Source organism: Tiliqua scincoides, chromosome 6 (assembly GCF_035046505.1).
Source record: "Tiliqua scincoides isolate rTilSci1 chromosome 6, rTilSci1.hap2, whole genome shotgun sequence".
In the NCBI taxonomy this organism is placed as follows: Eukaryota; Metazoa; Chordata; class Lepidosauria; order Squamata; family Scincidae; genus Tiliqua; species Tiliqua scincoides.
Genome location: NC_089826.1, coordinates 80,141,849 through 80,276,178, shown reverse-complemented (window position 1 = coordinate 80,276,178; position 134,330 = coordinate 80,141,849). Strand labels below are relative to the sequence as shown.

The 134,330-nt window shown below is 42.3% G+C and overlaps 3 protein-coding genes across 4 annotated transcripts; 1 reads left to right on the top strand and 2 right to left on the bottom strand.

Annotated features, from left to right (window-relative positions):
* Positions 1-17,942: 17,942 nt before the first annotated feature.
* On the top strand, positions 17,943-43,956 carry NCAPG (non-SMC condensin I complex subunit G). The gene is made up of 21 exons (XM_066632927.1): positions 17,943-18,050; positions 20,407-20,613; positions 22,551-22,779; positions 23,035-23,180; positions 25,626-25,710; positions 26,921-27,113; positions 28,466-28,606; positions 29,125-29,265; positions 30,038-30,161; positions 31,204-31,293; positions 31,438-31,617; positions 32,682-32,792; positions 33,979-34,098; positions 34,442-34,675; positions 35,328-35,509; positions 36,713-36,878; positions 38,087-38,248; positions 40,087-40,282; positions 41,213-41,296; positions 42,327-42,405; positions 43,833-43,956. Exons 1-21 carry the CDS (start codon positions 17,943-17,945, stop codon positions 43,954-43,956), a joined length of 3,102 nt encoding a protein of 1,033 aa, XP_066489024.1.
* A 12,245-nt stretch (positions 43,957-56,201) lies between these two features.
* On the bottom strand, positions 56,202-75,246 carry LOC136656085 (uncharacterized). The gene is made up of 2 exons (XM_066632926.1): positions 70,893-75,246; positions 56,202-56,708 (listed from the first exon to the last, which is right to left on the bottom strand). Exons 1-2 carry the CDS (start codon positions 75,244-75,246, stop codon positions 56,599-56,601), a joined length of 4,464 nt encoding a protein of 1,487 aa, XP_066489023.1. The 3' UTR covers positions 56,202-56,598.
* A 5,634-nt stretch (positions 75,247-80,880) lies between these two features.
* LOC136655949 (ligand-dependent nuclear receptor corepressor-like protein) lies at positions 80,881-129,606 on the bottom strand. 2 transcript variants are annotated; one of them, XM_066632704.1, is made up of 7 exons: positions 129,480-129,606; positions 98,651-98,716; positions 95,243-95,322; positions 94,879-95,008; positions 89,340-89,591; positions 86,434-86,521; positions 80,881-85,169 (listed from the first exon to the last, which is right to left on the bottom strand). In XM_066632704.1, the coding sequence occupies exons 1-7, from the start codon at positions 129,595-129,597 to the stop codon at positions 84,140-84,142; spliced, it is 1,764 nt and encodes a 587-aa protein (XP_066488801.1). In that variant the 5' UTR covers positions 129,598-129,606; the 3' UTR covers positions 80,881-84,139. The 2 variants fall into 2 exon arrangements, with proteins under 2 accessions (XP_066488801.1, XP_066488802.1); XM_066632705.1 differs by lacking the exon at positions 86,434-86,521 and having other exon boundaries at positions 85,023-85,169.
* Positions 129,607-134,330: the final 4,724 nt, after the last annotated feature.

Sequence of the window (134,330 nt, the reverse complement as noted above, 5' to 3'; positions counted from 1 at the left end):
ATAATCGTGTCAAAAGTGCACTAGGTAGATCAGTGTTTCTCTACATTTGTCCTCCGTTGTACCACTTCATGTGTTCCACCTATTTGAAGTACCACTGGAAGTAACTGGTAATGACATCATCGCCAGCTACTTCTAGGTTGGGAGACCAAATGCCGCATGACAAACACCAGTAAGAGGCTTGGGGGGGGGGAATGGGAGGGCTTTTTTGAGCATGGAAAAGCATGCTTTGGAGCTCTGCCCACCAAGCCAAGCCTCCTACCACTGTTTGTTGTATTGTGTTCTTGGTCTTGTTGCCAGGCAGCAAGTATCCAGGGGTCCTGCGAGTACCACCAGACCCCACCTCAAGTACCACTGGTGGTACCTGTACCACTGGTTGAGAAACACTGATGTGGATGACCTATGTCACCTTACTAGGTCTAGTCTCAGCAGATGCAGCCACAGGTGCAGAGAGGAGAATTTTTTTTTCTTGCAGATTTTGGTTTTTTTCGGTTTTGTTCTTTTTACAAAAATGAGAAGTGCAGAAAGCAGAGTCATCTGTTTTTATTCCAAGGACACATTTTTATAAATTATAACTTATAAATTAGATTCACTTTAAAAGTGTACTAGGTAGGTGATATAGGTAGCATAGTGACAGCAGATGCAGCCACAAGCTTGTAGAGGTATTAGAGAATGGTTTTATTTATTTATACATACAGATTTATACAATTCAGATTTCAGGTTTTTTTTCTTTTGTTCTTTGTTACAGAAATGAGAAGTGCAGAAAGCGAAATTATGTGTTTTTATTTCGTTATCACCAAAAAAACCCATCTCTACCAATAGCCACTGAGACACCCAGCCCCCATGAATTTGACTTTCTTTGAAAAGTCAGGACCACAATTTGTGGCAGCAAATTCCCTAAGTAAATTACATGTTCCTTTTGGTGGTCCTGAATCTTTGGCTAATCAATTTAATTAAGCAAGGAAAATATTTCTGGTCTGCTTTCCCTAAGAGCCACACCAATGATTAACCTCCTCTTGTGCTCCTAGCCTTGCTTAGCCCCTTTGGCTCATTTCCAGACACTGAATGGAAGGGGGGAAAGTGAAGTCACCATTTCATTTGATAGATGATCAGTTTCACTCTTGAGTGCCAAGAGAGGAATGCGATCTATCCTGCTGCCAAGCAGGTTGGAGACCCGCTGAGGGAAGGAGGGAGGAAACACAGGGTGACTGATCACTAGAAGGACGAAACAGAGTTGGATTTTTAAGCATGTACCTTCCACACTCAGTTAAGGCTGGAAGAAAAAAAAAATTTTTTAGTGAGAGGGAGGAGGGATTATCAAACATGCGTGTACATTTTAATTCTACATGCAAACTTTCCTTCAAGGTACTCACATTAGAGTTAAAGTGTCAAAGATTTCCCAATTAAGGAATTTAGGCATGATAAAATAACTCCTGAGACTGGGAGATGTGAAGATCAGTAGGTTACTTTCCACAGAAGATACAAAGCATTATTAGGTAAACACAACAACGCACAACTTAGTTGCAAGAAAGGCCCAAGAAGAGTTGGCTGGGATGTCCAGAGCTGCCACCACACTGTAAGACTTTTGCCTGCAGAATGGATAACTCCTTTTAAAGTTGTAGTTCTGCGCACTTATGGCAAAGATTCAGAACTTACTCCCAATAAAACATGCATAGGACTGGGCAGTATGGCTCAGTCCTTAACATCCATGGAACATCTGTTGCTCTGAAGTATGGCCCAAGTTCACTGGAACTGATGCCCAGGTAAGCAAGCACAGGACAGGACAGGACTGCATCATAAGAAGCACCTAACTGCCCATGTTGCAGTACCTGACCATTGCAGAGAGCCAAGACAGTGTAATAGTTTGGGAGTTGGATTTAATACCTGGAAGATCTAGGTTCAAATTCCTGCTCAGCCATGAAGCTTCCTGGGTGACTTTGGGCCAGTCACTCTCTCTCTCAGCCTCACCTACCTCACAGGGTTGTTGTGAGGACAAAAGGAGAGAAAGAACTAGATATGCCACTCAGAGCTCCTTGGAAGAAGTTGGTTTCTTATTCTAGTATCTGTAGTAGCATTCTGATGTTGGTTAGACGAGCACAATCAGATGAGCATAGTCTCACCTGCAGTCTGCATGGCAGCACCTGCATTCCATCTTAAGACTATTGCCAAGTTTAAGATATCGAATTTCATGCCCCTTCATGCCCATTGTTTTGTGTAATGTTCTGTACGAGAAAGAGTTCCAGAGATTTCATACACTATTTTGCAATGTTGTAGTTCAGGTGTGTCAAACATAAGGCCCACGGGCTGAATGCAGCCCCAGAAAACAAGGTATTCAGCCCCCGTTATGACTGAGCTCTCCCAGTGTGATAACTGGGCTCTCTCAGATCTGCACATTTTCTCTTCTGACATTTGCATCAGTTTCTAAGTGAGAACAATGTGCTTATTTCTAGCCATCATCTGCTTAGGGATGTCACTTTCTGCTTAATGATGTCACTTCTGGTCCTCAACAGGCACCATGAATGCTAACTTTGGTCTTTTGTATGGAACTGGTTTGACATCCCTGTTTTAGCCAGTCCCAATAAAGTTATTATCCTATTATGGTTGTAAGATTTTTTTTCAATAGACCCACACAGACAACTACAATTTTTAAGTGTATTCTATGAAATGTGTACTATAATCAGCCGTTTATACTTGGAGAGTTGAACCATCAAAATTTTGGTTTCAATTCACATTCATCAGTATTTTCAAACTTTCTTGTTCAGTTCCTGTTCAGACACTTTGGGACCATTCCTATCCAACTTTGCAATGCAGTCCTGAGGCAAGGGAACAAATGTTCCTCCTTACCTTGAGAAGACCTCTGGAACTACCCCCCCCCCCCAGGATGCAGGGCATACCCTGTTGACATGGCTGAATCAGTGCTGAAAAGTTGGACAGGATTGGGCCCTTTGAACTCCTTTGACACAGAACTCCTCTGACACAGAATGCTGTCAACCTCTTTTGTTTGCAGTGTGTAAGCTGTACCTGTATAAAATGAATACAGGTACAGTAATAAATATTTGAAAAAAGTGTTATTTTAAAATTGTTTAACAAGTTTTATATATGTAAAACACACACACACACATACAATCAATCCCCCCCCCCCCACACACACATACAATATTGTATGTATTGCACTCATACAATAGAAAGTCAAGGATCTGAGCCACTTGTTGGAACTGGTTACTTTTTTTTACATTTAGGTCAAATCAGCTTCAAGGGATTTTAGGTTTGGGTTTGGTTCTGTTTCATTCAAAGCACACGCACACACCAAAACCTGAACAGCTCTCTGAACATAAGCTTTCTGAACAGCTTATGGTCTTTGTAGTCTGCCTGACGTATACAGTCCGCCCTCCTTATCCGTAAGGGTTCTGTTCCTTGAACCCCATGCATGCTGAAAACTGTGGATAGTCAAATCTGCTTAATTCTTTTTTTTGGTAAACATCCCTTTATATAGCTGTTTGAAAACTGCTTTTCTTACCATGGTAGAACAGTAGGCAGGCAATCTCCAGAGACCACAAGAATTTTCAGGTTGCACCAAGGCAAGTGACCCCCTCCTATGTCTCTGGAGCATGAAAGAATGCAATGCAGAAGTGATTAAATGTGTCTGATTTGCATTTTGGGGAAACCAAGGGTAAAGGGAGGCATCACTTGCCTTGGTATGACCTGGAAATAGCTGTTCTAAGCCCCTGAAACTGCCTGCCTGCCGTTCTCTGCAATGGTAAGAAAAGCTGTTTTAATTTAATTTAAAGGGAAAATTTTTTTCTTCAGTGACTTGACAGAGCTCTTGTTGTCTGGGGTGGCCATCTGCATTAAGTCAGATCTATGGGTGGTCAAACTGCAAATGAGGAGGGTGGACCAGAAGTGATTGTGAGGAGCTCCAGAAGGATCTCTCCAGACTGGCAGAATGGGCAGCAAAATGGCAGATGCGCTTCAATGTGTAAAGTCATGCACATTGGGGCAAAAAATCAAAACTTTAGATATAGGCTGATGGGTTCTGAGCTGTCTGTGACAGATCAGGAGAGAGATCTTGGGGTGGTGGTGGACAGGTCGATGAAAGTGTCGACCCAATGTGCGGCGGCAGTGAAGAAGGCCAATTCTATGCTTGGGATCATTAGGAAGGGTATTGAGAACAAAACGGCTAGTATTATAATGCCGTTGTACAAATCTATGGTAAGGCCACACCTGGAGTATTGTGTCCAGTACTGGTCGCCGCATCTCAAAAAAGACATAGTGGAAATGGAAAAGGTGCAAAAGAGAGTGACTAAGTTGATTACGGGGCTGGGGCACCTTCCTTATGAGAAAAGGCTACGGCGTTTGGGCCTCTTCAGCCTAGAAAAGAGACGCCTGAGGGGGGACATGATTGAGACACACAAAATTATGCAGGGGATGGACAGAGTGGATAGGGAGATGTTCTTTACACTCTCACATAATACCAGAACCAGGGGACATCCACTAAAATTGAGTGTTGGGCGGGTTAGGACAGACAAAAGAAAATATTTCTTTACTCAGCGTGTGGTCGGTCTGTGGAACTCCTTGCCACAGGATGTGGTGATAGCGTCTAGCCTAGACGCCTTTAAAAGGGGATTGGACAAGTTTCTGGAGGAAAAATCCATTATGGGGTACAAGCCATGATGTGTATGCGCAACCTCCTGATTTTAGAAATGGGTTATGTCAGAATGCCAGATGCAAGGGAGGGCACCAGGATGAGGTCTCTTGTTATCTGGTGTGCTCCCTGGGGCATTTGGTGGGCCGCTGTGAGATACAGGAAGCTGGACTAGATGGGCCTATGGCCTGATCCAGTGGGGCTGTTCTTATGTTCTTATGACCTGTAGTTACAAAAAGGAGATAAAAATGACTAAAAGCCCAATACTAGCCAATTTTCCAGGACCGGTGCAGTGGTGCCAAGGAGATGTGTGCTGCATCCTGTGGTGGGGAGGCAGTCACACAGGCCTCCTCAAGGTAAGGGAACATTTCTTCTCTTACCTCTGGGCTGCATTGCAGCTGCCCCGGTGCAGGAAAGTTGGATAGGATTGGACCCTAAGGCTGCAATCCTTTACTCATATACCTATGCATATGTGAGTACAGAACCTCTGGCCTGATGTGCTCTAGGTGCAAGTGGAGCCCTGCAAATTGTTTTCATAAAATAGTCAAAAATCAAATGCCTTTGGAGATATAGTTGTGTTTTAAAAGGTGACTACAGCACTTGGGGAAATAACATGCCTCTTTTGATATATTTTTACAAGGATATCATAGTACCAACAAAGTGTTTTGAGCAGCACTTCGATTTGCCTCGATTTATTCTACATGACTGATCCAGAGGTCAGCAAACACTACTTCATAGCTGGCAGGCCACTAGACATTAATCTTTTAAAGTGCCTCTAATCAATTCTCCTAGAGAAGCCTGAAGCTAAAGAATTTCACAAAGTAGTATGTTAAATTCTTCTGCTACTCCCACACCCATTCCTTCATTGGTCCCCAAGAGTTACCAAGTCACAGTGCCTCACGAAAGCAGAACCACAACTGACAAAATTCCCCTTCCATGCAACTTTTCAAGGAATTGCCCTCAAGATCTAGTGAAGTCCATGGACTTACCAACGTTATGTCCTCTCCCTTGGACCCTTGACCTACAGTAGCCAGCATTTCAGTTCTCCCTGCCTCTCCACAGTGTCCTATCCATGGGAAGTTTTTTATTATTATTTATTATTATTATTTTATTAATTTGTACCCTGCCTTTTTGCCCAACGGGCAAAGTTTTGCCTCAATCCTAACTTTTTAGGTTAGTTCTTCCATTCTCTCCCCTCCCCATGCTCTCTCCATGCTCTGATTAATTAAGCATCTTGAATCTGTTGAGAAAGGTAGTATACTCTATAAATATAGTAATAAATAAAATAAATTTGTGATCCCAAATGTACATTACAAAGACAAAAGCTAAAATCTTACAATTCTATTAAGAACCTAAACCATACAAAGATGCTTATGTGGATACATGTAGAGAGTGATTATCCCTGCTAATTGGGTAAAAAGGTACTTTTCAAGTAGTGCTCCTTTTACATTTAGCAAGGGGAAGTAACTGTCCCTTTCAACCCAGTACAGTGTCTTTCCTAGTGGCTGTTTACTGGTGTTCTTCTGAATCTTTTTAGATTGTGAGCCCATTTGGGTCAGCAAGCTATTAAGTTATTTGCCTTTTTTTCTGTAAACTGCTTTGTGAGAGGTTTTTTTTTGGGGGGGGGGGGTTGAAAAGTGGTATATAAATATTCTTAATAATTTACCAGGCTCAGCTTCTTTTTTTAAATAACATGGGTCCCAATCCTATCTAACTTTCCAGCACTGATGCAGCTGCAATGCAGCCTCAAGGTTAGGGAATAAACATTCCCTAACCCTGAGGAGGCCTCTGTGACTGCCTCCCCACTGCAGGATACAGCACACACCCTATTAGCATGGCTGCATCAGTGCTGGAAAGTTGAATAGGATTGGACCTTTACTCCTTTAGAGTTACTGTTGAACAGTGGTTCCCAAACTGGTGGGTCGCGACCCATCAGCCTGGGAAGCACTGGTTAATGTCCCTTTATGGGGTGGGCTGGGGAGGAAGTCAGCAATGTGAACCCCAGGATCACGCTGCTGCTGGGGAGAGGAGGGTTTTTGTTTAACTTACTTGCTGTAGTCCCTTGGACACTCCAGGAGTGCAGTGCTGGCTACAAGTAAGTAGAAAACCCCCTTCCCATCTCCTGCAGCAGCGTGATCCTGGGGATCCTTCCCCCCTCCCCCTCAACTACTTACATGCTCCCAATCCCTTGTAGGAGTTTGGGAAGCACTGCTACAGAACACTGAAAACTGGCACATTTGCAGAATGTGTATTCATAGATAATGCTGTTCCTTAAAAATAGTTAAATAAAATTGTTCATGTTTACTAAAAGTCAACTTATTCAAAAATAAGATTAACAGTGCAATCTTATGTATGTCTATTCAAAAGTCAGTTAATTCATTGAGACTTACCCCCATGAAAGCAAGTATAGGATTGCAGCCAAAGTGCTAGTTCCTTAGAAAATGTGACTTATTACAGCAGGAACTGTGGAGGATGTGTAGTAATAGTTGGTATTCTTGCTGACATACTGTGGGCGAGCTATCATATCCATTTCATCATATACAGTAATCTGTCAAGGTATGGAAATGAACTACACAGCTGTTGTATTCAGCTTCAGCATTCTTAGTCACTTCCCCTTGGATTAATGGCATGGAACTTAACCAGAGCATCATATTTTGTATATGTTTGACAGCAGTTGGTTAGTCAATTAAACAAACAACATCTATTTCATATCACATACTTTTTCCCTTCTTTTATGGAAAGGAATAATATGTATTCCTCTGCATAAGCACTTTCATTCATGCACTGAAGACAGTTTTCCTTTGTTTTTCAAATTCTCCAATGCTACATCCCCCCCCCCAATTATAATCCTATAAGGCCAAACCAAATGTTTGTGTTTCACAAATAATGTTACTATATTTTGAACATAGAACAACATAGAATATTCAAATCTGCAACCAGACTGACACCTAGTGGATAGTTTAAATTTTTCTCTCTCCAAGGACTGGGCCTTTAAAAAACCAACAATACAGATAGGCATAAAGCACTGTAGAGCATCTGTAGTCAGAGCTGAAGTTGAATCTCCAGGATTTATCCTACAGCAGATGCTATCAGCAGAAGCACTATCGTGCTGTCTTTGAAACTTTTTTCAAAATGGATCTTAACCAAAAAGATTTATTGGGCTCAGCAGAAGGCAAACTGAGAAATTTGCCTAAGGCCAAGTAAATGTGTAGACTACGAGCGGAGAACCTTTTTAAACTGGGCCACATTCTTTCTTTCTTTCATTTATATATAGTTATTATTTATCTTAACTAGAAAAGGCACACATTTTGATTTTACATGTTACAGTTTTTTCCCTAAGAAGCTCTCAGGTCTATGATGGGTGTCACTGGGCAGTTGCTAGTTCACCAGTTAGAGTTGCCACTGACAGGAAATAATAAAAAAAAGTTTGGCGTTAGGAAATAAAAGGTGGATTTAGTATTTGGGAACAAATATGCAAAAGGCTGCAACTGATACACCAAAATGCCACATGTGGTCTTAAGCCATTTCTGTCCAACATTGCATATACACAATAGGCATCAAATGTGTACACCTGTGGGCTGGGCAAAAATGAGTTAAGGCCATAGGTTCCCCATCCCTGGTCTAGGCAGTCATCTTTCTGAGGTACACATGGGACAGTGTGTAGCTCATGTTGTATTAGTTACAGTCACAGTCCTATGCAAATTTCCTTTCCAGTAAGTCCTACTAAACAGTGGGACTTAGTATAGTATTGGCAACCTTCAGTCTCGAAAGACTATGGTATCGCGCTCTGAAAGGTGGTTCTGGCACAGCGTCTAGTGTGGCTGAAAAGGCCAATCCGGGAGTGACAATCCCTTCCACACTGGGAGCAAGTGCAGTCTGTCCCTGGTCTGTCTCCCTGGCTATGGGCCTTCCTTCTTTGCCTCTTAGCCTCAGACTGTTGGCAAAGTGTCTCTTCAAACTGGGAAAGGCCATGCTGCACAGCCTGCCTCCAATATGCATAGCCTAGCACGGCAATATATCTTTCATATTTGGAATAATTTTAAACTTTGGTTTCAATTTTAATTATGTTTTAAAACTATTGCTACCCTGTTATGATATATGCCCCAGGCCTATGTGAATTTACAGGCTGGATAGGACAAGGCTAGACCCTGATGTCTTGCATACATGCAGTGTAGCACTACTGCATCATGGGATTAGCTGATACAACAGGGCATAGCAGGGATGATGCAATACCCTGCAATACCAAGTCACAAGAATGTGCAACCTCCTGATTTTAGAAATGGGCTATGTCAGAATGCCAATGCAAGGGAGGGCACCAGGATGCAGGTCTCTTGTTATCTGGTGTGCCCCCTGGGGCATTTGATGGGCCGCTGTGAGATACAGGAAGCTGGACTAGATGGGCCTATGGCCTGATCCAGTGGGGCTGTTCTTATGAGTCATAATGTCACCAGATCATAGCCCACTTCCCATTGGTCAGTTCCAGTATATATTGCAACTTGCGCAAGCTGTGGGAGATGTTATGTGGAGTGTTTGCGGGAAGCTACGTCGGTGGAGTTGGTGGAGATTGTGGAGAGATTGTGGAAAGTTTTATCTTTGCTTTGCTGCCTTAGCACTGTATATATTGTACATACTTCAGTAAAAGGACCTCTGGTGGTGGAGCACTGTGGTGTCTGTGCCTCGTTATTTCCCGGGAGTATCTGCCTGACCTTGGGTCTCTGGAGCAGAGGTGCCTTCTGCGTACTCAACTCACTTCAAGAAATTGGGATAAAATGAGATTTCAAAGCATAAAGTAGAAATAAGTGGTAAGCGAAGAAAACACTCACGTAAAGAAATTTAAAGTTGATGATGTTATTATGGGCTTAATAGGGTGTGGCTGTGGGACCACAGTAATGGAGTGAATGAGTGAGAGAGCACTCACCTCATGATAAGCTCCTGAGCTTCAAAATTTATCACTACACCACTGCCTGTGCTCTTTGTGCCATTTCAAATTTCAATTACTCCACTAGGTGGAGAAAGAATCCCATTTTCCCACCAATAAAATATTGTAGGTTGAGCATAGAAAACACAATACATCTGAAATAAAAGTGAATCCCTGAGGGAAGGTACGTGAATTCTACGCAACAAATGAGCACCCACTGTGTTCTCCAATACACTGCCTGCTTAGGTTTTGAATTCAAAATCTAAGTGAAGACACTTAGGTTTTGAATCTCCTGGGAAAGCACTTTAGGTACAAAAGGTGCTTCACAATTTCATTTTCCTTGGGGAAAAAATAGTCAATTAGGGGAACTGCAAAAGTTGAGTAGCTTTGTATAAAGTAATTTAAAACTACAGAACATCGATTGATGTTTTCTATGCTCAACCTACAATATTTTACTGGTGGGAAAATTCAGGTAATTGGCCATAACTTTTGACAGCGTGCAGATATTCTGGTGGGGTTTGGTTCATTGCACTCAGCGTTAAATTACCTTTCCAATGATATGTAACATGAAGGCATTACCGGCCACCCTGCCCCCGGTGGCATAGCTAGAGGGGGTAGGATCAATCAGGCTGGCAGGGAGGTAGGCGAGTGGCTCCTCCCTTCGGAGCTATTCCCGGCGGGGAGGGGCAAAACGCAGGGAATGGCTCCGAATGGAGGGGCCGCTCGCCCACCTCCCTGCCAGCCTGATTGCTCCGCCCTCTCCAGCTACGCCACTGCCCCCAGCAAAGCCTGGCTGTTCCCTCGCCCATCCCCCCGCGCTGTTCTCAGCAGAGTCTCGCCTCCCTCCGCAGTCTCGCGGGATCACGTCCTCGCGTGGTAACGTTTGAAGGCAACAGCGGGAAGCGGCCTCCTCAGAGTCGATCGCGAGGCAGAGCGGCCCGGGCGCCCCACAGGTAAGAATTGGGAGCCCGCCCGTGAGCGGCTAGCGGCGGGGGAGTGCAGAGCCCGCCGTCGCCTCCCCTCAGCGGCTCTGACCCGTCCCCGCTTCGCACGGGGAGCGGGCGGGGCCGGCGCGCGCGGAGTCGCCGCTTTGAATCCCAATCGCCACGGCGCGCGCGCTGCGCTGATTGGCTAATAGAAATTTAGCGGTCTTCCCAGCGGCGGGTCTTCCCAGCATGCGTCTCAGGAACGGTTGGGCTTCACAGGGGGGTGGGCGGGGCCTGCATGCGCGCGCGTTGTCGCTGCCGCTTTGAATCCCAACCGCCAGCGTCGCGCGCGCGCTGATTGGCCAAGACGGATGTCTTTCAGCTTTCAGTCTCCAATCCGCTTCACAGGGGGTTGGTGGGCGGGGCTTTGAATCCCAACCGCCGCGGTTCTGATTGGCCGTTAGGAATGTCTTTCCAGCCTGCGAGACAAGCGCGTCCCCATTGCGTACGCGCGTTCTTCAGGGACGGTTGGGCGCGCGCGGCGTTGGCGTCCCTTTGAATCCCAACCGCCAGCGTCGCGCGCGCGCTGATTGGCCAATGGGGATTTTTTTCAGCTTTCAGTGTCCTATCCGCTTCACAGAGGGTTGGTGGGCGGGGCTTTGAATCCCAACCGATCGGGATGTCTTCCCAGTCTGCGGGACGAGCGCGCCTCATGCTCTGTGCCTGGTCGGCCAGCGAATTGGGGGGGCGGGTGGACGGACCTCAGGCCTCTGACCACTACACCACACTGCCCGCGCTGCTTAACCCATTGCTGCCCAGCCCACAGGTGTGCATATCTGACCGCTGTTGCGCATATGCAACATTGGGCAGAAATGGTTTAAGACACTGTTTCTCAGGCTGTGGGTCGGGACCCACTAGGTGGGTCGTGGGCCCATTTGAGGTGGGTCTTTATGGGCAAGGACAGGCTGACTGGGATGAACGTACACTATGAAGAGACTGAGGTCCTTTTGCACAGGGATGGACCTGGGGTACTTTTGAGGGTATAACTTAAAGCAGCGATTCTCAAGCCTTTTAGCATTAGAACCTACCTAGTTTCACTTTTCCAGCTGCTCAACCCCCTTGTGGCTATAATGGTGATTGGGCAGCACTGTTCCCCCCCTCCCCAACGGCAGCTTAATCCTTGATGCACTCAGCCTAATCTGCCTTGTCAGATTTGCAGACCACCAAAAATTGAGTCATGACGCACTGAAGTGCAGCCCAATCCTATCAGCTTTCTGGTGCTGATGCAGCTGTGCCAGTGGGACATGCGCTACATCCTGTGGTGGGGCAGCACTCAGGAAGGCCTGCTCAAGATAAAGGAACATTTGTTTGCTTGCTTGCTTACCTTGGGGCTGCATTGCAACTGCATCAGTGCTGTAAAGTTGGATAGGATTGGGCACTTCAGGCACAATCCTAACCCACTTTCCAGCACTGACGTAAGGGCAATGCAGCTCTGAGGTAAGGGAACAAACATTCCCTTACTTTGAGGAGGTCTCTGTGACTGCCACCCAACTGCAGAAGGCAGCACATGTCCCATTGGCACCATTATGCCAGCGCTGGAAAGTTGGTTAGGATTTGGGCCTTAAAGTATCAGTGTTTATCAGTATTTTTGAAAAAATCCCTACATGGGGATTTAGAAACCCTGCCTATGTAAGCTGCCTTGGATTAAAATCAGAGGAGAAATCCTATGACAAGAAAGGTAGTATATAAATACTGGTATTATTATTATTATTATTATTATTAATATCAGTATTTACCTCAATATTTATCAGAATCAAATTATTAGTATTTATCTCAGTGTTTATCAATTATTTACCTCTATGATTTTGATTTTTGATTTTTATACTATCCTTCAAAGACTTCAGAGTGCTGTACATCACTGGCATTCCTGGGGTACATCACTGGTGCACCTGGCTGCTAGTGTAAAGCAGCCTCTCCTCATCTTCAGAGCCAGTCACGACTGCAAAACATTTGCTTTTGTAGTCAGGACTGGCTCTGAAGGCAAGGAGGACGGGCCACTTTATTTATTGATTTATTTTAGAGATTTATATCCCGCCTTTCTATCCACTATCTCAAGGCAGCTCACAATTAAAAACATATCATGTTGGCAACCTTCAGTCTCGGAAGACTATGGTATCGCACTCTGGATGGTGGTTCTGGAACAGCGTCTAGTGTGGCTGAAAAGGCCGATTCGGGAGTGACAATCCCTTCCACACTGGGAGCAAGTGTAGTGTGTCCCTGGTCTGTCTCCCTGGCTATGGGCCTTCCTTCTTTGCCTCTTTGCCTCAGACTGTTGGCCAAGTGTCTCTTCAAACTGGGAAAGGCCATGCTGCACAGCCTGCCTCCAAGCAGCCCGCTCAGAGGCCAAGGTTTCCCACCTGTTGAGGTCCACTCCTAAGGCCTTCAGATCCCTCTTGCAGATGTCCTTGTATCGCAGCTGTGGTCTACCTGTAGGGTGCTTTCCTTGCACGAGTTCTCCATAGAGGAGATCCTTTGGGATCCGGCCATCATCCATTCTCATGACATGACCGAGCCAACGCAGGCGCTTCTGTTTCAGCAGTGCATACATGCTAGGGATTCCAGCTCGTTCCAGGACTGTGTTGTTTGGAACTTTGTCCTGCCAGGTGATGCCGAGGATGTGTCGGAGGCAGCGCATGTGGAATTCGTTCAGTTTCCTCTCCTGTTGTGAGCGAAGAGTCCATGACTCGCTGCAGTACAGAAATGTACTCAGGATGCAAGCTCTGTAGACCTGAATCTTAGTATGTTCCGTCAGCTTCTTGTTGGACCAGACTCTCTTTGTGAGTCTGGAAAACGTGGTAGCTGCTTTACCGATGCGTTTGTTTAGCTCAGTATCGAGAGAGTGTCGGAGATCGTTGAGCCTAGGTACACAAAGTCATGGACAACCTCCAGTTCATGCGCAGAGATTGTAATGCAGGGAGGTGAGTCCACATCCTGAACCATGACCTGTGTTTTCTTCAGGCTGATCGTCAGTCCAAAATCTTGGCAGGCCTTGCTAAAACGATCCATGAGCTGCTGGAGATCTTTGGCAGAGTGGGTAGTGACAGCTGCATCGTCGGCAAAGAGGAAGTCACGCAGACATTTCAGCTGAACTTTGGACTTTGCTCTCAGTCTGGAGAGGTTGAAGAGCTTTCCGTCTGATCTGGTCCGGAGATAGATGCCTTCTGTTGCAGTTCCAAAGGCCTGCTTCGGCAGGACAGTGAAGAAAATCCCAAACAAGGTTGGTGCAAGAACACAGCCCTGCTTCACTCCGCTTCGGATGTCAAAGGGGTCTGATGTGGAGCCATCAAAGACTACAATGCCTTTCATGTCCTTGTGGAAATATCTGATGATGCTGAGGAGCCTGGGTGGACATCCAATCTTGGGGAGAATCTTGAAGAGGCCGTCCCTGCTGACCAGGTCGAAAACCTTCGTGAGATCTATGAAGGCTATAAAGAGTGGCTGTCGTTGTTCCCTGCATTTCTCCTGCAGTTGTCTAAGGGAGAATACCATATCAGTGGTGGACCTGTTGGCTCAGAATCCACACTGCGATTCTGGATAGACGCTCTCTGCAAGTACCTGGAGCCTCTTTAGTGCAACTCGGGCAAACAGCTTTCCTACTACGCTAAGGAGAGAGATGCCGCGGTAGTTGTTGCAGTCACCCGTCTCCTTTGTTCTTGTACAGCGTGATGATGTTTGCATCCCTCATGTCTTGAGGTACTCCACCTTCTCTCCAGCAGAGACAGAGGATTTCATGCAGCTCAGTGACGATGATCTCTTTGCAGCACTTTATTACTTCAGCAGGGATGCTGTCTTTTCCAGGTGCCTTGCCAAAGGCAAGGGAGTCCAGGGCCACATGAAGTTCTTCTAGAGTTGGTTCACTGTCAAGCTCCTCCAACGTAGGCAGGCACTCAATGTTGTTCAGCGCTTCTTCGGTGACTACATTTTCTCTGGAATATAGCTCAGAGTAGTGCTGCACCCAGCGTTCCATCTGCTGCGTCCGATCCTGGATGACCTCACCTGCGGCAGACTTCAGAGGGGCAATTTTCTTCTGTGTTGGACCTAGGGCCTGCTTGATACCATCATACATCCCCTTGATGTTGCCCGTGTCAGCTGCTATCTGTATCTCGGAACAGAGCTGGAGCCAGTAGTCGTTAGCACATCTCCTGGCAGCCTGCTGGACTTTGCTGCGAGCAGCTCGGAGGACCTGCAGGTTGCGCTCACTGGGACAGGCCTTGTATGCTGCTTGAGCTCTCCTATTTTCCTCAATGACTGGTGTCAACTCCTCAGAGTGGGCTTCAAACCAGTCTGCCGTCTTGTTGGTCTTCTTGCCGAATATGGACAAGGCGGTGTTGTAAATGGTATTCTTGAAATGTTCCCATCTGTTGGATGCATTTGCGTCAGCCGGGCCTGGAAGAGATTCCTCAAGTGCTCGTGCAAATTCCTCCACTTTTCTCTGATCCCGGATCTTGATGGTATCAATGCGAGGTCTTCCTTCCTTTTTTGTGTGATACAGTCGCTTTGCTTGCAGTTTCACTCTGCTGCACACCAGGGAGTGATCGGTGTCGCAGGCAGCACCGTGATAACTGTGTGTGATCTTGATGCTGGGAAGGCTGGAGCGTCTGGAGAGAATCAGGTCGAGCTGGTGCCAGTGCTTTGATCTTGGGTGTCTCCAAGAGACTCTATGTTGGGGCTTCGTGTTGAAGAACATGTTGCTGACACAGAGACCGTGATGACAGCAAAACTCTAGCAGGCGTTGGCCATTTTTGTTCATCTTCCCAGTGCCGAACTGACCTAAGCAAGTGGGCCACGAACTGTTATCAGCACCAACTCTAGCATTGAAATCACCGAGAATGAACAATAGCTCTTTTACAGGGATCTTCTTGATAGTGGTGGCCAGGTCATCGTAGAATTTGTCTTTGGCTTCTGCTGGAGACGACAGTGTCGGTGCATAAGCACTGATGAGTGTGACAGGTCCTGCTGATGACTGGAGCTGCAGGGACAAAATTCTTTCACTTCCCACAGTAGGTGGGATGATGGATTTCAGCAGGGTATTTCTGACTGCAAAGCCAACGCCATGTTCCCTGGTTTCGTTTGGTGGTTTTCCCTGCCAGAAAAATGAGAAATTTATCTCCTTGACAGATCCGGAATCTGGCAGCCTTGTCTCTTGAAGGGCGACGATGTCCATCTGCAATCTGCTCAGCTCCATGTCGATGACAGCTGTTTTACGTGCGTCGTCTATTTCTTGCAGGTCATCAGAGAAGCCAGGTGTCATTGTCCTTACATTCCAGGTGCCCAGCTTTAGGGCAGGAGTTTTCTGTTTTCTGTTGCATGGTGCAGAATTGTTGATCCGCTTGTCGGTTTTCACCCTAAACCCCACGCACCCCATGAAGTTAACAGACCGTGGCGAGGCAACACCTTACTGGCTGGGGACTGCCCGGCTTAAGGCGGGCGGTAGCTGCCCAATGAGATGCAATGATCTCTCTCACCGTCAGAAGCAGCCCCTGGCGTCACGCTCTACGCCAATCAAGCAAAGACTTATAACTGGTAAACTGCTGCTTCCCGTGTTGTGCCGACGCCGTATGGCAAAGTTGGAGTGTCCTCTCCAGTGCGCGAAGCCTGGGTAAAGAAGATATGGAGGATAGGCTGTTACCCATGCAGCAAATCCCCCCTCTCCACGTCGCTGGAATGGTCCAATGGAAAGGCAGAAGCCAATACGGTTGGTTCCAGCGCCGTCGCAGGAGTTGCCAGAACGTGACTGTGTTCAGCCATGAACTGCCTCAGGGACTCCGGCTCCGGATTTTGCCTCGAGGTTGACTCCTGAAGCCTTTTCCATAACTGGATGTAGCCACAAGGCAGTGGAGGTTTGGGATCAGAGTTTTCCTTCTCTCAGATGAGCTGCCTTCCTAGGCTAACCAGTCCCATCTACCCGGTGGCTGTTTAGTCGCCTCTTACGGCATGTACAGCCAAACTGAGGGCCTGTTCCTATCCCCGGCCCCTGGGGGATGACGCAGGAGTGGAGGGGCAGAAAGGAAGATTGTGGAAGCAGGGATGGGGCTAATGGAGGATTGCAGAAAGAGAGGAAGCAGGGGTGGAGATAATGGAGGATTGCAGAGAGAGAGGGAGCAGGGGTGGGGCTAATGGAGGATTGCAGAGAGAGGGAGCAGGGATGGGCCTAATGGACGATTGCAGAGAGAGGAAGCAGGGGACTTTCCTGGTATAATATTATTAATGGTATAATATAATATAATGGTATAATATTATACAGTGGTACCTTGCATAATGAATGCCTTGCGAACCAAAAAACTCGCAAAACGAAAGCGTTTTGCGAAGTTTGGTAACTCGCACAACAAATTTTTATGACCTGTGCTTTGCAAATGTGCTTTAAGACAAACCAAAGCAAAAAAAAATAAATTCGTAAAAACATGTACAGATATAAAATACATTAAAACAATAAAACACAATAAAAAACTTTACACCAATGGCCAGGCGCATTTAAAAACTTAGTGCGCATTTAAAAACTTAGTGTTCCTCCCTTCCAGGAACGGCAGTGGTCTACATAGTCCAGCGATTTTCAACCTTTTCCATCTCACTGCACACTGACAAGGCACAAAAACTGTCAACGTACACCATCGGTTTTTTGATAAGTGACAAGGCACACCGTGCTGCTTACATCTCCCAATGGCTCTGCTAGTAAATGACACTCCCCCAAACTTCTGTGACACACCTGTGTATCATTTGCAGCACACCAATGTGCTATGGCACATTGGAAACCACTGACATAGTTCCTTCCTTCCTTTCACTCTTTGTATTGTATAGAATCTCTTTGGTGTTTTAAAAAATTCTGCCTCAGTTTTATTGTAGCCTATGATTCCAACAATAAAACCAAACTAACCTGATGTGTAGACATTTGGCAAGTGACTCTTGTCATCTCTGCTGTAGGAAGTTGTGAGCTAGTAAACCATCTGACCGATGATATGTTAGCAATTTGAGTTTCATCTCAATTCAATTTTTGCAGTTACTTAAGGGTGAAATTGTATACATTCTAGCTTAGAAGCAAATTCCTGAAATTGGAACTGACTTATTAGCAAATGGAGTTAGGATTAGGCTGTATGACCTAGGTACCTTATAGTGATTCTGCAAGCAATTTTGCTTGTGCAGATCTGAGTAGCCCTGTGGGGTGGCTGGGCATTACTCAGGGTAAGGGAATAAATATTCCCTTACTTTGAATTGTGCCACAGCCACATCTTAACCTGCACTGGATACACTTGGCCTGCCTACACCAGCACAGGATAGGATTGGGCTACCTGAAAAATACCACTAGCTGGGTACAATAATGACAAGACAATGCTAGCAACTTGTAGACTCTGTTGGTAAGATAATATTCAGTCAACATTTTAAAATTACCCATTTCTTTGCAGTCATGAAAGAGAAAAAGACACTCCATGTTAAGACAGCTTTTGAACAAGCTCAGAAACCTCACCAGAATCATGCAAAACTTGTGATATCTTTAAAGCACACTTACAGTGAGGTAAGCACTACAATAAATATTTACAGGTCATGGCTTGTTATCCACTGGATTACTGTTCCAGAACCCCCAGTAGATTCCAAATCAGTGGGAAAATAGCTTTAAAGGCCCACTTCCAGGTGTCTTGCCGCTCCATTACTCATAATGGAATAATTTCATTCCATTAGGTTCATTTATTCACCCCATGTAGTGGCTGAATAGTACTGCAACTATTCCAATGTATTCTGGGGCAAAAATGGAGGAGTAAGAAACCTGGAAGTGGGTCTTTAAGGCTATCTTTAACCCTGAGAAACTGGCAACTGGTGCAGTTTAACAGAATAAAGGTAAGAAATTAGATTTTGATGCTTTTCCCCCCTTTTACAAGGCATTTGAATGTGGATCCCCAGTGTCAGTGATGAGTCAAATCAGTGGATACAGAGGTGCCACCTGTATTACATTTGTATTCTGCTTTTTGACAGGAACTTTCATAGGGGTTCATAATTGATAAAATATACTTCTATTAATGCTTTTTAGTTTTTTAAAAATAAAAGTCATGATAAAATGACTTTCAGTGGTTGAAAATGAAAGGAATTGGTTGGGCACAGATAGTGAAGAAGAGGCTAAAAAACAATTCTGAAATATTGAATTCAACAACCAATATTGTGACAAATTAAAAAGCTTTTACTCCCCCCTCATGGATAATGTTTTGTCCTTCTGAATGTATGGGAGGGGGCAGTAGGAGGCATACATGTGAACTGATTCAGAACATAAGAACAGCCCCACTGGATCAGGCCATAGGCCCATCTAGTCCAGCTTCCTGTATCTCACAGCGGCCCACCAAATTCAGGTTTGTGATGGTGTTTTTGTCTGTGTCCCCTTTCCCATAAGTAAATGAGAACTATGTCAGTACGTATTTGTGAGTGTGGAACTATAGGGTATCAGGGTGTATGTTGCAAAAAACACAATGCTTAGTATTTGTGTACCATGTTTTTTGGGTGTTCACAGTGCTTTGTGTTATTAACTTAACAAAAATCCTGTATAATATGGCCAATCCCATATTATTTATTTTGGGTTGTATCCTAAAGTTTCCTTCTTTCTTCAAAATGAGCATTCTCTTTTCACAAGTCAAGGAAACCTTAAGATGCAATCCTGTATTATGTTGCTTTAAAGTTTAAGAATTTCTATACAGGTTTTCAACAGTGCACTTAGGGCAGTTTACAAACACTAATAATAGAACAGGGATTTAAAACGCCTAGAGCAGAAGTGGAGCGAGATCGCTCCGCATTTACTTTCACTGCTGCGGGGAGCCCTGCTGCAGGTCGCGCCGGGCTCCCCGCAACCTGGGGAGGCTGCAGGAGGCTTGGGTAAGTGCACCCAAGTCCCTGCAGCCCCCCTGGGCGGTGCGATCCTGGGGATCGTGCCACTGCCTCCTCCTGGCCTCCAGGCTGCCCCCGCTCCTTAAGGGGGCAGAGGCCAGGGCTCACAGGCTGGGGCATCACGATGCCCCAGTTTGAAAAGCCCTGGCCTAGAGGAATAAAAAGATGATGGAGAATAATACGATGATGGTGATGCCAAAAAGACAATTATGCCAATCCAAGGCAAATTGTGGGAAGAGAATTCCACAAGTGGAAGTGCTTCTACTAAGAAGACAACCCTTCTTTACACTAAAATCCTAAAGTTGTTGTAATTGCCTGCAATCCTGGTTATATAGGTGGTGCCTTTGTATCTGCGGGGGATCCGTTCCTGGACTCCCCACGGATACCAAAAATAGCAGATTATCAAATTCACGATTTTTGGCCCACCTGGGCTCTTAACATGAAATTCAGAAGATCTTTGAGATGGGGCCAGAACAAGGTTCCAGTTGCATCTGGGAGGTTTGCGGGGGGGGGGGGGGGGAGGTGATCTTGGGGTTCAGCATTCAAAGATGCTCCACCTGTAATTTTGTTACTTGTCTGTTTCGTTCAAGATCTTACTAATGTTTAGTCTGCAGTCTGTGGTGTGTGCTTCACAGTTTGTTTAAGCTGGCATTGAATAGTCCACTGTATGGCAATAGGTGTATGATAGTCTCTCTAAAGCAAATGTACTAAAGCTGTGTTACACGTTGCTGGCTGCGCTTGCAATCATAAGAGGGTTGGAAAAGACTACTTCATAGGCATTAGCAGAACATTTTTAGGGGTTGGTATCTAACTTTAGGGATTGGCAATGGTCTGGGCTAAATAATAATATCAAATTTTCAAGCCCTGTCCAAAGAGCAATAGTTTCTGCATGATTAGAGAATTGTCACATGAATGAGTCTCCCTTTTATTTAACGAAAATGGGTTCTACCATTGTTTAGTTATAATGATGATTTTTATTCTTGCTCTGCAAATTTTGCTCCTAGTTACAGGACAAAATTCATTTCCATGAGGAATTTGTTCATTACCTTAAATACGCCATGATCATCTACAAACGAGAACCTGCAGTGGAACAAGTGATAAATTTTGCTGCAAAATTTGTTGTTTCTTTGTATGACCCTGAGAACGCTGATGTTGAAGAAGAGGAAGTGGAGAATTCACTTCTTCATTATTTGTTCAACTTTCTACTAAAGGTACCATAACAGTAAAGTAGTGACAAAAACTGTCAATGTGAAGATAATCAGCTCTTTGCAAATTGGCATAGAAATGGAGTATATGTTATGCTGTTTTTTGAAGTGACGCAAGTTCAGTGTTAAACTTGACTGAGTTAATATCAACTTGGATGCAAGGATTTTTTTTTATCTTTCCCATGCCTGAGAGAACTCAAAGGGTAGAAGTGGCTTGGCCACTGTCCCTCAGTGCTGATGCATTTCTGGAGTGTGACCACTAGGGACTTGTAAAGCAGCCACTGAGGCTCCAGTTTGCTCTATTGATTTGTAATGTGACATGACTGTTGTTTCTGTACATGCACTCCCATGTCTGTTCTGTGACCTCACCTGCAGCTGTGGCTTTATTTATTTATTTATACATACATACATACATACATACATACATACTCCGCCTTTCTTCCTGAAGGGTGCCCAAGGCAGCTAACAATCAATGGGTAAAAAGTACAAAGAACACTAAAATACAAATAAATATCAAAGATAATAAAAACAGTATAACAATAAAAACAGTATAGAACAGCCAGAAATAAAAACACCAATAGCAACATTAAAATAAATTCATAAGAGCAGCGATTATAGGGCCTCAAAGGCTTTCTTAAATTAAAAAATCATCAGGCCTCACCAGAATGTTAACAAAGAGGATGCTGTCCTCAGCTCAAAGGGGAGGGAGTTCCATAACACAGGCACCACCACTGAGAGGGTCCTGTTTCTGGCTGGCATCCCCCTAACCTCTCTCGACGGCAGCACAACCAACAGAGCCCCCGCTGATGACCACCAGATTATATGGAAGAAGGTGGTCTCTCAAGTACACTGGTCCCAAGCCATTTAGGGCTTTAAAGGTCAAAACCAGCATCCTGAATTGGCCCCGGAAACAAACTGGCAGCCAGTGCAGCCACCAGAGCAGCAGAGTGACAGAGTCAAACCACCGACCTCCAACAGCCACACGAGCCGTTGCATTCTGTACTAGCTGTAAGAGCGCGTTGCAATAATTTAATCTTGATGTCAGCATGGCATGGACCTCCATGACCAGATCCAACTGAGGCAGGTATGGCTGCACCTGGTGCACCAGCCAAAGCTGTGCAAAGGTTCTCCTGGCCACAACCAACACCTGGGCATCCAGAGGCAGCTGTGAATCCAGCTGTGAATCATGTGGTGAACCTGCTCTTTCAGGGGGAGTGCAGCCCCATTCAGAGAAGGGCGATAATCCAGCACTCACATCATGGCTTTCTAAACAAGGAAGACCTCTGTCTTGTTGAGATTTAATTTCAGCTTGTTAACCTTTATCCAGATCCCAACTGCCTCCAGGTAGCGCTCCAGGACAGAGACAGTCACCCTGGTATCTGGTGGGAAGGAGACATAGAGCTGAATGTCATCAGCATATTGATGGCATTCAACTCCAAATCACCTGATGACCTTTCCCAGCAGTTTCATGTAGATAACATGGGGGGCAGTATAGAACCCTGCAGTTTCCTACATCTCAGGGGCCAAGATGCTGAATAGGAGTTCCTCGTTACCACCAAGACTAAAGACTAGAGAATTTCTGACTTAATTGCAGAAATCTTTTTGCATAATGACTCTGGTTTGTCTGGTGTTTTCCATGATTAAAATGTAATAATACCATAATACTATGCATGTGTACTTAGAAATTAGCCCCACTGAGTTTAATAGAACTTACTTCCAGGTAATTGTATAGGATTGCAACCTAATTCAAGGTTGTTATTATTAGCCTTGTTGATATTGCACCATAACTTGGTGCAATGGGGAAAATGGGGATAGTTACAGGAATTGTATTGTATAAACCTGTGAGATGATTTTACATGCATATTGTTGAAATACGTCTTTATGAATAATGAAGTATCATATACTGAATAATAATAATTAAAACTCCTTGACTCTTTTTAAAGGCTCACAATGCTAGCAGCAATGCAGTCAGATTTCGAGTGTGCCAACTGATAAATAAACTTTTGGGAAATCTGCCAGAGAATGCCCAGATTGAGGATGAACTGTTTGATCAAATAAATACTGCCATGCTGCTTAGAGTGAAAGACAAAGTACCAAATGTGAGAATTCAGGCTGTACTGGCATTGGCTAGACTTCAGGATCCAAAGGACATCAATTGCCCTGTGGTGAATGGTATGTTGTTGCTTGGTAGTTTAATCTTGACTTTAATTCAGTGGTGTATTTTATGTTTTAAAAAATGATGAATGATGTGACTGAAATCAGTGTTAAAGCTGAAATTAATCACGTCCTTGTTCATGAACTGTAGTGCACGATGGAAACGTTTTCTATGGACATCAACTGTGTGTCATCCTCTCTCTTTTGGCTTCCTTTTTATATATGTGCCTTTCCAGTCACTAATAAATGCTACCCAATTTTTTTTGCTTTCAGTTTACAACAGTTTGATTGAAAACGATTCTAATTCAGAAGTCAGGCGTGCTGTGTTGTCATGTATTGCGCCATCAGTTCAAACTCTGTCAAAAATTGTAGGTCGTACCATGGATGTCAAAGAGACGGTCAGGAAATTAGCATATCAGGTAAACTTATTTTTGTGACTCAAATACTACAAACAATGTTATTAAAGGGAAGTATCAAATCAGTTGGAGAACTCAACTTTATTGAAAATATTTTTGGGTTTGCAGTATGATGTAAATTGCTCAGTACAGATGTTGTCTTACTAGAGTAGTGTTTGGTTTGTTAATCAGGCTTTGTGATGAATCCCCTGTGTTTCCCTGATCTTTTTATGTGTTTTGGGAAGTTCTAGCTCACCAACAGCAGTCTGTGTCCTTCAGATGCTGGGATCAACTTACAGATAGCTTTTGGCCTTTGTTACAGATGCCATAAGCTATGAGGGAGAATTCAACTTCTTTTCCATGAGTGAGTTCCCTCTAAAAATTGGAATGTCTTCTGATTGGCTCAAATTCCTATTCTTTATACAACTTCTGTTTACAATGACAACTCATGTTCCACTCTAAAACCTGGGAGTGCCATGAAGTCACTCTAGCAAGTTTAAAAATCCCAGCACATAGGAAGAAATGGTAGTCCCCTTCCAGCAGCCTGAGAACCCAGTCTGGGTCTCTGAAAGGAGCACTCACTCTAGCAAGTGAAAAGAGCTGGAGATTCATTTAAGCAAGTGGACATAGCTAAGGAAAACGACTAACTAGAATGTGCCAGGTATTCTGTTTCATTTCAGTCTGTTTTGCAAAGTCCTTCCATCTATCTCTTAATAAAAACTGGTTCTATTTTAACCCCTGTCTGCCTGGTCCCTGGTTATGGAAAGGTTCAGTGGATTGTCACATCTCTTGCTCTGCTGATGCTAATGTAATCCCTCTGTCTGGACTTATAGCAGTGGGTACATTCTACAGAGGCTTTTTCCCCATTTAGTTGCTTGACCAACAAAGGAAAACGGGGAGCAGGAAAGAGGTGAGCATGCAGAATACTAGGCACTACATTCCTGGGTTATCCTGCTTTCTTGGGAGTCCCCTCTTGTCTGTGACATGCTTAAAATACATACTTGTGTTAGTGTTACTCTTTGATCAGCATCAGCAATAACATCCTGTTTGTAATTGCCTCATTTTAGTAATTTTAATCTCCTTCTTCCTCGTCTCATTTCCTGTCATGGTTGGAAAATGTTTTTCTTCAAGATTGCCTAGAAGCAGTGGGTGAATGTGCCAACTTAAAAAAAAACCTACTGTTTGCAGAGAAGTGCATGATTGAATCTGTCCTAGTTAGCTCAAAACATGGCGAATGCAGTATACACAGGAATTTGCAGTAGTTGATCTAAACAGCGTCGGAACAGCTTTTACAACCCTGAACATCTTGTGTGTCAAAGCATATTCCATCTTCTTGAATACAATACCATTTCACTGTGGATTACATGGTTAGATTTGGGCTTTGGTTTTAGATTGATGACAATAACTATAGATAATGGTATATAGTATTAAAAAATAATGGTATTAAATATTGCAGCGGTACTCAAAATGGTGGGTTGCAACCCACCATTGGAACAAAAAATGGGTCATTTCCCCTTAAGGGGAGTGACCCAGGAATGGGTGCCCCAGCAGCACCACAGGGGTTGTGATGCTGTGGGCACCTAGAGTCTTGCCACCCTACCTGAGGGGTTTTGCCAGCCTTGGAGAGGGTCCAGAAGCCCCACAGCCCCCTCAGTGAGTCTCCCCCAAGCTTTGTTTCGCTCCAATCTGCAGGTTGGAGCAACTACTGCTAAACCAGAAGTAAACCGGAAGTTGCTCTGTTCAGCAGATTGGAGTGAAATTAAACTTGGGGGAGACCTGCTGAGGGGGCTCCGAGCCTCGCTGACCCTCTTCAGTGCTGGCAGGGCTCCTCAGGTAGGGTGGCAAGGCTCTGGGCGCCTGTGGCGTTGTGATTGCTGCAGCAGCCACCAGGGCACATCTCCTCCCCAAGTCCCTGGCCCCGCAAACACTTGCAGTCAGATCTCGGACTTCCAGTGAGTTTGAGAACCACTGAAATATTGTAACACGAACTGAGCTATAGTGGCAAGCAGCTAATCATGAGCAGCAACTAGCGACCCTGTCATGAAAATGCCATAAATGATAATCTAGGCCAGGGGTGTCACACTAATTTCATACAGCAGGCCAAATAGCATTCATGATGCCTGCTTAGGGCCAGAAGTGATGTCATTAAACAGGTCAAAACCAGAAATAAGCAGTCTGTTCTCGTGTAGGAACTCATTAGCAGCAAATGACAGAAGAGAAAATACACAAATCTTGATCATATTTCAAGATATGGGAGAGCCCAATCATCATGCGGGCCTCCCTTTTAGCAGTGACATCTTAGCACTGCTTAGCAGCTGAGAGCCAGATAAAAAGCTTCTGTGGGAGGCCTCTGGGCCTTACATTTGACACCCCTGATCTAGACCTTTTGAACTGGCTCAGTGCATCATTTTCCTCTGATTTGTAGAAATTCATGTATTAAGGAGTAAAGTGTGTATTCCTCTTTAAAAGATTCTGGCAGAAAAGGTTCATATGAAGGCTTTGACAATAGCCCAGAGAGTGAAACTTCTGCAGCAAGGACTTAATGATAGATCAGGTAAGATGTTTTTATTTTAATTTGCAGTTGCTTGTTTTGTGTACTTGTTCAGGTATGCCAGCTTCTTATTTTTTTACTACTAGTGAACTACCTAAAGTCCATTTTGTTTAACAAAAGGCTGCAAATGAGCATGGGAGTAAATCCATTGAAACCAGTGAACCATACCTGTGATCAAGTATAGGTAAATTAGGTCTGAAATGGTGCAATACTATGTATGTGAGCTCAAAAGTAAGTCCCATTAAGTTCAATGAGACTTACGCCCAGGTAAGTGTGCATAGGATTGCAGCCTAAGGGCGCAATCCAGAGGCACCTTAGGGCCGGCGCCTCCTCTGGAGTCAGCAGGGAGGCTGCCAAAGGCCTCTGTGCCAATGGAGGCTCTGAGTCTTGTGTTGGCCGACATAAGACTCTGGGCTGGGCAGGGAGGAGGCAGCAGTTCTGGGGCAGGGGAGGTAGTGGGCAGCCCCAGGGGTGGGGAGTGGGAGGCAGGGCTGGGTTCCAGCAGTTATTCCAGATCCCAGTTTCCATTCCGGGGGAGTTCGGCGTGGCTTCAGGCCGCTCCGCTCTCCTCGGACTTGAGGTGGCACAAGTCCAAGGAGACCTATAGGGCCCCTTACTCGGAGGTAAGGGGAAAAGTTTCCCCTTACCTCTGGCTGAGCCACTTTGGGCCCCTAGCCCACACTGGATACAGCGCAAGCTTCTTGGCTTGCCTGTTCCAGCACAGGATTGTGCCCTAAGAGTGCATGAACTGTGTCTCATTCATGTTAAAAGAATCTGTCTCTTTTGCCAGAATTCAGCCCTTTCTGGGTGCAATAGTTCTTTCCCATGCTAGATGAAATATCCTCTAAGAAGGTTATGTGAGTGGAGGGTTTCAGTGAAAATGGGACACCACCATGCAAGTATGTATACTTATTGATTGTCTCAAGGCAATTCTTAACAGTTAGAAATAAACTCATTGATTCCAAGAAACAATATAAATATAGTAGAAGAATAGATGTAAGGCATTTCAGTACAAAGTATTAACTATTTCAGTTTGGCTTTCATTTTTATATGCTTATTTATAGCATGTTAACAGTTTATGTATAATTTTAGTGTGTTTAGTTTTGGCATAGAGACTATTGGAATTTAGGTGATAGTTTACAAGCTGCACTGAAAAATACTTTTTTTTCAAAACAGAGCCGTTACATCTAACTTAAATTTCCCTGCCTAACAGAATCTGTGAAAGAAGTGGTGCAGAAGCAACTTATTCAAGCCTGGCTCCGTCTGGCTGAGGGGAACGTTTTAGAATTCCTCCATCGACTGGATGTGGAAAGTTGCCCTGAAGTGGGTATTCCAGCACTTAATGCCATGTTTTTGCTGACTTCGCCCAATGACTTGATTAAAAACTTTTCAGACCTTGATGACAGGTATATCTGAAAACAAAGAGTATTTCTGTTTGTTAATGTTTTAACTTCAGATTTATTTATATATGTTTATCTACCTAAAGACATCTGCTGGTAGAAATTTTGCTTGTATTTGTTTTGGATTGAGGTTATATCATGGCTGTATAGGCAGGATATAACACATACTTCAGTACATAGTTCAGTGTTCCAAGAACTAGTGAAATGACGTTTGTTTTGTTTGAGCATTTATATGCCAAACTCTGCTGAAAATTTTTTTAACCAACACCCCTAGTTTTTACAAAACCGCAATAAATGTAGCCAAAATGCCCATGCACCCATGAGAATGTCAGTATACTATCAGTGTAGTAGTGGTGAAATGAGCCCCTCTAGAAAAGCTGTTTATAGCATGGGTGCTGCCATGAGGATAGTCCACATTCTCCCCTCTGAACCGTTTGTGCACAGAGCCTTTCTCCACAGAGCAGAGAGATTGTGATGCGCATACGGAAACAGATGCTTTGTAAACAATTATGACTGGTGCAGAGTGTAGTATGTGCACGGTTTGCCTCCCTGGTAGTACTACTTAAGGCAGTAGGTAGTATCTTACCCAGTATCTCAGAATGTGGCCTGCTTTTACTTTATTCCAAGGCGCTCAATGGGAGGAACTAAAAGCTCTGTCTCCATAATTTGTATAGCCCCAACTTGAGTTGAGTCATGCTGAAGTGTGACAATGGGAATTTGTTTTTATATACAAAGAAGGTGGTAATCTTTTTTTTGTTTCAGTATGCTGTTCTTGTTTCTTGACAGAAACTGAGTATCTGATCCTTAAATAATTTTTCATTAGAAGTATCAGAGTATAATTCATGTAAAGGTGGAAAAATAACACGACATATTTCAACAGTGACGACTATCTTTCGATGGCTTTCAAAATGAATCATTTTGAATTTGAAAGTCAGCTTGCAAACATGAGTGCAATGAGGGTCTTCCCAAGCTTGCTGTAATTAGTCTGTGGAACTACTTGCCACAGGAAGTGGTGACGGTATCTGGCCTAGATGCCTTTAAGAGGGGACTGGACAAATTTCTGGAGGAAAAGTCCATCACGGGTTACAAGTCAGGACAGGTATGTGCAAGCTCCTGATTTTAGAAGTAGGCTATCTCAGAATGCCAGATGCAGGGAGGGCACCAGGACACAGGTTGTGTCTTATTGTCTTGTACGCTCTTTGAAGCATTTGGTGGACCACTGTGAGATACAGGAAGCTGGACTAGATGGGCCATTGACGTGATTCAGCAGGGTGCTTATTATTTATTTCTTATGCTGTTTATTTGTTGGCAAAAAAAAACAACTTCATGGGAATATGTGTTTCCTTTTTGTTTTGAAGGAAAACTATTCCAATTGAAAAACTAACTGCTGAGAATGCCTTATTCTGGGAAGCTCTTTGTGAGTACTTAAAATCCCAAGGAGAAGAATTTTTAGAGCACGTTCTACCAGAAACTGCTGTATATGCTGATTATCTGTTAAGGTAAATTTGAGTATTAAAAGTACATCAGAAAATGTAAATATGCACGCTGTATTTCCTCCTACAGTAGTTATTCGGTGTGGATTATTTGGTTAGGACTCTGTTCTATGATTTCATATAGAAAGCGCTTACTTTCTGCTGCTTACATAATATAAATAAATGTTCTTTTATATATTATATTATGAGTATGTGAATAGTATTGAGGAGGATGTAGAAATAGCTTGGTGGGGTAAAATGACTTCAAGGTTAAATGTTTTAAGAACAATCTTTAAGCGTAGGTATGTGGAACATGATTTTGAAAGCCTCATCTTTGAAAGGTTTAGGAAAAGCACAAGAGGAAGGCAACCTGATAATTGGTTTGCAATGATAGTATTGCAAACATTTGAGGCAGCGTTGCTGTCTGTAGGCAGAGGGGGTGAAGCTGTAACTTATAACATCTTGTAAAGTAACCTATGAGTGGGAGAGATAGGAAGATTTATTTCAAATCTCACTGAATAAATAACCACTTGTTTTTAATTAAGTTACCTTCAGAATATACCAGTTCTCAGCCAGGAAGAAAAGGAAGATATGACTTGTGTTGAGCATTTGATGACCAAAGAATTTATAGGCCAGCAGTTAATTCTTATGATAGGATGTATGGATACCAGTGAAGAAGGAGGAAGGTAAGACAACTTCGCAAAGTGATCCTGAATATATGTGTTATTCTCCATCTTTGGCCTTTATGGCGTAAGCTTGCTGGCTTCTATCTGATGCATAGCTTGTTTCGATCTGGAGCTCACTGGAAACATTGTTGGTAAATCTGCTCAGAGTGTATTGTATTATCTGAAAGCCTGGCTATTTTATTTAGTGTCAGAATTCACCATAAACAGTACACATCAGTACAACACCATAGGACTGAATTGTTTATTGATTATGATGAAAACTGTTTAGTACTGTATGTTTAAGGAAGGTTTTGCTCATTTGTGCCAGGAGTCCATAAAATATGACATTGTGAAGTAATATGGGTGCACTTTCCCAAAGTTTTACTTCATGTAAATGCTATTTGCCTGTCTAAAATAGATACTGATGGACTTGGAGGGCAGTTCACTGCTAGTTTTACACTGGCCACATCCTGAGTGTTCATCCCATTTAAAAAAGAATTGGTAAATGGTGTGTTCTGCTTCCTGATGTGGACTTGTATGTGGTCTCAGCAAGGAAGAGATCCCAGTTGCAATTGGGGTTCACATATGTGGTGCCTGGGAAGGGAGGTCCTGAATGCGTGAGAACTACTGACTTGGTATATCAAAAAAAGCTCTGACAATTTGCTGAAGGAACAGCAAACCCTTTTGATTTTAAATGAGAGTCACAAAACTGTTTGAGATCAGTGTGGTACAGTATTTTTATTCATTATTTGGAACAAAGCAGCTAAACTTTCACATTCTTTTTTTAATGAAGGAAAAGACTGTTGACTGTCTTACAAGAAATTCTTATGACTCCTACCACTTCCACAACTTTTGTGCCATTAATCACAGAGAAGCTGCTCAGTATTGTCCAAGATGATGACAGAAGAATCCAGATTGTACGTGGTTTTAGTTGTAGTCTCTTAAATTCTAGAACTTGTTTACTGTTGCGTTCTACAGTGTTTCCATTGTGAGTTTTCTATCTGATATATACACCTTTTGCTAGCAGTAAGTGGTTCTTTTTTCCCCTACATTGGAAGGAAACCACTGATAATAACTTAATAGCTTAATGTGTGATTATTTGGGTCTACAGGAGGATCACTCTGCTGTTCCAAATGTAGTCTCTTTTTGTTATTTTAACAAAATAAACAATTGATGTTAGCAGTGGCAAGTCATCTTAAAAAAAAATCAAAAAGTTGGCAAGTTATGGTAAGTGGCTATAGTTTTGTAATTAACGTTGCACCAAACGTTCAGAGAGAACATATTTGCAGTACAAAAAATTGTTCCAAGAGGTATGAAATGGGGTCCCCCAAACCTTACAAATTTTGTGCCTTTTTTGCACTCCTGATCAGCCAGACAGCACTGATGTCATCACATAGCCAATCTGATTTGGCAACATGGTGATGTCATCACTAGGAAAGACAACAATTTGAGGATGAAAATGATGCTGAAGCAGCAGTTGACTGGAGTGTTTAAGGGCCCAATCTGATCCAATTTTCCAGCACCAATGCAGCCACATTCCCTTACCTTGAAAACATTCAAGGGAAAATATTCCCTTACCTTGAGCAGGCCTCTGACTATCCCTCCACTGCAGGATGCAGTGCACGCCCCATTGGCACAGTTGTGTTGGTGCTGGATAACATTGGGCCCTAAGAGGCTCCATCCAGGGTCTTTTTTCCCCATTGCTCCCAAACACATATATCAAAAAGTAAAAGGGCTTTTTTCAAACCTAACACATCAAATTGGAAAAGAAAGGGCAAGGAAGTTGCCTGTCTTGACATAAATGAGGGAGCAGAGAAGAATTCACAAGAAGGGAGAGGGGAGTGTTAAATGGGGGGGCTCTCAGTTGTATATGAAGAATCGTATTGTAAAGAAACAGATACAGGCAAATATACAAAATAGCTGATGATGACTTGACACAAATTCCATTTTTATCTCCAGGTGGCTGAAACAATTTCAGAGGTTCGTGAAGCAGTTCTTACAGTAGATAAACCTCTAGATGCAACGGAGTTAAGAAAGCAACAGCTTAAAGTAAGTGTAGATTGTGGTGTTTTTTTTTTGTCTTCTAATTATTCCTAGCTTTAGTGTAAGTGCTGCAACATGAGTATCTTAATACTGATTTCAGGATTAATCCATTCAGTTCCTGAGGGTCATCATTTTTGGCTTTCTTTTCAGCTGGCTGAAATAAAAGTGAAACTTATGGAAGCAAAAGATGCGCTGGAGAAGACTGTGGCTCTGCAGGATTTCAGTCAAGCATCATTGTTGAAAGAGAGAATAATGGAACTGGAAAGCATTAAACGTGACCTGTTAAAAGAGGCAGAGGAACCTCAAACCAAAGAAATATGCATAGAAAAGGTTCTGATGTGTTTTGATTTAGTAGTTTCATTTTAAATAAGTGCAGAGATATTTGTCCCTGTGTAAATTGCACAGAAGAATATTGAATAAGTTTTATAAACCAGAATATTACATTCTGATGTTGATATTTGCTATCAGTTTAATTTGCTATAATCTGCTATCAATTTGCTATAATTTTCAGTGTGGTTGTTTGAGGTTTCTGCACAGTGATTATTTCTCTTTTATGGAAGCCTGAAAAACCCCGTCTGTTCATCCTAGTGCCTTAAAAATTAGATATGGTACCTAGAGGGTACCATAGAGGTGCCTGAGGAGGGACATGATTGAGACATACAAAATCATGCAGGGGATGGACAGAGTGGATAGAGAGACCCTCTTTTCTCTCTCACATAACATCAGAACCAGGGGACATCCATGAAAGTTTAGTGGAGTTAGGACAGACAGAAGAAAATATTTCTTTACCCAGCATGTAATTAGTTTGTGGAACTCTTTGCCACAGAAAGCAGTGATGGCATCTTGCCTGGATGCCTTTGAGAGGGGATTGGACAAATTTCTGGAGGGAAAGTTCATTACAGGTTACAAGTCATGGTAGGTATGTTCAGGCTCTTGTTTTTAGAGGCAGGCTGCTTCTGATTGCCAGATACAGGGGAGGGCACTGGGACACAGGTTGTGTCTGTTGTCTTGTGTGCTCCCTGGGGCATTTGGGCCACTGTAAGATACAGGAAGCTGGACTAGATGGGCTTTTGGCCTGATTCAGCAGGGCTCTTCTTACGTTCTTAAGAGTTTTGTTTTGTAAGGATAAATTGTTTTGTGGAGTGAAGGAGAAAAAAAAAGACTCAGTTATGCAGTGTGATCATTAACAGAAATATTGTAAAAGGCAGCTACTTGAATGATACAAGCTATCTACTTCCAGATTGTAGTATTAACTTGAAGTGGACTTGAACAAAAACAAGTTAATTCATCTTACATAATTTACCATTTTACTCTTTGTTGTTAAATATATTTTCTGAAAAGTGCTTGGGGTGAGTAAGTCTGTAATTGTGATATTTTTGTGTTTGTTTTAAAAGAATGATCCTGAAACACTGCTGAAGTGTTTGATGATGTGCCATGAACTTCTAAAGCAGCTATCGCTTTCCAAAGGATTAGGCCCAACGATGGATGGAATACTTGAATCCTTGGTATGTGGCAACAAAAACAAAAGTGCAACCTATCTGATGGTCCAGAGGGTATAACTTGAGTGGATAATTTTGGGAGTGGGCTTTAGTATCATTGTCTGTGTGACAATCTTTATTTATTTAATTTCCAAACACTGGCCATCCTGGCCCCTGTACTGCCTATGGCCAGGACTGCAGGGTGCCACCCCCTGCCGAGTGGCACTGCACCCTGCCATCCTGGGGCCTTTGGAGAGCTGGGGAGGCTGCACACCGCCTCCCCGGTCCTCCAAATGCCTTCTGAGGCCTCCAGAAAGCCAAAAATCACTATTTACGGTTTTCGGCTGAAAAACAGGAGTATTTATTTTGGCTTTCCGGAGGCCTCAGAAGACCTTCAGAGGGTTGGAGAGGTGGTGTGTGGCCTCTCTGGCTCTTTGAAGGTCCCTAGACAGGGGCGGTGGCAGAGGTGGCAAGAAAGGTGGCAACGCCTCTGGAGGCATGGTGCCCTGGGGCATTTACCACTGTTTCTGAATCTGGTTAGTCACTTGTAGACAACCTAGGACTGAAACTGGAAAATCAAACAGGGCATGCGAGACCCCTAGTCTTTACAGAAATACAGTGCATGAAGGATCATCTAACTTCTATCCTCTCCACCCTTCACAGTAGATTGCAAGGCATCAGTTGCTAAGCACTGATATGTGAAACTGCATTTGGCTTGAGGAGCATAACTGATTCCCAGCTCTAGGGCAATTGGCAGTTTTCTTGGCTTGGGTTTCAACCTGTCTTCCTCGGTACTCCCGGCCACTAAAATGGTAGGATGACAGTGAGAGTTGCAGGAAGGGGGAAATAGTGATTTTTTAAAAAATTCATAACTTGTGCATCATGGGTTGATGCATTTGAAATACCATACTATTTTCAAATGTAAGGAACTTGTAGCTAGTTGTGTTCTAATCTTGTATCAATCAGCCTTGCAGACAGTTTTCAGGAGTTGCTGTCCCCCTTCCCAATGTTTACAAGCCTGTCTGCCTTCCTGAATATTCCTGTTCCTGTCAAACCTCCAGTTGCAAGGTTAAATTATGGCGGTTACTTTTGTCTTGGAGAGGAAGAGAGCCAACTGTTATTTCCCTGCCTGTTTATCTGGGGCAGTTCTTACTTGTCACGGGCAAGCAGTTGAATGTCTGTTTTGAAGGCTGACTCTTGTTTTGTGTTTTAGATAATTCCAGGAATTACTAATATCCATCCATCTGTAAGAAATATGGCAGTTTTATGTTTGGGCTGCTGCGGCCTGCAGAGCAAAGACTTTGCCAGCCAGCACCTTGCATTGCTATTGCAGGTAAAGATGTTTGTATTGGCATTTTTGCACATTATTGCTTCGGTCAAGAATCTGATCGAAAATATTAGCAGTGGGATGTAAAGGTTCATGACCTGTTATGTGAATAAATATTAATAAACTTGAGGTTCTTTCCTTGTCCTGCTAGTTAAGTGCAAGAAAGCATGAACTGTGTTTATTTTTGGTTTTCAAGATGTTCTGAACAAGAAAGTGTGTGCAAAACAGGCCCCTCTGCAAGTTCATAGTTTGACTTAGGCTGGAGACCAAAGATAATGGGCCAAAATTGTTCATGCACTTTAACACAGATTTTATGAATTCACGTCTTTGTGTTCTTAACCTCACCCAGGTCTTGCAGATTGATGAAATGAAGGTAAAATTAAGTGCTTTAAAGGCACTCTTTGATCAGCTGATGATGTTTGGATTAGAACCATTTAAAGCCAAAAAAAGTGTAGATTTCCCAGCTGAGAGTGAAGAGAATGGAAATGAAGGTGCTGATGCAGAGGTGACCAAGGAAACTGAAGAAGAAACGGTTACTGCCCACAATCTCCTCCAGCTTCTGTCTGGGTTCTTGGATAGCGAGGTAGGACGGTGGAACCAGATGTTTTGTCTTCAAGGGATTTGGATTTTGACTGCAAGTCAATCTTTTTATGCCCACAGGGGGAGCTATTATAGTACATTTATATAATGACAACAATTGAGAAGTGAATATGCTTGCAGCTCAACTGACTTCAGCATATATATTTGAAATGGCAACGTATAGCATTGCTGCTGCCACTGCTACATTTTATGTTTAGCTTAGCTTTTTGGCTGTTAACTTTTTCACGTCAGGAAAGATAACTGCAATCTTACCAAAAAATGTATTTCTATTCTTAAAGAAGAACTTGCAATTCTAAATGTTGACAAAATAACTTTTTGAAAGAGCTTAGGATAAGACAAGGTTGGCTCAGTAAACTGCAGTATGTGTTCAAAAGTCACTTTGGACATTTGAAAAAGGCATTTTGTGTTTACCAATTATCCTCCTACAGTTGTGCTTACCAGCTATCCTCCATCTTACATTTTATTGTAGCTTTGACAAATCTACTGCATAAAGAATCTCAATGATTGGATGACTGAGGGCTGTTGAATGCCATTGTGTTAATTCTGCTGAATGGAATTCAAATAGGATGGATACTCCCATATATGATTTCTCGACACTGTGTTAACAAATTAAACTGTAAGAAATTCTTCTGCAGTTTTCAGAATTTAGAACACAATCTGCAGAGGGCCTTGCCAAGCTGATATTCTCTGGACGATTGATTAGTGCAAAGCTCCTTTCTCGACTTGTTTTGTTGTGGTATAATCCAGTAACAGAAGAAGATACTCGTCTCCGACACTGCTTGGGAGTTTTCTTTCCTTTATTTGCTTACGCAAATAGGTATGGTTTTTTCTGTTACAATCTTTTGTACCTTTTGGTAGTGTTTTTTCCCCTACATTTTTGACAGTTTGAGCTTGAAGTATTACTAAAATTCAGCAGCAGAAGAAAAAAATTAATGTGGCATTTTCATGTTTCAATCCATTCTTAGCTACATTGTTCTTTAGGGTGTGTTTGTGGGGGGGACGGGACTGCTTTGATTTAGTATGAATGGCATTCTGTAGTTTAATATGCAAGCCAAGATCACCCTGTGTTGTTTGCTAGCTGCAGTCCTCTTACGCAGTAGCCTATCCATTCCATTTTGGCAGTATACTGTACATATAAATTCCTGCATCTAAGTTTGGCATGTCTTCCTATTATCAGGGCATTTTCAAGCTTTAGGAAGCATGCATATGAAAAGTTGTTTTGATAGCTGAAAGGTTGTATTCTGGCATTAGGTCATGGACAAAGGATGTTGTTGACCATTCCCTCACTGAGCTATAATGATACAGTATAGCTCATGATGTCTTGACTGCATATAAACAGATAGTCATGAAACTAGTAGCTATTTGCCAGGAACCTGTAGGAAAAAGAGAGAGAAAGCATTGTTTCTCTTGCCCACCTTTTCCCTTCCTTTTCTGTTATGGTTGGTATGAAGGTCAAGGTTGCGAAGAAGAGAGAGGCCTGTATGGATTGGAAAGAAGTAGCGGAATGGACTATGTGCCAGGGTATCGGTTGTAGCTGTTTGGCATCATAAAAACTACTTTCTCTTCTTTTGAGAATGCAGGGTTTGTTTGTTTTTGTTAGAATGTCAGAGTTGGATTGAGGATTTCCAAGTTTGTTTCTGCTTCTAGGCATTGACTCTGCAGTGATTGTGGCATTTTTTTCAGGCAACTGGAAGGCTGGTAGATGCCAGTTCTGGCTCTTTTCCTATTTGTGGCGAGTTTCAAACTGACCTGCTAGGAAGTTGTAACAAAGTACAATTGATTTCCTGGCTATGTATCATGTGCCCTAATTCCAGGGAGGCAAGAGGCTTTTGGGGGGCAAGCAGTCCAAAGATACACAGCTCCACCCTATTGTTTATTTTAGACACTTCGGCTGTCTGTCCTCTCTTTAAGCTTTTGAAATATTGAGTTGCACGGGCAACTTGTTTGATGTATGAGATTTTGGTGGCCTTGCAGAGCATTGTATTCTCTTTTATTTATTTCTTGTTTTTAAAAAATTCAGGATCAATCAAGAATGCTTTGAGGAAGCTTTTCTTCCAACTTTGCAAATATTGTTTAACGCTCCTGCGTCCTCACCATTGTCTGAAGTAGATGTAACTAATGTTTCTGAGCTGTTGGTGGACCTGACAAGACCAAGTGGACTGAATTGGAACACCAAGCAGTGCCAGGTATGCAGACCCATATAAAGGGTGTGGTTGTGTTTGAGATTGAGCAGTATCTTGTGTTTGGTGGGGTTGTTATACCATTCTCCTTTGAAAGGTGATTCTATTTTTAATAGAATATCTTGGATAATGTTTGAGGATACTTGCTGTTTGGAGATACTCGAAACACTATGATGCTATATGCCTGGCAACAGCTGTGGGAACAGGCTAGCCCATATTTGGAGGAGAGGGAATGGGGAATGAAATCTTGATGCTATGTAGTCCGGATTCTTCGTACTCCAGTCTACTGTGTTCATGTTCCTGTCAATGACTGAAGATTCAAGCAATCTGGGTGGCCAGTCTGGATTCAAATCTAGGAAAGTTGTTGGCCTGGAGCAATTGACTGACAATTTCCTTTTGATGGAATGGAAATTCCCTAGCCTTGTAACCTCAACCAATGCAAGAAAGGTTTACTAGGAGTAGAGTCTTTTGAATCCTCCAGACCAGATTCTTCAACTCCCCACTTTCAGGGAACATTGACTTGTCTGCCAAGGAATATCTGCATATGTTCCATGAAAACCCTGTGCATTGCCAGTGATTCAGAGGCATAGTTTAGGATGCAGAATTGCTGATCTGATGTGGAGTGCTGGGCGGCCCTATGTGGCTGCCTCATTTGATGCACATGAACTGAGAAAGTACTCTGGAATATGAATCTCCATGAGTCACCAGTTGCGGTGTGTTGCAAGCAAAGATGGTGGTGGGAATGCCGTCTTTTTTAGTGGAGCTTGTCGAAAGTTGCCAATTTGCTCATGGAGAAATTCCTAGTAAGTGTTTAAGGATAGCCTTCCTCTCTCCCCCCCCCCAAGTTTTTTTGAAAGCTGTTTGAAAACATCTGATGTACAGAAAAAGGAAACTCCGCTAGTTTGCATCACTTAGAAAAGAAGCTTTCAGGTTATCCTTTGAGAGCCACAAATTGCTTGATCTTGTGAGCAATAGTCTGTATGTATCATACTGATAGCATGTGTACACATGCAGTCTTGTGTTAAAGGCAGCACAATCAAATGTTAATTTCATTATGCTCTTTATGCTAGCTGTTATATGGGGTATGTGTGTTAAGTCAAGCTGGATAAACATACTGTTTTGAGGCACTCTGTGGGAGAAAAAGACAGTTGCATATTTAGCTGTTCTCTTAAAATCATGTACAGTCAAATGACACAGCATTGTAATTTTTCCAGGGTTTGACAATACATGATAGTTTAGCAATGAAAATATGCAATGAAATCTTGATGGATCCAACTGCACCAGATGTCCGTACTTACACGAAAGCTTTGAGTTCCTTGGAAATTAATAAAGACTTCTCAAAAGACCTCTTGGTTCTGCTTGATGAGATTCTTGAGGTAGGTAACAGGCTGACTTGTCTTTTTCCTTTGTAAAGACCTTTATATGAAAAATGTTATGTTGATATGGCTTGGATCTGTGGGAAATGTGAGTAGAAGATGCATTTTAAATGCTAACTGGACAGAAAGCTTGAATGTGTGGTAATTGGTGTAAATGTAATTGAACCCTGTCCCCACAAAAATCACACATACCTTTATGATATTCAGGAGAGTATAAGGAGAAGATATTTGCCTCTCAGAGAAGTACCTTATCCTACATAGACATTCCTGGATTGCAAATAATAGAGTTTTCAAACCAGATCCCCTGCAACTCCGTTCCATTTCTTAATACTTTTTGAGGCAGAACAAATGCAGGAAGATAAGGACGACCATTCATCCTGCAAATTTGTTTGGAAAGACAAATGGGAGGAAGTTGTAAATAAAACCACTGCTCATTATACTCAGAACTTAAAGATTTTTTAAAGAGCTAAGGGCGCGATCCTAACCCCTTATGTCGGTGCTTTCCAGCACCGACATAAGGGCAGTGCAGCTCTGAGGTAAGGGAACACACATTCCCTTACTTTGAGGAGGCCTCCCTGAGTGACACCCAACTGCAGGATGCAGCACATGTCCCATTGGCACCGCAATGCTGGAAAGCACTGACATAAGGGGTTAGGATTGCGCCCTAAGTTGTACTGGGCCTGGTTTTGACCTGTACTACTCAGGACCAGGCTATTTGAAAAACAGCATACTCTCATATGTACCGAACTGTCCCTTAAGATCAGCAGAGGGTTCCTGCTATGTTTGCCACTTCTGGCGGGTGTAAGATTGATAGCAATAAGGAGCAGGCTCTTCTCAGTGGCAGCACCTTTATTATGGAATTCTTCCCACTGAGATTCAGAACTGCCCCCTCCCTGTTTAGTCTTCTGTTGAAGGTTGAAGAGTTTCAATTGCTGCAATTCCTTTGAGTAATTGTCTGTGGGTTTTATGGTTTTATTATGCTAATATTTTTATTACAATATTATTTATGATTAGTTTATGATTATTGCACTTTATATTTCATTCCTATTGTATTTTACTGTGTTTTGATCTGCATTGTATACTGTTTTGAGTGCTCCATTGATTGAAGGGAAAGACAGGATAAAAATTATTGAAATAATTACTGTCTCTATTTAAAGATGGTTAGGAAATCCTACCAAATTGGGCAAGAATTTGCATATGCAAAAGGGGGGCAACATGAAGTAGTCTTGTGTCTGCTTGTATCAGCTTCACCTATATGTCTTGCTGGGTCATAAATGGATATATTAGTTTTACTAGTCTTCCCAGAAATAGGACTTGGTGGGCGTGTTTGCTCACCACTTACATCACTCCAGGTAAGACTGGGAGAGTGACTCTTGGGTTCTCTTGCTTGTATCCCTTGTCGTGAATAGAGGTTAACTGAACAAGAGAGATTGTACGTTTATGAGAACTCAAGATCTTCTTGACTTTGTAAGAGAAATGGTTTTCTAGCATGCAAGTTGGGGAGAGAGCACATAATCTCAAGGACTGCATCTGATCTCGTCTTCCCAAGTACATGATTTGAGTTGGGTAATGGAATGAACAGGTTCTGTAGAACTTCATGTTGGAGAATACAAACATGAAAAACATTGACCTGGTTTGTTTCCATTTTAAAATATCAGACTAACTATTTATTACCTGTGTTTGTGATGTAAATGAGTTCCTTCAACATGAGGTTCACTAAAATGGCTACTTATGTTGAAGATGCGGTGGGGGGGGTGTCTTGTGTTAGAGGCTTGTTCTGCCTCTCTACAATTCATTTACACTCTGAGCAATGTTAATACCCAATATATCTGCTACAGAAAGTGAAAGATAAAGGATGTCTAAGGATGATTGAAAAAGTGAAGAATAACATAAACGGGGGAAGTCGTATTGGTGATGAAACGTCTGAAGTAACAAAGGAAACTGATGTTTCTCAAGTAATTGAAGATACTGGTGGTTCTGATAAACAACAAGAGAATGACAGAACATGGAATCTCCCTGACGCAAAGGAGGAAGGTAGTGTAGGGAATGGATCTTGAAATTAAAAAACAAAGTCATTACTCTAGGCCAGTCTACAATTATTTGTGACATCTAAACAGTGTTTGTTAGCAACGCCAAGTTAAGCTAAGAGAGAACCTGTGATGGATCATTTTGCCTTTGGTTTTCTACTGTTTCAGTATTAGTTCCCCTTGCCAGTGACCATGCAAGACGAATATATGGGGGAATGGGTCACTTTTTAAAATGGTTAATATACAGAGAGGGAAAGCTTGAAACCTGCAGCCATTAAGCAACAACAGAGAGTACTGCAGAGGCAACTTGCTGAATGGGTGCCAGATGATAGCCCAACATCTGATGGACATTCCTATCCTGACTCCAAGCCACATCCCCTTGCCTGGGGCACATGAGCTTATCACAGTCAACACAAAGGTCAGAGGCAGCCGAACTGCATGAGGCTGTCCGAAGCCAGTGAGAATTCAGAAGCAGGCCAGGTGATCTGGACTAGGAAATATCCAGAAAGCCCTTTGTGCCAGGGAGCAACTGAGGAGTGGGAAATGGGTCCTGCTTTCTCTGATCTTGGGGTTTAAACCAGGAGCCAACTTCGAGCCTTTGTGCTGCCCTAATATGCAACACAAAAGTGATTGGGTTAGTAAAGAAAGGGTGAAACCCAGCCCTACCAAGTCTGGGATAGGCAAAAAAACCTGGCCACCAATGGCCAATTAGGCAGACAGAAAAATTCCTATCTGGCCCCAAACAGCAACCAGCTAGGCCCAGACTGTGGCAACGGGAGGGTAGGCGGGGATCGGCATGCAGCTCAACTGCATGCAGGACAGCCACCATGGGAGGTACAGCCAACTAGGTAAGCCTAGGTCCTGCCTCCCACTTTTTTTCTGAAAGGACTTGGCTCTGAGGAAATGCATTATATGATTACTTCCTTGTGTTACACAGAACACAAAGAAACCACTCAGAATACTGAAGAGGGAAAGAACACATCTCCAAAGTCAAGATCTACAAGAAGCAAAACCAAAAAAGGTAGGACCCTCTATAAATGTTGAACTTCATTACTTCTTGCATTAAAAAAAGTGAGCCAAAGCACTGTTGCATTCCTAATTAAACAATATTTAGAGCAAATGTACTCGGGGATTTCTGTTTATGAGGACTTATGAATAGCTTTGGCTGAAACGAGTGTGTGTGTGAGTGAATGCACATGCTGGAAGTATTGGCACTGCTGTTTTCTTAAATATTTTAACTACATTATTACTGACATTTGCCAGCAATTTGAACAGAGCAAATTAAAAGCAAAATGCCACACCCTTGCCTTCAGCATGATCTCTGCTTCATTTTCTGGTTTGGGCAACCCAAGAAGGGAAACAAAGATAGAAGACATCAGAGTCCTATTCCAAAAAACAAAACAAGCAAGCAAAAAAACCGTGAAAAACTGGAGTACTTTTTTTCCCCACACAGGAGTTTGCAGTGCGTAGTTTAGGTTGGCCATATGGGTACATTGTCTAGTCTGCATCTCTTAATTTAGGCTGAAGAGTTCTTTTATCTCTCCTCTGTATTAATGCATTAGGGGTCCCAGATTTTACACTTTAAATGTGTATGTTCCACTGAATTCCAGACCTTGGTGACTATTCAAAGCAAGACAGAAATAGAGTACATGAATCTCTGCGGAATGTGGACCAATTAATGCAACTAAGTTCAAATTTAACTGTTGAGTCCTTGGGATAGGGTGAGATAGAACATCTGATGATCATCATCATTTTCATCATTGTCGTATGCCCCAGCACAGGTATATGCATCTTTTTTCAGACATCCACAAAATTAAGCTGCAGCGATGAAGTGATAGGAGCTGTAATTTTAGTGCATACTGCAACAAGCTGTTAGGTGTATATATTTAATCAATATATTTTATCAAGCAGAACACATCCAATGACTGATGTGGAAGAGCTGCTATAAAGGTTTGCTCACAGAGGGAGAGAAAACAGAAGCAGAACCATGACTTTTACAGTATTAGGATAGACTTAAAAAAAAGAAAAAAAATGTCATTTGCAACTTACAGGTCCAAGAAGAGTAATCACAGAAGCCAAGTCTGCGCCCAGAAGAGGAAATCGTAGAATTACAGAGCAAGAAAATGAAAGGTAAATATTCATTTGTGAACACAGAACATCCCTTCAACAACTCCAAATGCATTTAGAGAAATGATTTTAACTCTTAACAAGATATTTATAGTTTCCAGTGTTGCAAGCTTAAAAAAAGTGTCTTGCTATTATAGTAATAGTAATTAATAACACTTCTATTAAAAGACGTTTAAAATAGCCCTAATTAATTGGGCATTGGTCCCACAGTCAACTTGGTAAACTTCTACAGTACTGTATCCCCACTTCCTTTGCTGTATAATGTCGTGACTTATCTCTATTTAAACAATTCACCCCCCCCCCCAAATGGAGTGCTTGAGACACAATGATCCTTGACCATTCTCTGTATGGGGGAGGAGGAAGAGAAAGCTCATGTCTCAGTCAGGCAGTGCTGAAGAAGACTTAAAAAGGGATGCCCTCCCTGCCCCTGCAGCAGAATAATCCTTTCAGATTGCTGCTCTTGGAAGAACAATAGGATCATCTTGATCTTATGAATATGCAAATCTAATCAGTTGATTAAAACAGGGCTTTTCAGACTGGGGCCTGTGGGCCCTGACCTCTGCCCCCTTAAGGGGCGGGGGCAGCAAAGAGGAGGCTCTACTTTCACTTTCGAAGCTGCGGGGAAGCCCTGCAGAAGCTCAGAAGCTCAGGGAGTCCTGCAGAAGAGGCTCATGTAAGCGCACCCAAGCCCCTGCAGCCCCCGAGTGACGCGATCCTGGGAATTGCGCTGCTGCCTTCCCCCTGCCCCCCCACCCCCGCATTAACTTAGATCGGTTTTCAAACTCCTGGAGATTAAAACTCTCCAGGATTAAAACTCTATCAACTAAAAATTCTTTAGAGTGACTGTCTGCACACATGCTAGCCAAGTGTCCTTAACAGCTTTTTGTGCTTTGTGATAAGTGTACAACATCGACTTCCCTGTTAACTTCTTGCATTTTTTAGTTAATCCTGTTTTAAGGACCTATCAGTGTTGTAAATTTATTGAAATATGCTGAGTGATTTGAGTGGTGACCACAGTGATGGGCTGAGCTGCTTTTAATATCATGGGGTGGGGAACCAAACAAACAGGATGGAAGAAGACAGGAGCCCAGGAACATGGCAAAATGAGGGAAGGGTCAATAGGGTTGGATGAAAAAATTGGTCTGAGGAACAAGGGAAAGGCCAGAATCTGAGTGGGGGAAAGTAGAAGTGGGAGAGAGAATGGGGAGAAAGAGAGGATTGCACATGATCTGAAGGTACAAAGTAGTAAAGAAGGCTGGATCTGAAATAACCAGTCAGGATATTGGATGCATCTCAAGTTAAAACTATTGAATGTGACTAACTTGCATTTATGATTTCTAAAACTCATTGCCTTGAGTGCACTTTCTTGGGATAGAAAGCCTGGATATAAATGCTATAAAATAAATAAATAAATAAATGTTTCTTTGCAGTGAAGACATTGAACCACCTGTTCCGCTAGTGAGTTCCAGACCCTCACGCCGAGCGAAAACAGTAGCTCTTGAGAAAACCAAAATGAATCTCTCTAAGCTTTTGGACAAAGAATCGGTTAAGTGAGAACAGATCAATGCTGTTTGCTGTAAATCCATTTTTAAATAATTGTATGTAAAAAGTCTAAACTCATGTGGTTTTGTTGATCCTTTTTTGGGGTGGGAGCAAAGGAGACTTGATGGGTAGGAAGGCTTACCTCTTCATAATCTTTTGGATTTTTTAAGGATATGCTCTGACTCCAGAATCTGCACATGTAAGGCACAGTGTTTTATATTTGTTTGAATCATGCTTTTAATATTAGTCACATTATACTGCAGATCTCCCTGAATCCCAGCTTGCAGCCCTTTTCCAAGGGATTATAGTTTCATTTTATCTTGCAAAGTGTAAATGTATTATTGAAACTAGTCTCTTATTAAAAACAATAATAATAAAAAAGAATATATTGGATGGGGCTCATTTTCTGCACTAGTAGCTAAGAGATTATTTTGGATTTAAAGAAGGGCGGTTCCCATGTAAACTGAAAAAAATGGATGAGAAACTGAGCCTATTGTATATTGCGCATAATTTTGGCAGAATCTGACTAGTGTAAAAATTCTAGCAATCTCAGATTTTATCTTGACCCAAACTTCTAGCCTCTATACTTAAAGTAACAGATCAGAACTGGGGATGCTTGCATGGGGCAGCAGTGTTGTAGATGGATTTAGTGTCCAGATAATGAGATTTATCTAACTGGATCTTTTCCTCATGACTTCTTGTTGCTTTACCCAAAGCCCATTGTGATGGTATACACCGGTGTGCAGTGGAAGAATTACTAGTGCACTACCAGAAACAGGTCAAAATTTTTAAATATTTTTAAATGTGAGTCCAGAGTAGCCACTGCCAGCAGACTGCCTTGATTCTCTGCTCTAGCCTTGCATCAGTTCCCAAGGGGTGGGGGGTGGGCTCATTCTGCCACATTTCTGCTTTAGGTGCAACTGGACCATCAAATCAACTCTCTTGCAAAGATGCACAGAACAGTGACATGCAGAAGTATGCAAGACATATTTTCCTCTAAGGGCAGGTTCATATTACACGTTTTGAAAAAAACAAGCCATTAGTGGTGCAAGACCAGGGGAGTGCCTCCAAGCACGACAGCTTCAGAGCCCAATCCTGAGGTCCGCAGCACGGACCACAGTCGCAAACATGCCATAAGGCACGTTTGTGGGGCTCACCGCTGGGCTCCCACTGGAGCTAGCCCAGCGCCAGCCAGCACTGGGCTAGCGTGTGGCGGGCGCCTGGGTTCCATGGCTCGGCAGTCTCCTGGACCGCTGGGCTGTGGAACGGGAGGCGGGGGCGTGGCCGGGGGCGTGGGGGAGGTGTTCTGGGGAGGGGGAGAGGCGGATCCATGGAGCTGAGCTCCGCAGGATTCAAGGCACTCGTGGTGGGCTGCGTGTCCTACATGAGTGCCTTTACTTTAGTACCAACCTTTTGGTTGCCGCTAAAGTGAGTAGCCCCATTGCGGGGCTGCTTCCCTTATGCGGGGGAAGGGGACAAACATCCCCTTCTCCCGAGGTGCCTCCCGCAGTAGCACGGGAGGCACAGGATTCGGCGGGAGCCCTGCATGGAGCCGCTGAGCCTGGGAGCTCAGGATTGGGCTGTCAGCTAGCAGAAGATTCTGAAACTGTTATTGAGCTGTATCTTAAGAACATTAATCACGACTAAATGCTACTGAGATCAATGAGAAGTTGGTCATTATGAACTTAAGATGTAGCTTTCAATGGGGTTTAATCAGGACTAACGTTCTTTGGATACAACCCATGGTCTGTTGCTATTTGAACATTTCAGGAATCAAATGTTAACAACAGGTGCAATATCATATTTTGACTCAGAATTGTCATCTTCCTGCAGAATTTGGGGTTTGTGTATATAACATGTTGTCATCTTGGATTGTAAATCATGATTGTGAAGTTGTGCAGTTGTGAAATATTATCCGCACCCTGTTTAAGAAGCACATAAGAAAGCTTTTGTAACTCATGTAATATTAGGTATCTGTATTTACAAGATGCTGCTAAATCCTGTCCCTGGATTCTGGTAACTGCTGTATAACTACACCAGTGCTGGACCAACCTGCTCCATTGAGTTTGACTACTTTTTTATGTTATCCTATTTTCTTTTTCCATGGTCCTGACTTTTTAGCACATGGCCCCATTTCTGCCTTTTTGCACTTTCTGTGCACCTTTTGGCACCTTCTCATTTCTGCTTAAAGCAGTCTTCGCTTAACATTTTCCCATCCTTCTGCCCTTGTTTCCCACAGTTCTCTCCCTCTTCTTAAATTATTGTCTCTATAGTACTATGGCTGCTTCACTGTTCAAAGATAATGCTTTTTATTTGAAAAAACAAAAGAAGGTGCCTGTGGAAAGGGTAGAGTGATGGTGGTATAGAGGTTACAGCCCATTAATGCTGAAGACAAGCAGTGCTTATCATGTAGAGCAGTGGTTCCCAAACTTTTTCAGGCTGACGCCCCCTTAAGGCCCAGGAAAAATTCCTAGCGTTCCCCACCTCTTTGCTTAATAGTCTACTGCAAATTCAAAACAAGTAATACAACACTATAAAAAAAAACGTATGTATTTGACAAATAAATCTAGTAGACAGTATTTAAAGTTAAATATATAACATTTAACATTTTTAATAAATAACATTTTTAAAAAGCTAAATTTGCATCTCTTCTGCAACTATGTCGTCTTCACAAGTTTAATGGGATGGATGTATTTGGTGTAGGGATATCAGCTTATCAACATCTGGCTGGAAGGAACTAAGGAAAAGTCTTAGATCCCCACGTTCAATAATGTTCAGTCTGTTTCTTTGCTTGGAAAGTAGGTAGGCGACTGCACTGAAGCCTCGCTCCACTAAATATGATGTAGGGAAAGCAATGAAGTACATCTTAACTTTGTTCCACAGTGCAGGGTATCGGTCAAAAAATTTTTTTTGTAACCAAAAGTCTTGATATGACTGTTTGAACTTTGGCCTGAGCTCAATGTCATTTTGGAGTGAAATAAGTTCTTCCTCTACCATTCCTGTTTCATCATTGCCGATATCTAGGAATGGATTTATCACCCAGTCTGGTATCTGAAGCAAAAAAAGATCCTGAAATCTATCAGACATGTCTCTGTGCAACTCATCCAGGTGTGCACAATACACTTGTAGGTTATCATCTGGTATGCTCTTCTCCTTCTCCAATTCAGAGAGGCTCGGAAACTGAAAGAGCTCACGATGGGCTATGTTACGTCTGAACAACTGTAACTTCGAGCGAAACGTGAACAGATTTGACTTTGATAAGGCTAATCTCATTTCCTTGCAGTTGCAGATTAACTTCGTTAAACTTTGTGAATACATCAGACAAGTAGGCGGTATCATGCTTGATGTTTCTTAGTTCATCAGAGAGAACAGGATTTGAGTCTTGGAAGAATTCAACAACTGTTCCAAAAACTGAATAGAAACGTCTCAGGCAGTTTCCCTTTGACAGCCATCTAACTTCTGTGTGCAACAACAAATGTTCAAAATCTTCATCGTTCTCAATGCAGAGCTGTCGAAACAATCGAGAATTGAGAACATGTGCCTTAATTTTATTTATCGCTTTGATAATAGTGTTTAATGATTCGTGAAGTCGACTGCTTAGGTTTTTTGCGACCAAATGTTGCCTGTGAATTACACAGTGGATCGTAAACACACCAGGTACAGCTTTTTTCAAGAAACTGATGAAGCCACGGTAACGATCTGTTATCGCAGGTGCCCCATCTGTTGCACAAGCAAGAATGGTGGTAAATGGGATATCTTTCTCCTTGAAAAAAGTCTCAACAACACGAAATACTGACTCCCCTTTTGTATCTGTTTCTAGTTGTCTTGCAAATAACAGCTCTTGAACCAAACTTTCATCTTTGACAAAACGAACATAAGCAAGAAGCAAAGATTGATTGCCTGGAAGAATGGACTCATCTAATTGTAAACCAAATTCTATTGTTCTAAGCATGTTGCACAATGTGTCTTCAATATTTTCAGCCATTTCATCCACTCTTCTTTGAACAGAGTTATCACTGAGAGGAATAGCTTTAATAATTTGTTCGGGTGACTTGTGTAGAACTGTGCGCAGAACCTCACTGACTGCTGGCAGAATAAGCTGTTCCCCAATTGTATGAGGCTTACCAGATCTAGCAATTAGCAATGAGATGTTGTATGATGCACGCAAACCATCACTGGATTGCTGTGAAGTGCTAGCAAACATATTTACAATATTTTTTCCTTTTCTGTAATTGTTCCCGAAGTGACTGAAAATATGCTAAGTTTTTGTCTGCTTTATCAGAGTGCATTTTCTTCAAATGTTGTAGGAGCCTGGAACGTTTCATGGCTTCATTTGAAAAAAGTCCCTCACACAGTAGGCACATTGGTTGCTGCTCGTTATTTGGTGCTGGTACAAATCCATATTTCAGATATTCCACACTGTATTGCCTACACTTCTTTTTTGTTTGCTGTGTTGGAGCCATATTTTATTCTGGAACAAGAATATGCAAATTCTTTGCAAAGCACGCACTCACTATTTGCAGCAAACTTTGCAACCAACCTTCTCTGCAGAGTCTGCAGAAGTCTCCAGCAGGCCAAGTCAAGAAACACCTGTGCAAATCACACACCACTACTTGCAGCAAACTTTGCAACCAACCTTTTTGCATCCAGCATCAACCATCTTGTATATGTATAAATTTATAAATAAATATGTATAAATATATTGCATATATTTTTTATCTTGGGGCGGGGGGGGTGCATGCATGACGGGATTTTCTTTGGGGCAGTGCAGGCAGGTCCAGAGGGGTTGGGGGGGCAAGACTAGTTAGGCTGCAATCCAAGCCACTTCATTTCAGGGGGCTTACTTCTGAGTAGACACAACTGGGATGGGGCTCAGACTGGGAGATAGGGGATGCAAGTGCGGGGGGGGGGTTGGGAGGGGGAGATTGCTGGACTGGGGGCGAGCCCAACTGAGTAATGGACCTTACTTATGAGTAGACACAAGTAGGATGAGTAATGTTTTTAACGTAATGTATTGAGGCTGCAATCCTTAAGACACTTTCTTGGGAGTAAGTCCCATTGAAAATAATGGAACTTACTTCTGAGTAGACAGCCTCAGGATTGCACACTTATGCTTCCTTCTCTTTTACCTGGATATCAATGGAGAAGGCTGCTGCTGAGCTGTGTTGGTCCCAGGCAGGCAGCACAGCACCGCTGCAGAGGCTGTGGTGGCAATGGCAGGCACATGGCACAGGCAAGCAGCTGTGGCCACACAGGCAGCAGGCAGGCACCAAAACCAGAGTTGAGGCTGTGGCCACACAAGCAGGGAGGCAGGCGGCAAAGCGGCGCAGGGGAAGAGCACTCACAAGGCTGTTGCTTCAGAAGTCTGGAGCGCTCTGAGCGGTGAGGGGGGGAGGAGCCTCCTCCCGCTTATTGACTCCAGGCAGAGAAAAACAAATCAGAGGCGCGCAAGGACAAAGCGTGCCAAATTCAAACGCTGGCCGCCTGGAACCCCTTTTTTTGGTGGCGGCCAGCGTTTTTCACCTGGCCTGACCTGTCACTGCCCCCCTATCGCCCACTTTGTCCCCATTGCCCCCCCTAACGCCCATTTTACTTTAAATGCCCCCTTGGATCTTTCCAACGCCCCCTGGGGGGCGCTAGCGCCCACTTTGAAAATCACTGATGTAGAGGAAAACAGGGCCCAGGACTATCCATCTTTTCAGTGCTGATGCAGCTGTGCCAATAGGGTATGTACTGCATCCTCCTGTGGTGGGTCAGTAATGGAGGCCCACCTCAAGTTAAAAGAACATTTGTTACCTTACCTATAGGCTACACTGTGGCTGTACTGGTGCTGGAAAGTTAGGTAGGCTTCAGCCCTTAGCTCTTTGTAATTGTAGTCAATATAGCTAGAATTTAATAGTGCAGAAAATTGTTGAAATATTGATAAACTGGTTGTTTAAAGGTTGGTTGAAGAATGGATACTGGAGATTTTTACTTTCTAGATTTTTACTTTGGTTGTAGGATATTTCATATTTCAAAAAGGCAGGGGAAATTAAATGCGAGCATCAGTATATTAAAGTGAACATATCTTTTGCTGAAATCCAGGTTTTGAAGATATTCAAAGCTAAATAATCAACTGAGAACTTGGGTGCTAATTTTGGAACAATTGGGGACACCTTAAACATCTAAACAGTGGTTCTCAAACTTTTTAGCTCGGAACCCACTTCGTACAATGACAATCTGTCCAGGACCCACCTGGAGTGATGTCGTGGCCAGGAGTGACATCATCAAGCAAATTAAAACAATTGCAGATAATTAAAGGGGATATGAGATGGGACGACAACCCTGTTCCACCAAGTGAATTACGGCTGTAGCCTGCTTGCAAAAAACCTTAAACCCCCCCCCCCCAAAATCAGCAAGATTTTTAGTCCTACCCAGTTCAATTTAACCTCTTATATTTAAATCATTTCAGTGATTTGTGATTAAATCAGTTTTAAACCCAGTATGCCGCCAGCTGAAGTCTCTGTTTTTATCCTTTATAGTGGGAGGGGGGAAGTTGCCTTCTGGAGCATTTGGTGAGTTCCACTTTCATCCAATTGGGTCCATTCTGGTGACTGCATTCCCCTTTGCTTGATCATCACCACCAGCCAAGGCATGTTTGCTTACTGACAAGTAAATGCAAACATGAAGCTGTTTTGCTTTCCATAACACTCAATATGTAAGCTTGGAGGGACTTCCTTCTCCAGTGTTTTTTAGGGGCTGTGTTCATTGGATCGGGACCATTCTGGTGGTGTTGGATTTCTCTCGGCCTGTCCTTTGCAGTGAACTAAGGCATGGTCGCCTACCCACAAGTAAACATGCGCTATGGCTCAGTTTCACTTTCCATAGGGCTCCACGCATTTGCCTTCTCAGCTATCAGCTTATCAGCTAAAGCCTTGCAACCCACCAACAATCAGGTCATGACCCACAGTTTGAGAAACCCTGATCTAAAGCAAATAAAAAGACAGCTGATAGTTTACAACCAGTTTAATCTGAGTTGGATATAATTTCCTACAAATTGTTTAGCCCCACCACCAAACACTTAGCAAAAATGTTGATAAAGTGAAGGTTTGTTAAATGAGACTTTAGGAGTTTGTTTCCTCTACAATCAATGACCTTTCAGAGATTTTTTTTAAAATTATGATAACGCTTTCATAGAATAAATGAAAATTATGGTTTAAAGCATACCATATGTTCTGATTATTATAATCTGTAAGATTTTAAAAACCCTTTGCATTTTTATACAGCGTTGCACCAAGGTAAACAATCTATTGAATTCGTGAATAACTTTTACACATCACATTACATAAATATATTAACATCTGTGCACAAAATAAAACCAGAGAGAATATATAATTAGCAGTAAAAGGATAGAAAAATTACAACATACTGTTAAAAAGACAGTATCTGATTCTTATATGACCTATACTGAAATTGTCTTATATGTACATGCAAAGAAGTACAGCCAATGAATAATGTTCATGGTTTAGTATGAAGCCAAAACCCCAGATCACTTCATGATCAAAAATGCGTATGCAGCAGAAAAACAAAAAAGATCACAAAGATATACAAAACAATAGTGCAAGCACTGCCAGCTACTCGTTCTCTTCATTTTTCAGTTTTTGGTTAAAAACTGTACAGTTGACTAGTGATGCTGTTGTGAAACTCAAGCTTCCACTCTCTGGGTAGATATAAGGCACATCATTATCTTTAAATGTTGGTTGCTTATCCTGTGTCAGATACGTTTTCTGTTCTGTTTTTTCGTGTAGTTTTCTGTAGTTTTTCGTGGTTGTGGAGTGGCATTAAGAAATTTTAAGCTTTTAAAATCCCCAAAAGACACATCAGCCTGACTTTTATTGCATTGTCAAGAATATGAATTTCCATTGGCTCATCCAAATAGATGCCTTTGTTGGAGCAGAATTCTGTAGGCTTGATTTAATGGGAACTTGCACAGACCCTATTGGCTGCTACTGTGAAGATTTTTATCTGCCTGTCAGAAGGAGTTTCAAAATTGGTTTACTGACTGTATCTGGTGAACCTAAGAGGTTGTAGTGGTTTTTATTTCAACAGAATATACCTTAGTAAATAAGGGGCCCACTCACTTCTTCCCCAAAAGAAAAAAAAGTTAGAACTACTTAAGCTATATAGAGGTAGAAACATGTCTACCTGGGATGCAAGAATGTTTCTCAGTTTCAACTGCGAGAAGCTGGTTCCTGTATTATTCAAGATTTTATGCAGAAGTATCTGGGTATAGCAATGGCAGTGTGCTTCTTAATCCTTGTATTAAGCAGAAATATTTATTTTCCAGCTTTCCTCCATTTTGCAACTCAAGAGGGCATACATCCCATCTGACCAGTCTCAAATCTGCTTAGCTTCAGCAAGGTTACTGTATCTTGTGCTCCTATATATGACTTGGCAGTCATGGGTGTGGATCTCTCTGTACAAAAACACCCAGATTTGCTGAACGTATGGCTTGGGAGGATTTGGGCATGGCACAAATGTACATATTCTTATGTAACTCAGTACTTAGAGAGATCAGGTCAAATCTGACACACATCTTGCTGCACCTGGATAAAACATTTAGAGCCAGTGTTTTTCCATGTTCAGGGAGGTCACTATTAGATCTTTTTGCAATTAAATTGAGAAACTAGGATGACTGAGTGGAAAAATCAAAGACGAGAGCTGCAGCTGTAGTGTTCCAAGGGCGGGGGAGGAGGAACTAGAATTACTGTGACCACCTAGATAAGAATAATGGAACAGAAGCTAAATTGAATTTTTCAGCAAAACAGATTTCCTCAGTATTACACTGGAATTTAGCAGTGGGCATAAAGGCAAAAGTTTTAGTAGCCCTGCTCACCTCTCTCTTTAAAATGAATCAGCGTAATTTCTGCTAGCAAATATTTTCAGTGCTATATATTCTAAACCTCTTTGCTATCAGCAGTTTGGTACATTGCAGTAAGTCTACAAAAATATGTTACAATTTATTAATCTAATGAGGCTAACTGTGTCCGAGTTACTTATCCATGAGCAGGTAAACTTATTTCCACCGACATAATTGTGGCTCAGAATTTGGAAGGAAACAGAACCCAGGATGGGGCTATGAAGCTATGATAGATTCACATATGACCCACTTCCAGTAAGTTCTATTGACAGTTGCCAGGTTATAATCTGGGATACAGTTAAGAGAGGGCAAAATGTGCTGCTAGTGCCACACTGACCTCACCAGGAAGAGGTTTAACCCCCACCACACTGCTGTCCCTAAAGTGCATGCCTATGGGGCATCATGATAAGGACATATGTCCCCAGCCAGGGCTACTGTGATGTACCACTGGTTGTGTCCAACTACAGTTCTGTTGAGACTAGCTAGTGATTGTTCAAGGCTATTCATAGGTCACTGACAAAAGTTTTGTTTTTTTAAACTTGGACACAAGTTCAATGCACTAGCTGCTGTGCACAATCCACACGTGTACTGAGAAGAGCTGCAGTTCAAACACTATAGGGCAGTAGTTCCCAAACACTGAGCCTTGGCTCTCTGGGGAGCTGCACAATCCTGACAAAAACCCTGTCAGCCTTTACAACGTATAGGATTGTAGTCCTAAGGGGGAGCCGTGGCCAATGGCCCAGTAGGTCGGGGAGCCGCCAGTCAAAAAAATTTGGGAACCACTGCTATAGGGACTGTACAGGAGTAAACATACAAACACCTAGCATAATTACATTGCTCATGTAAATGAGTGGAATGCAACGTATGCCATTTGGAAAGAGGCTGAAGATAAATCGCTAGTCCAAACCAATCAAAAATAGATATTTTTAATAGTAGCATGCCAATGTCTTAATTGCTGTCAAGAGCAAATGCTAAATAAGTGCCAGTATTCATTCACAAGTGGCGGCACAACACCTCCATGAGATTAGAGCCACAGTTATATGTGTGGGAGAACTGAAAGTATGGAAAAGATCACACAAGAAAGAGATGTGAACGGCATCAAACCGTAATGGTGCCAAAGCATGACTGAAAAAGCTTCAATTCACACTGGATGCTTCTAAAGCCTATTTGTCATTTGTAAGGGTACTTGTTTCAATATGTACATATGAACTCCTGGCTCTTCATCTGTCTTGGGTATCTATTGTTCCTGCTAAAAGGCACCATGGTCCTGAGACAGTGAGAGATCTCTGCACAGGTTGCCATGGACAAGTCATTCACACTGCACAGAGAATGCTATGCAGATACAAAATCTAACAGTCATGCACTGTCATGGTGGTGAGGACACTAGCGGCAGATATATGCACACTGTGCTTATGGGCATCCATCTCTCTGCTAGGGAGGGGAAATGCAGTCTACATACCACCTCCTCTCTCGGCACTGGGGCGCCAAGAGAAGAGGTACAAAAAGACCACTGTGGTTTTGGTGCACCCTTGGCAGCTCACAAAGGGATCAGGAATAAAAAAGGTTAAGTGCTTCATTATGCCAAAGTTGGCATAATTATATCTTATAGCACAAAAGGTTCACCTAGCTGTGCTGGAACAGATACTGTAGAAAATGCAATGGATTGTTTAGTTACTTTTGTCAACTGCAGCTAACAACATCTATGGATGTTTAATCATTACAAAGTGTTAAGATTATGGCATTTTAATACATTTATTGGAAAAATGAGTAGATGAGCATATAAAAAAGGGAAAATTGTTTAAATAGTTCCTGCTATGATTCTATTCTGTCCCAATGGCCGTGGATTTAAAAACCACAAAAAAAGAAAAAAACACCAGCTCCTCAACCAAAGCTAAACCATAAAGTGCTATGCTCAAAGATTAAAGAAACGTCCTCAAATACGCACATGTTTACAAATATGTGTAAACCTCTCCTTGATATTCTTAATGCTTCCATGCAGACACCTCAGGTCAAGAAGAGCTGAGCTACAGATTACAACTTGAACCAAGCTATACATGATTGTCTTTTCCACTTGATGAAAACCTTGCAGGTCTGGCTCTGGGGAGAGATGAGAGGGGGGCTTTTTCAGCCTGCATGGCAACATGTCTCCCTTTCCTTGAACCTAAAGAGACGCGTTCAAAATTAAGATTAGAGATAAAGCTAAGATCATAGTGCAATCCACCAAACATGTGCCACTTAAAGATGTACAAGACAATTTATATTTGGGTGCAGAGGTAGACTGATTAGTGGAAACAGCATTGGGAAGCCCGACACATTTCAACTGTCATAGAGCTTGTTTTCAGGTGACATCATCAGTCCCAAGCACATAGAGAACACATTTTCAACAGGAATATGTGTTCATTGACTCCTGACCACCAACACATGCAGCCATTCTAGCACTCTGAACATCTCCAGACATGACTGGAAGGGTTGTGACTGGAGGTGACCCAGAAGTGATGACTATTCTGGTAGTGATGTCACTCCTGGGTCACGGGACACTGACATCATGTGCCACACCGGCACAAGAAGTCGCAGTAAGTCTTGGAGTTTCAAGTCACTCCCACTTCCCTCTGCCTTGTTGGGCTTCCAGGTATTTACTATAAAAAAAAAAAATCTATCCTCTGCACTCAATCGCATCTTGTATTTCATTTGTAAGCCAACTGCCCTAATCTGACAAGGGAGAACTGTATATGGAAGTAGGCTCCTGCTAATAGATGTGCATCTATCACAATGTTTATAAGTGCACTGTCTTGGATGTGACTTAGTGATGGGTCCCCTTATGTAATTAAAGCAGAACAGAATCCTAGGTTGGGGGAAATCCACCCAACACTGTGAAACATAAGGGCTCAAAGAACACTAACCTTAGTGACTCTTAAAACACATTCATTTTCTCCACTGATTCTCTAAGCATGCCAAAATCCTCCACGTTATCTAGGTTAAGCCCATAGCTTCCACCATGGCATTCCTGTAAGTCTGTCCAAGGTCCAGAAACAATGCAAGTCCAGAGAATCCAGTAGAAGACCCCCTTCAGTCTTTCCAAAAGGGACAATTGTAATGAAGCTTCACAGACAAAAAAAGCTAATCTCAACAAAAAGGAAAGAAATATACATAAAATTAGATAAGGGTTAGTTAGAGCAAATCTCAGCTACACCAGAGAGATCGTTTTTGAAGTTGCTATTTCAAATATTTTCTGCAGGGTTGTTCCCAATATTCTTTAAAAAAAACAAAACAGCAACAACAACATAGATGTGCCTCTGAAGACCCATCTCTTAAGATGCATGCAAAACATCACAGAAAAACAGTTAGACAACAACTCTGTTTTACTATGCATTAGAGAAAAAAAAATCACCACCTCTCCAAGCCAGTTTGCTACTCATGCAACATCTGGGCATCACAACTGAATTATGGCTAACCATTCTTAAGAGACTTTGGCATGCATGTTAAGATGCTTCATCACATCTGAATGGTCCCAATCGCTCAAAACTGTTTCCTGGTGGACTGTGCCTGAACATCAGAAATAGTTCTTCACCCAGGAGGCACACGCTGGGCAGCAAATACAGCCCCTGGAGAGAATGTTAGTGTCTAGCTCTTTGAAGCAGTTTTAAAGCTCTCACAGCAGTGACTTGCTCTGTTTTGACAATCATTCACAGTATCGCATGCTTAATTGAGGACCAGGTGACAGATGGACTCATCTCGAGAGTTCATGGGTTTGGCCGCTAGACTTGTGAGCTTCCATGAAGAGGCAACTGAAATGGGATCATGGAGTATTCGACAGCTCTGCTTGGAAATCCACCCAGCAAAGGCAGCCCAACAGGTTTAAGAGGCCCTGCAAAAAAGGAGGACGCAATTAGAACTTGGCCTTCACGCCTATTTCCCCCCCCCCAATCACAAATGTGACAGACGATTTGCAGTAATAAAATGAGAGTGATCTTTTAAATCATTTTTATTGTTAAAAAACTCTAGTCAAATACTATTCTAAAAAAACAAAAGCACAATTCAGCAAAGCAGTTTTAAGATCTAGTAATTTTAATGGGTGGAGTTAAGCGTGCACTTTCCCATTGCAAATCATATTTGTGTGCTTCACTTTCCTTGGACTGCAGGCCATTTTTTCTGAGCAGTATTCCTCTGCCAGTGATTCACAAAGGGACAAGAGTCATCATGACAGGCTGCCTTCAAGAGCTATTGTCCTGCCTAAATTACCAATGAGAGGTGCCTGCGTAAGTTAAAACCGTTCTTCCTTAAATGTTTAGATCATGACACTAAAAAGCACCTCTCAATCTCACTTATGCTGTATGTAAATATGGCTATGTCTCATAGAAGACAGAACAGAAAGCTGCAGGCAACAGGGACATGGGGTGGGTGGGGTGGCAGGTGAGGCAGAGCCTCCCCACTTGAGTCCTTTGAAAAGCACTGCCGCCATGTGAGATGTGCAAGCACTCACAACCCACTCGTTTTTACCTTTCCCCAATATTTCCAGCTAAACTTTTCTTCTCTTACTTGCCCTCTGTGGCCTGTTTCCAAATATTGAAAAGCCCCAAATTCTAAAATTAGAACATCAAGCAGGATTTATACGTTGGTTTCACCCTGGAGCAAAATGTGAATTTGTTCCTGCAGAATCCGCTCCAGAGTTTGTTCACTTGAAGATCTCTTCAAAATCTGGGGCAAGGGCACAGGGCAAAGCTGAGGCTTATGAAAGTGTTCGGGGCAGGAGCTCGGATGGATTAGCAACTACATGCTGCCTCTAATCTAGACTGACACACTCAGAATCTTCTGTGCCCTTGAGTTGGGCTCTAGAGCGTGATCTCACTTCCCTGGAGGCCTGGCTTGATCAGACAGTGCTCCACCACACCCATCACAATGTGACAGTAAAGATGACCCACTTCTTAACATGACCTCACAACAGATGTGGGCTCTGAAAAAACACCTGATCCTTTCAGAATGGTGGTGTTAGGCTGTGGCAGTGTTTGAACAACTTAGGGCCTGATCCTATCCAGCTGCCCAGCAACAATGCAACCACAATGCAGCCACAACGCAAGGGAACAAATGATCCTTTACCTTGAGGAGGCCTCCATGACTGCCCCCCAACACAGGATGCAGCGCATGTCCTATTGGTATGGAAGTGTTATCCAATCAATAATGGAATGGATAAATGGAAGTGTAAGACAAATGATAAAAAGAAAAAGGAATTCTGGTATTTAGAGCTGATTTTAAGACAAAGAAAAAAAGAATTTGAGGAGCATATGGCCAGAAACAGGGCAAAAATAAGCATTTCTTCCAATATGACAAAATATGGAAAACTGCCAGGGAGCCAGTTGGACCATTAAATGACAAAGGCAATAAAGAAAATAGGGAAATAGGAGAGAAACGAAGAAATTATTTCCATCTGTGTTGAGGAATAGATAGGACAGATACCGTGGCATAGCTAGAGGGGGGGTGCAAAGCACTAAGTTTTGCCGGGAGCCCCACCACAATGTGCAAGCAGTCCTTCCACCTCTTTGGAGTCATTCTGGGAGCAAAGCAGAGGCATTCGCCTGGCTTCGAAGGGGAGGGGAAGGGGACCCTTGCATGCTGCGGTAGGCTCCCTGCAAAACTTAGTGCTTTGCACCCTTTCTAGCTATGCCACTGGACAGATACTCATGCCTGTCAAAGAGGCTGAAGAAATGAATCAAATAGAGGTGACAAGAAATGAAGTTCTAGAGCTTCCTGATAAATTAAACAGCAGCAACATCAGGGCCAGGTGGCATCTACTTGATAGTGCTTGCTCCCCCCCCCCCAATGCAATTGGGAAATTGCTGATATTCCAACAAAAGTTTGTAATTGGGGAGGGGGGGGTTACCAGGATCTTTAAAAGAGGATTGCAAAGTAGTTGACATAGCATCAAGTAAGATCCAAGAAATCATAGGAGAATTAATTTAAAGTCTGTTCTGCATAAATTGATGGAAAGCAAGATCAAAGACAGAACATCAAGCATCCACGAAAAAAAACAAACCAAGATTTGCTGAGGAAGAAGCAAAAGAACCTAGGGGAGGCTGACATGCCCTTCCTATAAGGAACGGCTAACGGACCTTTCTAAATTCAGAAAAAGAGAGACAATTAAGGCAGCAGGATATGAAAGAAGATTACACAGGTCTACAAAACTGAGGGTCAGAAAAGTTTTTCCCAAACTTTATGGTGGTTTGATATGAATTTGGGGTAGCTTCATGAGGAAGCTGCTTGAACCATTCACTTAAGAGGCTATGCGGTGTCTCCAAAACTAGATGTGACACGGCAAAACGGATGCTATTTTTTGAATCGGCACCCCAAATATACCCAGGAACTGGTGTAATGTTTAAAGAACTTGGAGGAAATATCCATTTTGAAGTGTTTTTCATACTACTAGAACTTAAGACATTTGCAGCAGCCTGAGGAAAAACAAGTATTGCTTCACACAATTTATGGCATTTGCTGCCTCAAGATACGATGACCCAATGGCCTTGAGATGGGATTGGACAAGTTCACGAGGTACTATCAATGGCTACTAGTCACGAGTGCTATGTGCTACTTCCAAGATCAGCAATTTTCAATCTTTTTCTTCTTACAGCACACTGACCTCTATGGGCTTCGACTCTTGTGATGTCACATCCAGCTTCCAGAAGATTCCTCTGGGTTCTGTGACTGTTTCGAGGGCAACTATCTGTAGTAACCAATTGTCTGTTGTTGTTCCTCCTCTGCCGGCTAGTGGAGGAGGAAGAGGAGAGACAATTCATTGCTACAGTTGCTGTACAAACAGAGCCACAGAACCCAGAAGAGTTTTTTCAGCAATTTTGAACCACTGTGCTCCACACTCCCACAGCACACTTGCAGACCTTTTGCAGCACACCAACGGGCTGTGGCACATTGGCTGAAAACTGCTGTTCCAGATTCAGAAGCAGAATGCCATTGCATACCAGTTGCTGAGAAGCAACAGCAGGAGAAGGGCTATTTGGCTGTGTGTTCTACTTCTGGATTTTCCAGAGGCACCTAGTTGGTCCCTACTGGAAATAGAATTTGGACTAGATTGGGTCAAGGGTCCGTTTGACCTGGTGGACCCCTCAGGCAGTGCCTGGCCTGTCCAGTCCCTGATGTCACCTCGGCCTTTAAGTCCTGCTTCTGAGCTTCCAAGGCACCTGGATGGTCATTGTGGGAAGTGGGACTCATTGGAAGTTTGGTCTGATCGAGCAGAGCTTTTTATCCTCAGCATAAAAAACATAGGGCCAATCCTATCCAACTTTCCAGCTCTGGTGCAACCAAAATGCAGCCCTGGGGTAAGGGAACAAATGTTCCCATACCTTGAGGAGGCCTCTGTGACTGCCTCCCCACCACAGGATGCACTGCACACCCCATTGGCACAGCTACACCAGTCCTGGAAAATTGGACAGGACTGGGCCCATAGTTGTTAGGACCAATAAATAAGTTGCATGATGACTGTGAACTGATTCACCTTTCATGATGTCTTTTTTCTAATAACGATCACTGTAATTGCAACAGGCACTACAAATCAGCCTTTTTTTTAAAGGTGGTTTTAAATGCATTGGTAGTAATGGTCAGGACTACAAAATAAATACTCAGCTGGTGCTTATATGGCACCTTGATATTAGAACTAAACACTGCTGGGGGGGAATGTTAAAAACAAGCAAAACCATAGCTGAAAGAGGAATCAATGGCAGATGAGAGCCTCATCTCCATGGCTACTAGTGCCTTTGCAGAAAGGGATGAATATCATAAGAGTGGAGAGGTAGGTACAAAATGTACAGCTGGAGACATTCTGATGCAGTTCATCAGTGCAGCACCAATTAATTAAAGAATGATGGATAGTTGCAGCATGTAACACCTTGTTTGAGGCAGGCATGCCCCAGCAAGAAGCTTCAGACTTGCTTCAGGGGGAGGGAGTTAAGGCACCCGCATCCTGGTCAGGAGCTGCCAACTGCACAGCCTCCCCCTTTCTTTCTGCTCTGCCTGTCATCACCAGCCTCCCACCTCTTATGGGGCTTCCTGCTTCCTCTTGCCTCTCCCCTTCCTGCCTGAGGGATTGAAAAGGAGCACCTGCTGGCAGCTGCTGGCCCTTAGGCATTCCTGGCCCCACCCCTGGTGTCCATTGACCCAGTATGGGGCCCTGGCTGCTGCTCTCTACCTTCTGGGGCCCCTGCCCTGGTAAGCTGGGGTGCGGGAGAACCCCAACACACCTATCCTGCCACTGCACACTGTGTTTGGTAAGCAGGATGGGTGATTATAAAAGTAACAGTCTTGCTGAAATCAATACCATAGCATAGATATACCAATGAAGCTGTCTCCTTGAGGACTTGAGGCCCTTCGTAGAGAGCATGAAGTGGACTCCTAACTCTTCACAGCTGTTCCTAGTTCTGGACTCTGCAACAGATTTGAACTCTGGCCTGGCCTGTAGTGGTTGGCACTGTCGCAATAAACTGCTTTCTGCCTGGCGCTACACATTTGCTCCATTTGTGATGCCACCGTGTAATGCTGCATGGTGCAGAGAGCACTGTGCTAGATGCTGAACATCTGTGCAGTGCTCCTTGGTTTGTAGAATTGGGCTTTACGTGATGTCAGGCATTGCTGAACAGCAAAGAAGGCAAAATGAAGAAGCCACCTCACGAGCTTAGGACCACTCTCCCACTGTCATTCCAGTTCAACAGTGTTGGCCACAGCTCCAACGTTAACCACTGGCCAGAATGCTATTATCTGCAATTTCGTTGCATCGTTATTTTACATACAATTATTTTACATTTTAAGTGTTCAAAATCCAAATTTCAGGAGACAGGAACGTAACAGAAATTGTCACCAGATAAAGAAGACATATCAATCAAGACACTGCTGAGACTCTTTGAAGAGAGTGGGGGACAAGACCAGTTAGAAAAAATATTTTTTTAAAATACAGGTCTGCTTGTGTTACGCGCAGATTTGGAACCTGAAGATTTCCTTATCTGTGGGTCCACTCAAACCTGTGGGTGGGCAGAGGAAATTCTGAGCCCCGGAGAGGCAGCGCGTGACCACCAGCTGCCTCTGCAGGCCTCAGAATGGCAATGTAGGCCAAAAAACACCAAACATTGTTCTATTCAATGTCACCAAAAAATGCTACTTCCATTTTTCTGTAAAACTGGAAGATACATTTTAATGCCTTATAAGACATTCTGAGGCCCGAGGAAGCGGCCATTCTAAATGGCCATTCTAGCGCCAGGAGAAGCTGCGGGCGGATGTGAGTGGTCTATGCGGGGCTCAGAAAACCCTCCGGAGGTGAGGGGGATCACAGCTCCCCTTGCCTCTGGGGGATTCAAGGGACCTCCGAAATCTGTGAATTTGAACATCCACGGATTTCCTGATTTGTGGGGGTTCCGGAAACAGAACCCCCGCTGATAACGTGGGCCGCCTGTAATGGCAGAGGAAAGCTGCAGGGCAGCAGGGAACCTACTACCATGGTAGACATACAGGAATCTATTACAATTTCCTTTTACAGTCAACAAAAAGCTTGAGCTGGGCTATGTGATGCATTCACTATGGAGATGCAACTAAACTCAGCATCCATGTAGAGTTCTCCCCCCCTTGCCATAACATCTAGGAATATGACACATTGTTACCACATGGTAAATTCCCCCCCCCCCCAATTCAAATTGTGGCATAACTGAATGCCACAAATATGGGCATACTCATTATGTGATGACATTGCAATTTCTTCTAGAACAGCTGAAGGGGATAATTTTCCAAGAGGATCCTGGTTTTGGTGGCATGCCCATGGTGGCATACAATGCAATCCAGGTCTAATGACGAATGCAACAGATGACCTCTTACAGAAACCTGATCTTTTACCAGTGAATAAATGTCTAAGACAGTGATTCTCAAACTGTGGGTCGTGAGCCAATTTCAGGTGGGTCGTCATTCATTTCAATGTGTATTTTATTTTTAATATATTAAACTTGATGCTACCAAGGTACACAACTGCATTTGAGGAAATGTGACAGATCTGTATTTTTAACAGGCTACTATGTATACGCTTTTAACCAGGGCTTTTTTTGTAATAGAACGCACCAGAACAATGTTCCTGCACATTTTTTCCCCTTTCACTGAGGGAGGGATTCGAACCTCTGACCTCATGCTCCACTTTTTTTTTTTTTTAACTGCGGGCTAGGGAGGGATTTGAACCTCTGACCTTGTGCTCCACAGCCCAGCACTCTCTCCATTGGGCTATAGGAAAGCCTGTAGTCAAAGAGCTCATAACTAATATATAAGGTCTTGAGCCCAGCTGGTGGACATCAGCGCCTCAAGTATTAGTTCCAAACACTTTGAGTCTAAGAGTTCCTATGGCTCAAGCGTTAAAGTGCTGGTCTGTGGAGGGTTCAAATCCCTATGAGGAAGAATTTTTTTTTTTTTAGGAGGGGAGGTGCTCCATGGCTGCAAAATATAAAGGTTGGTTGCCAGTTGCCAAAAGGGGGGCCAGTTGAGGCTGCAAAACTCCTCAAAGTGCAGTTTAAAAATAAATAAATAAATAAATAAATAAATAAAAGATTAACAAGTTGTGAGTTCCTGCACCTGCTTTTAACAATGGCAGTCAATGGGACTTACTCCTTGATGTTTGTGTGTGTGTGTGTGTTGAAAATGTATTTTCTAATAAGTATAGATTGCTTAAGAATTAATAACTATTTTTTTTGTATGATTTTGTAGTAGAACAAATAAATGTTTGTGATTTCCGCATTTGCCACACAACCGGTAATATCTTTTTTTTTTAAAATTGTATTTGTTTTTAATATAATAAAATAAAAACAAACAAAAGGGACTTACTCTTGGGTAGGTGCGGTTAGGATTGCAGCCTTTGGGATGTTTGGGAAGGTTAGGAGGGTTCTTCTTTATTTTAAATATATTGTTAAACTTATACTTATTGTAAACTTTTAATTTAATTAATTAGATTACCGTATTTATCGGCGTATAACACGCACAGGCGTATAACACGCATCTTCATTTTAAGAGGGAAATTTCAGGAAAAAAATAAGGGTAGCTCAGAACTTTTTTTTATTAATATTATTACCACATATAAGGTAAATAATGTAAAAGGACAGTAAAAGCAACTGTTTTAACAAAAGAAACTTGGATATTTTGTTTTTACAAAAGTTTACTCAGAAATCACTATCTGGGAAACCAAGAAACTCTTCATCTTCACTGCTATCTTCAAAATCGCAATGAACACTGCTGCTTTCACTGCTACTATCTTCATAAATCAGCTCATCTTCTTCACCATCCAAAGCATTACTTATGCCACCTCACCTCAATCCCTCCCCCTCCCCTCCCCAAAGAAAGGGTCTCCACTTACCATATTCATCAGCTGCCAGCGGCTGTGATAATATGCGGCGGGCGCAGCGCTGACATCACGTCACGACGCTGTGCCGCCGCTAGGCACTATTGGGAACGGGATCCCTTAAAGAGACATCGCCGTATAACACGCATACATCATTTGCCCCCTATTTTCAGGGGGAAAAAGTGCGTGTTATACGCCGATAAATACGGTAGATTTTTTTGTATGGGGGCGCTAAAAATGTTCCTACTTGATGTCGCTTCCGGCCATGACATCTGTTCCAGGTTAATGACATCACTTCTGGTGGGACCTGACAGACTGTCATTCTAAAAAGTGGGTCCCTTTTCTAAAAAGTTTGAGAAGCACTGGTCTAAGATGGGGTATACCTACTGCTGTAGTGGCATTTCACAAATTGCAAGATTACACCAGTACTGCAAGGGTGTTATATTAACATCAAAGCCAGATACATCAGGATGTGTCTGCAAAAGATTTATGGACCTTATAAAAATGTTAAGAGTCATTAATTTTGGAATTAATGGGCTATTTTTGGAAAGAGCCCTGACTCATTTTTATTATGGTTCATACTGCTATATAGATTTTTAATTAGAGAAGGCATCAAAACTGAACTTTCTGAGAATGCATGAGCTCAATTTATTTCAAAAGATTCAGACAAAATAGAGCTTGTGTGACAATCACAGCTTCTTCTAAAATTATGCCTGTACCACTGTTCGAGCCTACACATACTACACAGGAACAAACCCATTACAGGGATTTGCTTTGCAGCTTAGGAATTTTCTAACCCAATTATGGGGAAAAAGACATTAAGATCAAGCAGATGCTCAACAAACACTTGTTGGAGATGCTGTAAGAGGATTTCCTGTCTAAGGCAGGGGGTTGGACTAGATCTATTAGGTCCCTTCCAACTCAATGATTTTATGATTCTATAAGATGCTATGGTTTGCTCTCTTTTAGGTGTAGGAACGAAAACTATGCACTCTGGAGAGCTCAGTGCTACAGTGAACAGTATGTTGCATGTATTAAGGTCCTAAATTCAATTCTTGGTCTCTCTAGTTAAAAGGATACAGGTTGCTGGACTGGGCAGGATAGAGAGATCAGTCAGAGAACTTGGACAGCATGGTCAGAGTAGACAATAGTGGGCAGGGTATACCACTATTTGAAATCAGTGTAGGACAGCTTCAATTTTTGACTTGTATCTCATCAATGTGATCCAAATGGACCATCAAAGTGGTAGTACTTATAATTTTGTAGCATGTCTCCCCGCCCCAGCCAGATATACAGTGAGCTACTTAGGAAAAGTGACAAGAGTATAGCAAATAATTTTAAATTACCATTTATGGTTGTGGCACACTTGTTAATATTAGTTACTTGTACTTGCTTTAGCCATTTGTTCTAGAACTTCATTCATCATCCCTGTTTTTCACAAAAAAGGATCATCAGGACTGTTAGGGCACCTATATATTTCCAACCAATTTAAGAAACACTGGGAGAACTTGAGATCAGAGCCATTTTTTCAGATTTACCATTAAGTGGGAGGTGGGGTAAATTTGAGTAAGGTCAAGATTTGGGTGACAATTTAAGGTTCAAGAGCAAAGCACGACTGAATGTTAAAAGCACTGATTGATTTTCCTTTTCAAATGCCTTATCATGACTATAGTAATGTTACCAGTATAGGTCAGTTAAGTTGGCTTTTTTCAAAGAAAGGTGATTATGACAAGGCTGCAACATTAATCAACTCAATTAAAAGCTCTGGCCCCCAGTTAAAATATTGAGGCTGCAATCCTAACCACACTTTCCTGAGAGTAAGCCCCACTGAACAAAATAGGACTTACTTCTGAGTAGACTCGGTTAAGATTGTGCCCTCAATCAGATTAATCAAGCATATGCCATTTATGTTGATGCAACACTGAAGGGTCTACAAGTGGCAAGCTTACCACCAAAGCAATATCAGCTGATTGGGCAACCGGAAGGCGCAGGAGATGGGACCACCAGCAAAGGAGATGCTATTTCGCACAGTAAATGGGCCAGTAGCAACATTGTGAGGGATGGTGGGAAGGACTGATGAAGCTTGCCAACTTTGTGAGCAGGGATTTGTGGAGAGCCAAACTCACATTAGAGAAACAATCACGCCCAGTGGCAGGAGGTGAAAAGACATACTATTGGTTGTTAATATGTATTTTTAATTTTCCTTCAGCTGCTTCAGAGTCTTTGTGGAGAAGGTCAGGATATTTAATACTCCGGTCCATCTCTCCTTGCAAGAGGACAACCTACAGCAAGCAGGTCACAGAATGGAAGTTTAAGGTGTGCAGTTGTTTAGGGGGAAGAGTGTTGCATCTGGTGGCTACTGTTGGAAAGAGAATGCTAAAATGAGCTCCATAAATGTTCTTTATGAATATGAATGAACCTCCATGGAGAGAAGTTCTATAGCTTTGGATTTATGGGTTTAACTTCATATAGTTCCTTGTTGCTTTCAAACAAGAAAGGAAAGAGAGAGAAACAAGTTTGACACTATTTACTGACAACGTTTAAGAAGTAGTTATTTGATGCACCCTGGCCTTGAGCACTTCCCTTCCTTTCAGTGAGCAATCCCTTTTCAAGGGAGCATTAAGTTTCCATTCACAGTTTAGAAGAGAAGTCTCCTGTTTTTCCTCAAACACGAACTGTGGTTTACCCAAAGAAGAGTTGGTTAATGAAACCACAATAGATGGTGAGCCCTTTCTTGGGCAGGAAGTAATCTTCTCATTCCTTTTGCTTTGTCAACTGCTTTGAGAACTCTTATGTTGAAGAGCTATATACAAATATTATAAAGAATATCAAAGTAGGATTTGAATAGAAAACAGCAGGCTTTGATTAGTTCTAGACAAACAAAAAATGCTTTAAAACTTCTTTGGAAAGCTTGTGCTTGTTTGCACACCTAACACTAAATGGTGATTTGGTGTCACATATGAACTGGTTTAGTGTGTGACCCAATGCTTTCAGTTCTCAAAACATTTTCTTCTTCAACCTTTTTGGAAAATTTGCCTAATCTTTTTCAAGACGCTCATTATTTATTACGAATCTAGAATGTCTGTATGCACATTTAAAGCCCAATTCTATCCTCTTCCCAGGCATTGCATGCAGCCACACCAAAACAAGCTATGCTACATGTTATGGTGGTGGGGGGGGGGGTGCAACTGGAAGGCTTGCGAAGGGAAAGTATTTCCTTTACCCCTCTATAAGCCCCACAACCACTAATGGATCTCCTCAAACCTGTGCCAACTCTTTAACTGGCACAAATTCAAGGAGACAAAGGAGTCACGTAAGGGCCCAACCCTATTCAATTTTCCAGTTCCAGTGTAGCCACAATGCAGCCCTGTGGTAAGGCAACATATGTTCCCATACCTTGAGGAAGCCCCAGTGACTGCCCCTCCACCACATAATCCAGCACACACCCCACTGGAACAATTGCACCAGCACTGGAAAATTGGATAGGATTGGGCCCTAAGCTAGCACTGGAGAGGATAGCAACCTCTGCAAGTCACCTGCCTCCAACACACCTCCCAGCCCATTCTGCCCACCCCACTTACTTATGGCATCGGTGAGGCTCTGCCACCACCCCACACAGGGTCCTCCCCACTGTCTGCTACTGTAGCAGCACAACACTGTAAAGCATAAAATGCCACCAGAACAGTAGTTCCAGCAGTGATATGGCTGCACAGGGCTGAGCCATTAATTCATTCATCTATTAACCGACTAAAATGCAATATGATTAGTCAAATGGGTAGCCCAATCCTAAACTGACTTGTGCTGCTGTCACAAATGTGTTATGACCATGTGGTGGCCAGTGTCATTGGTGGAGAGGCATGGGTTGCCAGGTCTCCATTGGCATCAGAGCAACGCCTGCCAATCGGTAAGTCCAATGCTGGGTGGCGGGAGAGGATGTTTTGGGTAATGGGGAGAAGGGTGATTCAGGTCCAGGATGGGGCAGGGGCAACAGAGAAGGTCTCCTGCACCTGAAAGCCCTACATGGGGCTATTTGATTCTGCACCAGCGATTTAGGTGGTGGGGATCCCAGTAGACCCATAGTGGCTGCTGGTGCTTGACACGGGATAAGGAAACAAATGTTCCCTTACCTTGGGGATACCTCCAGCTGGCTCCCTGCCCATACAGGATACAGCAGCAGCAGTTTCAGTACTACTGTATCACACAGCAGGAAGCTTGGTTAGGATTGGGCTGAACATTTCCTTAAATAAAATTTCCAAATGTTGCCTTTGGCATGCACACTATACTACATAAGCCTGTTAATCATTTATAAGAGTAGCCACTAGTTGGGTTGAGCCAATGGACTGGCCAGAAATCCATATTTCAGAGGAATATATGCAACTGAAAGACATAGGAGAGGACACTCCCTTCCTAAACAAAGCTTGCTTTGAGAAAAGAATTTTAATAACACAAAATTTACACTCTATATTGTGCTATTAGGTGTCAAACTAATGATATATATATATATATATATATATATATATATATATATATATATATATATATATATATACACACATACACACACACACACACACACACACACACACATTTTGTGCATGCAAGAATCAGATCTACAGACAGAAATGGGTATTGAAGTTGCACTTTCTTGCAGCCATTGGAAGCGAGCAGATGGACTCTAATGATATGGTGACAATCTGGATTGCAAACAGAAGCATACTTGAAAGGCTGTCTGCCTTGCATCTGGAGCTACCCAGTGAGCTCTGACCCCTTTTAAAAAAGTGCCAGTAAGTATGGGAAACTATGAACAACAAAGAAAAAACAGAAAATATCACAACAGAAGTCTAAAGTGAAATAATGAAACACTATGAAAAAGTTATCAGGTTTTTTTCCCCCTTAAAAACATGATGTAAGTTGCTAAATCATAGCAAGGACCACTTGTTGCCAATGTTAATATATCTGGGGGTTTTTTTCTCTCAATGCAATCTGAATTTTTTTCCCACCTTAAAGAATACATACTCTTAAAGTTGCCAGACCACAACCAGGAGTTCCTCCCTGTCCCTTTAAATGTTCGGAGGCAGTAAGAAAGTATGTTGCCTCAACATATCCCCTTCCATTTCTCCACTGGTCCCTTTGCTACTCTTCCCTTGCCTTTATGAAATAGTAAAGCCCCAGTTGTGCTTGTTACAGTAGGTAGAGGAAGAACGTGGGCCATGGAATCAATGGAAGAAAAGGGCCAAAATGTACAACAGCTGACATCCTGCTGGTGCTTTGAGGTATCTAAACAGGCAGGGTTTCTGGGTTCAGTCTGGCAACTCTAACCTAGAAAGAAGAACAGCAGCCATGAGAGAGCTCTTTCTATATTCATCAGAAAAAAAGATAAATAGCTAGATAGCCACCTTGTTTTATGATGATGACCTCATGCCACACAGACAGTTATTTTTTGAATGCAGTTCAGATCCCGTGCACTCAAAGGGCACATGCAAAACAAAGCCCTCCAGAAAGCCTGACACACCTTCTCTCCCACTCCTGCACAATAGTTTTAGATAGCACTTTTATTCTTTGGAGGAAGAGAAATAAAAAAAAAGAATCAGCTGCACACCATTAATCTTTTGTTTCATATACTGAACAATACAGCAAAATTACATTTCTGTACTGCAGTTTTAAATTACCAAACAGCCTTGTTAACCTAAAGGAACAAGGCAGGGTGTGACATTTAAAATAAATAAAAAGCATTCAGTTTTCAGCCAGAAGTAGATGGACAACTCCTCCTCCCAAATTTAGCTCCTCCTCCCAAAATTAGCATAATTTTGCAAAAAAGGTGCATCCCATCGCTTTCCCCCCTAGGCACACATGGAATTTGGAATAACTTGAAATTTGCCACTAAATGTACAGTCTACCATTTTTTATCTGTGGAAGATCCGTTACTAATACACGAATTAGTAGATATGTGAATTCACTGCCACTTCCGGTTTCCTTGTCAAACCAGAAGTAGCTTTCCCCCAGTATCCACAGCATCTGTGCTAAGTCAAATCCATAGATGCCGGATCTGCAGATACTGGGGGTACACTATAGTTAAACACTATCTTCTTTGGTGTGCTTTATGTATCCCCACACAAAGCAGTATGCTGTGTGCGCATCACTGTTCTCAAAAATGTGCATGCCTGATCACTGCTATGTTTTCATAATGCTAATCACTGACAGAGGAGGAAAAAATGACATAGCTGCATCCAAACAGATGACTGGGTGACCTCATCAATCATGTATTTGGCGTTTCATATACACGTCCAATCCATTGCTGGCAACCATGCGCACAGGTGCTGGCTAGGAGGCTCCAACCACAGGGAGTACATCAACAGCTCCCAATCCAGTGGATCTGTGGAAGAAGCCTATGTTCCACAGACACATCAGACCGTATGTCATGTCAATTATGCGCTTTTACCTGACATGGAACTAGTGTATGCCAAATTTGTCCTGGACTCTGCTCAGAATGCCTAAAGACATTCTATAATAAATGGGAAAGTCTAGCTTGCACAGAAAAAGGTTACTGAAGCATTTAGTATATAGTCTGAAAGTCAGCTATCAACTTCTTAAAATGTTTTTTTCTGTATGAGTATTTGCCTTGAATTATTTCATTTTAATGTCATGTTAGTAAGATTTTGGAGAGGGGTGAGAGGAAGATGAGATAAAACTTACCTAGCTGATACTTTGAGTAACAACTTGCTACTTGACCAGCGCTGCATAATGGCCTCTTATTCCTTTTCCTAAAGTTCAGGTCAGCAGGCTTGCACTGTGTCCTCCTTTTCTTATTCATTTTTTTAGGCTCCTCAGTAGGGCCATCATCAAAAGTGACACGTTTGCTTGATTTCTTGTTGTCTTGTTCGATATGCGGCCCTTTCACCAGGCTGGGAATGTTGGTTCCTTGAGAAACCTCACACTTCACAGACGCATTTTGCTTAGCAGAATGGGACCGTAAAGTATGAGGCCGTTTCTCCTGAAAGCAGATGTTACCGGTACTAAGGTCAACCGATTCTGGAGTGCAAATAACAGTGTTTTTCTTGAAGGAATGTTGCTCTTCTATAGGATTGATTTTCTTCAGAAATATTCTACAATCCTTAAAGGTTGTGTTTCTCCATGCACCTTCACCAAATTCAACAGAGCTCTGTGCTTTCAGAGTATTTTTCTGGCTGGAGTGCGCCGACTGTGTGCTGAAGTCAGACAATTGTGTGTTCTGCTGAAAAATTGCATCTCCAACATCAGTTCCAGCCAACGAAGTTAATTTATGAGATTCCACCAGAATTGTGGGCGACTGCCCAATGCCACTTCCCTGGAGCACACATAGTTTGTTGTTCATGTTCCTACTTACATTAGCAAAGCGCTGGCTTTGGCAGAAGAATCGCAAGTTTTTCGATTTCCAGTCGCGTGTTCCATGATTATAGAGTTTTTTAAATTGCCGCCACCGATCATGCTGTAAATTCTCAAATCTGGTTCTTTTATACTTGGCTAATGTGAAGTTGTGTTTCTTCTTTAAGACTTGAGATCGGACTATGTTATGGAGAATTTGTAGCTTTCCTGCTGATTTTGAAGGTGTGGATAGTGCAAACTTTTTAAAGTGCTTTCGGAAAGGATTATTACTACAATCAGATTGTCTTGTTCCCATTTTAAACTGCCGTGTATTAATTACTTCAAAAGGATTGCGAGCATTTGCCTTTCTCACTAGTGAGAGTGACTGTGTTTCTGTTGTTTGCATAAACCATGTGCACAGTTCGCTTATATTACATTTCTTCTGGAAAAGCATTTTTATGGGAGAGTTTTCAAGCTCTAAAATGCAGGAGTCCAGAGGGTTTGATACTTCAATGCTGCAGTCTTGTTCACCATGACAGTCTTCGTCATACAGACATTTCTCAAACTCATCACCACTCACATGCAGCCAGGTATTTGTTATCTGTTCGTATCTATTATTTAGTTCTTTTAACAGGGAATCATTAGAAATGGAAGGATCCCACCACCTAAGTGAAGGCCTGGATGAAACCATGGGATTCAACGGTATTTCATTAACAATGCTGAATAAATTATTCTCAGCCCTTTTTTTCCCATTTTCTGAATTTTCCTTTACCGATGGTGATGAGGCTGAATGATGCCTTATTTTTTTACCTTTAGCTTTTTTCAAGCAGAGTTTATAAGATTTGTGTAGAAAGGCACTTCTACAAGATAATGAGCTAGAAGATGCTACTGAATGTAAGAAAGGCAGTGATGGTCTTCTGTCTCTAACAGATTGCCTCAAAGGGAGTTCATGCTTTTTTGAGGTTGTTGCCATCTTCTGACTCAAACAACCCTCACTTCTGTCATTCTGAAAGCACTGAGTATTATCCCCCTTATTGCATTGATTATCATTCTCCCTGGATGATACGTCCTTTTCTAACACAGTCGCTTGTTCTAAAGGAGGCAGGCAGCTGCTAATACTCACTTTTCTTTCCTGAGATGAAATCTGATTAACAGTCACTGATATGCCAGAAATTTTTACTTTTGCTGGTCTACCAGGTTTTCTAATCACATTTAAAGGCTTATGGTTTGGTCTTACTATATTGCTGCAGTGGGACTGTAGCACTGGGCTGCTCTCTAGCGGTCTAATATACTCATAGCCAGATGCAGAGGGCTTATTTTCTGTGGCAGAATTTTGCATAGCTGTGCTTTTTGGCAAACTGTTTCTGGTTTCCAAGTTCTGCTTCACTTGTGCAGATTCACGTACAGAATCACAGTAACTGTGTGGGCCTGGTACCAGGCCAATTACATTTAGGCTACCTTCCGAAACGCATCTCTTAGTCCTTCTCGACCTTCCAAAGACAACAGTCACAATAATATTTTTGTTAATGCTCTCCTCTAGACCATCAGCAACAGAGTTGGCACTTCTCCCACTACTAATGGAATCACTTGGACAGTTGGCATTTTCAGCTACATCCACCTTAGGCTTTGGAGGTCGCCCAATTGGCCGCTTCACTTGTTTCACTACCTGAGGACCAATTTTCTTGGGTCGCCCAGGTTTTCTTTTCAAGGAGGTACCACTGCCACTTTGTTCTATGGGTTCTTCATTTGGCTTACGCTCATCAATATTTGTTTCATTAGCAATTATTGCAGGAAAGACAGAATTCACTTCAGTTTTACAATTATTTTCACTATCACCATTGCCACATTCCTCAAATGCAAGGTTTTTATCATGATCCCTTGCTTCCAACTGCTTTTCGAATAGCACATTTGTTTTATCTGGAACTGAGTAAAGGTCAATGTTTAATTTTGCAGAATCATTTACAGATGTTAGGGTGTATTTGATTCCTTCGCTACTGTTAATCTCTGAAAGGAACATAAGTTTTATGGGACTAGTGTAATTTAGAACTGGTGAACTATCCCCAGCATCAGAACCTGCTTGTAAATCCTCATTATTGGAAGTCAATACAGTTGAATTCAAGGATGATGGTTTCAAGAGGCTTTTATAGCCTTCAGTAGATGCTTCATTTTCTTTCATTGATATGCAGCCCTTCTTACTATTATTGCTACATAGAGTATGAGTCTGTGATAGAACATACTGTCTGTTACTTCCACTTTCACTCATACTAATAAGAAGGCCATTTTTAGAATTGTGGTTGGTATCGCACTTGTGAATCTCTTTCAGTTTGCTTGATATTTTATAGCTCTTCAACAACGATTTATTAGTCTTTTGGGCCATATTAATGGTATCTTCCAAACGCTCTACAACAACATGCAGATTTGATTTTCTTACCATCTTATTTACATCTTCATTGCTACATGTTTTGGCTGGAGTATTTTTTCTCTGCCTTTCCACGCAGTCAGAAGGGTTTCTTGCCTTTGAGGGTTTTTGAAATAAAAAATTGTTTACATACATGGAGTACCACACAGAAGGGGCGTAATGTTTGGTCCAATCCGTCATTCTCTCATCTCCCTTCATGGGGACCTGATCCATATATAATTCAACTCCACAATTTCCATGCATTCTAGCCAGGTTGGTTTGGGCTGTTGTAGAGTTGGTTTCTGAAAGTGCCACAAAACAAGAATTACTTTCTAAATTATTCAGAGGTAGTTCTGGGGACTCTTCTTGACCAATTGGCAAAGATTTTGATTTAATGGGAGAAAACAATCTCTCTTTATTTTCATGATTTTGCAAAGTGAGATCTTTTAATGTACTTTGATTGTCAGTTTTATTTGGCGATAATTTGTCATTTTTTGCAGGCTTTTTTATATTTCTTTCTGAACTTGCCTTTTTTCTTATAAATGTCTCATCAAGACTAGCAAGTTCTCGCTTGATTTGCAGAGACTGTCGTCGAAACACTGATGAATTGGGAGAATTGTGCATTGCCAACAAGGTTTCTTGCCGCTTGCGATATCTGGTTTGGATAATTTTATTTTCCACTTCTTTATCATGTTGGCTCAATAGCTCCATAATATTATAATCATTTGCCTTAGCGTTGTTTAATAAAGAGGTTATAAAGCTCCGTAGCTTAATATCTTCTGTTCTCCCATCACTCTTGGATAACTTTGCAAGAGTTGCAACGTCAGTAGTTTCTATCGATTTTAATTTCTCATTGATTCGATCCATTAAATTTTGAAATGCGGCAGCATTTTCAACTTTTTCAAGTTTATCAGAAATAAGGCTATTTTCTTGATTTGCATGTAGACAAGTTTCATCCAAGTTACCAGATGCTTCTGCAAAAGATATTTTATCTTTATGTTCACATATGGAACAACTTCTTTCAGCTGGCATGAGGGACGGAGGCTGGTTAGCATTCATTTCAAGTCGGTTATCTAAGGCTAGAGATCCTTCAACTGACTCCTCCAAAAAGTCGTTTTCATCAGCTTCCACAGGTGATAATGGAGGTGGAGAAGGGCTGCGGCCTCTGCAAGCTTTGTTAAGCTTTTGCCCTGCTGAAAAGAGATGTGCACAAAGTGCTGCTCTTGCAGAATGGAGCTTGCACTGTTGTAGTTGTTGAGAGCTGCACCTATGAAGATTGCAAGGCACCGCAATCCCTTTGTTCACCATTGCGTTAAAATATCCAACAGCCACAGACTGGCATGACAAAGAATCTGAGTCTTTCACATAGACAGACAGAGGTGATAAACAACTATTTGGTCTTTGATTTTGTAAACAGCACCTTTTCATTGACATGTAGCCATCACAACTGCAGACTGGAACGTGCACACAATCTTCAGCTGTTTCAGGATATAGGATTTGGGACAACTGGCAATCGCAAAGCGTAGGGATACATGGGTCTTGGATTAAAAATTTCAACATAGCTAAAATCTGATGCCAATGATATGAGCATAACGCGTCCAAAACCTTGTTTAAGGCAGAGTTTTCTCTTTCCAATTTAGTTGCTTCCTCTGATTTTGCACCAGCTGCTGTACTTGAACTGAAAACAAAAAGCAGATCAAAACAAAAACATAAATTACAGTTAAATTGTGATAAGGTACCAAAACTGTCATATCTGGGAATTACAGAAAATCCATTCCAGTTTTGTATATGCATTCTAAAGGAAAACATGTACAAATTAGTGACTCTACTAGCAAGTTATGTACAACAAGGAGGAAAAAAAGGAAACAAAAATATTAGCAAGTTGGGTTCTCAGATAAAATTTTTTTTCTAATTTCCATTCAGTACTCCTAACTACATAACAGTGAGCATCACATTATTTCACGGAGATCATAACCTATGTTTATGTTGTTAAATTGTCTTGAGCAGATTTACATTTGGAAATATGTTATATAAATACAGGTGTCCTCTCCATATCAATGAATCCAGTATCTACGGTTTCAATTAAACTGCGGTTCAAAAAATTCCCCCTCACTGTACCCTCCCATCACACAAATAACTGGTCTGCTTCAGATTTCAGCCCTCCCACCTCTCTTCTTGTTCTCCTGGCTCTTTGCTGACTGTAACATGGAAGAGGCTCAGAGGAAGCAAGGCAGAGGGCTGAAAAGCAACCCTAAGCTGTTTAAATTCTATAATAAGCATCACATTTTTCTCAGCCCTCTGTCTCAATTCCTGTAAGTGCTTCTGCTGCCTCCTTCTTTCATTTTGCAGAGTCAGGAGACCAGGAAGAGTGACAGGAAGATTTCAATCTGAAACAGATAAGCAATTTGCGCAACGGAGGGGCACAATGAGGGATTTTTGAATGTTTTTATAGGGTCCCCTTTTATCCATGGTTTCTATATCTGTGGGGGGAACACATAGCCCACAGATATGGGGGGGGAAGAGAGGAATGCTTGTACAATTGCACACTCAGTTGTAAAGTTCAGTACATTTTAACCATACCTAAATTAATTTGAAGTTGATGGGATTCTGGACTGCTTCACACAAGGCAAAATTTCCTACACAACTACTGCTGCTTCATGAAAAATCATATGTACCTACAAGTACACTTTTGTCCATATTTACATTGTGCTGTGGATACACACAGCACAGGAAGAAATTATGAATAGTTGGCAGCCACCCACAGCATGCAGCAGAAATCATAAATTTGCATTTGTCAGACATGAGGGTGTACCTAAGTGGATTTTTAGGATCAAGGACACCAATATTAAATTAAATATTCAATTTAACATAGGAAAATTTAAGTGGAATCAGAAATATAGCCCCTGCTTTTGTGTCCTGTTGTGTTTAGTAAAACAATGCTGTAATTGCACATGCTTTTTATTCAGATGTTTTACTTGCTATATATTTTATTTCTGTTGTACACCACTTTGAGCACCAGAAGAGTGGCATATAAATCTTTTAAATAAAGTTTAAATCTCTACAGTGCAATTCTAGCATGTCTACTCAGAAGTAAGTCCCATTAGGTTCAATGGGGCTTACACCCAGGTAAGCCTTCATAGGATTACAGCCTAACTCCCATGAAAGCATTATTATCTAAAGGTGCTCATAAGAACAGCCCCACTGGATCAGGCCATAGGCCCATCTAGTCCAGCTTCCTGTATCTCACAGCAGCCCCACCAAATGCCCCAGGGAGCACATCAGATAACCTCATCCTGGTGCCCTCCCTTGCATCTGGCATAGCCCATTTCTAAAATCAGGAGGTTGCACATACACATCATGGCTTGTAACCCGTAACCCAGAAACTTGTCCAATTCCCTTTTAAAGGCATCCAGGCCAGATGCCATCACCACATCCTGTGGCAAGGAGTTCCACAGACCAACCACACACTGAGTTGCCATATATTGCTGAAATGATTAATTTACAGCCCAATCCTAGCCACACTTTCCTGGGAGTAAGCCCCACTGACTCTAATGGGACTTACTTCTGAGTAGACATGCATAGGATTGGGTTGTTAATCTGCTAATTGATTGCAGGTACTGTTCTTAAAGATTAAGACCCGTCTTTTTAAAATTTGTTTGCCAAAGACACAAATTTGTGCCTTTTGGGCCTGAGTATCTTGTTCAATCAAATATTTTCAAATTCACTTCAAGAGTAGAAGGAACTCTCTGCATGCGATCCTTTTCTTAAGCAGACTATTTTGTTTCATTTCAATGAATGGAAAAACTCTTGGTGTACAGGGGCAAATTTATGTAACCTGGGTATCATCCTCAAGGCATTGTACCACTTAGTCAATGAATTGGAGGTGACACCCAGTGTCTTTTATATTTGTATTTCAGCCTATAATAAAAGCAAGGCAAAAATATATTAGGAAATCAACACAAATTCCTTTAAATGTCAGGCTCTACTCCTAAACAAAACTTCAACTAAAATAACCAGTGAAATACTCTTCTCCCATCAACTACATTACAAATTGTTGCTACTTACCTAATCATTAATTCAACTGAAAAGTTTATTACAGCCTATAGCAGAATATAGATTTATGAACAAAATTGCTGAATGAAGCCTCAGTCATTAATAGCTATCAATAATATTTGAAGTGCTGATTGAAAGAAATAATAGAATTCTGTTTCAGAAAAGTATGTATATTCAAAAACACATCACCAAACTCTGAACATGACACTAAGCTGTTCATCCTACTGGATTCTTTTTTTAAATAAAGGTTTAGTATTAACAGTTCTAGCCTTGTGGAATGCAGGAAAAAAGAGAGCTTTAAACCCATGTGCTTTATCACAGCACATATAAAACCAATATAAAACTTGCATAGTCTTGCTAGACTAAAAATTACTTTATTGCCCCATAGCTTCATATTATCCCACTCTTAGCTTCTAGATAAGAAGAAATATATACTTTCTACAAGAAAAACTACAAGAAATGTTAGTATCCTTCCAGATTACGAAAGATAGAGCAGATTCTTATAGGGGCTCAGGTTGCTCTGAATAAGTCAATCAAAAGCCCACACTCAGGAAGGTCAGTGGTACAGTATTATAAATTCTCATCATCTTCAGATAAAGTCTTTCAGATAAGAGGGCTGGCAAAGATCTCCACCAAAGACTTTGGAGGACTGGTACAAGTCAGAATAGGCAATATTATACTAGATAGAACAATGGTTTAATTCAGTGTAAAGCAATTTTATATGTATGCATATGCTAATATGCAACTACAGTATATCAACAACAGCAAAGTGCCATGAAACTGTTCCAAGTTTGGATCTTTCACTGAAACTGGTACTGCTGCTACTAGTACTGATTGTATAGCAAAAATGTTCACAGCGCTCTGTGGTATTTAGTAAAGTAGATTATCTTTATATTCCTTCAATATCCACAAAACTGACTGGCAGAGAGATTCAGGACAGATCAATGGAAGTACCTGTACTTCTTAACAGTGTACAATTAATGTACAGAATTTGCAGCCATAAGATGTGGTAATATACACCACTCAATATGGCTTTTAAGAGGCACTGGACGAATTCATGAAGGATTATCAATGGATATTAATCATGACTGCTATGTGCTACCTCCATATTCAGAAGTTTGTCTCTGAATTCCAGTTGCTGGGAGGCAACAGCAGAAGGGCCATTAGATTACATGTCCTGCTTCTGAACTTTCTAGAGGTATCTATCTGGTCACTACTAGAAGCATGAGTGTAGACTAAATGGATATTCATCTGATACAGCAGGAATTTTATGGTCACAAATCTACTCATCTATTAATTCAAATAATTTTTTGAAGACCAGGATGTAACTGTTCTAATGAAAATTCAAGACTCTTCTAATTTGCACTTGGTAGCAGAAGACCCAGAAAAAGCAGAGAAAATCCCTGCAAAAAGGCTGTGTTAAGGGTGAAACTATGCATTGCAATGGGCAACTGCATTCTCAGTGTCATGTTCCCCTTATGGCATTTGCATGAAAAAATGAGCAGGTAGAAGGTTCTTCCCTTCCATACCAATTCTCTCTCAAATATGGCCCATGACCATTTTACTTTATTCCCCCTCCCAGTCAGGCTCCAAAATTGAACAATAGCCTAGCAAAGGGAACACACACCAGTGTAGGGAATTTGTTGGAGTAAATTGGTAGGGACAGAGCGCCCGCTGATCTTCTCCTGTAAGGCTACCTGATCCCCACATTCCCATTACCTTGACAAATGGGGGCTAGGAACATATATCTGCTAAAAGGATGTCTAGGTCCACCCTTGTACAACTCATTCGTACAATGATAGGCAAGCTCTCCTTTCACTGAAAACCTGTAGAAAAATCCAATGCATGCTTCCAATGGTTGGGTTACCAGGGGATAAATATCTTTATACCTAACTTTTGATTTTCAAAATGTAGTCTGTTAACCTGTAGAGCTAATCAATACAGATTAGCTTAGTATGAAAGCATGTTCTTACTTCTACAGTATAAATTATCTCTGCAAGTACATACATAAAAATTGTTTGCAGTTTTCCATGTCAAATAATTCCTCATTCAAATTGTAATTGTCAAGTGCACAAGACATGTTTGATGTTATTAAGGCACCCAGAATAGTGAAGAACTTTTAAAAAAGAGATTTGTAGTGATGATTTTGATTAGGGATTGTGGTTTGCAGGGGCAGCTTCAGCAGGTGCAATATACACACATCATGCATAAAAGGCATAGTTGAGCTTTTCTGCTCAGTTTTCCATACTAGTTCTCTGTACAAACACTGAATCCTACTAGTGACCAAATTAACACTGTAAGCAGAAACATGATTATGAAAACATTCTACTTGCTTTTGTCCACATTTTTCCACTATATATTTCGAGCAGCCTTAATCCTAACAACACGGGCACAATCCATCAGGAAGTTCACCAGTACAAACCCCACTGAAACGAATGTGCAGGAGGATGGTGCCCCATATTATATACATCAAATACTTGTTTTATTATTCAGTGCATTTAAAAAACCATCCATTTTACTATTACATCGTTACACCAATGCTGTTATGCCCATAGAGTAAATCAAATGAGCCAATATAAAGATTTGTTTGTTTTTTTACTGAATGAGCAAATCAATCACACATCAGTGTTGTAAATTTATGTGCAAAAGCATTGAAGTGCTTTACTAAAAATTACAACATAGAAACACAGTAACAAATCCATACAATCAGATTTAGAAATATAACAACACAAAGAGGAAACAGAATTACAGTACGTTTACAACACAAGACAAATACATGAAATTCATTAGAAAATATTGTAATAAATAATTCATGAATTATAGTGCAATTGATTTATGCATAAATAGAACTAATTGCCTAGAAATCAGTTATTAACAAAATCTGTCAAAAATCAAGGCAGCCACAGAGTTTTACTAAATTACTGCAACAATGGAAATACTGCAATAAAAAAACCCAAAACAAATACAGGTATTTGTACTGTAAACAACTAAAAAAAATCAGTCTCACTAAAGTTAATATACAATTTAATTTAATATAAAATAGTCATTAGCTACCAGAAATGGTTTTAACAACTTTACTGAGCAGTAGTTCTAAAAACAGAGGCACTGTTTTTTTTTAATATAAAATACTTGAGAAACATTCAAATAAGTAGAAAGCAGGTAGGGCTTGCTTTCACCTTCATTTAAAAGTATGCTGAAATATGAATTTTCAGAAACTTGTCAATTTCTAAGTAGCGACTGGTAACTGAATTTAAAAAGTACTTCAAAATTAAAATTTAAACTATAACTGAATACATAAGGGATGGATAAGGGGAGCCTATGTATTTCCCTGCCTTTCCTCAGTTGTATAATCAAAGGTTCAGCCTATTCATTAGAAATAATTACATTTCTTTTTAAAACTTACAGGTTGAGCATTATCTACAAACTATCAAAAAATATTTTAATATACTATTTCTGACCAAAAATAAATACAGGTACTAAAATGCTGAAAATTAATTATAATATTACATACAAAACTACCACTGTTAAAGTCAATAGCAAAATGATCCCTGATTTTATGAATCCTGTCACTTTTTGGTCAGGCCACCTTTTAAATGATATTAAAAAAGTGTACTGTAACTTGTCTTTGATATACTGTAGTTCTGACTAAAATTTACTGCTTGAGAAATAAAGGAGGCTGGAATCCAAAGAGTCTTGTGCATGAGCAGGAACACCCCTGTGGCATTCCACCAATTCCATGCCACACCACAAATTGATCTAGAGGGTGCACTGACTACCAGGGACAACTTTTCAGGCGAAACAAGGAACTGCACCATGAAGACCAGGTGGAAAAAGTTTGATAGAATACACAGAACACTGTATGAAGTCGTTTGGATCCCAACCTAATGTTTCAAGCAATGATGTTACATCCCAATAATCACAGTTTTAGAAAAAGTGTGAAATCTTTAATCTTGTTACTGGGGAAAGATATAAATTAGTAAGTCTAATCCTGACAAAATTATGGCTTAGTTCTTTAAAATTAAAGATGACCTTGACACCTGATGTTTGTTGTTCTCTTAACTGGATACAGTATTTTCTTTAAAAAGGATTTACTTCCTAATATGTAATTGAGCTGAAAATGATTCAGCAAAGTTCTAAGAAACCAAAGAGTTGGTAAGCGGATAACATGGTTGTGTTTCCTTTATTCTGAACTATAGTCATTCTAATAGCAAAAGTTCAGTAAGAAAGAGCTGATTTCTCTTTCTAGTTTATTATGAAATACTACCAAACTCAGTTGTACAGCATACTTCAAAAAGTAATTACATGTAAATTTAGTTGTTATAATCCACAGTCTATATAATGTAATTATACACAAAATGTAAGTTCGACTGTGTTCAGGCAAAATAGATAAAGCTTCTGGAAATGTTAAGCTTTTCCATAAAAATCTAGTTTTTAGTTATTTTAAATGAAAAAGGGAATGGCCATCCTTATTCATATGATATATGGTTTGATAGTATACCCAAGTTACATAGTATATAAAATTCAAAGAGTATAAACCTTCCCTAAGTGAGCATGCTTTCTGCCCACACAGGGACCCCCCCCCCCATGGGTTCCCTGTTGCTCTGCTTCCCATATACACAAAGGACCAGCATCAGGAATACAAAGTTATCTGTGCCTTCTATATGCCCTTACAGCCCCCCTCCAAGCTAGTTCAAATTGCATGAGCCTCAGAGTTTGTGCAATTTGACTTAATGTTGGGGAAGGGATATGGGAGGCAATACTCCCACCCCTCAGGCTGCCCTGGTCCACTGCTCATATGTATCTTGATGATGGAGAGTAGAGCAACAGATATCTATAAACTCTATGGATCGCTCTGGAGGGGAGGATCATATCTAATGTGAATACTTCAAAGTTCATTTAAAAACTGTAATCTAAAGGTAACTGGTCCTCTGAGGTTCTATGAAAAGTTAAATATTTAAAATGAACTGCCCAGCTTTGAAATAGTAAATATATAAAGGATTTCTAGCACTGAAAGTTCAAAACAGTTTAACTGTTTTAAATCTGTATTTCTATCAAGACCCTGAACTGCAAATTTGGTTATTAGCAAAGTGATGATGTTTCGGCCCACCAAAATGAAAACCTGATGTTCATTTTGATAAACTGAAGAAGTTTTGAAATGTCACAGCAGCAAATACATTACTGTTACAGTGAGGTTTTTCAGTAGGAGTGTTCCACAATCCTTAAAATAAACATAAGTAGTCATAACACCAACTAACCAACCAGCACATTGAAACCAAAATAACCATTCTCAAGCTCATTCTGTGCACATGAACATGCTCTAATCTGCATTCCAACTTTCATCTTTAACCCTTACAAGTTAGCTTATTTTCCACACTAAAGGAAGTTATTTTATGCCTTTAGTATTCCATCTTATTTAATAGTTAATCATTCTATAGCTACACTAAATTTGTCAGTTTTCACAAGTATATATTTTGTAAACACCAATTTCTTGCTAAACCAACAATAAAATAAGAACCCAGTTTTATACCTAACACACGCTTTTTAAAATGAAATGTTTTATATAGATGTTTAGCTTTGATGTACTTTCTCTGCCATAGAACTTTCTATGTTCAACTAATACTTCGTGTTAGTTTCCATGTTAAGAAACTACAGATGTCCTCCATTTCCCTTGATTTGTATATTTTCGGTTACTTGCAACTTCTGAAAATATTCCAAGAGGCATAAATGTCTTCAAAGCATTAATCATGTCCTTCCTTAATAAGATGGATTATTGAATAGTTAGGGTTGCTCTTCATCATAAAAAATAATGTTTCACATGACAAATACATGTTATTCCAAACATTTTATGCTATTGACTACTAAATAAAACCTGAATTTTTCACTTATTTGTACAAGGATTATATTAAATACAAACTATCACATTTAAGTGATTGATTCTATCATTTTGTCCACAGTGAAAACCCTGAATAAAATTATTCTTCAAAAAGGCATGTATGTGGTTTCTGAACTGTAAAATTTCATGTCTCCTGTCTAAATGAACGTTTTGTGTTTCTCATGTGTGCATCCACATGCACACACACACATACACACGAATGCACACGCACCCACATGCACACGCAACACACACACACACGCACAGTTAACAAAACTACATAGGCTTGCTGCTATTTTTGCAGGTGCCAGTCCCTGAATCTGTCATATTAAACAACCCAGTGTCTGGTAATCGGAGCTTCTTCTTCGGAGGAGTCTTCAGTGTTCCAGATCTTTCTTTAACTTTGTATTCTAAAGTGCTGTGAGGTACCCCATATATTCCTTGTGCTTTGGAAACACTCATTTTTCCACTCATTACCATTGTGATAGCCTCCTCCATTATTTCATGGTCGTACTGCCGGTAGCGACCACGTTTTTTCCTTGGCTGCTTGTTATCCTTGCGATCCAAGACATCTTCGGTGGACTCAGAGGTGCCATCAACCATTCCATTCTTAGCATTAAGACACAAAGGAGAGAGGTCCCCATGAAGAAAGTAGGAGTCAACGCCTGACTGAGTTACAGATGCAGAACATTCAATTCTGTTCTGTTTAGGGAGTATACTTTTCAATTTCTGAAGAGCTGATCCTTCTAAGACCGATGAGGTTTTGGAAACATGGTACATGACATCCAGAAGTCCAGCACTATCAGACTGTTTGGACACAGTATTGATTCTCAGTTGAGGAATTTTTAACTGCACAGTTGGAGTTGATGTTTCAAATTGTACATTTTCGCTTTTTTCTTTAAACTGAGTGACCATTCTTTGTAGAGTTAACTGGTGGAGGTAACTGGAAGCTGTTGGGAATCTTAATTCTGAGGTTTCAAGTAGGCTGAGTTTACTTTTTTCTGTGCGCTCTGCTTGAGCTTTTGCCCACAAGGCTACTTTTTGCAGCACTGCACATGTTTCTTTACTGTCTTTGTAAGAATAAGTGTCATTGAAATCTCGAGTTTTGTTTTTAAAGGGTGCAGGCTTTCCTGCTGGTAAGGCTTCTAAGTGGAGAAGTAAAGTTTTTTGAGGTATGCCATAAAGTATGCCTGCTTTATTAATGTCCAGTGCTCCGGACTGAATGTCTTTCAACGCTTTTGAGAGCAAACCATCTGCAAACTCAGCACTTCTTTCCACATAGTCCTCTCTGTGTCTGTGGAGTCTCCTGGATGGATGGAATGAAACGATGGTGAACTGATGCATGAGAGACTCTCACACAGCTATGGAAGGGAAGGGTCCACTCCTTTATTATACTCCTTGCTTAGGTAACATCACTGCTTCTGATACTTTTAAGTCTTTGAGTTGTGGTAGCTATTGATTACCATAGCAAATGCTACAGTTCTGGTAGGACCATGTGTCAAAAATGATACCCCAGCTTCTACAGCAGCCCTTCCAAGAACTTTAAGTCCTAGCTCAGTATTTGATAACATTCTCATCTGCTTGCAATTCCTTTTTGACAGATGCTTGCAGAGCAACACTTAAAAACTTTTCTTTACACAATTAACATCCATTGAATGCCCCCATCCTAAAGGAGTTTTGTTAGTAGAAACGTGACGTTACCGCTAAACAAGTAATAAAAGAGTCAACCCCCGCATAGAAACTCGGTTGCAGCTACTAACAGGTATCATAAACATCCAACTATATTTTTTTTAATTTTGCAATTACGTTTTAAGAGTTATTTCTACCCTCATTTTAAGTTAAAAGTTCAGATGTTTCTCACAGGTATATAGAAAAACAAGCACATTTTAAATTATGTCAACAAATAATATTACTGGACTGTTTATAATACTACATTTGCAAAAAAGGCCCAAGTGACAAAAACAGCCTGCTATGGTTCGTGGATGGAAGGATGCCAAAATCAAAACTTTTGTTATTTCACATTAGTTCAGTTAATAGTACATTTCAGCACATTAATCATCTCATTAATAAATGGGTATCTTAGCAGCATGCCACCACATACCAGAGGCGAAAACAAAATGCAGGAATGGTCATCAAGAGCTCTCTCTCTCTCTCTCATTATAAGCAGAAAGGATAATAGCTGTTTTTAACTTCTTACTAATTAAAGGTTTTATAAGTAAATATTTTCTTTTGTCTCAATTGGAAAGTTGCTAAGCCATACAGAATAAATTTTCTTTTACTGCCTACTTCCCCTTGCTGCATTGTGCAATTAAGTTTTCAGTTCACTTTTAGTAACATGAACTAAAGTTTGGTGATTGTTCTGATAACTTTTCTTTAACAGAAAAAAGAAAAACACAAAATGAAACATATGAGTTATACACAAACACACAATTATGAGTGGAAAACTCTCAGCAAAAGCAAAATAACTGTGTGTGTCAGCACAACATTACAGAAGAGGTTATAAAAGAAATCTGTCTTTTTCAATTTATTATCTTTAAAACAAACAGAAAATAATACTGTACATTGCTTACCCAGACACTGAATTTTCAGAACATGATCCATCATATGTTGTCTGTTCCAAGCTTGTCTTCTTTGTAGAGAGATCTAGCACTCCATCCCCTATTGTAATAGAGAATGTAAGTTTCTTCTGTAACAACAAAATTGTAATGCTGTCTGTTGGATTTTGGAAATGATCTATCTAATCCCACAAGTGCCAAAGTGCAATTACCAGTTGACAGGGTCAGAGGGCAAAATACACCAATTTGTTTGTCTCTCTGATGAGGCTATCACCATGTCCAACTACAGCCCCCAGCATTCCATTTTCAAGGCTTGACCACACAGAATGAGGTGGTAGACTTGACTGTATCACAGCAATCTGCATTTAGGGTATGTCATTTTTGAATGCCCCATTTTAAAGAATTCAGGCCAATCCTATCCAATTTTCCAGTGGTGGTGCTGCTGCTATGCTCTTCTTAAGAAATCTCTTACTGTAGCAGAATAGGTTATATTTGCTACTTTGTATTATATATGCCTCGGAAATCAGATGGACATTATTTACTCAAATGACAATTTAATAAAATTTTAAAACCACTTTTTAAAATAAATGGCCACAAAACAGTGAACAGAGTCACAATACCTAAGATAAGAAAAACAATACATGTGGGCCTCCAAATCTGGGGACTGTGCATCCCCCAGACCCATGATGAACCAGACCTGGCCCCACCTGAGTCTTCCGGAGGCAAACGGAGCTGAGCTTGTCTGCCCATGGCCTCTGAGAGCTTCCAAACAGCCTTTTCAGTAAAAAAAAAACGCAATTCCTTATATGACATAAAAGCATCACTTCTGATTTCCCTCAGGAAATCAGAAGTAGCTTTTTTTTTTTTTGCCAAAACGGCCATTCTAAAGCCCACAGAGACCGGAGGCGGATGTGCAGTCTCTGTGGACTTTGGAAAGGCCTTTACAGCTCTGGTCCCCTTCAGAAGGCTTAAAGGACCGAAGATCGCGGATATGATTATTCATGGTTCTCAGTATCTGTGGGGGATATGAGAACGGATCCCTTGTGGGTATCAAGGCCCCACCTGTAATTTTTTAAAAAAGGTCAACATACCTACATGAAGAAAAATTATATTCCATTTTGCCCCTTATTCCAATTGCCCCTGCTAATTGGATAAGAGGCACTTTTTCAAGTGGGTGCTCCTTTTTTTAGCAGGGGGAGAGTAACTGGCCCATCTCACCCCAGCACTGTCTGTTCTAGTGGCTGTCTGCTGGTATTCCTTTGCATCTTTTTAGATTGTGAGCCCTTTTGGGACAGGGAGCCATTTAGTTATTTGATTTTTCTCTGTAAACCGCTTTGTGAATTTTAGTTGAAAAGCGGTATATAAATATTGTTATTAATAATAATAACAACAACAACAACCTTGGATACAGGAGAGGCATACAACAAATACACCTTTTAAAATGTGACAAGATTCGTTACTTTTCAACACTCCTCTCTTCAACACTGCTTTTCAACATGATCCAGCCCAGCCAGTTATGCTTGGCCAGGACCAGCTGCCCGCACTGAATGTCTACCAGGCAGAAGATGTATTTGATAGATTTATATCCAGCACTTCAACACATTAGTACTCAGGGCAGTTCACAAAGCTTAAAACTCAGAACACAAAAACTAAGAATCATCAGGAGAACAAAGCAGATAATACTTTCTACAGCAATTTAAAAGGCCTGCGAAAAAGTAAAGCCAGGGAAAAGTAAGAAGATCTTTACCTTGGAAGGGGTTGTATCTCAGTGAAGAATAACCAGCAGTAAGGAAATAAAACCCATTGTTTTTCTTGTGCTGTGACTAGAAGAATTAGGGCGCAATCCTAACCCCTTATGTCAGTGCTTTCCAGCATTGACATAAGGGCAATGCAGCTCTGAAGTAAGGGAACAAACATTCCCTTACTTTGAGGAGGCCTCCGTTAGTGACACCCAACTGCAGGATGCAGCACATGTTCCATTGGCACCGCTATGCCAGTGCAGGAAAGCACTGACATAAGGGGTTAGGTTTGCACCCTAAGTAAAAGAATCTTGCTTCCCCACTGCAACTAAACTGAGCTCTAAAATCCAAGGGCAGTGCAAGTCAGTGGAGGACTAAGGCAGAAGAAACATGCTCACCTTCTCAGGGATTGTTTAGAAGGCTGCAGCAATTGCTTTCTGCCTCAACTGCTTGCTTCAGCAACTGTTCACATGTAGGGACCCTCGGATCTGCACAATGAAGTTCCCTAGCCCAAGAGCTCCACTCACTTCAATGGTGTACAATATGTACAGACAAAGGCACAGAGACCCACTGTACTGTAGTGGCTACAACTCTGAACTACAAATCAGGATTTCCCCAGCTTGAATTCCACCACTGCTGTGAACTCACTAGGTGACGTCTGAGCCTTGGGTCTCTAGTTACAATATGAAATAATCACACTTACCTTACAAAACTGTTCTATCACCATCTTTGTTGTAAGGTATATGATAATAAGTTACATGAAGGGCTTTGCACACCCAAAGCTGTGGTATACAAATGAAGCAAAATTCCTTGTACCCTCACTGGCCTGACAGCCCACTGCATGCCCCAAGAAACTGCTCTGGAGGGCTCCATTCTCTGAAGGGCTCCAGGACTACAGGGGGATGGGAATGGTCATGAACCAAAGGGGGTTAGGATATAGGCCTTTATTATACAAAAGCAATTTACGTCCTGAAATTTATTCAAATTAGAGGGGCAGGCATGCATGCAACATATCCATGCATGATATCTGGATGGAAGCATCCACCTTTTAAAAACTACTATCTAATCTGCTGAAAATTATTTTGTATAGATTATTTTGGATATTTTATACACACACACACACACACACACACACACAGATATGCTGATTACCAATCATGAACAACAATAAAAGAGATTTACCTTGCTGAGTATTCTCTTGTGTTCGGTTCACAGTGAGGTCTAGAGGGCTATCCTGTTCTTCCTGAAGTGAATTTTCAGTTTGGTTCATTTGGATACTTTTACGTATCAGACTCATTTCAGATGATGAACCGTTTCTATTTTCTTGCATTTTACTACTTTTTGAAATATATTCAATTGCAAATTGACGGATCATCTTTTTCATTAATTCCTGAGCAACTAGAGGAATGTTAGGATCACAGTTCTGAGGAAGATCTATGGGGAAAAAATAGCATAATAAAAACACGAATTAAATAAAAAGTGAACTTTTATTCTGTAAACTTTCTGTGTATAGCAAGACTCAATAGTCCAATGGAGTATTTGTAATCTTGCCAATCAGATCATACTTATTGAAATTGATAATTCAACACTTACCTTGAGTACGGTCTCCTCAATAAAGTCAAGAGCTATAATCCAAAGGGCTAAATACAAATGCACACAAGAGAACTAAACATGCAATTTAAAAAGTTTCCAGTTTTCACTACAACTCCAGTGCCAATGACCCAGACTTAACTTAAATAATAATAATAATAATAATAATAATAATAATAATAATAATAATAATAATAATAATAATAATAATAATAATAAAACTTTATTTTTATCCCGCCCTTCTCCCAAAAAGGGACCCAGGGCGGCTAACAACATATAAAACAAATTAAAACATAATTTCACAGATAAAAACATATTAAAAAACACATTAGCAGAACCCATAAAAACAGTAGTCAGAAGAGTCAGAATAAAAGAGCATAAAACAGCAGTTCTTAGAGGAATCGGGCCTGTAAAAAAGCAACTAAAAGATATATAAAAGATGAAAAGTTATCTGACTCCCTAGCTTTGGAAATACTTGCAGGAAAAAAGTCACAACTAACCACGCAATTGCCATGCAAGTATACCATGGTTCCATGGATCATATCCAATCTTAATAGTTAGCCTAGCACTAGCAGCAGGAAGAAACACAGAGGCAGAAGCAGGACTGGGGGACTTTGGAGTGTTTGTAGTGTGTAGTGTGCTCCTGGAACTGGAAATTGATTAAGAAAGAGGCTGGGCTTCTGAGCAAGATGTATTGAGGGGAGAACATAAAATGGAGTGCTTTACAGCACACATGGGATCAGGTCACGGAAAAATTGTACCTCTGAGCCCAAGACTTGTAGCAGTAGGATTGGGCCCTTAGCCTGGTACCAGCAGAAAGAAGAGGTATGGAGGTGAGGGCAGGAGGAGAGCTGTCTATCAAATAACTGCTTGTCTGTTTACCATTCCTTTCACAAGTGCATCACACCATGGAGTTGTATACTACCTAGGTTTGAAAAGGCAAAAGAGAAAACTATCGTCTTTTTCTACAAGAAAAAGTGAGCACTGCATCAGAGAAGGGCAAATAAAATTTCACTGCTGAAACTAGAATTTCTTTTTCTTTTGCAGAAAGACAACTGTCCAGAAAATTGTGTACATGATTAACAAACAGCCCTTTTTATTGTCTCTACAGCTAACAGATGACCAAAAGGGTGCTATTTGGGCAGCAACCAGGAAAAGCAGCTCTTTAATGTACAAGCTTCTGAGTCCTGAATTACTTGTTCAGTTCTGGAGTCCAAAAATTCTGCCGGCTTCCTGAACTGACATTTGCAGGTCTGGCAGCATGGTAGGCAAACTGTCTTCTAAATAGTCTTTTGCTGATACGTTTGCATTTCAGAAGTTTTTCTACACACTTTGCACAACCAAAAAAATATGAAACTATAGAAATAACTTCAACGGTCTTATACTGAAATTACCAACAAGAATCAAAGGAAGTTAAAAAAGTGTTGAAAGCAGGCAGTAAACAGAAAGGTTTTATACTGCTTTTGGAAGACCTGCGGTTTTGGACTAAAGGTGAAAACCTAGTGCATGTTTCTCAGCAATCTAAATGCCAGACCAACTGAAATCAATGGGACTTGCATTCGTTTACCAGAAACCTCCTAGTTATTGTCTGAGGACTACATAAAAAGGTAAGGGGGTCTGATCCAGCATACCAATTTCTTATGTTCTGAAATTTGGCACACTGGTAAACTTTTAAATAAGACATTCAACACAGAATAAAAGTAGTGACAAGTCCTGGGAGAGTCTAATAATTGCATGGATTGCCCTTTTAGCAATGCCACCTGACTAGGCATCACTTCATAAAGCACCACTCAGACGCGAAACGATGCCACAGCAAGAGTGGCACTGCTGAACGGGGAGCCCGTCTGATAAGTGGGCTCTCCCAAAGTTTGAAAATATTATCAAGATTTGCATATTTTCTCTTCTGTCGTATGCAACTAATGAATTACTAGGTAAGAACAAATGCTTCTCATCATCACCTGCTTAATTATGCCACTTCCAGCCATCAGCAGGTGCCAAGAATGCTGTTTGGCCCACTGTATGAAACACGTTTGACACCCCTGACCTAGTCCAACCCTGTTCAATGCAGGCAACTGCTACAGAATCCATGAGAGATGGCTGCCCAGCCTCTGCTTGAAAACCTTGAACAAGAGACAACCCATCACTACTACATGAGACAGTTTCATCGCTAAAAGGCTCTTACAATTAGGTTACACACAAGAAAGCTTTCCTAAATCTATCTCCTTGTACATAGCATCGACTATTGACAGAATACTCATTAAAGGTCCAATCCTATCCAACTATCCAGCACCAGTGCAGCTGCAATGCTGCACCTTACCTGAGGTAAGGGAGCAAATGTTCCTATACTTTGAGGAGGCCTCTGTGACTGGCTCCCCACCACAGGTTGCAGGGCACACCCCATTGGCAGAGCTGCACTGACACTGGAAAATTGGTTAGGATTGGGCCCTAAGTACCCTATCACTGTCTTCAACCTTCCATTATGCTATTATATCTAATTATAGATTTAAGATATTGTATTAGTTTTTTCATTCAATAACTCACATATTGTAAACACTGTCTGCTTTCAGTCAGCGTCCAGTGCAAAATTAGAGCTATCCGGACTGACAGGTCATAGTCAAATAGATTAGGGCAAGGGTTTACTGAGTCCCTTGCAGCTGCAGACAGGTGTATATGAGCACCACTAAGAGGTGGCGCTCTATAAACTCTAGGATTAAAAAGAGAGACACCGTCGCATACAACAAATGGAAAAGTCGGCTAATGCAGAACACACAGCAGTAACTGGACACAAAGTAGAGCTTAAGCAGAAACAGGTTTTACCCACCAACTGCTCATTATTAATCATATTTATACAAAGAAGTCATTGAGTTTCATACACAACAATATGAACAGAAGAGATGCTACATTAACAACCCTTGGATGCCAGTCCTCGTCAACAGAACCACATGAGCATTGAAGATTGACAGCAATCTTATCAGAGGCCAGCAACTGACTACTGACAACTGACCTTTACACAGCAAATCAGAGAGTAGCTACCATTCCATTGGCTTTTATCAGGACTTTTAAGCTTGGATGGTGATAGTTACACTTGGTAGTCTGATAAGGCTACTGCATGTATCTCCAGCCTTTGAAAATGCCCACCACAGCAGTGGACAAAACACTGGGTGATAATAAATCTATTTGACCATCGCCTCTAACTCCAACTTCGCAATTCACATATTGCTTTTGTTTCCTTTAGTCATGATGAACTTGCACTGCTTTGCAGAAACCATTTCATTACTGAGATACAAAATTGGATCATATAGCAGGCACACGGTCCAATCCTACATAACCCCACCCCCATGCGGTGATGCAACAATGCCAACATAGCACATGCTGAATCTTGCGGGGGGGGGGGAGAGGGTTTGTGCCTTAGGAAGCCTCCTTGGGGGAAATGAACATTTGTTCCCTTCCCCTGGGTAAGCCCTGTGAGCCCTGTGAACTTAGACCTGTGCCAGCAATATCACTGAAGCAAGTTCACACTGATCCATGAAGGTGGATCAGGATTCAGTAGCTGCCACCGCCACTGAACCTGCCCCTTCATGGACCCAATCCGTCATCCTCGCCTCATTGCCTCTTTGTTCCAACCTCTCCTGCCCTGTCCCAGTGACCCTTCTCCAATCTGCCAGCATGTGTGAGGAGGCTCAGGCTTTCCCACTGGTGCTCTGGCAATGAGTGACTTCGTGCACTGCTGGAATATATTTTCCGATTGCTGCAAAGTAATTTATGCTAGTGGAATGTTTGTTATGACCAGCAGGGCAGCCCAGTAGGACTGAGCTGGTAATCTCATTTACGATTGTGATCACCATATTACCTTAGAATTCTATATTGTCTTCACCACACATGAACAAAGTCAGCTTTAAAGACTGACGATGACTAGCAGTCTAATCCTATCCAACATTCCAGCATCAATGCAGCTGCACTGCAGCCTCAAGGTAAGGGAACATTCTCTTACCCTTAGGATGCCTCTGTGACTGCCCTCCCTCCCCATTGCAGGATACAGCATGGGCCCGGTTGGCATGGCTGCTCAGTGCTGGAAAGTTGAATAAAATTGGACCCTAGATCTTATAAAATGTTATAAGAGCGCACAAGTTTTTTTCAAACTGAATTGGCTAGGTAGAGATTAGAATGTAGAACTAAGTATTCCAAGAGACTCAAATCCAATCAATTCCTTTCACCCCCGAGTTAAAAAGTTTGCAGAATAAAATCAATCTCCAAGAGAATCATTGCACAGTATTGAACTAGTTAAGATTTCAGTCACCAATATTGCTAGATTTAAACAAATCTTCCAGTTTACAAAATTCATTGATTTCAATTTAAAAAATTTAATTAGATTGATTTCCCCATTTAACCAGTTTTATCATTCAACAGAACTAAACATTTAGGGGAAAATATTCAAATAGTAGAATAATCTAGAGCAGGGATGTCCAAACATTTTAGCAGAAGGGCCACATCATCTCTCTGACATTCTGTTGGGGGGTTGGGAAAAAAGAATTAATTTACATTTCAAATTTGAATAAATTTACATAAATGAATATAATAGAGACGGAACTTATATGAATGAATGAATGGTCTTTCAATAGCTCAAGGCCTATAAAAGACCTTGCACAAAGTACGGCCAGTCTTTCCTTTGCTGCCGCTGCTCCATCACAAACGTGAAACAGCAAGCAGTGGAGAGAGCCCTAGTCCCACAGCTCACTCAAGAGGTCTAACAGTTGGCCGTCACACTGAGAGCAGTTGTGTCAGGCCAGTGTGGGCTCTAGCAAGTCTCTGGAGGGTCAGAGGCTCACTGGAAACTGGGGGCTCCCTGCGGGCTGGATTGGGAGTTCTCAAGGGCAGCAGGTGGCCCCAGGGCCGGGGTATGGGCAACCCTGATCAAGATAATTTAGAAGCTTGAGCAGAAATCTGACAAATAGCATAAAAAGAGAGTAGAAAGATTCAGATAACCACACAATGCAAAAATGGGTACAATATGGAAATCATAAATTACATCGAGACAAATCAGGAGAAAAAAATACTAGAAATTTTTGATTGATGGTTTTAGTAATGATACATTTAAAAATTTTACCAAATAACTGAAGTAAAATAATATTACCTTTCTTGCGAAAGAGTGCATTTAGATAATTCTCTGCTTGGCATTCAATTTTATCAGTGTTGGACTGGCCCTGAGATGATAGTTCCTCTGTAGGAGTTGACTGCAAAGAACCAATAACTGCTGTATGATCCTAAAGGGTATAAAGAAAACCCACAGATCTAAATAGGGGTTGAAGGTTCTTTTAAAAGGCTTACAATGTTGAAATATTTGAAAAATTATCACTAAGGATTTCCATCATGAAACTAATTTTCAACTTTTTCTTCATTAGAGACTTTTTATATTTCATGATTTTAAATTTGAATCAGAAAATGAAAAACAATTTTTAGAAAACATCTGTTTAAACAATTATACCACATATACTTACACTGACCGCTTCTTTATGTAAGTTACAAAAGGAACATTTTTCATCCATAGACCAGTCAGTCACTTCTTCTGGTTCGCAGTCTGGGGAGAAAATTTAAATTGTAAAAAATGCAATGTCAAAGTGACTTATAACTTACTATGCTACAAAAGGCAATTCCACTTTTTAATGGTATTGTTTGCTTGGGGCCCGAATATGTTAAGGAAACCTAATCTTACAACAATGTGCATGTGCACTTAGATCATCTATGGAAGTCCTACCCTAGATGCCCTCACAGTTTCAGGTGAGGTGACTGGGGAGAGGACCTCTTTGGTTGTGGCACCCTGCCTATGAAATACGCTCTTTAGGAAGGCACCCACTTCTGTGCCTTCTTGGAACTAGGAAAAGACTTATATTTCCTAGGCCTTTTAATATGTGTTACTTTGAATTTCTCTGATGTTTTTATGATAGTTTTAATTTTGATTTTATATTTTTTAAGTCACACTGGAAATATTAAGGGACAAAGTCAAATGTAGCAATAAATAATAAAACTAACTCTACTCAGGAAGGGTCATGTTCAGTGGTTAGAATGAATTGTGGGTTCTGTTCAGTCCAAACACAATGAAATATAAGCAAACTACACTTTCCACAATGAAGACAATTGTCTTGGGCAGTAAAATAATCCATGAAAATTTGGGGAATAAAGCAAAGACAGCACCAGTATACTTCTTGGGAGTAATACAAGCCACAATTCATTGATACAAATATGTCCTGGATTAAACTGTTTGGCTGCAGGACTTTGGAGGGAGTTTTCAGCATTGAACAACCTGTCTTAACTCTTTCCGTCTCCTCTCCCTTCAACTCGCCCACCATCCAATCTTGTCAGTTCAGCGTTTGTACTCACTCTCTCCCCTCCCCTGAAATGAATGAGGAGCCCTGACACCAAAAAAACAAGACTCCTATGTATGAGAAATATGGTGCTGCCTTATAGTGCTGCTGTAATACGAGTCAGCAGGGCAGCTTCACCATTTCAACAAGAGTAACCTACACCATCCACCAGAAAGATTTAATATTGGATGTGAACAGGACACATCAGAGAGTCTGGCCCTGGCTGAAGCAAAACAATGTTGGGTTTTGCTTACATCTGTCTATCTGTCATCCATCCACCTGGCCATGGCCAAGGCAAAGCTCAAGGGAATGACCTCGGGTTCCTGCCTTTGAACTAGTTAATCAAAAGGGTAAAATCTCAAACCCTCCAAAATCCCATAAAGGGATTTGGCTAATCTGAATCAGCACGTATGCTGTTCCTAAAAGAACATTGTTAACCTGTTACCCTGGATACTGTTAGCCCACCTTCCTGGACTAAAAGAAAACAGCTAAGAATGACCTTTTCTACATAGGACTTATGTTTAGGTTTTACTGTTGAATTTTGCCTGTAAATTCAACTGCTTGCTTTTCCCTGTTTGAACTTCTCCCATCCCACACTGTGTTCTAAAACCCTTCTTTGTACAAGTTGCTTACCAGTTTCTTTTCGGACCAGAATTACTGTCCCTTGCTCCCTAACAGATTGCTTAGGCTAACACTACACAGAACAAAGGCAGATGCAGAGGAGTAAGTGGTCTTCCCAGATTGCTCTCCTTTTCTAGGGAATCCCAAAAAATTGGGCTTCCTCCTCTGCCAGAAGTGGGTGAGGAAAGGTACGCTCTTTCTGGGTTTTTTCCCTTTCTGCTGGCAGCAACAATCCTATTTTGGACAGCTCACTACCACCACAAAGTACCAGAGAATAGGTGGTCAGGCAGAAGAGCTTCACATACCTTGACCTTCCCTCAAAGTGCGCTACATAGGGCACCTTCATCCAGATATTCCTCAAACACGTTGCAGTCCAAATGGTTTCTTGTACTCACACTGAACCTGAAAGGCCTCTCTTCATCCTTTCAGATAGGTTCTGAGTGTTCTAATGCACAGTGCTGCAGCTCTTATGCATCCTGCATATTACCCTAAGACTCCCGACAGGAAGCAAAATCATGTTTGTGCATATTTGCAGCCTTTGGTTATTATTATTATTATTATTTCTGCAGAGTTCTGAATCTCTGAAAACCTCTTGAGTTTAGTGAGTACCTTGAAACATGTTTTTATTGGTGGTCTCATTTTGGCTGCCATACTAGTGGCACTGGACTGGGACTTCAGAAATGGAGGGAATGACAATATAACAAATATGGAAAATACTAAGAATGCTCAGTTAAGAGCTTCACTACTAGCGTAGAGATCTGCTGTAAAGTGATGCGTAACATTTCCAGAAATGTTGAAGCTGAGGAAAAACAACCAGGGGGCGGGGGGGGGGGTTTCAGAAAAAACACAAAAATTGGGGTGGAATGAAGATAAGTATTTTCTTATCAATTCCGTATTTCCAAACTTAGACCTAGATTCTTTCACATACTGCAGAAGATGAATCTAAGCAAGTGAGAGGATTTGAGAGTTGTATTTGCCTACAGTATACAGGCATTGTAATGATGTAATACTGTAGGTGGTCTTACACAGTTATTACGGCACATTTTGAAGGAATAAAGGACAGACACAACAATATATAAAAATGCCTTAAACACACTTCACTCATTCTCATTAAATGAGGAAAATTAAGGTTGCAAAGTTTCCAATTTCTCCACTAGAAAAATGTAAAAAATGCCTTGGTAAAACTAGGATTTTAGGGCCCTCAGATGTATAGCTGTAAATGCTTGCCATTTTGGACAAATATCTGTAGAGATGAAAAGACAGGAGGCTGCACTGAAAACTTATTAAAAACAGTATATTACATACCGGTGTTCCTCAAACCGTGGGTTGGGACCCACAAGGTGGGTCATGAGTCAATTTCAGGTAGGTCATGTAGCACCTAGCTCAGCTGCCACTGAAAATACAGGGTACAGAGTTGCTGGGCAGAGTGGGCTCTTGGTGGGAGAGAGAAATGTTGCTTTGCCCTGAATAGGGAGGGGAAGTAAAATGGTTGGCAACCTTCAGTCTCGAAAGACTATGGTATAAGCCTACAGCACCCGGTATTCCCAGGCGGTCTCCCATCCAAGTATTAACCAGGCCTGACCCTGCTTAGCTTCCGAGATCAGACAAGATCAGGCATGTGCAGGGTAACAGTGTGGGATACTGGAAAGAGGGGAGGACTGTGTGGTTAGAGAAGGATCCAAAACTGCATTCTGCTTTGACTTCTGAGCTGGAAGTGACATCACTTCCAGTTTAAAGACATCACTTCCAGTGGGTCCCGACAAACTGCAATTCTATAAACTGAGTCCCAGTACTAAAATCTTTCAGAATCACTGCAATATACAATAAAGTGACACAACAGAATTCCTTCCTAGTTTTCAGCAGGCATTATAAATGTCACATAATTAAAAAGTCAATTTTTATACATTTCCAACAATTCTTTACCTTCAAATAAACTGAGGTCTCTTCGTAGCCTTGGTCCATAAAGCCCTTCTAAAATACTTTCAAAACCTAACAAAAACAAAAATTAAAAACATTTTACAATTCTTCAACTAAAACTGCTTAGTATTTAACATATGTACCATATGAGAACATCTATATTTACAGTAAAAAAGTTCATCTCTTACTTATAGGTTAGTTCATTATCGTAGGAGATGACTTTAGATAATTGCTATCTGGCTCAAATCAGCTTCTAATGTGCAATCCTATACAAACTTTCCTGGGAATAGGTCCCATTGAACGTATGTAGGTGTACATACACTTGTGCAGTAAGTACATTCCAACAGGGTAATTAGACTTAGGGCGAAATCCTAAACGCACTGTAAAGTATGTATGCGCCTCCATGGGAGGAAGCCGCATTGGCGCATGTAGGTGCACCGACACACATAGGCAGGCAGAAGCCTCCATGGTGGCTTCCTCGCTGCCGCTTGTGACGACGCGCTTGCGTCTCCTGGCTTGCCTGCTCCAGCGTAGGTTTGGATTGCGCCCTTAAAGTGCCAATAAATCTCAGAGGTTAAATGAACAACAGAAAAGCCTTAGTGTCTCCACTAATTAAGGGGGGCTGGAAAGGAAGGGGTCAAAAACTATTCCTTCTGTAAACAAATTTTAAACTATCAAACTGCTTAGCCGTGATCTTCAAAAATGATTTGCCAGATATGCTAACACAGATTTCATAACAAATTTCATAACATTTATAACACAGTAACACATTTTGTTTGTTACTAGATTTTATTTAAATCTACGCTTAAGCCTTTTTTGTCTCTCATTAGTTCTTACAATTTCTCAGTTGTACTTTAACAACAACAAAGGAAGATTAGTTGGAAATCAGATCTCAGTGTAGGATCAATAGAATCATACAAAAAGGGGAAACAAAACAGTGGAAAATTAATGACAAGAGGAAGAAAAAGAAGAGATTATAAATTGCTGCTGTTAAGGTATGCCAGGGGTGTCCACACTTTTTGGCAGGAGGACCACATCATCTCTCAGACACTGTATCAGGGACTGGGGAAAAAAGAATTAATTTACATTTCAAAATTGAATAAATTTACATAAATGAATATATTAGAGATGGAACTTATATGAATGAATGAAGGTCTTGCAATAGCTGAAGGCCTATAAAAGACCTTACACAAAGCAAGGCCAGTCTTTCCTTTGCTGCCATTGCTGCATCACAGATGTGAAACAGCAAGCAGTGGAGGTAGCCCTCATCCCACAGCTCATGTGAGACGTCGAAGAGTTGGCCATCAGCTGAGAGCAGTTGCATCAGGCCAGTGCAGGCTCCAGCAAGTCTCCTGAAGGCCAGAAGCTCATTGGAGACTGGGAGCTCCCTGAGGGCCAGACTGGGAGTCCTTGAGGGCCGCAAGTGGCCCCAGGGTTGGGATTTGGACACCCCTGGGGTATGCAAATCCATACAGCATATTGAAACAGGAAAAAGGGAATGTACCACCTTGAAACTAGTGCTCACTTTAAGCCTCAAATATAGGTGTGTGCCATTTGACAACGGGATACATTCTCCTATCCCTGTTGTTATGCGATTAGGTCATTAGGTGAACATTCAGTTCAGTCTATTGCCTTTGTTGTGCCTTTGTTGTGTAAACAGACACTCCCTGTCAGACACTCGCTGGTTGAACAGGCTACTGGAGATAGCCTCTGTTGTGTAAACAGAAACTCTGTTGCAGGTTATGGAAGACCTGATTGCCTCATTAAGAGCATCTTGTGCTTTGACCACCGTCATATATGCGGTCTGTCATTAAGCAAACCGTTTGTAAGTGGCAGACGCCTGTAGTCTAAAATTATGATCCATACCATCAATTTCTATTTTGCTTATTTGTTAAATATATTTACAACAAACCTTTTAAAAATATTACTTCGCAAGGTAAATATTAATGAAATACTCAACCAGCTCATCATAAAATCACAACTTTAAGAAGCTGCCAAGTTGCTATTTTTTATACCAAGTTTTAGCACTAGACCAGCAATTTTACTATACAATTAAAAACATAAATTCCTGTCAGATACTTTTGCAATTCCAAGAACAATGAAGCTGTAGCTTTATCTGATGACAATTTGGAAATTTTCATACTTTGTCATTTTCCTAACTAAACAACACTGCTTTTATTTTCTTTATCACTAATTTATTGTTAATAAACCAGCTTACTGATTAAAAAAAAAAATCCCAGTTTACCAGTCTCCAGAAGGTTATTGTTCAGACAAATTAAGCACAGAACTAGAAATTACAGCAAACACAACAAGCTTTAAGTCATTAAATTTTTAATACAATGTAACCAAAGTACATTTTTGGCACTGTGAAGTTTGCAGGAGCATCATTCAATTTAGGAGGTTCCAGAGAGCTGGCTATATTACAACCCAATCCTGAACTTCCCAGTGTCCAGGACTGCTGTGGTGCTGAAATGGCTACCTTGGGATCTCAAGGGGCTGGGAAGCACTGCCAGGGCTACTTGGAGTAAGGGAGCTTATGCTCCCTTACCCTGTGTAATATTCAGGAGGCTCCAATGTGTCTCCTTGGATCTGCGCCTGCAGGCCCAGAGGGGGGTCAGGATATGACTGCTGGGCCTGCCACCATCTCCACCCCCTCCGTCCTCCACCATACCTTCTCCACGCCCTCCCCTGCCCCAGAATACCTCTCTCATATCCCCATGTCTATCTGCCGCCCCGCTTGCCCACAGCTCTGTCCTCCACCCAGTGATGGCTCAGTGCTTGCTCATGCTGAGCCAGTACCTGCGCTGGCCAGGTAGTAAGTGTCACAGGCATGCCTTACAGTACGTTTGCAACCCTGCGTGCCAGTGGTGAGCCAGCACACCAGGTTCAGGATCGGGGCCTCAGTCTGTTGTTGCAAACACAAGTAGCACCTTAAAGACTTCTGATCAATTTATGATGGCTGCAATTCATGAACAATTATAGTAAATAAATTAGTACTTCCAAGACTGGCCCCATCCCTCGCTCCAGCTGGCAGCTTCTGGAAAAGGAGTTGTAGGAGAAGAGCCATGGGAGGAAAGTTGTCTCCCCATCATCCAGTGCAACAGTCTTTCATCTCTAGTGCTGAAATACAAATAAGCAGAGCTAAAGGCTGGGGAACTGGACTGCTCTCTCCCTCACAGACCACGGCAACAGAGACACAAGAAATTCAGTATAAAGAAACAAAAGGCCAATTTGTACACAACCTTGGCATGTAAGCTGCCTACATGATGTGATGCATGTGAACTTTGAACTTGCATCTGACCCAGGGAAGTAGTACCAAGTGGTACTTGGTACTTCATGGAGCACACACAATTCATGTGTGTAAGAGAGCACAGAATTCATGGAGCACACACAATCATCCTTGTGCTTGATCTTAAAAAACCTAGCTTAATGAAGTCATAAGGTTTCCCAAATGGATTACCAGAAACTTCCTGGCTACTCCATACCACTCCTTTTTCTAGGCAGGCGAGCTTTGCCATCGAGTTGATGGACACATGAAAATTTCAGCAAGAGCACTGGCTAGGAGCTATTGTCTCAGTTCATTTTAGATAAAGAAAAAACACAATCCACATTTGACAAGTGTCACTTTTTACAAATGCAAAGAACCCCAAACAAACAAAACAAAGAACCCTAGAGGAACATTCCAGGATAATCTTCTGGAAGGCTAAAGATGTCCAAAAATGAGGAAAAAAAATAATGAAATACACAGGTTATTCACCAAAAGCCCCTTAAAAATAGGGATCTATTCTCTGTTTTTTAAGAATGCCATCTATGTGCTTGGTGTTTAACAAATCAGTATGACTGACCACTTAGTTTGCATCTATGTAATCATCTGCAGCAATTATTATGTACCCAAGTGTCATCTTTTACTTTTTCTTTAATCAGGTATATGGCAGTCACTCATTATATAGCAGAAAATAAAATGAATTCTGGATCTAATGTGGTAGGCTAAACTTGCCCCCTGCTCTGTGAGATGCCACAAATTGAGACTGCTGTCTCCTCCTATCCATATATTATTTCCAAAATGCACATTCAGTTTTTTAGCCAAACAACTTTCAAAGTGTCTATAAAGATATTGTTCTCATCAACTTCATCTGCACTGTTTACACCTGGGTTTGGTTCTTAGTCATGCTATACTGGAATGGAATGTCAGGAACTAGCCTTTAATACAGAAACAAGTGGGGGATCTGCAAAAAAAATGCTGTTTTATCAACTCCCAAAAGGAGTGCTCCAATCAGCAAACCTAGAATAGGGGGTAGTAGTGAAAACAGGAAGTGATTTCAGGAAGAAGGAAAACCTACTCACCTCAGTATAGAGTGCTAAAGAGTTAAGGTTTTTGTTCTAGCTGCCAGTCCTAATTCAGTCTTTATTGGCATATTGCAGGTTTTGTAGAGGGATCAACAAGTCCACACACTTGTCATGGTGAGTGCACGACCTTATGCCAAATGCAATGAGCTCTAAATTTCTTCCCAACCTTGGGAAAATGGAGAAGATGACTGTTTGTTCACAACTACAAGTACTTCAGAGGTACACAGTGCCTCTAAAACAGTGATTTTCAACCTTTTTCATCTCACAGCACCCTGACAAGGCACTAAAATGGTCAAGGCACACCACCAGGTTTTTGACAATTGACAAGGCACACCATGCTGCCAGTGGGGGCTCACAACTCCCACTGGCCCTATTAATAAATGACCTTCCACCAAATTCCTGTGGCACACCTGTGGACCACTCGCAGCACACCAGTGTGCCACGGCACAGTGGTTGAAAATGGCTGCTCTAAAATATGAAGCACAACTGTGGGGACAATCCCCACATCCTCCCTAACTCAAGGTTGGGAAGACAGCTGGGCATGTTTTATTACTGCTGCGTTCTCTGATGGGGTAATGCAGTTTTGCTGCTACTCTTCCAAGGTGCACCAAGCATCTTGAGTGAACAGCAGCAAAAGAAGCCCAGCACTCTTCTCTAGCTGAGAGCTAGTATGTGTGTAGGGATTGTTTCTGCAAAATGTAACTGTGGGGATGATCCCTGCTCCCTTCTCCAGCTCCAACCTGGATAGAAGCACGTTCCTGAGATGTACAGCATATTCTAGAGAGAAGCAGGGCATGATGCCTGCGTGCTTTGTTCCATGAGCAAAGAGACATGGAAATCACAGATTTGGTGTTAGCCAACATTTTTTGGTTTTTCTCTCTATTTTAAAACTGATATAGTCAATATTCCCTAGATCAAATTCAGTCTAACTTCCAAACCCAGCCACCTTTTCCCCCTCCAAACCAGCAAAAGTGATAGCTGCCCATAGCAAACAATGAAGAGAATGAAATTTGAATGAACAATGAATTTTACTAGAGCTAGGAGTAGAGGTGTTTGTTTCCAGTGAGTAAGATAGGATTACAACCTAATACTTACTGAACACAATGTGATTACTTCTAAGTAAACAATACCATTTTCAAATACCTCTACCTATGAGTGGACTGCAGCGTATCTGCTCCCCTACAACACAGGGAGCAAATACAGACGTTCCTGTCCTGTGAATCCAGATATTCTTGCTCCTAACAATGAGATGAACTGCTCCAGTATTTTCATATCTTTATTCCCTCAACATTCTGTAGGTCCTAAAAGCTTCTTTTTTTCAAAATACTATTAAACTTGCCTACATACATACTTCCAAGTATCTACACGAGCTTACCAAGTGTGTACAAATCAATACCTTACTTTAGTAGAACATTTTACTTCCAAAATGAAGGGCACTCAACCAGCCTAGTTCAATTTTAGAAAGGATGATACTACATACTAATTTGCTTTATTGCTCTGAACAGTAACAGGAGTGGCGGGATTCCCGTGACACAGAGAGTTTTTTTCTTCAAGTTAACAGAATACCATTAAGGGTGCAATCCTAACCCTTTATGTCAGCACTTTCCAGCACTGACCCAAACTGAGCCAGACTCAGCTCTACCTGAGCCTCCGGTCCCCATCCATCTGCTGCCTCTCCAGGCTTCAAAATAGCCTGAAGGCAAAAAAAAGTGTCATTTCCAGTTTTCAGAGGGAAACTGGAAGTGGCTTTTTTGCCTTTAAAGTATTCTAAGGCCTGGGAGGACTTCAGAAAGCCCTCTGGAGGGGACTGGAGCACAGCTTTAGGGTTTAATGCGGTGAAGATCACAGATCTGAGTATCCAGGAAATTTGGTCTCTGTTGGGGGGACGATGACTAAGAACAGATCCCCTGTCGATACGGAAGCCCCACCTGTAGTATTAAGTTTTTAATACTTATTGTATTAAATAATTATTTAATAAATTAATAAAAAATATTAATAAAAAAATAATTTTTGTGCTTCTTGAGATTTGTCACACTAAATTTGTTAAATTTGCATATGTAACTGTTGCTAAACCACTTCTAATTCTTTCCAGGCTGCAAGATGTATCAGATGTAACTATACTTACTAGGTAGATAAGAATATCTACTTCTGTAATGGGTTCCTCACGGACATGGTCCTACACTGTTCATTATATCAGTCCTTGCGAAAACAACATCTTTCTTTTTTTTAATAAATAGGCTGTCTGCTCAGGTGCCATCCAATTGAGAAATTTGTTGTCCTCTGTGGACCCCACTCACACACGCGCACACACACACTTTAATATGCCAATGAAGGTTCCGAGTCTGAGTTTACATATTCTAGGCTCATGAACAACGGTCAGCAGTTTTGAGTACTTTTTATGACCCAGATGTATAGAGGGGCAAATAGTTACCCAAGAATTGAGGTTGGTTTGCTGTGCTTGTTGTCAGGATTCAACAGGATTCAGGATTTAGTGTTGCCAGGGTGAAGAGACATGAAGATCAGGAGGGGAATTGCAGCTGATAACCACTGAAGATGATGGAAGACAGAAAGCTTAAGGAAGCCTTCTCCAAATCCCTAAAGCAAAGCTGACCACTTGGGTTTCCAGAGTCCTGCACTTGCCTGAATTATGGAATCAATCTGCTATCTAAGTGTGCACGTCATGAAACTATTGTCATGAAAAACTTTCACGTGGAGTTTTACTTGTTCTTGCACTGGTATTAGAGTAGTTGGGGCTCCTTGGGTATAAAATATTCAGATGAGAATGGTTGGGTTCATTAAATGAAGAGGATAAAACCTTTAGAGAGGGGAACTTTGTTGCTTTCCTGGTGAATGAGACCTAAGGAAAAGTTAGCTTTACTCTGGCATTGTGAGTAAATGGGAGAAGCTAAACTAAAGAGTTAGATTGCATTAGAGTATTATCTTTTCTTTGTAGCTTTATCAGCAAATTCACAAAAGGTTGCTGCCTTAGGTGGAGTCCTGCAGGCTGGGGAGCCTCCTGGGACCGTAGCCCATTTAGCGAGCTGTGTAGAAGCCCTCTTGTTAGTCTAATAGTTAATGGATCTTAATAAATTCTGGGTTTCCGATTCCTTTTTGGCTGGGGTCTCATTGAGGTATCTAGGAACCATTCCTCTCTTCTAGGGAGTAAAAGAGAAGAATTAAAGAACCCAAAGCTGCTTTGGGTGCCCAGCAGGGAAAGAAAGCAAGGTAGAAAGTAGATTGTAAAACTTTACTCCCACAACACCCTGATTAGAGTAAGAGCCAATGAACACACTGAGACTCACTTCATATACAGGAGTGCAGCTTCAAAATCATAAATGCTGCACCAGCAAAAAGTCAGTTCTTGTCATCCACTAGGGTTGGGTTCCTGAGAACCTAGTGGATGCTGAATTAACAGATACCAAATCATTGAGCCTATGGGGAGGAAAGGGGGTTAAGTTCCATGGGACCCACTTCACCATATACTCCATGAACTTTATCATAGAATTGGAAGGGGCCTAATAGGTCATTTAGTCCTGAATTTTAACATGAAGTCTATGGGGCTAGGAGAGGGCAAGGGCTCACCAACATCTCCAGCATCTGATACTTCCTCCCCTGTGCTGGATATACCTCAATGCACTGAAGGTTGTGGTTATAGCAATTTCTCAGTGCTGCTTAACCCTCAACTCATTGAAGGTTGTTGGTTCAAGAACAAGGGTCATTCTTCATAATCTCTTGGCTCCTTCCCTTGGCTTGCCCCAGCCCAAGTAGCCCTCAGGGAGCCTTCCAGAGACCTCTCGGGCCTCTGATCAGCAGCAGGGTTGTGAAGGTTCAGCTGGTGGGGCAAGTCTAGAAGCAGACACGTATGTGTCCAACGATTCTCCAGGGGCCAAAACCAGTTTGATGCAGCACCAGTACACTATTCGTAGAGAGTGAGAAAAGAGTCACAGATAACAGGAGTTAGGTGGCTATTCTGCCCCTACCCCATGAGTAAAATTCACAAGTGACCAACTTCACCCCATATTGTACTTTGATTAGAGCAGGGGTGTCCAAACATTTTGGCAGGAAGGCCACATCACTGTGTCAGGGGCTGGGGGAAAAAAGAATTTACATTTAAAATTTGAATAAATTTGCATAAATGAATTTATTAGAGACAGAACATTAATGAATGAAGGAAAGTCTTGCAGTAGCTCAACACCTATAAAAGGCCTTGCACAAAGCAAGGTCAGCCTTTCCTTCACTGCCACAGCTACATCACAGACATGAAACATCAAGTAGTGGAAGGAGCCTTCATCCCACAGCTCAGGAGAGAGGTCGAACAGTTGTCCTCATGCTGAAAGCAGTTGCGTTGGGCCAGCATGGGCTCCAGCAAGTCTCCAGAGGGTCAGAGGCTCACTGGAGACTAGGGGCTTCCTGAGGGCCACAAGTGGCCCTCAGGCTGGGGTTTGGCCACCCCTGGATTAGAGCATAATGCTCATTTTCATAAGCTGCTAGCACTTTTGTAAGAGTATCTTTAGGACAATGTGATGTTTTAAGATCAGAACAAGTAAAATCAAAACAATTTATGCAAGAGTAAATACAGAATTATGCAAAAGTATAATGTTTAAACAGACTGGTGCATCCAGTTCTTGGCACAATAGTTTTGTACAACTGTGCATACGCTTCTTATTTAAATGCAAGACAAGACTGAATATCACAGAAGAATTTGTCATCATACAAGTATTTTACTACATTGACTGAATTTACCACTGAAGTTTTAAAACACAAACTGTCCTTAAAACTTTATTTCTTTTTAACAAACTTTCCTTCCCGTAAGTTAGAGAAAATAGTTATTTGAACAGTTCAGTTGCCTTCAGTTTTCTTCAAAGCCATCCCAGAAGCTATCATACTTTTTTGAGAGGTGGAAATGGAGCAGAACAGTTATGACAAAGAAAATGGAAACTACTACAGCAGAAAGAACCACTGGGGAGGGGTGGGTGGGAAGCACTTCATCAGTTACCCATCCTAGAATTTCAGGCCTCCCAGTGTCTGCAGCTGCCTTCCTTGCTTTTAGATCTTGCTTCTAATGTTGTATTGCTCTCCCCTCTTTATTTTAATTTGATTTACACTACAGTAGACTGTTAACAATCCTACTGGCAGAAGCTGTTTCGTTAATATCCAGAGTATGTCATATACCAACTCTATGCCGAAAATCTGTCCAGGGTGGGAATGAAGATGCCACCATGGTGACATCCCCCCCACCTACAAATTGTCCAAAGGTCTTTTCTGAATATTAAATACTACACAAAACGTACAGCTGTTTTCTTGTTTCCCCGAGACCCAAACACAAAAATTAAATATGAAAGTAGTTCTTCTGCATAATGCAAGAGAGACTGGTCAATGACCAGAAACACACAAAATTAAAGATGTGAGAGCAGAAAATTTGTTTCCAGGTTTCCATCTCAGTGATGCCTTCAGTTTGCTGAAGTTCATGAATATCAGAGGTAAAGTTTAAAGTCTGAAACTCTTGATCTTTTAGCAATAGCTATATATAAAAAACACACATGCCAATTAAATAATCTCAAACTATGCTAATTTACTTCAAGATGTTCCTCTTGATCATAAGTAGGCTAAGTAGGTAACTCACATGCCTGTTTGTGGTAGCTTGTGGCAACAAAGGGCTGTGGCTACCTCCCTACAGAGCTGACTAGCCAGCAGCTAGTCATTTGGGTGGAGAGGAGGAACTTGTGCTTGCTTCTCCCTCCCTAGGTAGCATATATAGTTGTGGCAGGCTTCTGTGGGTGCTTGTGTCTGCTGCAATCCAGAAACATCCTCCCTATTGGCTCAAGATCCCTATTCTGTGTTAATTTACTTCTGCTGCTTCGGGCCGAGTGTGTGCGTGTGTGTTACAATCTAGGAATAGGGACAAGTTGTTCTGTGTTGCTCTTGGGCTAATTGTGTTTTCCTGAGAAGATCCTGAGGTGAAATAGAAAAATGTTTTGCTTTTACCAGTGCTGTATGTGCAACTTCATCACTACAGTATTCTTGGTTCTGTTTTAGCAAACCAGGGCTGTTGTAAACCAGGGCTTTATTAGGGACACATTTTGGATGGCAAGCACGTGTGAAGCAGTAATAAAATGAATTTACCTCTGAGAGCACGCAGAGTACAGAGTACTACTTCATACATCATAGTAGATCTTCAGCAGTTAGTCATTTTGTAAATAGCTCACGCATACCTGTTAGTTGCCTACTCCCGCTTTAGATGTTATATCACTGCAGAGTAGATAGTTTGTATGACATTACTACAGCATTTAATTCCAATGACACATTGTCATAATCTTAAAACTTCTGTGATTACAACAAGCACCAAGAGAAGAGCAAGTACAGGTTCACTGACATCAGCCTCTTAACAGATACAGGATATCCACACGATCAGTAATGTGACTGCAAGATTTTCAGAACTGAGAAGTTCAATATCTACATTTTTACATGAAGAGGTTCGCACTTCAAAAATGCACCATTCCACAGAAGGAAGTTAGCAGCATAAATGATGAATACAGTATGCCACTCATGTTAGACAGTTTTAAGACTGATCAATTTTCTCAGACAATAGACATCTCATATTCCATCCACACAAAGAAGTAGTGGAATTGTGACAGCTTCCTCCTCAGTTCAGCAAAATGTGTAAATGGGTTCCACATGCATAATTTCAATGAATGCATGGAGGCTGAGGGCTGGTAGCAGTCATGATCCTACTTGCCCCTTACGCACTGACCATACACATGGACAGAATGTGACAAGAGGGTTTACAGCCTTGAATTTCTCTCTCCTTGGGTTTTACCCCTGAAAAAGAAAATATAAGAGAAGTCTATGCTATTGAATTATATCATAAATTTACATGTATTTCTACAGAAAAAAGTGTTGAGCGTTTTAACATAATGTTAAATTACATCAACTGCATGTTTTTCCAACTTGAATACTCTGGATATCGGAAAGTTTGTGATATTTATACAGCACGTACAATGCACATGACATCTGCTTTTAGTTTACTATGTCAAGCATGCTAAAATAAGATTCTAGTTAAGGCATCAGAAAAACGTTCTGAAGAACATCACCCAATGCAAGCTCTTTCAAAACTAGCCAGCTAGGGGAGACCTGCTAAGGACATATTTTTGGTTCCAAAATCCAGAAAGAACAGCGCAGACTAAGATTAGAAACATAATGACAGAAGCTGTGAAAATATAAAATCAAACAAGCTGCAACTAGAACATGGGCAACCAAACAGTTGACAAAAGTAAAAGCCCAATATAGCTATCTCTGCCTGAAAAATCTGAAGTGAGTTCACAGCTCAGATCATAACACTGACATTACGAAAACCGAGCTTGAGAAGGTGGAGACTGCACAGAGTGATAAAGAACACATCACCACATGGAAAGCTTGTGGAACATGCAAAGTATGAATTACTGTAGTGTTTACCAACCTGACTGTTGGTGGATCATGAAGTCAACAAGGAAAATGTACTGAGTCCTTGAGGGAAACCAAGAAGCAAAAAACGCAGCTAGGGAGTGGAGGGGAGGGTAGGCGCTGAAGTATCTCCCCTGCCAGACCCCCAGTGCTCTGTCTAAACTCTGTGTGGGCAGCCTGCCAGCTCTGCATTAATCACCGCTGCAAATGCAACATGATAAAATCCCTTTGCCCTTCCAGGCTCCAGCATCTGACACAAAAACAAGACAAGAAGCTCTCCAAGCCCTGTGCTGCTAATGCCTCTGCTGCTGATGGACAGACTCAGGACCAGGGGCCTTGACTAGCAGCACCGCCCCATCGAACAAAGATGTGAAAAAATGGGCCCCAAACATCTCAGCAGTCCCTCTAAGGGAGCCACAGACAGTCCCCCTCCTGTCCCATGAAGGGCTCACTTTAAAAGGCAAGAAAAGGGGAAGGAGACCTTCCTGTATTAGTTAAGAGCAGTAGCGCTAAAAACTCCCTCAAAACTTAAACTTTTTACTTCAGAAATGAGGGAGCTACCCACCTAATAACCATTATGCCAGCAAGGCAGGGCCAGTCTGGGGTTCCAAAGCCCTCACACAAGGGAGACCATGCAACCTGAATGACCCTGCCTTCTAGTGACGTGTAGACATTTCCAACACCCTCTACCTTTACCAGAGAAAGTGAAACTGAGCGGCACATGCACTTTTACCCACAAGTATGCAAACATGCCTCAGCCCACAGTAAAGGGTAGGCCAAGAGGAATGCAACACCATCAGAATCCGATCCAATCAATGCAGGCCCCAAAAAACACTAGAGGAAGTTCACTCCCCCCAAGCCAACAAGGAAAATGTACTGAGCCCTATGGAAAGCAAAACTGAGCCACATGCATGGGTTTACTCGTGAATAGACCAACATGCCTCAGCTCCTATCAAATGCAAGACAAAGGAGAATGCAAGATCACCAGAATGGTCCTGAGCCCACAAACATGGACCTCAAACACTCCAAAAGGTGGGCCCTCACCAGCATAACAAAAAAGATAGTTGCTTGAGCAGTTGGTAAGATGCTTTTAAAAAAAGTTTTGTGAAACTAAGTGGGTTCCAATAGAGTGTCATTTTAAAAGTAGGTCCTGGTGCTAAAAAGTTTGGAAACCACCAAATTAGTAAAAATACTTCCTCAAGAACAAGAGAAGTCAATCAGCACACAAATTTCCCAAAAATTAAGGATTGAACAGTTGTGGAGATATCCATCCTAAGCAGGAGTTTCAGATCAAATCTGAAATCTTCATGCACAAAGTCAAAAACATACATTTAACTGCCTAAATTCTACATAGGTAGGGCGGAAGAAAGCACAGTTGGAGGATATCACCATCAAACAAAAATGCGGTGGTGAAGACGCTTCCTGACATATCGCAGAAGAAATATTTAGTTATTAATGCCAACATGGACTGTTGAGCCCAAACCTAATTAATAAAAGGAGTACACAGCTGTAGCAAGCCAGTCCAATGATGCCTGTAAAAGCCAAGTGCACAGTTCTGAGACAACTTCCTAATATCAGATATCCACAGAAGTCCTGTGGCTAATAGCAATGAACCCTAAAGATGAAGCACTAGAATTTAGTTCCTGCAAGGATGCTACTGATGAATCAAAAATCCTAGCGCTCCTGAGATTCCTCCCAGAGGATGCTGGGATCCAAGAATAAACCTCCATTCTATCTACTCGTAGAATAAAGACTTAAAGCCAAGAATTGCAATATTCCTTGAATTACAAATTAAAAATGATTATATGTAACAGAGAAGATACTGGATATCTTCAGCAACTCCATCTACCACAACAATGAATAAACTCCAGAAGCAACCTGACTATACCACAAAAACCCTACCCATAAAGCAGTATTATGTGTTAACTCTTCTAGAAAGACTGTAGAAACAAGGCAGGTGCTTTGTGTCTTGGGTTAAGACAGGGGTGCTCAATAGGTGGATCGCGATCTACCAGTAGATCGCGAGGCAAAATGAGTAGATCGCGGAGCCCTGTCTCTCCAAACTGTTAATATGTCAGTTTCGTCTAGTGACTAGAGGAAACTGACATATTTAGCTGACACTAAACTGACACTGAAAATGACACTTTAGCTGCTCTTCAGGCATGCAGCAACAAAACTAACGAAACTGACTAGACTCCAGCAGGGGCTCCATACATTAAAGGGGGTGTCTGTCAGACGCTTCCTTCCCCCCTGGTAGATCTCCGGGCCTTGCTGGGTTTCAAAGTAGCTCTCGAGCCAAAAAAGTGTGAGCACCCCTGGGTTAAGATATAGATAAGATCTGCAACAAAAGGAGAAACATGATGTTTAGTCATGGGGATGGGGGGAAATCACAAGTTGGTTTGTTCTCAAAAACTAAACTAGGGTTCCACTTGTAGGGGGAGAACACAGACAATACATCCACCATTATTTCTTCAGCCTCACCATGCAATACAGATAAAACTACAGTACACTCTTAATGGGAGTACAAGCTTCAGTTTCGATGGACAAGGGCAGGAAGCCTACTAGATGGGAACAGTTGAAGAACCTTCATAGAAGAGGATAGCTCAAAGGCACAGAAGCTTGCTGAAATCAGATAAGAGGTACAGTGGTACCTCGCATAACGAATGCCTCGCGCACCGAAAAACTCTCAGAACGAAAGCGTTTTGCGAAGTTTGGTAACTCGCACAACAAATTTTTATGACCCGTGCTTCGCAAGACGAATTTTTTTTGTTTTGTTTTGTTTTAAGGGGGGGATCTTCATGCCAGTTTATGCTCACATTCACCCTAGGGAGCGGGGGATCTTCATGTCAGTTTATGATCCTGTCCACCCTAGGGAGCAGGGGATCTTCATGTCAGTTTATGATCCCGCCCACCCTAGGGAGCAGGGAATCTTCATGTCAGTTTATGCTCACATTCACCCTAGGGAGCGGGGGATCTTCATGTCAGTTTATGATCCCATTCACCCTAAGGAAGGGGGAGGAAGACAGCGAAGAAAGTGATGTCAGTGATTGTGAGCAAATGAGCTTCATAAATTCTGACTCTAGCGATGATGAGTTCTTGGGGTTTCCAGAAAACTAGAGTACTCAAACCTTTAAGTCTCTCCATTTGTTAATGACAGTGATAATGGTTCTTAATGCCACTGTTGACTGCTGTTCACTTTACATGGAGCGAAAAATACGGTATGTCTTTAAAGAGCACTTAATAAACACTTTGTAAACCAAATTTGACTTTGTTCTGACTTTTTTGCCCATAGGAACGCATTAATTAAATTTCAATGCATTCCTATGGGAAAACGCGCTTTGCAAAACGAGAAACTCGCATAACGAAAGGACTCGCGGAATGAATTAATTTCGTTATGCGAGGCACCACTGTACTATGCTACCTTTGTTCTTAATCCCCGTCTTTTTTAAAATCTAATTGTTGACTTGTCCCACTCTCCAGATTCTAAAGAGAAAAAGCAAGTAACTGGACTAAAAATGAAGTCCTGGAGACATCACAATAAAGCACTGTTAGAAAAATTCCAGTTGACCAACAAGAATTTAAAAAACATTTCAACTTGTCAGTGTCAACCATCCGAAGAGCATGAGACAACCCTAACAGAAGGAAATTAGTGTTTGAAAATGGTGTCAGATCAAGTGGAGCATTTTCAAGTGAACTAGTAACACTCAAGACTATTCTTGGACAGTCTGTGGAAGGACCAGTAGCAATCCTTAGCACCACACAGTATCACCAAGGTTAAGGTTTTGAAAGTCAAAGTCTTTGGAATAATGGGAGCACCAGAGAATAAGAAAAGAAAGACATGCTTCAAAGATCTGAAAGTTCACCAAAATGAAACAGGTGAAATGAGGCTATTATGGAACTACCACAACCTGACTCAACGAACATCCTAATAAGTCAGGAAGAGTTGAAAAGCTAACTGCTCTTCACCACAGAGACACTGAAGAGCATCTCCATGAAAACAAATTGGAAGATGTCATGAAGACCTAGCTGAACATGCCTACACCACAAATCCATATACTAAAGGGACACGGCAAGGTGATATATCCTTGCTGGCAGCTGCATGATGAGGAAGGTAAGATTATCAAAACTGAGAGCAATGATAGCTGCTCCTTACTGAATAAAAGGGAAATGCTCAATGACTCAATATCAATAACCAGTGACAGTTCAACAACTGGTTCAGATCTGAACCCAGATGTATTTGATGTTCTGGTCAACTTCTACCAACACACAGCAGCCTGTACAGCAGACACGGCAATGGCATTCCTCAAGATGTTCAACCCTGGAACCACTACCCTTGAAAGTGCTGGATAGAGACAGAAAATTTCTTGAAGTACTAAAGCTTTAAGGAAAAAAATCTGAAATCTGTTAATATTCTAATCTAAACTTTAATACCATTAAGAGTAGGTATAACTTGGTACATTAATTCTACCATTTGATATATTTATGAAACCTGGAAGTAAATATGTGCATTTCAGTCAAATAATCTCTTGCCAATTAGGTAGTGGCACATTTACAGATTAGTCATGTCTTGGTGTCTGTAGGGCAGGGGTGCTCACACTTTTTTGGCTTGAGAGCTACTTTGAAACCCAGCAAGGCCCGGAGATCTACCAGAGTTTTTTTACAATGTTCACACCATCATAACATATAACATTTATGTGTACAATGTATGTTGATGTACCTTGCATAACCGCATGAGCCAATATTGCACAACACAACATAATTAACTATAAACATTTTTGTAATTACTTGAGTTTACTTTGATGGCTTGCACTGAAGTGAATCAACCAAGGATGCATAGTCCGGACAGTAGCTGCTGACAGCCAGCCTCAAGCACACTTCCAAATGTTCATCAGTCACGGTGGAACTTAATGATCTTCATGTAGGAAAAGGCTGACTCACATAAATAAGTGGAGCCCTTCCTGCCTCAGGTGCTCTTATATCCCTGAGGGCCCTATTGCCTTCAAGTGGCTGCAGCTGTGCAGCACACTCTGCTGGATGCCCAGGCCTTACCCTTAAAGGGGCCACTGCTGACACCACATCTACCTCCTCACCAGATCTTCCTCTATTCCAATACAAGGGGGGGGGGGGAGCAGATCTCTATACAGACCAGTGCAAAAACAGGGGAAAGGTGTGGGGGAGGGAAGATCTCTATATAGACATCACAGCAAGACCAGTGCAAAACCCCTTGCACACAGAACCAACAGATGGAAGTTGGGGGGGGGGGCAGATCTCCATACATACCAGTGCAAAAATGGGAAAGGTAAGTCAGCCCCAGTAGAGTCAACGGGGCTCACTCCCAGGGATGCGTGGGCGGGAGAGAAGCCTGCCAGCGGCTCCTCTCCAGATCTACTCATGAGTCAGCCCCAGTAGAGTCAACGGGGCTCACTCCCAGGAATGTGTGGACAGGAGAGAAGCCTGTGATCGACTCATTTTGCCTCGCAATCAACCAGCTGATCGTGATCGACCTATTGAGCATCCCTGCTGTAGGGGATCTGTTCCCCCCCCCATGGATACTTAAACGTTTGAAAATGAAATTCACAAGTTGCAACACACACGGCCTCCTAGAGCAACTGTAACCTCATCCCACTCATGTCCAGGGCCTTTCTAAGGCCTACAGAGGCTGTGCACTGCATCCACAAGCCCCTCCTAGAGGCATTTAAAGAGCACTTCTGGTTTTCCGTGAAAACTGGAACTGCTCTTTAAACACTTCTGGAGGGCTTTCTGAGGTCTGGAGAGGCCGCATGCTGCAAGCCTCTGAAAGCCTCCCTGACACCATCGGAGAATTCATGTCTGGCCTCCACTGCAGGTTTGGAACCCATGGATAAGGAGGCTGACAGGACAGTAAATGCCTCTATTCATCTCTGCCCATTACGTTTTCCAGTGGCTGTGCGTTAGTATATCCCTGGTGTCTTTTTCTCCCTCTAGGCCGAGTTATATGGTACAAGAAACCTATTTTGTTATTCAAGCCACTTTCTGAATACTTGTTGAAAAACAGTCTCTAAATACTTGCATGAATTCAAGTGTACATGCTTGCTCTCCCAAAAGAGAAGAACAGTTTCGTGTAGGCTATTCTGCCCGCCACTTGACTTACCCTGTTTTATGACCCAAGGTGAGCCTAAAATTGACCCACAGCAAACAGCAAACCCCACATGAAATAAGCAAAAGAAGCTGCTGCTCCCTCAGTTCCCATGCATCTCTCGTACTGTGATTTCAATTCTTAAAGAGCCAGTGTGCATTTGCTTGATTTAAGGGAGTTTCAACTATATATACGACTTTGACTTTACACACCAACATTGGAACATAACCCTCACATAAGATGCAGGCTAACCATACATTGATACAGCTGCAAGTACACCCCTTAAGCCGTTTCTGCCCAATGTTGCATATACACAACAGGGATCAAATATGTACACTGTGGGCTGGACAGAAATGAGTTAAACAGTCAAGTGTATATCAACTTGTTTTGTTTTGCCAGTTGCAAAACTGGGAGGAAAAAGAAAAGCTGAAAATAGAAACCACCAGGATTGCAGTATAACAAAAGGAAGCTTTTATCATCTGGATTTACAGTCCTTCTTCAGTATTCGATAATCAGCATTAACTAGAGACAGAAAGAATAAAAACATATGCAACACCTGCTTAGCAGAGGCAACAATGAAATAAGTGTACACCTAACAAGAAATAATCCCTTTTTCAAACTGCTTTGTACTCCCACAAAATAAAACTAGTGCTTGCTTCCTGAAAAGTGTGATAAGGGTTATCCATGTGTCTCAATACTGAGTTAAATTTTATAACACTGAATGCTTTAGTAGTGTAGCTCCATATACACTATAGCAACTGTGAATAAAATTAAACTGTGAATCACATTAATATAATGCCTTAACACATGAGATTTAAACATTAACTTTGAAGAGATACAGGTCGAACCTTGTTATACACAGATTTTTTTATACATGGATTTGACAACAAATGGCCACTGCAAATGAGAAGGAATGTGCTGATCCCTGGAGAAGGGTAAAAATGCATTTCTTTAAAATCAGTTTTAAAAAACTGCTTTTTACTGCTGTAGAGAGACAGTCATGCAAGTGATTACAGGTATAACCTAATTATCCAGATTTTTCTATCTCAACTGTGATAAGAACTCTTTAAATTAAAGGAAAACAGTCCTTTAACAATAGCCTCATTAATGCAAGAGAGGGCAGCTGGCTGACAATCCGTCAATCATTCTCTCCAGACACCAGGCAAACCCCTCCCTTCCCCCTGAGCATGAATGAAGTTAAATGGCAATGATTATCACCTCCATTGTTTCCCCCTCACTGCAGCTCCTGGTAAAAGGAGGGATTGCTGCCTCCTAGTGAAGCCTAAGCACCTGGAGAGAGACTGATTGCCTGATTGTGCATTTCAAAAGGTCAGCAAAGTTGTTTTTAAATCACTGGAGCAAAGGGACTTTGTTTTTTAAATTGATCTGCTTTAGTGTTTTTTGCCCTCCATGTGAGTTCTGGGAACAGAACCCTCTCGAATAATGAGACTCAACCTGTACTACCATTTCAAGTTTGTATCTCTAAGCAGAATTGATTTCCAAAACATTTATTTCCAACTCTGAATATTTATCTTTATTGATTTCAGAAATAACAATGTCTGCAACTAACTTATCTACAATTTGGTGCACATTGCCAATCACTGACCACCCTGCAGAAAAGTTGGAGAAATCTGTAGTAGGTAAGGAAATAAGCTATATATCTCTCTCTACTATTCATAAAAATTCATGCATTAAGTATTAAGTCCAATACAGGTGCATCCCCATATCTGTGGGGGTTCTGTTCTGGATATAGCTATGGATACACCTGTGGATACAGGTGAATGCCTCCCCCAGGAAGTGAGGTCTGCTCCTCCTGCCTCCAGAGGGTTCTCTGAGCCCACCAAAGGTGCAGGTGTTCACCCACAGCCTCTGCCAGGCTCACACTGAGCCTCTCTGTTAAAAAAAAAATGCAACTTTCAGTTTAACAGAGATATCAGAAGTTGTTGCTTTTTTGTTTTTGTTTTTTAAACAAAGGCTTAGTTTGAGCCCAGCAGAGGCTATGGACAGATGTCTGTGGCCTCTGCTGGTCTCAGAAGACCCTCTGGAGGCGAGGGGAAAGGAGTTCACTTCCAGAGCGGAGTGCTCAGGGGAACCCAACTGACCCAATATGCAGATAAATAAATCCATGGATAAAGCTCCTGTACTTTAGATTTGTCTTTCATAGCTTTCACAAAGCATTTTAAAGAAGTGAAGGACAGCCAACGTAATATTTTACATTCTCACCTTAAACATTTCACTAATTCTAAAGGGAAAAAAATTCATGAATGGTTTCCTCTCCCCAAAGGTTTTGCATGCTTTCACATCTCTAATTTGAAAAGTAGAGGCAAATGCACTTGTGTTTGAGATTCATATATTGCTAGAATTTACATCTACCAAATTTAATACAAAATTTTATGATACAAGTCTCACCCTGAATTTAAGCCTATATATTTAATTTAACCCAGAGGAGGGAGACATCTTCTCATCCCATTTCAGACTACACTCTCATAGCTTCTGAAGAGGAGTCAAACAATTTGGCCTAGAAGTAGAAACAGTGGTGTCTGAAACTGTTAACATTTGCAGGAACTGAGTTTCCCAATATGGTATTTTCTGGATATTCAATGAGACAACAGCAAAAGTGGAGAGAGCAGAGGTGGGTGTGAAGAAGTTTTTCATATTTTTATACCACCCTTCCGCCAAGGAGCTCCATGCAGTATACAAAGTTCCCTCCCTTCTCACAACAAATCTGTGAGGTAGGCAAGGCTGAGAGAATGACTGGCCCAAAAATCACACAGAAAGCTTCATGGCTGAGTAGGGATTTGAACCTAGATCATTCAAGTCCAATTCTCAAACCACTACTACACCATCCTTGCTTTCCAATGGAATAATAGTTTACTAAAGCAGTCATGCTTTCATGATTTGAATTAATAGGAGCACTGACTGGACCAAATTGGCAAAGCACATGAGTGTTCTGCTGAAATCTATATGCGGAGACTATGAACGCTTTACATTGGATGCCCAGCACTGACAAATGGTGAAAATCTTTCATAGCCAGAAACAGATGTAGACCCTAACAAGTCCTTATTCCACTGCCTGAAGGACAATATTCTATAGGGCAACAGTAGAAACTTGACATGAAAAGCAAGACAAAGCCAGGAATGAGCAAGTAAACCATGAGCTACTTCGAGTACTGATGCATCTTTCCCAGCTCCAGCTATTCTGATTAGCACCAATTCTCTACTGTCTTTACAGAATGGTTTTTTCTAGCCTAGTCCACATGGGATCCTTCAACGTTAAGCAGGGCCATTATTTCTGTTTAATTTGACTTTTAATGATGTCTGTTTTTGCCCCATTTTTATCAATCAGGGATTGACTGAGGCAAGGACGCTAGGCAACAGAATGATATAAATGAGATTGAGACTGGCTTATACTACCAAAAGTCTTCCTCAAAGAGTCACAGAAAAAGCACTAAAGCCAAAAAGGTTACTTTTCTGGCTATACTCTGATGGGAAAGAATGGAAACATGAGGTGAAGCACATATCGGATGAGAATCTGCATAGATTAGCTAGTACATGGGATTAAATTAAACTGGATAGTAAAATAACTGAAACAATAATCAAGTGAGTGCTAGAGTGGACATGCTTTCCATTTGTCAATTATAATAGACAAATGTGTTACTACTCCTTGGCATGCATTTTCAACATTCTAGAAATCAATGATCTGTCCATTCACCATGTCCTTCCTCTCCCACTTGAGACAATACAGTATGTTCTTTCAGCTACTTAAAACAAAGTTACCTTACTAGAATCTACCAGAGACTACTATCAGTTATTAACAGCTGTTGATAAAATTCAGCAGATTCCAAAGCCTCACATATAAATCTGGTGTATGAAAACATTAGAGAATCACCAGAAAGATTACAATGAAGACAACCAGACATGCTCTTGTTCAATATGATAAACAAAAAGCCAACTTAACATGCAGGACTTCCCCAGCCCCCCTAATGCCTTATAAGGCATTAAAAACATCACTTCCAGTTTCTCTGTGAAACCAGAAGTCAGATGTTTTGAACTCCTAAGCTCAGTTTGAGCTCAGCAGAGGCTGGGGATGGATGTCCTTGGCCTCTGTTGAGCACAGTTTCCCCTTGCCGGGGGGGGGGGGGGCCAGGGGTGTATGGGCAGCCCCAAACCCAGTCTGTAGATAACTGAATCCGAAGATATAGGATCTGTTTTATACAAGGGGGCTGCCATATCTGCAATCAAATGTGAGATACACACTGTTCCATTCTTTCACCAAGCAGCTCAAGAGGTATGCAGACATTGTTTACACTTTCCAATTGTTCATCTTTTCATGCTTTTGTAAGAAATGCAACATGAAGGAGGCATGCCAAATTTCCTGCCTTGCTACCTCTGAAGCAGACTCCCCTTCCACCACTGAAAAGATTCAAGGGAAGAACTTGGTTTAGAAAGGAATGCACTCTGCAGGAATTAAAAAGACAATAGGAAGTAAGTGATGATTTCCTGTAGCAGAGGGCAGCAGACCTGCACCTGATCAGCTCTGTGATGGTGGTGGGGAGGAGTCTGAAGACAATACCTGTCCAGTATACTGCTAAGCCAAATTCTTTATAAACAATAATTTGAGGAGTGGACTTGGAGTCTGAAATCATCATGGTGGAGTGCAAGTGGAAAGAGGCTGGACTTCCTCCAAGTTAAATCCTGATCTTACATTACTGAAACGACTGCAAAGACTATAAAGCAGCCTCCCCCCTTCTCATACAACTTCTGCCACACTGGATCCTGGGACAAAAGGGTCCGTTCTGCAAAGACATTACATACATTTCCCTAGCCTGCAGAAAACTGAAACCAACCTTCAACTATCTGATGCTTTCTTCACACAGGCCCATGTGCAACAGAAGTGGCAAGAGGAGATAGATTAGAAAGAGTGGTGAGATAGAGAGGAGGAAGGGAAGTCTAGAGGCCGCAAGCACAAATTTTCCCCTAGCTCCCTTTGCAATGTTTCATTATTTTGAAAGGGTCATTGAAAGATTCATTCTAAAGTATTACCTATCAAGTTTGGGACTAAAGACAAAAGGTGTTCATGCCAGAGAAATCTCTTGACAGGCAGCCAAGAGAATATTAAAAGGTACAGACACAAAGCCAGAGGGGCAGTAGTTGTCCAATCTATAAGCAGCATCCTAAGCTCATATTCTTCAATTAGAGTGTATTCTGGTTTTACCATTCTCACTACTGAAAGCTTCAGCAAGAGATTCTATACAAATAGAGTTAGGCTATTACTCTGACAGATCTTCAAAGTCTCTTTTTCAGGACCAACTTCGTTATTTCTGCCAAGATGATACAAACTTTAAGCAAGGATGGAACATTTTTATTTACTCTTGTTTACTGGAATTTTAAAAATTGTTAAGTTTACTCTTTCACAAATTTGTATTCTCACATATTCCTCAGAACAGAACAGAAGCAGCAGGAGCACCATTTAACCACTTTGAATGCCCATCAGAGAAATAAAGCAGGATATAAAGTTGTAAATAAATACTGCATACATTTATACAGAGTTTGTGTACATTTAAGAAAAGACCATCTCCCCAACAATGGGTTTTTGAGGTTTGAATCACAGACTGTTCTTAAGATGCCAAAGAATGCATTGGGCAACAAGAAACAATGTTGCTGGGTTAGGGAAAGTGCCTGGCATTATTCCCAGACTACATACCCCCAAAAACGTTGAACATTTGAATGTACCTTTTCCCCCACCTAAATATTTTGGGGGAGGGGGCAACCTTTTTTTCCCCTCCAAGGGCAGCTTTCAGTTTTTCCCAACTGAAAAATCAAAAATTAGGGAGCTCAATGCAAACAATTGTGATGAATTACTTTTCTTTTCTGAATGAGTGAAAACATTTTTAAAATATCAAAATTTTACTCTACGTGGTATGATGATTTATATATAGGTTAGTCTACAGAAGTAGAATGATTACTGCGCATGTCCCCTAAACACAAAATCCAACATTGAAATCCAAGATGCATTTCTGCACTTAGATGGAGATGCCATCTTCATGAAGGGAACATAGAGGGAATTTGTGACTTGCTGCTTGCCTTTTTTCCAATTAGCATTGTTCTACTTTAGTTAAGTGTTTCTGGACCTACTGTCCTTTTCACTTGGCCGCAGTCTACCTTTTCACCTATCATTTCATATGACTGAGACACATATGACTCTACTATAAACTAGGAGAAAAACATTTTATTGTCCTGCCTTGCTGGGAAATGAAAGTGTCAGGAGAATGTAGGGCACAAAGGGAAAGAGACTGTACTGCTGTGGTTCCCAATCTAGTGGGTCACAACCCACCAGCCAGGGAAGCACTTATCCCTGCCCCTTTACGGGGCAAGGAGGAAGAAGGCAGCAACACAATCCCCCAGAATCACACTGCTGCCAGGGATGGGATAGTTTGTTGTTGTTTTTTTTAAACTCTCTCTCACACACACACACACACACAGGGGCAGTAGCAACAGAGGGGATTGCTTTAAAAAAACCCAGGGAGTATTTGCCAAATGCCCCCCCCCATTGTGCAGGCTCTCCATGCTCCAGCCTACGGAAACAAAACAGCTCAGCAAGGCTACAATCCTCTCCACACTTTCCTGGGAGTAAATCCCACTGACTACAATGGGGCTTACTTCTGAGTAGGCAGGCACAGGACTGCTTAAAAGCTCAGCATCCCACCTGTGAAAGAAGCGGGACAGGAGGGCAGAGGGGAGTGGACTGATAACAGCTGCCTTAGTTTCCTTCCATCCGGAAGTGTCAGGCTGCAGCGTATTTGCGTAACTCTATGGAATTTAGCACAATGCGTTTTTTGTTAATCGCGCCAAGTCACGGAACGGAACTAACGCGGATAAATAGGCTCCACCTGTAATGCCAATATTCCTGCCAACTCTTTCACATTTCTCCAAGGAAACGTGCAATTCAACAATAGTTGCTCTACCAAACACAAAGCTACACATTCAGCAGGCTTACCTGCATTAAGAATCAGGTAAATTTCATACATAGTGTTTACTACAGTACCTGTTCAATCTGTACCTATGTAGTGTGACAACATAAGGCATCTATCATTCACTTCCTACAAAGGCGAACATGCAAGACAGCAAGTAACTTGTTAACTGTTAGAGGATGAGAACAGTAAAATGAAACTATAGTTCCCAATCTCCAGGCTTCTTTCCAAAATGTTCCCACATTCTCAAACTAAATATGAGACTTTCAGTCAATGTAAATAGCTTTTTTCCAAGAAAAAGAAACTTAAAGTCAATTGCAGTATTTTGGTGGTGCTTGGGAGAATTCCAAATATCCTCTATTTGCAGCCTATTTCCCACTCTTTTGGGAATATTCAAAATGGTTGTTCAGATGGGTGAATGTCCCAGGTGCTGTATCTTAATTAGTTATCCTCTTCCTGGATACAGTGGCACATAGTGAAGTTGGTGCCAGTTTTTTCAATCACAATACACAGTGCACTTCTCTCAGACTAATACGAAATGTTGAGAGAATGAAGACCTTCTATGCCGATGCTGAACTCTGCAAGGAAAATGGAGGAAGCAGGCAATAAAATAGTAACAGAAATAGAGGAAAAGAGGTGGGGTGGACATATCCAGAAGGTGGGAAAAGACAGGATAACAAGGAGATGGAAATAGGGGTGCACACCAAAAAGAGGGGTAGCTGAGAAATTAAGTGTGGAGAAACCTGTGGAACAAGGAAAAGGGGAAGAGAAAGCTGAAAGATATGTAGGGCAGGGAAATAGAAAAAGGTAACAGATGGCAATGCACAGGGAGTGAGCCAAGAAATAGGGCTTCAGTTTAACCTGTAGATAGGGAAACAAGAAGAGGTGGTAAACATATGGTCATGCAGACACAGAAAAGTATGTGCCATGGAGTACAGCGAGTACAAGCCACACTATGTGGCAAAGAGAAAAGGGATGATTAAATCAAGAAAGACTCAGAAAGGGAGAGAAAGAGAGCAAGCACATGTTAAGGGGGTATAAAAAAGGATAAAACAATGAGTTAAAATCTGTAAAAATACTTTGAAAATACTTTTTGTGGTTAGCCTAGCAATGTAAAATATGAGCCAGTCAATATATTAAGGGTACTTTATAGTAGTTGTGTGCCCTTGTAAAGTCAACTGCTAGACATTCAAAAGATGTATTAGATCCCCACCACACTACCTGTGTTCAGCTGCTTGTGAAAGTTCTCAGTGACATATTAAGTCAACATGTCTTCATGAAATGTTCACCTCCAGTAGCACAAGCTTTGCGACCTGAAGCCTAAAGGAGCGGATTTCAAACTGTCAGAACCCTGGCATTCCTCAGATGTTTTATCAAACTTCTCTGATGGAAATGACAGACAAGCTTCCTTGAAAGATTTTTGTCACAGGTTGTAACTAATCTCCTGCAATTCACTATGTTGGACAGATCAGAAAGGGTCTATTTACTTTGCAACCAGTGCGCAGGTCTAACAGATCTAGCATGTGTATCTTACATGCCACATGCATCCTAGAGTTTTTTAGCAACATGCAAAAGTTTGAATTTCCCAAAGATTGGAAGCGTGAGTATAGTTTTGAAGTATATATTCCCATTATGTCCTGGGACTTCTATTTAAGTCTGATTTCTGCTCACAGAAATTCCACAGCCCAACCAAAGAATGAATAAAAATGTTTGATAAGTTGGAGCATATTACTGACTAGCGCAATATGATCTGAAGAGAAACCAAAGAGGTTTTTCAAAAATGGTTTTTGAAATCTTTCGAAAGACTAGTTCAATAAACTACAAATTTTACATGAGTTTGTTTAGCTTCAAGTGCCTAGTATTACTAGCAATGCAAAACTACCCTTAACAAATTCCAGATAACCCCTTTAGTAAGATCCACTTATACAGTCAATATGTAGAATTACACCTTAACTCCTTTAGCATAAGAGATTTAACGAGAAAGACTTTGCCCAAATTAAACCTCAAAAGCATGTGGCAGCTTGATGATTCAGCACCTCAGTAGTTCCCAAACTTTTTCAACTTGTGGCTCCCTTAATTGAGGTCATTGGCTGCGGCTCCCCATTAGTGCTATAATCCTACACATAGTATAGGATGGCAGGTTCTTAATGAGGTTTTCCTGGCTCCCCTGGTTGGTTTTCACTGCTTCCCAGGAAGCCATGGCTCACAGTTTGGGAAACACTGCAGTAGCTGGATAAAGAATAATAATTCAGTGCTTACTAAGATATTGACTGAAAGGCAGAGAGGGTGGGTGGAATGCCAGGGGTTATTTTGCTAGCATTTCACTAGTCAGTGGATGTGTTTTATTCAGCAACCGCCAGGTTAATCTCTGCAAATGACAGTGTTATCAGCTCCACAAACACTACTCATAAGCTACCAATGCAGTGCCATTTCTGGGGTACAAAGAAAAATCATACCCAAACTACAAGTTGTGGTCTTTTACATACTCGGCACACTAGACAAACTGGGGGAGGGGGAGATGTCCAACACCAGTTCTTCAACTGGAAGGAAGCAGATGCTTCTATCTTGCGCTGCACAATGAGTTAGTGAAGGTAACAACACAAGAGCCCTGCTGGATCAGGCCAAAGGCCTATCTAAATCAGCTTCTTGTATCTCAGTGGCCCACCAGATGCCTCAGCGAGCACAAAAGACCTGCCTCCTGCCACTCCCTTGCATCTGGCATTCTGAGACAGCCTATTTTTAAATAAATACGTGCAACCTCTTGGTTTTATTTAAAAGATTTATACCCCACCTTTCCTCTGCCAGAGCAGATGCCCAAAATGGCTTACAATTTCTGACTTTAAACAAAAACACAAACAAAAATACCGCTACAGACACAACAATAAGACAAAATAAAGGCATACAGAGGGCATACAGACAACACAACACTAGATTGAAATGTTTTCAGCCATCACCTAAAAGCCATGAGGGAGGGGATAGTTCTTAGTTCTCTCGGTAGGGAATCCCCACCTTAAGAACTCATCTAGGAACTGAAACTTAAGACCTGTGATGGACTTTTCTTCTAGAAGGATGTCCAACTCCCTTTTAAAGTGTATCTAGGCCAAACACCATCACCACATACAGTGGCAAGAGGTTCCACAGACTAATTACACATTGGGTAAAGAAATATTCTTTTGTCTGTTCTAACTCTTCCAACACTCAATTTTAGAAGATGTTCCTGGTTCTGGTGTTGTGGAAGAAGGAAAAACATCACTCCATTCACCCCCTGCATAATTTTGTATGTCTCAATTATGTCCCATCTCAGATACCTTTTTTCTAGACCAGTGGTTCTCAAACTTTTAGCAATGGGACACACTTTTTAGAATGAAAATCTGCCAGGACCCACCAGAAGTGAAGTCATGACAAGAAGTGACATCATAAAGCAGGGCATTTTTAACAATCCTAGGCTGCAATCCTACCCACACTTACCCACAGATCTGTAACATTTCCTAAATGCAGTCACATACCACAGTAGCATCAAGTCTACTAAATTAAAAATAAAATATCAAAATAAATGCTGATCCACCTGAAATTGGCTTGCGACCCACCTAGTGGGTCCCAACCCACAGTTTGAGAAACACTGTTCTAGTCTAAAGAGCACCAAACACTGTAGGCACTGGTGCAAGTGGCCTTCTGTCTGGAGCACAGGAGAGAGGGGCGCTCTGAGTCTAATTCCCTGTATTTGAGGGGCATGGGAGAAGAAACCTCACTATCTGCAACTAATAAGTACAATGTAGAAAAAAGTACTTAGGTGGTAATCCCTGTCAAACTAGAAACAGCGCAAATACAACACAGTAAAGTCAGTTTGACTGAGGCCCTAACTCTCTATCACCATCACCACCCCCTTCAATCTTATGGTAATAGATGAATGTATTCACATAGCATCTTTATGAACCATCTTTTTTTTTTTAGCAGTTACAAAAGCAACTAGAACTAGATACTACCTATTCATTTTGTAATTTCAGGACAACCTACCTCATGTAAAATTATAAGATTAAGTTCAGGTCATTCTTGAGACACACAGCCACAAACACAGTACAAAAAAGGAATCTCCTAAACTAGTAGTCACTACTTCCCTTAAATTTAAAAATGAAGAAAAAGTTCAGAACTCTGCTATCTGATTACAATTCAACACCAGTTTTCTGCAATTGAGTATGACTATGTTCTCTGTATAACACAATCCCAGAGGGTGTATTTTTTCTGAAAATGTTTCTTCGGTTATTTGGACAGACGTCTCTCTCCTGCCCCATCCCTGACAACACAGGCTGCAAACATAGGCAATCCAGGACACTCACCAGCAGCTTTTCTCCTGAGGTAATCAGAATTGGAGCCATGCATTCACAGAGCTAGGATTCACAATGGGGTGGGAAGAGCATGACAAGCACAAAGGACCTAACAACATGCTTAACATGTTACTTTGCTCCAAAAGATATTTCCTCCCCACCACTAACACAGGGCACAATTATGCCATGTCCTCCTATGCAGCCTCCCTTAAGTGAGAAAGAGCGAGCACCCCTGTTCATTTTCGATGGCGCAGAAGAGGGTGGCTAAACTTGCCGAAGCCGCTTCTGCCCAAAGTTGCGTATACGCAACAGGGAACAAACGTGTACACCTGTGGGCTGGGCAGAAATGGGCTGTGCAAGAAGCACATGCGGTTGACTTCACATGCCTGAGAGCAGCAAGAAAAATGTTTGAGAGCCACGACATTTAAGTAGCATTTCAGTCTGAACACACACACTCGCTCACCCTGAACATTAGTGTTTCAATCCAGTGGACTCTCAGCTTGTATCTGAGAAATGAGTATAAGGCTCGAGCATTTCCCATCTACCTTTTATGTTACTTGTGATGCAAAAAGGAGCTTCATCAATGAATTTCTGAGAGCCACACATCACTGTCAATGTGGCTGGGCCACCTCTGGGGTAGCATCAGAGCCTGCCAACAGACTGGGACCCAGTGGGTCAGAGAGGCACACCTTCTGTTCCCGCTGCCCTTAACCCATTCCTGCCCAGCCCGCAGGTGCACACACTGGATCCCTGCGGTGTACACAGGGAGATGGCTTTAAGGACACCTTCCTCAGGTCCTTGCAGGGGGCAGCTTCACACCCCATACAGGACTGTTAAGGGACAGGCTACGTGCCTCATGTTGCCGAGTGCTGCAGAGGAAGAGCCTGGGCACGAAGAGGGCGCCACGAAGCAGGGCTCCTGCTCAGTCTACAAGTCGAGGGCCCGATCCCGCCCGACTTCCCAGCACGCGGCAGCCCTGCAGCTCAAGGGCTGAACACTCCTTTACTTTGACTGGGAACTCAGTCTACTCAGAAGCAAGTCCCGCACAGTCAGTGGGGCTTACTCCTAGGTAAGGGCGGACAGGATTGCCGCCCAAGGTTGTAGCCCTACCCATGCTTTCCCGGGAGTAAGACTCCCGGGCAGAACGGGACTTGCTGCTGAGTAGACTCTGCAGCTGCAGCTCCACTCGCAGGAGCAGAGCCACTGAAGGCAACGGGGCTGACTTCTGCGTGGCCGTGCAGCGGATGGGCGCAAGCGGCGCCAGCGCGGGGACGGGACGGCAGCGCGGCCGCACTGGACAGACAGAGAGGAAGGCAGGCAGGCCGGCCGGCCGGCCGGCGGGGGCGGGAGAGGAGCGGAGCTGCGTTGTTATGACGACGCCCGGGAGGGCGCGAGGCCGGCGGGGGAGGGGAGGGCGCTCAAATCCCAACCGTCAACGCACGAGCGGCTCCCTCCCTTAAAGGGGCCGCGCGGCCGGGAGCCCCGCGCCGCCGCCGAGGGGAGCTCGGACAAAGGCAGGCAAGCAGGCAGGCAGGCAGGCAGGCAGCCCCCCTCGGGGCCCGGCCCGGCCTCAGGCGCCCCCTCACGGCCCCGGCTCGGCCACACACGCCCCCGGCGCCCCGGCCCGCCGCTCGCTCTTACCCACACAGTGCATGAGTCGGTGCCGCCAGGAGTCCAGTTCGCGGCGCACTCCCCTCCGCTCGGCCGTGCAGCGGGGGCTCCGGCACTGCGAGGCGGGAGCGGGAGCCGCGGCGGCCATTCCGTCTGTTCGCCTTTCCCTCTGCCTCTGACCTCACGCGCGCGCGCCCCCCGCGCCCCGCCCACGCGCGCACCCGTCCCTCCCCTCCCGCGGCCCCGCCCACGAGCGCTCGTTTGCACGCGCTGGAACCGCTCCCCCTGGCCCGGCCACGCCCACTCGCGCTCAATTACATAGCTGGTGCCGCTCTACCAGCAGCCACGCCCACACTCGCTCTTTTGCATACACGCGCCCCGCTCTGCCTGCCCCCGCCCCTGCCGGCAGCCCCGCCCACTTTCGTTCGTACACATACCCGGGAGGCTCGATTTCTACCCCTCCCTCCAGGCAGCCCCGCCCACTTTCGCTCATTTGCATACGCACGCGCGCCGCTCTATCTGTCCCCGGAGCCCCGCCCACTTTTCTAGTATCGGGAGCGCGCGCCCGAGACTGGTTTTCTTTCTCTCCCCCTTGGCGAGTGGGTTGAGCGCGCGCTCGCCTTCCTGCGGCCGACAATCTTCGCCGCCCGCTCGCGGGGGAGGAGGAGAAAGGCCTGGAGAGCGAGAAAAGAGCAGCACATCTTCCAACAAATAAAAGGCTCAGATAGTGAACTACGATTCCCAGAGGCCTTTGCGCCGCTCCACACGGATTTTGCTAGTGAGCCTGCGGCAATGCATGCTGGGAGATGCAGTTCATGCACCTGCTGAAGGCTATGCGAAGCCAGAAGAAGGAGAAAGGCGTGGAGAGTGGGAAAAGATCCAGTTCAGTAAGCTCCAGGCAATAACAAGGCTCAGATACGCTAAAGATAGTAGCTGACTACAACTCCCAGAGACCTATGCGCCATTCCACAAAGGGATCTTGCTGGCAAACCTGCAGCAATGCATGCCGGGAGATGCAGTTCATGCACCTGCTCAAGCCTATTCAAAGCCAGTGAAAGTACAGGCGTGCGCCGCTTAACAACCTTCCACCCAATGGTAGACCGCATATACGACAGTGGTCCAAGCACAAAGAGGCACTAGTGAGGCAGTCAGGACTCCTACAGCCTGCAGCAGGTGTCTGTTTCCACAACAGAGAGGCTCTTAATGCAAAGAGGCAATCTCCACGTGAAGTTCTTCTAGGGTTGGTTCACTGTCAAGCTCTTCCAGCACAGGCTGGCACTCAATGTTGTTCAGTGCTTCTTCAGTGACTACATTTTCTCTGGAATATAGCTCAGAGTAGTGCTGCACCCAGCGTTCCATCTGCTGCGCCCGATCCCGGATGACTTCGCCTGCTCCAGACTTCAGAGGGGCAATTTTCCTCTGTGTTGGACCTAGGGCCTGCTTGATACCATCATACATCCCCTTGATGTTGCCCGTGTCAGCTGCTATCTGTATCTCGGAACAGAGCTGGAGCCAGTAGTCGTTAGCACATCTCCTGGCAGTCTGTTGGACTTTGCTGCAAGCAGCTCTGAGGACCTGCAGGTTGCGCTCACTGGAACAGGCCTTGTATGCTGCTTGAGCTCTCCTCTTTTCCTCAATGACTGGTGTCAACTCCTCAGAGTGGGCTTCAAACCAGTCTGCCGCCTTGTTGGTCTTCTTGCCGAATATGGACAAGGCGTTGTTGTAAATGGTATTCTTGAAATGTTCCCATCTGTTGGATGCGTTTGCATCGGCCGGGCCTGGAAGAGATTCCTCAAGCGCTCGTGCAAATTCCTCCACTTTTCTCTGATCCCGGGTCTTGCTGGTATCAATGCGAGGTCTTCCTTCCTTTTTCGTGTGATACAGTCGCTTTGGTCGCAGTTTCACTCTGCTGCACACCAGGGAGTGGTCAGTGTCGCAGGCAGCACCATGATAACTGCGTGTGATCTTGATGCTGGGAAGGCTGGAGCGTCTGGTAAGGATCAGGTCGAGCTGGTGCCAGTGCTTTGATCTTGGATGTCTCCAAGAGACTCTATGTTGGGGCTTCGTGTTGAAGAACATGTTGCTGACACAGAGACCATGATGACAGCAAAACTCTAGCAGGCGTTGGCCATTTTCGTTCATCCTCCCAGTGCCAAACTGACCTAAGCAAGTGGGCCATGAACTGTTATCAGCACCAACTCTAGCATTGAAATCGCCGAGGATGAACAATGGCTCTTTTACAGGGATTTTCTTGACAGTGGTGGCCAGGTCATCATAGAATTTGTCTTTGGCTTCTGCTGGAGACGACAGAGTCGGTGCACAAGCACTGATGAGAGTGACAGGTCCTGCTGATGACTGGAGCTGCAGGGACAAAATTCTTTCACTTCCCACAGTAGGTGGGATGATGGATTTCAGCAGGGTATTTCTGACCGCAAAGCCAACGCCATGTTCCCTGGTTTCGTTTGGTGGTTTTCCCTGCCAGAAAAATGAGAAATTTCTCTCCTTGACAGATCCGGAATCTGGCAGCCTAGTCTCTTGAAGGGCGACGATGTCCATCTGCAGTCTGCTCAGCTCCATGTCGATGACAGCTGTTTTGCGTGCGTCGTTTATTTCTTGCAGGTCATCAGAGAAGCCAGGTGTCATTGTCCTAACGTTCCAGGTGCCCAGCTTTAGGGCAGTAGTTTTCTGTTTTCTGTTGCATGGTGCAGAGTTGTCGATCCACTTGTCGGTTTTCACCCTAAACCCCACGCACCCCATGAGGTTAACGGACCGTGGCGAGGCAACACCTTACTGGCTGGGGACTGCCCAGCTTAAGGCGGGTGGTAGCTGCCCAATGAGGTGCAATGATCACTCCCACCGTCGGAAGCAGCCCCTGGCGTCATGCTCTACGCCAATCGAGCAAAGACTTATAACTGGTAAACTGCTGCTTCCCGTGTTGTGCCGACGCCGTATGGCGAAGTTGGAGTGTCCTCTCCAGTGCGCGAAGCCTGGGTAAAGAAGGTATGGAGGACAGGCTGTTACCCATGCAGCAAATCCCCCCTCTCCACGTCGCTGGAATGGTCCAATGGAAAGGCAGAAGCCAATACGGTTGGTTCCAGCAGCGTCGCAGGAGTTGCCAGAACGTGACTGTGTTCAGCCATGAACTGCCTCAGGGACTCCGGCTCCGGATTTTGCCTCGAGGTTGACTCCTGAAGCCTTTTCCATAACTGGATGTAGCTACAAGGCAGTGGAGGTCTGGGATCAGAGTTTCCTTCTCTTAGATGAGCTGCCTTCCTAGGCTGACGAGTCCCATCTACCCGGTATTGCAAGGGAGAGCAATACTTCCGTTTGCCTCCTCCCTGCTCGCCCTCTGCAAACCCTCCCTCTCCCCCTCCCCCTCTGCAAACTTCCCTTTGCCTCCTTCCTGCTCAGCCTCTGCAATCCCTCCCTCTCCCCCTCCCCCTCTGCCTTCTGTAAATTTACAGATTAATTCTTCTGTAAATTTACATACGTTTACATAAATGAATACATTAAAGATGAACTTATAGGAATGAATGAAGGTCTTGCAATAGCTCAAGGCCTATAAAAGGCGTTGCACAAAGCAAGGCTGGCCTTTCCTTTGCTGCTGCTACTGCATCACAGACATGAAACAACAAGCAGTGGAGGGAGCCCTCATCCCACAGCTCATGCGAGAGGTCAAACAGTCGCCCTCATGCTGAGAGCAGTTGCGTCAGGCCAGTGTGGGCTCCAACAAATCTCCAGAGGGCAGAGGCTCATTGGAGACTGGGGTTCTCCCTGAGGGCCACATTGAGAGGCCTTGAGGGCTTGAGGGCTTTGGCAAGGCACCTGGAAAAGACAGCATCCCTGCTGAAGTCCTAAAATGCTGCAAAGAGATCATCGTCACTGAGCTGCATGAAATCCTCTGTCTCTGCTGGAGAGAAGGTGGAGTACCTCAAGACATGAGGGATGCAAACCTCATCGCGCTGTACAAGAACAAAGGCGACAGGGGTGACTGCAACAACTACCGCGGCATCTCTCTCCTTAGCGTAGTAGGAAACCTGTTTGCCCGAGTTGCACTAAAGAGGCTCCAGGTACTTGCAGAGAGCGTCTATCCAGAATCGCAGTGTGGATTCTGAGCCAACAGGTCCACCACTGATATGGTATTCTCTGCATCAGCTTTGCATGCCCTATTTCTTCTGCAAGGGAGGCTGGGAGCCACCCCAGAAGAATGGGATGTGCAAAGCCACCAGCACCTCCTCCATAATCCCAGGGTGGAGTCTGGGGGCAGTCATGGCCCTCCCAGCAAAGCGCCCAGCACAGGTACTCCTCAGGCTTTGCTCAAGTTACGCCACTGTGTGCACTGCTTGGGAAACAGAGAGAATGGATCTTTGGGAGTCAACATTAATCTTGGCTATTTTTATACTTCTACACTTACAAGACTATCCGCCCAATGTTCTGGAAGCTCTTTGATAGAATGTTAGGCATTTTTCTAAGTGTGAGATGGGACTCCCAGATTCAATCCAGAAACACTGTGCCCTGGATAGCTAGTCTGGATAATGGTGGTCTACCATCTCCAGGATTTAGCCACAAGGCACACGCTTTCCACACGCGCTGCCTCCAATGCATTCTCGGCATCACCTGGCAGGACAAAGTTCCAAACAACACAGTCCTGGAACGTGCTGGAATCCTTAGCATGTATGCACTGCTGAAACAGAGACGCCTGCGTTGGCTTGGTCATGTCGCGAGAATGGATGATGGCCGGATCCCAAAGGATCTCCTCTATGGAGAACTCGTGCAAGGAAAGCGCCCTACAGGTAGACCACAGCTGCGATACATGGACATCTGCAAGAGGGATCTGAAGGCCTTAGGGATGGACCTCAACAAGTGGGAAACCCTGGCCTC

Coding starts and splice junctions, on each gene's coding strand:
- NCAPG (XM_066632927.1), top strand. CDS start 17,943: ATGAAAGAGAAAAAGACACTCCATGTTAAGACAGCTTTTGAACAAGCT. Junction 28,607..29,124: donor TATGCTGATTATCTGTTAAG/GTAAATTTGAGT, acceptor TTTTTAATTAAG/TTACCTTCAGAATATACCAG. Junction 41,297..42,326: donor AAGAAGCAAAACCAAAAAAG/GTAGGACCCTCT, acceptor TGCAACTTACAG/GTCCAAGAAGAGTAATCACA.
- LOC136656085 (XM_066632926.1), bottom strand. CDS start 75,246: ATGGTGAACAAAGGGATTGCGGTGCCTTGCAATCTTCATAGGTGCAGC. Junction 56,709..70,892: donor TTACTCAAAGTATCAGCTAG/GTAAGTTTTATC, acceptor CCTTTTTTGCAG/GGCCTCTTAAACCTGTTGGG.
- LOC136655949 (XM_066632704.1), bottom strand. CDS start 129,597: ATGGCCGCCGCGGCTCCCGCTCCCGCCTCGCAGTGCCGGAGCCCCCGC. Junction 95,009..95,242: donor TACATAAAGAAGCGGTCAGT/GTAAGTATATGT, acceptor TATACCCTTTAG/GATCATACAGCAGTTATTGG. Junction 86,522..89,339: donor ACAAGAGAATACTCAGCAAG/GTAAATCTCTTT, acceptor CTATTACAATAG/GGGATGGAGTGCTAGATCTC.